This window comes from Anas platyrhynchos, chromosome 4, assembly GCF_047663525.1.
Source record: "Anas platyrhynchos isolate ZD024472 breed Pekin duck chromosome 4, IASCAAS_PekinDuck_T2T, whole genome shotgun sequence".
In the NCBI taxonomy this organism is placed as follows: Eukaryota; Metazoa; Chordata; class Aves; order Anseriformes; family Anatidae; genus Anas; species Anas platyrhynchos.
Window position 1 is genome coordinate 34,635,147 of NC_092590.1, and position 124,190 is coordinate 34,759,336.

The 124,190-nt window shown below is 39.6% G+C and overlaps 1 protein-coding gene across 2 annotated transcripts; it reads left to right on the forward strand.

The window, feature by feature from the left end:
* The first annotated feature begins 11,013 nt into the window (after positions 1-11,013).
* On the forward strand, positions 11,014-117,775 carry DCHS2 (dachsous cadherin-related 2). 2 transcript variants are annotated; one of them, XM_027456632.2, is made up of 20 exons: positions 11,014-12,876; positions 50,655-50,846; positions 60,698-60,929; positions 74,901-75,137; positions 76,116-77,135; positions 78,501-78,688; positions 79,493-79,592; positions 85,753-85,910; positions 86,745-87,585; positions 88,224-88,463; positions 92,503-92,637; positions 92,882-93,091; positions 94,308-95,162; positions 101,213-101,323; positions 103,791-104,002; positions 105,527-105,678; positions 108,482-108,612; positions 110,121-110,407; positions 113,170-113,308; positions 114,322-117,775. In XM_027456632.2, the coding sequence occupies exons 1-20, from the start codon at positions 11,029-11,031 to the stop codon at positions 116,949-116,951; spliced, it is 9,918 nt and encodes a 3,305-aa protein (XP_027312433.2). In that variant the 5' UTR covers positions 11,014-11,028; the 3' UTR covers positions 116,952-117,775. The 2 variants fall into 2 exon arrangements, with proteins under 2 accessions (XP_027312433.2, XP_038034671.1); XM_038178743.2 differs by lacking the exon at positions 11,014-12,876 and adding an exon at positions 27,454-28,401.
* Positions 117,776-124,190: the final 6,415 nt, after the last annotated feature.

Genomic DNA, 124,190 nt, shown 5'->3' on the forward strand with positions numbered 1-124,190 from the left:
TCTTGTATGTTACGATAATTCATGAATGAACTAAAACAATCCCTGTAGAGAATATATAAAGATTTTTCTTCTCTACCTAGGGGGGGAGCAATCTTTGTTGCTTCGTATATTGGGGTTCCTGGAAAAGATATGGATTGGAGAGTCTTTACTACATTAATGATACATACTTTGTCTTGTATTACTCTTTTGTATAATCTGTCAACCGCAGCATTACACAGAGGTTAGTTGAGAAAGGAGCACAGATGGGAAGAAAATGCTTGAAACTGGATCTGAATGGGGCTGAGGCGATGTTGTCTGGATGGAGGCTGAGGAGAAAATGAAGAGAATAACTTGCCCTTTGAGCGTGTCTATTTTAGGCTGTTCCAAGTCTATGTTCCAAAGGCATGGTTGGATTTCCAGTCCCATTCTGGCTGGATTTCCAAACACTTAGGACAGCATTAGTAGCCAGGACAACTTCTGGGGGGGCTTTGAAGGGCAGGGGGATTTCTGTATGTTGCCTGGCCAGGAGATTCTGATGAATCCTTCTGGGGATTTTTTATTTTATTTTTTTTTTAAAATCCAAGGCTGCATCTGCTGAGCAGCAGGTTTGTTCAACGTGTGCCTCATGAAGATGCATCTTCCATCTGAGGGGAAACTGATACCTATGGAGATTAGGGGCTGGCTTATCCCTCTGTGAGCATGTAGTGCCTGTGCTCCGCAGTCGGCTTTGGCTACCTCTCATCTTGATTTGAACATGTTAGTTTTGGCCGGAGAAGTTCCAGCATGCTGAGTGAGCTTGTCCTTTCTTGGCCCAAGCCATGGTTAGTGCTGGCCCTTGGCCTGCAGGGCTGCTAATGTGAGAGGGAGTAAGAGGTAGCTGGAGAGCCATTTTTTGTTCAAGATCTTTGATTTGGAAACTCACTTTCTCCTCTTGGTCAGAATGCCTTGCGGTGGGTGAGTAAGAAGTGGTTTGGAGCTTAGGCAAGCAGAGAAAGAGGATGAAGCTAATGTCATGCTACTTTCTCTTGCAAGACTGTAGTTAGTTAGCAGGTAACTGGGGGAATCCTCTAATAGTGTAACTAGAGTCAGTTTAAATATTCAGTAGAGTAAGAAGTGGCCACCCAGAGAAAATAAAATCATAGCTTATATGAAGCTTGTGTAAATTAGAGTATGAGAAACTGAGAGGAGAAAAGCACTGTTGACACTGTTGACTGCAGAGTGCCGAAATCCCAAGCCTTTGCTGACAAATTAACGTTGCCCAGCTCAGGGATGGAAGCAGTAGAGCTCTTTGGGTTGTTTTGTGTGCAAGCAAATAAGCTCAGTTTTTCAGAGCAACTTGGGTGTCTTCCATACCTACGGTATGACTGACTCACAGTCAGGGAAATTGGTTTCTGGGTAATTGAGAGCTGTCTATATTTCCAAGGCTATCCTACAATTTTGACTACATGGCTGTTATCTGCGTAATAAAAGGAGTGTATTTTAAATGAATAAGAAAATTAAATTGTTCACTGCAAGAGACTTGCATCTGTTTCATAGACTAACAATGTGCAATTCTGAGTGGTCCAGATTTTATATTTCCCCAGCACGCTGCTGATTCCTAGCTTCTAATTGATACTTCTGCTATAGCTTTGTCAGGCAGTTAATCTAGGCAATAAGGACACAAAATTGTTGCAGTAAATAAAGCATTTCAGATAAGCATTTTAGTGCTCAGGGGAAGAAGCCCATGGGAATACTTCAGCTCATTCTGATTTCCTTTAAAGATTATCTTGGACACAAAGTACTATTATTTGTCCTTACAATATTTTTTTTTTTTCTGGAAAATGTTAACACAAGCTCTCTTATATCATATTGTATTATAATAAATTATCATGGTTTGGCTGGTGTTCTGGTTACAGCCTGCTCTAAAACAGAAGGAAGGGAAGTAGCCTAAAATAGCAATTAGAAGAGAGATTTGAGGGTCATGAATTATTTTCTATTCCTGTCACTAGTTGAGGTCTCAGCTCAAAATGCTTTGAAGTCACAGGAAATCCTTTTATTGATCTCAGCAGGTTTTGGATCAGGTGTATTCCCTCTGACCTCGGACAAGTCAGGTGCCTTCTGTGCTTGGAAAGGAAACGTGCAAATTCTGCTTACCAGTCGGACAGGATTGCCATAAAGCCTAATTCATTCACATCTGCAGAGAGCGGTAGAACCCGCAAACCAAGGCCGCTTTTTTAAGTGCAAGCTGCTATTTCTGTGTAGATTAATTCATTTTACCTTCCTACTCACTGCCAACAGTCTGTTTAGTGCAACAAAATCCTGACAGCCTGTGTCAACAACCGAAAGCAGATATTTTATGACAGGGAGAGAAAAGAAAAGAAAATACAGACCTGAACTCTTCCCCTTACAGGGAACGTATTAGTTGAAGGATTTCATTGTGTATGAAAATAAAAATTGTGGCTGTCATTTAAAAGCCCTTCTCATAAAAGAAATGCATGTTAAATTAAAACCGCTGTTATTTTTTTCATTCCCGTGCAATATGGACCCCTCCTGGTTCTTGATGAAGAGTGAGGTGAAATATCGCACGACTGAGCTGCAGAGAAAATATGGGCTGTTCCAAGCACATCAGCCAAAATGAGCGTTCAGAGAGAGATCACTGTGTCATGAGCTCATGCTGGCAATATGGTTTTTTCTATGGGTGTAAACTGAGATTTGAGCCTAGGAGAGACCCTATAGCGAGCCTCACAGGAGCACTTCCACTTGTGTTGTTTTCTTTAGCATCAGCAAGGAAGCTGCGAGCTGCTCCCAGACCTAGAAGCACTGCAACAACCCCAGTGGGTCCCACAGCTCCACAGTCACCTCCATCTCCCTCACGGCAATAAGCTGAAGATGGAGCCAGAGATGAAAACATCCAGATCTTACCAAGGAGACAACGTAATTTTGTCCCGTGTAACTATTTGCCTTCGCACTCCCATTCCAGACGGGGAAGGGCTGTGGTGGGTGGGTGCAGAGATGTAGTGGGCAGGGGTGGGGATGCAGTGGGCAGGAGCAGGACGGGATGGTGGAGGTGCGTGGACCCACTGGTCCTTTCTCATTTCTTCTAAAGGGAAAGGGATGCCCTGAGCGTGGTCCAAAGTCAGCAAAGTGCTGGATTTCTCAGCATCCCAACTTTGCAGTCCAGTAAATACCGTGCTGCACATAAACATTTTACAATTCCTCTTAAGAATTTCCTATCTGTATTACTGGCAAGTCTGAAAATCATATTAGTAATTCTCGATGTACTAAAAAAGGATAGTAGCTTGTCAGGAAAAAATGTATTTAAAAATAGGTGTACTCTTCTAATCCCCAAAGCACTGGCACCCAGTTTTAGAGTATGACTGAGTCAGGGGGACCCTGGCGTTGGGAAGGGACTTCCCCAGCAGCACGACTCAGACAAGGAGGTATAGGAATCTGGTTTTATTTGCCCAGTAGCATTTTCTAGCACCATTCAACAAAGTGATGTGTCTTGTGTTATTTTGAAAGAAGCAGACATGGAGCCTTTGACTCTGGAATTTGGAAGCGATGCACCCAAGTCAGGCATGAACAAATGGCAAGGATGACTGAAACAGTGAGCTAGGCGTACAGACAGCCCTTGCCTAAAATTAGCAATATCGGTTTAGTCTTCCTATATTTTCTTTTTACTGTAGCCACATGTTAGGGCATGTACGTATATCGGTTTAGAAGAAATGTTTTCCTTTTGGGCATGCCTAACAGTCTTCCTTTTTTTCTCAAAATATAAACTTAAAATTAGAAGTTTTTCATAGAGCCTTGCTTGAAGGCTTGAGAAGCTCCTCCTTCCTATTCTTTTCGGTTGAAATCAGTCTGAAATACAAGCCCTGGTTTCTGTACCTACTGATGAATGATATGTGCAAGTGTCACAACCCTTAAACAGTTACAGGATGTAAAAACAAGGAGGTGAATATTCTCAAATATGACTGGAAGCAAATAAAAGGCATTAAAGAAGACATTACATAGACAGTTTCTTGTCAGGGAAGAACATCTGTTTTTAGTGAGTGTGCAGTCTTCACATTTTGAAACTTTAAAGTTACTGCTGTGGCTCTGTATCTCAAGTATTCAGATTATTATAGCATCTGATGGTTGACATTCCAGCTACCAGAGCAGAGGACACATAGCTGAAATTGGCAAATGTCTACGTTGTTTTATTCTTTAGCACACTAGGAAAAAAAAAAAAAAAAAAAGTGTTGGGGGGGGAGGGCGGGGCAGTGGTCAAATACTGCTAGAGTAGGCTGTGAAAAGCAAGCAGTGAAAAGCAAGGCCTGAGGCACCATCTTGGGATCTGAGCTAGTACATGGCAGAGAGCTTCTCGTCCCAGTGCACGTGCTGTGCGCAGGCACTAGCTTGTCCCTAGAAGCTGCAATGAGGGGATATTTGGGCTTGTCTGGGACTTAACCTGCCCCTTTGGCCTGTTACCTCAGGCTTGGCACCCTGAGAGTGCTCCTGTGGCATCACCTGCTGAAAATCAAGGTCAGCATTTCTTCAAGGCACTTAGTCCATTGTACGATGCAAATGTGCCCTGTGGACAAGTAATTCAACATCTGCATGTGCTCCCCTGTGTGGAATGGTGATAATGAACCTTTTCAGCCTTATAAAGATTCTGTAAAGACAAACTCTGTAAAAAAGGATGAAGACCTTGAATAAGTCAGTGAGAGCATCATAAAAATAAGATTTCTCCCTACGGACATGAAGCGGCTGGAGGAAGTTGGCAGAAATCTGCTTATAGATGCTGCTTCTATGCCTTAAATTAAAACAGGCAATCAACTTCATCTCCAGCATTTGGTCTTGGCTTACTTTCAAGCAAACAGGATCCATTAATTAGGATTTACACGAATGTGTTTTCACACATAGTAAAAATGGGTGCCTACCCAAAAGCCGTGAGGTGTTCCTCCACCACTTACCGAAATGAAATCAACAGAATTAGCTAACCAGCAGTTTACCTCTAGCTGCCAGCAAAAACAAACATGCTGCAGAAGGTAATGCAAACATCCGCTCTTCTCTGGCTTCTGCAGGCTGTCACCTCCACACACCGATGTGTAGGGCAGCGTAACACCGTGTGTCCTGAAAATCAGCAGGTCAGGGCACTCACACGGTGGAAAAACGAGGATTGCTTTGTTCCTGTGTATTTATAGACACACCCACCCACCTTCTTTTTAATAGGCGGTTTAAGAAAACAGGCAAACCTTTCAAAATCGTAATTATGCTAGTGTCAGCTGGAGCGCAGCAGCCAAGACTCAGGCATTCAAGCTCCTTATGAAATTATCATCTGGAAAAGGAGTGCAGAGGCTCAGAAACTGCTGGTTAGTTAGTTGCCTTTAATTTGCGTGTGTGTGTGTGAAAATAGCCAGGGGCCTTAATTCACACGTGGATTACAGTGTATTTTAGTTTTAAAAGCAAAGCTCCTTTCCGATTTATAGCTATTTTAAATAATTACTAAGCTCCGAACAGCGAGGGAATCAGCTGGCATAGTGACTGGAGCATATTAAGATCCAGCTTTGTGCCGACCCTCTCTCCGCTCAGTGCCACAAGCTCGAGTCCCCAGCAGGGACTTGCTCTGATGAAGTGATAGCAGCAGGTTTCCAGATCTCCAGCACGCTGTGTGGGCTGTTCTTCTGTGATGAGGGCAGCTGCCCTGGGAAATGGGATTTTCATAGATTTGAAAGCCAGAAAGGAACATTCAAATCATTTAGCCTGACTTCATTTTACTAGGTAATTCCTGCCTAAAGCCCTATAATTTGTGACTGAAAGGGAACGTATCTGTTAGACGTCTAATCTTGATTTAAAGACTGCAAGTGGCAGAAAATGCATTGTATCCCACAGTATCCTGTTGCAGCCATCCTTACTGTGTGCATCTTGTTTGTAGTCTGAACGCTGCTGACTTTTAACTTCCTACTACTGTGTTTTGACTTGCTGGCACCAGTGGTGCTGTGCGCAGCGTTAACCACAGTTAATGCTGGCTAAATGACTTCCCTGAAGGGAAATCTGGGAAGAGCTAGGTCAGAGCAATCCTGCCTCTGCAGGCTTCTTATGCCTTCGGATATGGTTGTAAAGCTTTTTGTTTTACTCGTGAAAAGTCAATACAGTGGTCAAAGGAGGTTACAGTGTTAAATCTGACCTGGGATTATTTCTTCTCAAGCTTCCCAGAGTTCACCTTCAAATTTTAAAGAGATCACTAAATTCCAGATTCAGTGTTGGTAAGCAGATGCGAAAGACAGCTGTATGTGAAATGCGACTCATACAGTCAAAACCTCTTATGTGTTTCCTGCCTGGCCCAAAAGGGTGAACCTTTCTCCATCTTAAAGGGGTTGCTTCAAACCTGCACTGGTTTGTCAGGAAATCAGACAAGAGAAAAATTCCCATTTCTGTTTTAGAAATAAGTTTATAATATGTTAGTTGTGATATATACTGCAAACCACACAAGGAAGTAAAGAGCAATCAAATAGAGGGTCTTTTGCTTTTGGATAAATATTGTTGCTAGAATAATAAAATCTGTGGCTAAGCTTATAAACTATATTTAGAGAGTGTATATACGTATGTATATATATAAGTGAATAGTGTCAAAACGTGAATGAACACCGGTCTAGCAGAATCTCATTTATATCTGTTAGTATCTAATTTCATATATAATTTGGCTTTGATTTTTTTCAGAAACTTTCTTCATTAAAAAAAAAAAAAAGGATCAGTTATATATTACACATAAACAAGAAGGGTCTTCATCCTGCTGGAAATAGTAGGATTAATGTGATGTGGACAGGAGAAGAAATTTGGATTTCCTAGGCTGTTTGGTGAACCTACCTGCTGGCTGCAAGGCTGCTAGGAGCAGTACACTTGACAAGTGGTGTGGTGCTCTGGCCTGTAGATGGAAAGACGAGGAGTAAAAATGGAGCGAGATTGACGGCAGAGAGACTACCAAAGGTCTGTAATGGAAACACAACTTCAGGACAGATTAGGCCTGGATGATAGCACATGAGGTAAGTGAGCTAGAAATAAAGTTAATGTGAAGATATCGATCTAGGCAATCTTACTTAGATGGTTATAACCGAGTGACAAATCCTGAAGTGATCGCACATGGAAGGCAGCAGCAACACCCACTCCACAGAGGCAAAGGCACTGCAGCACACCTGGAACTACAAAGAAAATAATAATAATAATAATAATAATAATAATAATAATAAGAAGAAGAAGAAGAAGAAGAATAACAACAACAACAACAACAACAACAACAATAAAAACAACTACTACTTTTCCTACCTGTAGCCTCATTCTCTCAAAACAGCCTCTATCTTGGAAGGCAAAATCAGGTATGCAATTTCCCATCGGATTCTGGCAACAAAACGATTCTTGATTAGTGAATGCTCAAGCATCTGTTCCGCAGCAAAAGGAGTTCTGCAAAACACTTTGTGCTCAAGAGTGACGGCATGGCTCCCAGGAAAATGAAATAAAATCAAATCACTCTTAACTCCATTGTGCTGTGTTAGTAGAAAAAGAAGTCCTGTACATTGCTTTCTAGTACAGTCACTGTGACCAGCCTTCATTTGGTCAGCGACAAATCTTTTGTGCAGCTGACACTCCTTCAGAGAGGTGTTGCTGAAATCAATATACGTCTGCCTGGGGAGCTATAAATAATGAAACGCCTGATGATCTGCAAAGTTAACGCTTTCTCCATGCATCACATATCCCAGGCTGAGTATTCATAGTGACCCCAGCCGGTAAGGCTGTGGACAAGCATTCTTCCTTAGATCCAGCTGCAATAGTTGGAGATATTAGTGTGCTTCCCCACCCCACAGTTCTGCCAGAAAGGTGATTTGTATGGGATCTCTGCAGTCCAGTGTAGGAAAAATAACACTGGGGTTAACGGAAATTGTTGTTCCAGCATTGATTAAACCAATTTGTGCCCTTAAAAGCAAACCCACAGAGGATCAGGGAACGCCACCTGCTAGGCAGAAATGCAAGCACGGTGCCCACGGGCTGAAAGGCAATAACAAGCAGCTGACACCACACGGTCCTCAGACAGCACAGGAAATAACCTCATGGAAAGACTTTTCCTTTTGTTTCCTTCAGTTCTGTCTGGAGCAGTTCAGCCACCCTCTGCCCTCAGCTGGCTGCTACCTCCCATATGATGCATGCTGGAAAGGACCTGAAGAGCTCCCGCTCTGTGTCAGTCCAGAGCCAGCTGGTTTGGCTGGAGCAGCTGCTGTGGGCTGACTTTGCTGCAGGAAGGGAAGCAGTCATGCTGCTTCAGCACCACCTCAGCTCCATGGGTCCTGAGTGTGGGGAGGACACGTCTGAAGCTGCCACAGCTGCTGCGTGGGCAAGGCGGTGTGTGTAGGTACCAGTAAGTCTAGCAGTGATGGGCCTTCATGGCTGTGGCAACATGATCTCTTTCAGTGATCTTTTGTGCTCTAGTATTTGTACCGCAGCTTTGCTTTGCTACAGTTTAATTCTCCCTGAAGGAGGAAGAATTTCCAGTTAGCCCAAGGAGGATTAAACCATGGTGAGCATTGACTTACAAATACGGGACAGTTACATTTGAGCAGCTGATCCAGTTATTGCCTCCGCTCCCTTCCTTGCTCCCTTCCCAGAGGCTGGGTCTCTGCCACAAGGAGAGCTGAACCGGCACACGGAGCTGCCCCAGGATCACCGCAGGTCCCTGCCTCTCACAGCAGAGCAGTGCTGATGTGGGGCTGCCCAAAAGAAGGTCAGGTTGCTGGAAACGTCACTGCTTTGGAAGTGCTGGTGTGAGCTCTTCACCTGCCTACAAAAGCAGGGGTGGTCACCTCCAGGAAAGCAGTTGGCTGTGGCCAACATCCCTTGCCTTCAAACAAGGTCACGTCTAAGTGCAACAAAATGAGTAGAGGTGCAAATACACGGCATGCTATCCTGTCTGCTCTCTACACCATAAGCCTAGGTAGAAGATCTAAGTAGCAGCCAAGTGTCATTGCTGCAAGAGTGGCTCATTTGGGATGTCGGGATAGTGCACTGAAACTTTGCACCCTTCCTTTGGCTTATGTCGCTGTGGTGGCTTCCCTTGATGTCTGACATGATGCCACTTCTATTTTACACGTAGGTCAGCATGTCACTGGGAAGACGGGGAACAGCGGGGGTAGCTAAATATATCCAGGAGACTGCAAGCATCGCCTCAAAATTTAGAAACTTCTGTTTGTGATTTGTGGAAGAAAAGGAATGAGGTCATGAACACGGCAAAAGAGAGGGGGAGAAAAAGCTTAAGAAGGGAATGGAGAAAAGAAGAAAATGCTCAGAGAGGGCAGAAGGACAAAGAAGGTGGAGAAACACTCACAAGGTAGGGCTTGAAGCAGGCAGCACATCTGTGCTGTCCCAAAGATGCAGCATTTCTGGAAACAAGCTGCAGTTGGGCAGGGTTTTACGTGGTTTTACTTGATGCAAAACTGATAACGTGCCCTGGTCTCACAAAAGACAGGGGTGCTGGTTTATCTATTAATACTGCCAGAACCTCAGACAGCTAAGTCCATCTTATTTTTTATTTTTTTTCCAGCTGTCTCCATGCTTGCTGTATCTGAATACAGAACTTTGCTCCTTAGGCACTGCCTGAGCTTGGCAACAGCAGGTTTTGTTTATTTCCTCAGTAAATGCGCCTGATTGAACATGATTCACATGTTTTCTTAGTGACTGCATGGGCTGCATGGGACATGGCAGTTTTTCCAAACTTGCTGTGATTCAATGGAATTCAGGCATTTTCATATTGAACATCTGTGACTTGGGGAGGATCCATGTGTTTTCTCAATGAATATGAATGGAACTGGCAAGGGCCTCGGCGTTTCCTTCTTGCTTCTATGCTTGTAATTATCGCAGTATATAAATATACAGAGACTTTCTCAGAATTTGCACTGTGCCTAAGAAGATCTGACAAAATCTAGATTTTGCTCAGCCCTGTCTCTCTACGTAGGGAGGCCAGTCAGATGTAGTGATATGATCTTGTGCGTCTCCCCTCCCGCACATGCAGGCACACACGCATGCAGACTTCTAAACTTACTTTGGAAACTGCTTTTCCCTCTTACCTGGATATGTGGACTCTTTAGGTTATAGCAACATGGGAAAAAGCCACCCTTCTCTTCCCTTCTCCTCCCCTGCATGGATACTTTTAGGGCTGTTGCAGTGGCTTTGCCCCTTCCTCAGGGAACTGGTGCTCTGGCACCAGAGGGACGTGGGTAGCTGTTCTCAGGGTGGCAACGAACAAAAGAACTGCTCTCCCAAGTGCCCCACACTCCTTAGCAGAGGACTTAACCTGCAGCAGCTCCTCCTGCCACTTTATTTTCTTTGCCCCGATTTCACTTGTCTGCCCTAGGATGAATGTGATTTTCTCCAACTGGCCGGCAGGAGAAAGAGGAAATGGAGTTTGGGAAGGGAGCAGCGGGAGCAGCAGGAGGCTGCAGGTAACTGTTGAAGCATCGCACGTAGCTTTCACGGGAAGATGGATGTCTGGTACTTAGCATTTATATGATGCCGTATACTCTCGGTGGCACCGAAGAAAAACTAAATCTTCCCAGTCAGATACGGGAGTCAGGAATACCGAAAAAGGAACGAAATCCTGGTCCCCCTCAAGCCGACCCAAGTTCCTCCTTAGAGCTTATTTCTGGTAAGCGCTTCCCTGCCGTGCCGAGCGCTATTCACTGACCTAACGCTGGGGTAAAGAGCGAGCCCAGAAAGCGAGGACCCGAACATTAAGGCGAGAAAAAAGCAGAAAAAAGCCTGGCCGAATACAGACACCTCGCTTCTCCTTGCCGGTTTCCGTCCGATTTAAATTCTCCCCCGTGCCCCTGCGTGCCCCGGCTCCCCGGGGCGCCCCGCTCCTGCCCGAGCACCCCCCGGCCCTCCGAGCGCCGGGGGGCGGCGGGGGGCGGCGGGGCGGGGGCTGCGCGGGGCGGTGGCGGCGGCGGCGGCGGCGGGGAGCCGCCCTGCCCGCCCCCTCGCACTCGCTCGTCCTCGCAGCGCCTCGCAGGCTCGCCGGCTCTCCTCCTGCCGGCGCAGCGGCGGAGCATGGCCGGGCGGCGGCGGGGCGGCGGCGGCGGCGGCAGGTGCCGGGGCGGCCGAGGGGGGCGAGGCGGCGGCGGAGCCCCGGCGCCGGCCGCCCCGTCGGGGCGGGCGCTGGTGCCGCTGTGGCTGTGGCTGTGCGCGGCGGGCGGCGGCGGCGCGGCGCCGGGCTACAAGCTGAGCCTGGCGGTGGACGAGGGGCTGCCGGCCGACACGCTGGTGGGCGACATCCGCGCCGGGCTGCCGGAGGGCTCCTTGCCGCCGGGGGGCTTCCTGCTGTCGGAGGGCAGCGGCGAGTCGGCGCTGCTGGCCGACTTCCACGTGCAGCCCGACACCGGCATCATCCGCACGGCGCGGCGGCTGGACCGGGAGCGCCGGGCGCGCTACAGCTTCGCGGCGGCCACGCTGCGCGGCGACGTGGTGCAGGTGGAGATCGCGGTGGCCGATGTGAACGACCACCCGCCGCGCTTCCCCAGGGACCGCCTGCGGCTCGACGTGTCGGAGCTGAGCCCCCCCGGCACCGCCTTCCGCCTGCCGCCCGCCCGCGACCCCGACGCCGGCCGCTTCGGCACGCAGGGCTACGCGCTGCTGGCGGCCGGCGAGCCGCCGCTCTTCGCGCTGCGCTACGGGCGCCCGGCGCCGGGCTCGCCGCCGGAGCCGCTGGACCTGGTGCTGCTGCGGCGGCTGGACCGGGAGCGGGCGGCCGAGCACCGGCTGGTGGTGGAGGCGTGGGACGGCGGCAGCCCGCGGCGCCGCGGCCGGCTGCGGGTGGCCGTGCGGGTGCTGGACGAGAACGACAACGCGCCCGCCTTCAGCCGCGCCGAGTACCGGGCGCGCCTGCGGGAGGACGCGGCGCCGGGCACGGCCGTGTGCCGCCTGCTGGCCACCGACCCGGACCTGGGCGCCAACGGCGAGGTGCGCTACGCCATCAACCGCCGGCAGAGCGACCCCGACGGCTACTTCGCCGTGGAGGAGCGCAGCGGCGTGCTGCGGCTCCGCCGCCCGCTGGACCGCGAGGCGCGGGCGCTGCACCGCCTGGTGGTGGAGGCGCGGGACGGCGGCGCGCAGCCCGAGGTGTCCAGCGCGCTCGTCTCCGTGGCCGTGCTGGACGTCAACGACAACCGGCCGGCCATCCGCCTGCTCTTCCTCACCGAGAGCGGCGGCCCGCGGGTCTCCGAGGGGGCGCGCCCGGGCGACTACGTGGCCCGCGTCTCCGTCTCGGACGCCGACGAGGCGGGCGGCGAGCCCGGCGTGGCGCTGGCCCTGCGCGGCGCCGACGGCGCCTTCGCGCTGCGCCCGGCGGGCGCCGGCGTCTTCTTCCTCTGCGTGGCGGCGCCCCTCGACCGGGAGCGCCGCGACCTCTACGAGCTGCGCCTGGTGGCCCGCGACGGCGGCGCTCCGCCGCTCTCCGCCGAGCAGCCGCTGCTGCTGCGCGTCGCCGACCTCAACGACGAGGCGCCCGCCTTCGCGCAGCCCCACTACCGCGCCGCCGTCTCGGAGGCCGCCTCGCCCGGCACGGCCGTGCTGCGCCTCAGCGCCTCGGACGCCGACGAGCCGGGCTCGCCCAACGCCGAGGTGCGCTACGCGCTCGAGGGAGCGCCCGCGGCCCTGGCGCTGCTGCGCATCGACGCGCGGAGCGGAGCCGTCAGCACCCGCGCCCGCCTCGACCGGGAGCGGCAGGCGGCGCTGGAGCTGCGGGTGGTGGCCCGCGACGGCGGCCGCCCGCCCCGCTCCGCCTCCGCCCGCCTCAGCGTCCGCCTGGAGGACGCCAACGACAACGAGCCCCGCTTCGAGCGCCGCGTCTACCGCGGCCGCCTCCCCGAGCACGCCGCGCCCGGCCGCTGCCTGCTGCAGGTGAGCCCCGGGGCGGGACACCGCGGCGCCGGCACCCCCGACGGCACCGGCCCCACCGCGGCCCCGTGCCCCCGACAGCCGGCCCGCCCCGACGGCCGTGTCGTCCCCCCGACGGCCGTGTCCCCTCGAGGGCCAGCCCGCTCCGACGGCCCCGTCCCCCCGACGGCCGCCCCGGCCGTCCGGGCTGGATGGGAGCAGCGGAGCCGTGCACTGCGGTGGCTAAGTCACAGCCTACGCAGCCTTCGGGTGTTTATTTTCTTGGTTTTAGGGCCTTAGGTTTTCTGCCCTAAAATAGAAACATCGCTTACACACTCTGCAACGTGATGCAGCCCAGGTAATGAGCACAAAAGCTCGGATCTGCAGAGAGATTCAGGTGCCAGCTCTCTCCAAGCCCTACACAGTTAAACAGCCTGATTAAGCTGCCCACTTTGGAGGATTTGGGAGAGTCCTCAGCGTAAAATCAGTAAGATCACACATCTCGGAGGGTAAGTGTGGCACACAGGGGAACTTTACAGCAGAGGGTAAGTGTGACACAGAGGAACCTGACATTAAAAAGCATTTCTGGGGCTTTGTAATGTTATCAGAGCTCTCTCTGATAATGAAGAGAATCAGTTCACCCTGCCTTTACAGAAAATGATTCATGATAATAGAAAAAATGTCCACTTTTGTCCACCAAAAATCCTTCTTTTGTTTTTTTGTGAGTGGGGTTGAATGGAGGTTTTTCAAGGCCAGGCTTTGCCAGATATCCCTTCTGCCTTTAGCTCGGAAGGAAATTTCAGAATTTCTACACTGGAAAGCCTTCAGCTTTGTGTCTCATATCCCAAAGAGACAAAGGAACCCGGCTGCGGGGCAGGTGCACGGGGCCCCTGCGGTCCGTGGTGCTGAAACTCAGCGGCTCGTGCTTGTGGTTTGGTCAGACAGGCGCTGCTTGAAGGACCCGGGGAAAAAAATAGAAATAAAAATGCTTGGGTTTGCTGTTTATTTGGTGTAGGTTTTCTAGCAGGTCAAAGCACCATGTGCAAGGGTATCATCCAGGGTGTGCTGAGTTTTGCAAACATCACCAGGCTGCCGTGATCCTGCTTAGAGAGTAGGAAAAAGTAGGCATGTTACATGGGTGGATGATCAGACCTGCGAGATTAACGCCAAAGGTGACCAAGAGTGTGGGAGGAATAACAAATGAGCATCCCTTGGGCTGCCGGGGAAGGAAGCTGGTCTTTCTGCATACAGATTAATCCTGTATCATCAGAGTGATGCCCACATTTCTCACTAGGCTTAATAGGTTTAATCCTTAAACATACCCCCTTTCAAAATACCCTTTTCCAATCCATTTTCCCTGCTTTCATCCTATTCACCTGTCATAAGCAGGAAAAGCTCTCATAAAGCAGGTGATTTCATTTTCATTGCTCTTGGAGCTTCTGCATGCTGTGAATGAAGAAAATAGTTTTATTTTGGCCAAGCCATCTTTCAGGATCTGTGGTAGGAGTCCTGGCTCTCACTTGGCTCTTGAACTTCAGAGCTAGCATGAAGAGGGGGTGACCCCAGAATGTGTTATCACTGCTCCTGAAACCAAAAGCCACAAAATGCTGTGCAGTTTTTTCCTTTGTGTTCTTCACTGCATGCTGTTAATGGGAGATTTCTTTCCTTCTGTGAAGCCTTTTACTCTGCCTGTGATAATCAGTTAGGTTATTGTTCCCTTCTGCCTCCTTGCCTTTGGGATAATATCTCATGGGGTAGATAAATGAAGTGTGTCAGCTTGCATTTAAGCCTGTCTGTCACTGGTTTCTGCTGTTCTGTAGAAAGTCACTGGTTGGAGAAATTAACTGCACTGCACGTAGGGGACACAGAGGTTTCAGCAGCTGCTGAAACCACTGCTGTTTCCCAGGCATAGGGACAGGATTTTCTGTGTTGGCAAAAGGCTCTCCCTTCCAGTGCAGATTGCCCAGGAAAGGAGAATCTGCATCCTGAACAATAAGTGGTGTTTGTTTATGTTGGCTAAGATAGAAAGAAGCGTGGCAATGTAATGATCGCATCACTGAAGAAAATAACACAGGTGAGATCAGAAATCTGAGCAGACAAATGGGAAAAAATCTTAATGAAGAAAAGGGAAGATCAACGTGGAAGTGGAGATTGGAAAGTAGTATACAGGTATACAGTGAAACACGTATAACTAGATTTTTGAGGATGTTATTAGAGTTTATCACATTTTTGTGTCTTTGGCTACTGAACTTCTGGCTTGTAGAAGGTTGTGATAGATGCACCTTTGTTAAAATTTAATGATTACCGTTGGTGATTGAATCAAGTCTTGCGCAGGAGAAGTAGGCTGAGTTTGCACAGTGTGGTCACCATTATGGCACATAGCAAAGGACAGGGGCTGCAGGGTGAACGAGGGGTGTGTTTTGTGGTTCCTGCTGAAAGGGAATGGTCTTTGAGGTGGCAGCACTTCTGAACTTGTAGCCTTTGGAGCTATTTCATAAGTAAAATGCAAATCAGTACAGGTTGGGTAAGGGAACATTCAACATAATACAAGTCTGTTTTCTGTGGATCTTCAGTATGACCTAGAAAGGAGATAAGATGGACAAAAAGTGAGAGCAGCTCTGGCTTTCTTCATTTTTATTTATTTATTTATTTATTTATTTTTTCTTTCTATACTTGTCATCCCAGTCTAATGGAGCAATGTGATTGCAAAGCCTGTGGACAGCTGAGTGATGATGATGATGATGTCCTGTTTCTGTGCACCTTGGAGTCAGCTTGGCAAGTTCAGTCCGGTTTAATAGAGGATGATTTATGCCTCTGTGATGATTGCACCTCTGTGGCCTAAGGGTGATGAGTGTGACCTAGTGTCTCTCTTGTGAGCCATTCTCTTACTCCTAATGTAATGAATTGAGGAATAAAGTTTTCCCATTGACCTGCCTTGATAGCACAGGTTAAATTCTCGTTACTAATTTCATTTTTGAGCTTTTTAGGTGATTGCGGTGCTTTGTAATACTCATTGAAATGGTTCTCTCTAGTACAATACATCTATCTCAAAATTAGAGTACTGAGTTGCCAGGTCTGTCAGGATTTTAGTCTCCTACCCGAAGCAGCAATATATTTTCTTTGTCTCTCATGCAGCAGGCTAACACTTGATTTAAAGGAAAATAATTCAGCATATCAGGTTGGCACCTCTTTTTCTTAGGTTGTACCTTTTACCTTGGTGAAGCAGAAATGTGACAGTTCTGCTTTGTATCCTCCAGGGACTCCTGCATAAATGAGTATTTCTCCCTTATTGGGCTATGCAGAGCTTAGAGTTAGAAAGAGATTTGGTGGCTATTGCAGCTCTCAGCTGAACTCCTATTTCAAACTTAATGGAGGTGTTTATTTTGTGTTACACAGCACGGCACATTCTGTATATGTTTGGGACTGGTAGGTTAAACTTGCTTCCCCAGCAAGGGTGTGCTGGAGCTTGTGAGGTGCTCTGTGGCAGAAGTGTAGCTCACTTAATTCTGCACATGAGTTCTTAGGGAAAGTATAATAATGCATTTCAAGCCTGTAATTGCATCTTGAAGAGAACATAAATTGTCATGAATTAGTGACAGCCATGTCAGTAGTTTTTTCTAAGTTCATTTTCTTTCATGGTTTATCAGAAAATATGTTTATTGGCTTTTGAGTGATTTCTGACAGCACAGAAGAGGAGAAAAAACATATGTTATCTGTCAGATGATAAAGACCTATGTACATTCCGCTGTTATGACAACTTGCACTTTTCTGGTCCATTAAGGAGGCTGTTTTAGCTCACTGGTTAGAGCTCCTCTGTTCCTTTTATTTAAAAATGACGGTCCTTCTGGTGCTGAGCTTGTGAGGGGTTTGTAAATGCAATGACAGCAAAGAAAGATTTTGTTTAAAGCTCTAGAAGCTAACCTAAGTATACTTGCAATTAGTCCATGATTAGGGAAAGGCCTGTGGGTTTCTATAAAATAATATTTAAAGGTATAATAAGAAGGATGCTTGGTTTTTGATTTTTGTTTAAGTGCTTAGTATATTTCAGATAAATTGTTTTTACTTGAAATACACATTTCCAAGAGGCGCTACCAGACGGAGAGGGTTCTAAAAAGGACATTTTAACATGCAGCTGTTCCTCATTTCTTCTCTGCCTTTTGCAAAATAAAAAGAAAGAAAAGAGGATGAAAAGGGATGAAGGCTACATCTCTGCTTGAAGTGATGGAGGCTTGGAAGCCATGATCTTTCACTGGGCCCTTGACCAGGTAGCAGCACAGCCTGCATCCTGCATTTTCCTTCCATTTCTTTCCCTGAATGTTGAAGCGAGGAGCTGAAAGGACTGTCCTTTCTCTGAAGGTTTTTGGTTTTAGATCATTTAATCCACACTGCGGTTACAGAAATGAAGCCAACAAACTAGGCTATAAAGAGCTGTAAAATCTGGCTCATCCTCATTAGACGTGAGAGAGAAAGAGGCTGGAAGAGCCTCTTTCAGGCCAAGTGGGCATCTCTAAGTTTCTTGAGCTTTCCAGGTCTAGCTTCACTGTATCCGATTTAAAGAATTCAGCTGCAGGGAAGAGTTAGGTTTTGTTTGATACATTTTAAAGCTACTGTAATTGACAACAGAGAGACCAAAAACCAGGCTGAACTACAGTTACAGCGAAGAAATCAATCATCTCACCTCTAATTACGATGCAACACTATTCATTCATTCATCCATCTAATTAATACTATATTATTAAGCCTGACAGCAGTCACCATATCATGATTTATCTGTTTGGTATATGATTTTGAAGCAATTATTTTTCTATAAATTAACAACAGATATCCTTTTGCCCTCCAGAAGCCATTCAGTAGATTCTCAGTAGATTATAATAGCTTTGCAGAATAAAATCAGTTTTCATGGCTGCCCTGAACTTTATTTGATCTATAAAATACGTAGCTTCACAAGTATGGATGGTCTGGGCCTGGAGACTAATAAATGGCTATTTGACTGTGCAATATTCTGATGATTCCTGTATGGAGATGGAGGAAAGGAAAAAATTCAGAAAGCAAAATACATTATTTTAATGATTGTTTTAAATTCGCTTTAAATTGACAGGAGTTTTACATATTCTTTTGCTTCAGAATTCTAGTTTTGGTGCCCTTCTCTAGCTTTTTAATAATAGTAAAAGAGTTGTGAACAATAACTGAAAAGTTTGTAGGAAGGAGAGTCCAATTCTTGATCCTATCCATTCAGCGCCAGTCTTAAGCACAGGCTGCACACTTTAGGTGCAGGAGGCACAGATCCTAACAATGCACTGATATGAGAAGTGGGAAGTGGAAGCCTTAAACTTTTGCTGTTTTAGTTTCTAGTTATTCAGCAAGTTCCTTCATAGTCACTGACTTTCAGGGTTAGTGGTTGGTGTGCTACTGTTTCCGATGGGAGGCAGTCCCCTTCACAAAGGTAATGGTTTTGCTGGTTTTCACCTTTAATCAAAGAGCTGACTTCAGCAGTTGTTTTATGCCACACTCGAGCAAATTATAAATAAGCTGTAAATGGCTGGGTATGGCCTGTCTATTCATTTATCAAACATTAACGTCAGTTTATCATCCATATAGATTTTCATAAATTGCTGGGTAAGCAGAAGGCTTAGTCTTTCCTGGAAGGTTTTAAAACATTGGGAAATATATGAGTTCACAACCTCTTAAGGTCCAGCTTGCCAGGCAAAAGGATTGACACATCACAGAGTAAGCCCTTATTTTTATTTCACTGCTTTATTCATTCTTGAAAACAAACTTCTAATTGCACGCTTAAAAAACATGAATGATTTATAGAGTCTGCATTTGTCTTTTAAAATTCATGAGTTTGATTTAGAACCTACTCAGGAGTTTTATGGGATTTGGTGCAGTGTGCGCATAGGAGAAACTTGTTCTGTGATGCATTAATGATAGGGTTTGTTTGAGCAAACCTTACTCCCTGTTCCCTGTTAAATGGTAAGGAGCAAGAACACTGCTGTAGATTTTTAATAAATTACTTTATAAATCACAGTTCATTCAGTCATTTCTAAGCTCTTTGAGACCCCTCTCTTTAAACCTGTGCAAATCAGGAGCTTTTTAATTTCATTGGCACTTGAGTGAAATCATTCTTCTCTGGTGAATGTAGAATTGCAAAGGATTTGCATCATACCTGGAGATCATGTCCAGTAATGGTGTATTTGGTTCAGCAACAGAACTCCTCTCCTCATAAACATGTGTATATGTATGGTATATGTGTGTATATATATATATATATATATATATATATATATATAAATGTGCAGGAATTTAAACAGTTGCATCCTATTTAACACATACGAGACCACATGCAGTAACTGTCAGCATTCACAGTGACCACCAGCACACAGTAATGCAGCAGGAGTGCCCGTAAGGACCCATATGCTGGCCAGCGGTGCGTCGTATAAAATCTCTGCCTCCTTCTCTTGGCGATTACTAGGTTAGGGTTTTCAGGGTAGATGCAGGAGGTATGTACCAAAGTATGTGGATCACCAGGGAAATTGTTCTGTGTACCGAATCTGTATCATCCTCATTCCTTGCTCAGTCCCTTTTAAACCAGGCAGTGTAAAGAAAATGTTATCCAGGCTTTTCTTTACATGGGTGAAATTTACCGTACACACCAAATGTACAGTTGTCTCACCTCAACCCTTCATGGGTGAGACATGAGAGTAAGCAGAACATGTTTTAAGGGAAGATGCATTTGTTGCTGCCCCTTTTCCTCCACTCCACATTGATACGGAAGTTACTCCAGAGTGGGTCACATCTATGGACTTTGAGACACTGCTTTGCTGAGAACTGGACTTCTCTTGTGTAACTGACAGCACAGCATTAGAGACGCAGCTCTAGGTTCTGTCTTCTCTCCTCCCTTTCCTTAAATGAAAACAAGTATTACATTTCTGCCAGACTTTAATGCGTCTGATTCCTGTGGATGCGACTTAAAAATCAGGATGCTGTCATGCCAATTTACTTGCACTCACAGGCTGCACTGTTTTAAGAGTAAAACTGTTGTGGTAACAACAATATCTGCTATAATACAAGCAAACGTACTGACTTCCAGCCTTGACAGATGTCTCAATCTCCTGCACTGACCTTGTGGGACTCCTGTGTAGTGTTTTCGTCTCCCCTTCCCCCTTCCTCAGCTATGTCCCTCATGCAGGGAATTAGCTTGTCATGCTTATGTCTGCTCCACTTCCACTGGCTTCTACCTACATCTGGTACTGGGGAAGGGGTAACAGGAAGGGCAGTTTTTTTAACTAACGTCTGACTGAACATATGTGAGACAAACAACTTGTGTATGCCTTGGTGGTTTTTTTCTCTACAATTATAAATAAACACATATGGTTTAGTGCAGCGTCCAAGGAACTGGATGTATGTCACCAATCAGAGAAACTGCTGGAGACTCCTGCGCTCAGCCTCTGGTGGGTTACATGCTACACCATCTTTTGTTTCCTAATGTGTAAAACCCCAGAAAATATAATTTTATAGTACACATTTGTTTATGTTTTGTAGTTTCTATATTTTGTAGTTTCTTTAAATACTGAACTCATGGCCAGTCATACCAAAGTAATCGTTTATTGGAGCCTGTTCTCCCAGTTGGCCTTCTGCACCATGACTGCCTTGATAATAGACCGACCATTTGTAGAAAAGAAGCTTTCTCAAAGATTGTTATCAAAGTCAAGGATTTATTGATATCTTCATCTCTGCTTCCATATAAAAGTAGGGCTATGTATTAAGCATTCTCATATAGACACCTAATTATTTTTACATAGGGATGTACTGTTTATCTTTTGATAGGCTATTTCTTTGGACATTTATCCAGTTTGATTCTGTAAGAAAGTCCATACACCTCTATTAATTAGCTAATTTCTTGACTACATTTCAGTTTGGTACTTTTACCACTATAACACTTGATAATATTACTGTAGGAGTGATGTTGTGCCCTTATGTGGAAATGGACAAGATAAAGCATGTTCTTTAACATGAATTTCTGTTCCGAAAAGATTTTCAGTTGTCTGAAGATGCTGTCAGATGGAGAAGAATAAGCTCTTTGAGACAAGGATTATCACCTTGTTAATGCTTGTGCTGTACATTGTGCTTAAGTTTGTGATGGATAGGTTGTTTTTTTGCTGTGGTATTAGAAAATTTATTAATCTCAAGAATGTATCAACACAGAATTTAAACCTTAAAAATTACAGGTAAGTTTGGGGGAAGGGGATCAGTAACTGGAATTATGCCAATTCAGTGCTTGCTCTGTTTCCAGTAGTTTGGTTCCTGTTCTGTGTATTTGGTGCACAGCACTGTTACTCGTGCTCATCAAGACAATGAATAGAATATCATTTTATAGCATTTCGAGAGGTGAAATCACCAAAGGCATTTCAGATTTGTTGCTTACAATTGTAGTTACTCTAGCGTAGCCCTGGAGTAGCTTTTTAGCACCATTAGTGCCAAGTGGCAGTTGGTGTTCGGAGCCTCGTCAGAATCCAGTCGCCAGCTTGTGCTGGGGTGATAGGATGGGGCAACATTTGCTCAGGGGGAAGATTGGCTGTTTACCTCACAGCACAAATCAGCAATGTGTGTTTTTAAAAATGAACAAACTCCGTAATTCCTGCCTGCCTTCTGCTTTACATAGACCTCTAAGCCCGTGCAAAGTAAGTGTAAAATGCTACCATATGGTAATGCTGTACGACAACCTCGCGCCCCTTGATGGCTGCAGAAGTTGTGGGGCAGTGGGGAGCTGGAAGGCTGTTTTCAAAAGAGCCTTTGTTGCACAAGTGTGCAGGCAGCTTAGGAACATAAGCCTCGATGAAATCAGCCAGGACTTGTTCTTTGGGGGTTTTTCAGGTTCTCTGAATTTTGAAAATCCCAGCTAATTTAATGTGTGTCTGTGTCTCCAAGGTGGAGAGAGAGAGAGCTGTATTCATGGTGCTGTAGGAGCAAGGGGACGAAATAAACTGCAGTACAAACATGACCTACTTTCCCTGAGCACAGAACTTTTTCTTAATGTCACATATTTTAACACAATCTGTGCTTCCATCACCAGTGACACTGGAATAATGATTTTCCCCAAAGGTTACAGTTGAAGACAGACTCATGACTTCAAAAATTCTTTTCCTTTTAGATTTACATCCATATAATTTTTAAAGGAGCTAAGAGGGGACATTTCATTCTGGTTTTAAAAAGAAAGAAGAAAGATGAAAATGTATATTTGGCTTCTATTGTTGTTTGTTTGTTCTCTCCCTTTTGTTACTATTAAAGTAAAATTCCATATCCTGGAATTTGTTTCTTTTCTTTCTTTAGCTGTCTTTGAAGTTGATGTCTTTAGCAATAATTTTGGCAGTGCTGCAGTCTTATAATGATTTTGTTCTGATAGCAGGCTGCTTTTGCATTCTATTTTCATTGAAAAAATCAACCGCCAAATCTCTTAGATTTGTAATTTTCAATTAAAGAAGTAAGGTTTGAATTTTCTTGGAACTAATCACTAATTGCCTTTTTTTTTTTTTTTTTTTTTAATTCTCCATTTGTGCCTGTGTCTTTGGAGGGGAAAAAGAGCTGGCAGAGGGAACACTCATTTTGAAAGTCTAACTGCTTTTCATTTTCTGAAAGGTTTGTCTGAAGCTGTTTGTGTTGAGGACCAAGGCCAACATTCAGGACTTAGACCAGAACATGTGTTGCATTTCCAGAACACTGCAGTTATGGGACACATGTTATCCTAACGTTTTTGAAACTCTTTTGTTGAAACGGTTGAAACACCATTTTGGAGAACATTTCTGTTCCTGGGAGGGTTCTGATGTCTATCATATCTAATTGGAGGCCACTTAAAATGTACTTTGTTACTTCCCTTTTCCTTCCCATCTTGTTTTCATTTCTTCTTACCTGGTTTCTAACCATATGATTTTTGACTAATAGCTGAGTCTGTACTAAATAAAAATGGAAAGAGATGTTGCTTCACAAAATGCAGATTGACTAAATCTATTAAGCTTAGTTTGTTTAGAAAATCCATTGTCAAAAGGATACCAAAATACTTGGCAAAATGTTGTATTTTATCCACTTATTTTATCTTCTCCTTATTCTTCAGAACTTGTTCTAAAGTTTGTATCTGTTTTAGTCAGCATGATAGGACTGCAGTGCCCACATTCATTTGCTCTTCTTTTCTACACTGTTGCCTCTCCTTTTGGTATTTTCAAGAGAGGCGGATTCGTTAAGACCTAGAATAGTTTTGGCTGCAAGCTTGTAGTTTTGTTTGTAAGTTCTTTAACAATTCTAGGTCGGATCCTCTCATTCTGAACACGGATTTAATGTTAACTTCAATATGTATAACTTCCATTCCCACATTTTGATTCCCATTAGTTATGGTAATTGCTGATATCAGAGTGAGGAAGGTACTCCTTCACCTCTCACTCAGTGGCCAATTTTAACAGTATGCTAGCTTCTCATCTTGGCACACCCATTTCTGCTCATTCTTTTCTGTTTAGGAGTATCTACATATTTTTATCCTGACTGACTTAAGTCCCAGTCTTCCCCCATATCCAAACCCCTGTATTTGTCTGTTTGCCTTTAACTGTCCCTTCCATTTTTAATGTTACTTGCTTATCACTGTAAAACTGAGATACAGGCTGTTGTTTATTTCCCTCTTTATTTTACACTCAAGTTATAATTACATGGTCTGAAGTATTCATGTCTAATATCTTTCACTTTAATTGATTTGTGAGTCTCTGAGAAGCTAAAGGTCCTCATAAAGAAATGATTCCTGGTGATGTGCTTTCTCTAAGAACATTGTAATTCTTTCTGGATATCTTCTAATCTAACCCGAGGGCTGAGGAGGCCTATAGCAGATACTGAGCTTTGTTCCATGTGATGATGGGGAAAAAATCCACCAAGCAACATACCCCGTGAGCATTAGCTCAACACTTTACAGCTGTTAAAATCTCATCTTCTTGCTCTAAGGACTAACCATCTATGTTTCTCTTGGCTCACAAACTCACATGTGAATTCATTCTAGTTTTGTGTGTGTGTGTTTTTTCCTTTTTCCTTTTTTTTTTTTTTAATAAAATAGGGGTTAGCTGGGGTTGCTGGTAGAGTTCCCTCTCTGCTGGGACACTTCACTGGGTGATATGTTAGGGATTTATATCATTAGGCCATGCATTCTCTAAGCCCCTGGAATCTGGACCTCCGTGGGGTCTCTAAGCACCTTCTGGAGATACCATAAATCTTTCATGTGACTGCTGGGATCCTGCCCAGCTCCTCTTGGCTTCTGCAGCTTCCGGCTTTTCTTCAGTAACTGTGCTTCTCTCCCATTTTTTTCTCACATGAATCTTACATGTCTCCAGTTAAAAAAGACCCCATCTTCTTTCTCTTGTCTGAAAATTACTGAGGTTGCCCCCTATGCTCATCTTTCAAGTCTTTTTCTAAGCTTGTGTTTTAGCCGCTCTCTTAGTGAATATTTCTAGATTGGGTATTCTTTGCTCTCTCCACTTCCTCCTGGTGGACAAGCAGGAGAAAATTCACTTCTGGCTTTAATCACTCAGCCAGAGAAGCAATTGTTATTTTCAATGGCCAGTTACTTTATCTGGTTGGGGAGTTATGGTTGGAAACTCTTACTGGAAATGGTGTGTATGAGAAAAAAAAATGAAAAAAAAAAACCAACACTATTTATAAAACAAATTCAGAATGTCAGACGAAGTTCATGAGTGGTTTACAGGGAAGATTCCTGAACTGTCACAAAGAGTGTGGATATTGTCACTGTGCAGTTACTAAAAACGCTTTTCTTGTGTGGAATTGTTAATGAAGCCTTCAGAAAGCCTCAAGAGGCATACAGTCATCTTTCATATTCCCTATCCTACTTTTAAAAATGCTCTAGATAATTCAGGACTTCTGAATATTTAGAATAGCTGTAATCCCTTTCAGAATTAATATTTACTCAATTAAATAAGATGCATCCCTAAAAAGCAAGAAATGAGAAATTGTGACTGGGGAGAATAAACATCTTAGTTCTTCTATTCCTCTTGCATCAGTGAAGTTCTTAAAGGTTGCCAAGTACAGTGCAGCAATGAATAAGAGGTCTTTGGTGGCTATAATTCAGCCTACTTTTGTTTATAACTTCACTGCTGCATGTACCAAGTTGGAGAAAAGAAGACCCTTGAAAAACACTTGAAAAAAGAATTTTAGCTCTGGGATGAATGCTGCTGTAAGAGTTTCACATTCTGAATATCTGCACACTGCCTGAGATTCAGACGAGCTTTCAGAGCAAAAGGGTGTTTTCCTTTTGTATATAGCTGTCAAAATGAAGGATGCTCACCTAGAAAAGTTGTGTTACTAAGGATTTGCACATGGTTTTGAAACGGTGTGAAGCTAAATGTGATTAACATTAAATGTACTGGTCTACTTACTACTCATCTGCAGGAAGATTCTAGCTGTGAGACAGAAGCTGACCATAAGTTGCAGCAGCATCTTTTGAAGACCATCACAATCATATCTATTTCGTGTGCTTGACATGTTTTGGTCATTTAAGGCAAGGTAATGTTAGAGTGTAGGTATGTGAGACTTCTGATTGATACATATTTCCATTGGGTAACAAACTGTGGTCAAAAAATATTTTCAATTAATGCATGGAAAAAGAGTATAACCATTTTAAAGAAGAGATTTCCTCTAAAGTAGTAAACATCTGAGTTACAAAAAAATACAGATGACATGCTGATAAAATGATAGGCATTTGGGGTTATTTTTGTTTATTGCTGCTAAAAAAATCCCTTCCTTGAGTTAGATTTCAAGCTGATAACCCCATTTCATTCCATATACATCCAAAACACCTTCTTCCTTTCAGATATTTATGTGCTTTTTATCAAACTTCTTTTGATATTTTTTTTTCAAACTTCTTATCAGTAATCTGTCCATTTAAGTTTTTTAAGTTGTCAAATTATTTTCTAAAAACAAAGTGGTAGTATTGCTGCTTCTTTTAAAGTTAAGTGGATACTCTTGTTTAAAATGTGAGAGCTTCAGGAATACTTTTTAAACTATAAGTAGCCTAGAATTATTCAGCTTCTGTGAACAGTATATCTTCTCTTCATATGGGCAGTCGTTAGAGACCTCCTTGCAAACTGGAATACAGAACACAGATATAAAGTCTCGGGAACATCATGCATATTTCTAACAATTCCAGGAGGATTTTGTATCTCTAGATGGTTGGCAGGCTGTCAGCATTTTCATCTGTAGCTGGAGCATTGATACTACGGATGATCTTAATATGATACATTATTCAAAAATGTAAAATACAAATATTAATTTGGTAGAGCCATTTTTAATTTGTTCTTTTAATCTATGTGATTTGGAGTAATTTAACAGTTTTTAGTAACTCCAGCATCACCAATCAGAAGTTCTTTTAGGTGAAATTTCTGGGTCATCAGTATGGTTTTGACATTTAGACCAGCAGTGCAGAATAAGTAGTAGCAGTATTAGGTAATTATCTTCTCTGCTTCACATCCCTAAAGTCATGCCTTCTGTTAGCTCTTTTATCACACTTACCCTGGTTCAGTGCTTTACATCTTATCCCACCATGTCTGAGCTGAAAAATTAATGCACGCTTTCAGTCTGAATAAACCTGAAATGTATTTTATTGCTTTTTCCCCCTTTCAGATTAAATATGAAATTAATAAGGTGCTCCAGGCTGGATGAAACAGTGGCTTTGTTTGGAAATAAAGCTTTTTTTTTTTTTTTTTTGGATCCTTCAAAAAAAAGCAAAGAAGTTTAAGTAAATGTGTAAGTGTTCTCTCTTCTTATCTAATAACTCAGTGATTAACTCACTCACACAGGGACTGAGGCAGAAAACAAGCACTCATCTTCCATTTTCTTTAGGGGGTTGTGCACAGTGGTATCTGTAAGTAAAGATTTTTCCTGATCCTTAGAGATAGGTACAATTCAGACTTTTTTCCACAATCACAGGTTTAGACTTGTGCTTGGAAAATACTTTTAGTCCTGAAGGTGTTCTTAATTGTCGTGACATTACTCTCACGATACACTTTTCTGGATAAGAAAGTCAAAACATAGCATTTGCCATGCAGAAATAGAACCTAAGAAAGGAAAGTTGAAAGAGGAAGAAAAGTCCAAGACAGCAACACGAGGTTTTGTTTCATAAAGAAAAGGTTACTGTGAAATTTCAGTTTTCTTTATTTACACTCCTGCCCTGTGACTTCTGCTGGTGTATTTCCCCCAGTGGCCTCTTTAATACTGAAATCCTGATTTAATTATCATATATTAATTAATACAATACAAAATGGAGGAGGCTGAACATCAGTGGTTGACAAGGAGGGACCTGCCATGAGGTTGTAGAAGTGGAATACATTTGTGAATATCTTTAGGAACACTTCTCCATGCAGGAGCACTGAGGTGAAGCTCCCTGGCATTTGCTGGGAGTGATAATGAGTTACTCTGGCATCTAATTGGTTTTTCCAGGTGTTAGCAGTCATGGAGGATACAGCCTCAGCTGCATTCACTGCAGTGGGATGTAACACTCAGAAGATAATTACCTAATTTCATTTCTGCAGGAGAGATTATTAATGGCTTCATTCCCACGCCCTAGAAATTTCACCTGCTCAGCATGTAATTTGCCTCCTGCCTTCCCTAGTCATCTAGTGGAGTTTTATATCACTGACCTCTATGCTATGTGTTAGTTTTTCTTTGGTTGTCATACACTGTAGACAGGAAAAATGGATTACTGGAAATGTAAAGCTGTATCTTGTAATTAAGGCTAGAGTAAGCAGAGGTAGCATACTAGATGTATGATAACTGTAAAGTTGTGTAGTTTGTTAAGTGTATGTGGGAAAACATTGGGTAGCTTAAAGTATTTGTAAGTCTCACAGACTCTTTTCCTTTAGCAAGGATTGTATTTCAGTGTGCTCTAGTCTTGGAAATGGATGGGTTCAAGGTGGCAGCAGTAGTTATCTGTTTAATCTTTCTGTCTTTATTTAACCATTTTGATAACATCTGAAATGTATTCTTGAGGTACTGAGATACAGTAATTATCTACTTGTCTTAAAATGATCAGATTATGTTAAAGGGATCATTGCAGCAAAGCGTTATAATTAATGTAATACTAAATGGAACAGGGCAAATATTCCACCATTCATAAGCTATATTATTTGATTGGAAAGTCCTCTTTATATGTAAATGCCAGGTTGTGGTTAGCCTGCCTGGAAAAAGTTGTACTTCTGCCTGTCTGTAGAGGTAGTACCTAGAGAACTTTTAGAAGTCTAGCAGATATTTGAAATGGAACACCTGGTAAATTTTGGATATCACTATTTTCCTTGGGAGTTATATGAAAAGACACCCACCCCACCCATTGGCACTAATGTTTGTAACAAAGGGAATTAAAAATACTACTTAGTTACCTTTCCCACTTCACCTACCAATTCTGGAGTTCAGCTCTGACTTGCATCCAGACCAGTGTAATGCTTTCTGCCTACAAGCTCACTGAAAGATGGAACATGAAGCACACAAATGTTATTGAGGCAGACGTGCTTTCAGGTAAGCCAGTACTGAGCAGTCAGAGGGATTGTGACTGTGCTTAAATCAGGGTAGGATTTCATTGCTGCCAGTTCTCTGCACAAACCAGAAACGCTTGTTTTGTTTATTCTTCTGTATTTTTAAAATTTTATCAAGATATGTTGTATTTCTGTGCTTTGACCATGTGACTAGTTTATTTTTCTTCTTTGTTTTGCAGCTGAAGCTGTTTCAAATTATTACATTTGTCTCATGCATTCTGTCTGGAAAGAATACTTTCTCCCAAAGTCACTAAGAAAAGGCACGTAGTGCTACACTGTGTGCTTTATCCCATGAAACCCTTCATGTTGTAAGTGACACCGTAGTGAACTGGAAGATACATGAACTGTGAAGTCTGATTTTGATAGAATAGTGTTTCCAATTATACAGAGATTTTTACTTACGTGGGGTTTCTTTTTAATTGTTCGTGTTAAACTTTTGTGTTCTAACATTCATCAGCTCAATAGAATTACATTATAAATTTTCATATCATAAGCCAGAATGGTGACTTGCTTTCTGTGCTGCTAAAGAACTTTCTCATATGAAAAAACATGCTTTCAATGTTACAGATGGCAGTAGATTCTTGAAAAAGCTTTTATGTTTGTCAGCAACATTTGCATTCCATGCTTTAGCAGTCAGGAACACATAGTAACATCAACGTGACAAATGCAGAACAGTTAGTCCTGTCATGATGCATTTTTGGTGTGTGGCAGGGTTTTTCTTTTTCTAATTAAGTCAACCAAAGACTATTCGTTTTTCTTTCTTGTCTTTCTGCAATGTGGTTGGTAAATCCCAAACAGTGTTACCCAGGATAGCGGTCAATCTGTTTTGTTCCTGCAGAGAATTGCTGACACGTGTTGGAGAACTTCTTAAAATGTCAGAGCTTATTACATTAACCGTCATACTACTCCAGTTCTATCAGTGTTGCCATATTATGTCAAAATTTAAGTTCTCTTGTATTCCTGGCCATGGTGCTTCTCTACTTTGAGTTTAGTAATTGTGAAGCACAGTCCTAATTCTGGATTCCTTGTCCATTCAAGTTGGAAGCTTAAACTGTTTTTTTTTTTTTTTTTTTTTTTAAAAAAAAAAAAAAGAGGTGAAAATAGATACTCTGGGATGATTTCTCAGCCATTTGTTCCTCTTACTGCCATTATTCTTCATTTTCTTTGTTAGTGTCATCTGAATTTGTTGAGGACAGAACAAGTATCTTCCGTCAAAGCTGTTGATAACCCTTATCGGACAACACTGTCCAAGGTGTCAGAGTGAAAGACAAACTTCTTTTCCTGTCTTAATTCACTTGAAAATGCCTTGTACTGAGGGCTCTACTGAGACATTTAAGGACAATTAGATTTAGTGTAATTACATAATAACCTAGGCCTTAGGTAGGAAGATGAAGACCAGTTTTAATTCTATCGTGACTTGTTCTTTGTTGTCTGTCATAATAGTACTATTCTTGTTTATTTAAGTATAAATTTGAATAGTGTAGTCATATAGCAGTTTAATCTGTCCCATTGACTACAGTGATATCAGCCATGGAAAACATCAAAATTAAGTATGCTTGGGTTTGGCATTTAGGTTTCCTTTTATTTCTGGAATTTGCCAGCACTATTTGCATTGGTATTGCAGCATAAAATCTTTATAATTTTGAGTAACCTTTGTAAGGTTTTCTGCTCTATCAATTTTCCTATTGTTAATTCTTCTCTCCATTTCTGTGATATTGTAAAGAGTTATGTTACCTAAATTTTCAGGTTTTTTACAGCCTGTCTTTAGATATGTACATACAAGAAGTGCAGCTTGATTTCACTGTGTTCAAGGACGTTTAACACAAGAATCAAAGCCCAAAGTCTGTGGAAGTACTATTTCAACAAGTATAGAAAAACCTGAAGAGAGCATTGTAGTTCACAGTAACCTTCAAATTTCCAAGTGTCTTAATTGCTGGGAGATTCCACTCCAGCTGTGTAGATAGCCCATGTATCTTACAATTCCTCAACAACCATCCTAAAACAAATTTGAAGCCATGCATTTTTATATTTCTACAATGACCACGGGCAGTATTTTATTACAGAATGAAATTTGCTTTCTTCCGGAGTGTAGCAGCTGTAGTGTGTCCAAATGCCTTCATCTGAGGAGCTCCAGAACCAGCAGGTCAGGTCCTATTGTGAAAAAGAAACCAGCCACCCGCTTTCTTTGGAAAACAGGATACTGACTCCTCACCGTGAAATCAGGGCTCAAAGGAGAATGTGAAATTTAACAGCTGCTGCTTAGTTTCTCTTGAGAAGGCTCACATGCTTCCATGAGGCTTGCATTCATTGTCCTTAGACAGCAAGAAACCTGGCTGCTTGGAGGAGAAAGGAAGGGGGGTGGACACTTGATGCCCCACCCCCCAAAAAAAAAAAACACCTTATTGTCTCCACCTTCCTGGATATTATTCTCTGGAGCTGGCTGATGGCTGTTAACATGGTTGCTTATACTCATCTCTAGCTACACAGAAATTGAATAGGTGTGTAGATGTGTTTTCATGTGTAACTTTGTTATTGAGGCTACATGACAAAAGCAAATGTGGATTTCATGGAGGGGAAAACACTCCACAGGGCAGAACTTGAAACAAACCATGAAAAGTACTTTTTCCATGCTGGCACTAGAAGCCTAGAGTAAGGAAGGAGTGTTATCTTCTGGGACAAAAGCAACCAGAGTTGTCAAACTCCAGGGCCAGTACACCAGACCTGCTTCTTCTCAGGAGTAAAATATTTGTGGCACATGACAGAGCTGTGGTGCCACCTCAGTATTCAGTCCCTTGGACTGTTAGCTACCAGATAACATAGACATAGGAGCTATTAATATGTGAAAATGAGACACTGTTGTGTAACGTTAATGAGCAGAGAAGGAGCATATTAACTCTAATTTATAAAACTTGTCAACGTACTATTTTTATTTGTCATCGTAAGAAAAACACTTTTTCCTAAGTACTAATAACAATACTATAAAAATACTATTACAACACACTTGTGATATTTTCATTTAGTAGTTAGATGTATACTTAGCTTGTACAAATCACTATGCTGAAAAGATGCACTTCTGACCTTTGGTGTGATGAAGTAATAAATAATAATAAAGCTTTAACCTTTCCTTATGACTGTGTTCAATCTGGCTTTAAAAGTTTATATCTGTCTCTAAGACTATGTGAACTTCATAGGCAGATAAAGGGGTTAGAATACAATGATCTTTAGGTCCTTTCCAACTCAAACTATTCTCAGTTTCTATGATAGTATAGGATAAATGATGCTAAAATGTGAGAATCCTCCTCAACATTTCATCAGATACCCATCTTCCTGTTCTGGATTTTGGCAACACCTTTTCTTTAGGCCTCAAATAGCAGTATTCTTCTTTGGCTGCAACTTCTATTCAGTAATTCTCTTTCCTTTCTTTCCCACCTCCTTGTTGATGTACCTGTGCTATCACTGCGTGTCCTCCAGATTCTCCAGAATCTGGGGACCTCATCCTTGTGACATGGGACGTAACTGACCTGCAACTGTGGATTCTTCCTATTGAACAGCTACTTTGGTGTTTGTATTATTGAAAATAAAAGTTAGAAAAATCATCTGAAAGAAATTAAATATTTTTCAAGGGAAAATTTTTCTTTTGCCACCACTGACCAGATTCTTATAATAGAGGCAGGGGTGGGGATTTCATTTCAGCTATTGGCGTTACCAGGGAGGTTTAAGGAAAAAGGCTTTGTTTTCTGTTTTTGGTAAATCTAAGGTTTGTTGTTGTCCTCATCCCTTCTGGAAAGGTTCTCATTATTTTAGTGCCCATTAGGCATGGGGTGAGAGGGGGGAAGCAAGCATTTAGATGTGTAAAGTTAGACTGATGGTTCTGTCATTTTCTACGAGCAATTTTTCTGGTAGCTGAACTTTAATTGCAATGAAGAGGTCTGAAGATAAGAATGAGAACCTTCAACTTGACCTGTTATTTAATGGAAAGTTAATCAAATGAACAAATCGAGAAGAGGTTTAAGTGATTGTGGCTACTGAGCAAATGTCTTGCTGTACTTGGATTTGGTTAGAGCTTGCACAGGACTTGTAGTAGTGTGTGGAGTTATTTGCTCAGTTGCAGCTGAAGTGGTGAGGCCTAAAGGTGATAAATTTTGTCTTTGATCGAGTGCAAGTGTGACAGGAATGGGACCCTTTTAGTAAGTCTGGCCTTTTGAGTGTTTGGGAAGAATTATAAATTCAGGTAAATATCAAAACTGGCAGCCTAATGTTGTGTGAGGAGATTACTTTTGGTGTGGATGATACTAGAAGGGTGGTATTTTTATTTTAACTCTTATTTTTCAACCAACGCTATCCTAGCATTGCTAGGGTTCATCCAGCTGTCTGGTATGCAAGCGTGAATCTTATTCATGTTGTGGATAACTAGGAAATAGGGCTCTTATATTTGATAGCAGAGAGGGATGTTAGCAGCATATAAGCATTTACATTTAACTTTACCCAAGGGCTTTGTGGAGAGGAAGAGCAGAGATGTTTTACGATTTTCTGAAAAGAGCTCTGAAACCACCTCAGTGCAAGCCCAGTAAGCCCTGTAAGGTGTTTATGGCAATAGTGTTCCCAGACGGGAGGAATTCTGCTTTTTGGCAATTCCTGTGTCGACTTGGAGGCAGTTCTTGTCAAGTCTCTTATTTTGGCTTCCTCAGGAATTGAGAGGTGGTATTACAGATGAGAAGTAGATAGACGAGTTGAATAAATGGAGAGCTTAATATGGTGTGCTCCAAAGGAGACTCTTCTCAAAAGAGTTTTGAAAGGTAAGATGATATAACTGAAGAACAAGGAAGAGTTTTAGCTTGTAGTTATTCTAAAAGCTCAGGTTGTTAGTTATAGCTTTGTAGCATGTTACTAATGAACACTTCTTCTCATTACTCCTTCTTAGTTTTTAGCACTGGGACTGAACATCTCAGGCTGGCTACCGCCCCTTCATTTGTCTTTGTCACAGAAACCACCATGAAGGAAACCACTCTTCTTGGTAGCCAAGCAAAAAGGTTTAAAGTGTTCAGACGGCAACATTTTCTCAGTACTCCGAAAAGTGTGTTCGCTCATGTTTGGTGTTGATACACATCAAAGGAAACTTGCCCTGTCAGAGGGGAGAAAGAGGTTTTCATTTTGTCAGTGTGGTTAGTTTAGGGCTTTTATGGGTACCAAATGTATGGTAAGGAAATATCTGCAAGTTTCCCACAAAATTCATAAAGTCTCATTACACTTGTTTACATTAAAAGATCCAAATACAGTTGTTCACATGACATTATCTGGTTGCGCACAAAATGACTGCTGTGTGACCTTTCGAGTTTGATAAAAGTAGCATGTAACTGTGGACAGGTTACCCCAATAGACAAAATAATAATAGTTACTTTACTGAGTGATTAAAGCCTGAAAGAGAGGGAAAATAGATCTGCTTAGATACTACCCAGCCAAAGAAAATAAGGACCAAGACCTCAACAGTAGCTGAGATTTATGGGATGCTGATGCTTGCTGAAAAAAGGGCTTATATCAAGTATATGCTAGCTTAAAATTAATTCAACATTTGTAATTTTACATCTATATTGTAACTGTTTGTGTTTAAGCATGTTAATGTGAGACAGCTGCTAGAGCTTCACACAGAGATGAAGTCCACATGAGCCTTTTCTTTTTTTCCGTGCAATAGGGAGGATTCATTATTATTTATACTTTGAAGTGTTGCAGCAAAATGGTGTTTCACTACAGAACTGTCTCACAACTAAGCAAATAGTGAGATACTACTGACTGCAGGTTTTTCTGATTTCCACTGATTCAGTTTAAAACTGCTTGTTATCAAACAAACCAGCAGGAAGGGTTTGTTTTTCCCATCTAGCTGCTATCGGTGACACATAGGTGACAAGGAGAAGGTTTTGAATACTGCTGAGGTGCCTATCAATGACCAATATGCCTGTGGAGGAGGCCAGACTATCTTTTGAAGCAATAATTTCAGTGCTAATTCTTCAGAAGGCAAGAAGACTGGTGTATTTTAGCAGTGCAGGATGTTGTGAAGGGGGTGATAAATAGTTCTTGGTATTGCTTGGAGTCAGTTGGGACTGCATGTAGAGTAAGGCAGATGCAGACTCTGTAAACACTCCTCACACTGAAGGCTCTGCTTTTCTACACTTATCTTTTGAGTTATCTGCGGTCATGTAACCTTTGTTTTTTTGAGTTGAGTTTTCAAGGTGAATTCACTTAGACATAGACATGCTTATAAGACCAGTGGGTATTCATTCATGACTTAATCCCGTTGAGTTTTGTGGTAACTTGACTTGATTGCAGAGCACTTTGAACCCCTGTATTTTGATGCAAGAGATTCCTCACTTCAATCGTGTAATTATCGTGTCCTGTTCAGTACCAGTACTCCCATCTTGCTTATAGAGAGGGAGTTTTACACAATGCCTGAATCCTACAGCATATGTAGTTCCTGACATGCATTTTTCCCTGTTGAATCCAGTATCTGGGGATTGGTGGACAAGTTTCTTTCTTTGTAGGACCACTGTTTATAGCAGCAGTCCCATGTGCCAGCCCCAGATGCCCAGAAGCACAGGGCTCTCATGGAGCTGCAGTCCAAAGCACCTGGCCATTGCAGGCTTCCTGTAATTTGTCTCTAGCCTTTTATTTTGCAAAACATTGCCGTTATCTGGTACTAGTTTATTTTCTTAACCTTTGGGGGAAAAAAAATATCTTGACATGATTGATTTAGGCACAGGTATCAGATGAATGCATGTCAGCATGACTTTGACATTTTATCACTGATATCATTGCTTTGGAGTGATATTATTTTCTATACTGAGTGTGAAATGAGCCTTGTTAAAGGCAGAGTGTGCTCATTCCTTTTCCTTTATAATGTTATTACCTTACGTATTTAAAGTTAATGATCACTCTTCCAAAATTTCCCAGGCTGTTGCTAGCATGTTGAAAATTGTAGAACTCTATGCAAGGGGAAAGACTATTAAAAGAGGATAAACATACCACTGCAGGGGTTCCTTTAAATTTTGTATTAAGTATTTTATTAATTTCATAATATGGAATGTTGTAAGACTTTATTTGTGAAAACTGTAGCTTAAGATTTTTGAAATGCTGAAACTGTAATTATTTTATAATTAAAGGAGGAATTGAAGCTGAAGAGATGTTATTTCTTATTGTGAAATAATGTTACAGGTTAGGTGGCACCACAGAGAGGAGGCACTTGCAGAGGAACATAATGTTGAGAATAAGACCTCTTTCTGCATGCTGGCCTGCATATAAGGCTTTTCTTCTGTCTTCAACCCGCTACTGGTGACAGTGGGGTTAGTTTCAAAATGTGTTCAAGTGCAGTCATGGTCAGTTCAAATCTGTCCTCCAGGATTTTGTGCTGTAATAGAGAATACTGTCTATGCTGGGAAATGGATTTCAATTCACATTTTGCAAATGCCTTTACTTGGTGTGGTGGTAAATGCTGAATTCCTCATGCTGTAGAAATTCACAGCAATGTTGCCGTATTTCTTATCTTTGGCACACAGGCTACCATGTTTTGTCTTTTTCTCTGTAGGGTGACTTTATATCAAATTAATACTGGAATTTCTTAACTTCTGTCTTGCCGTTCTTAGGATTGTGTGGAAAAAATATTAAATGTATCTGTCCTATTCTCTCTTGTGGCTTTAGAAAGTCTTTTTTTTTTTTTCTTTCAGGTAACTTCTATAGTGTTCATTCTGTCCTTTCCTTGGTCTCAGCCTATCCTTCTTTTGCTTTCCTGTATGTCATATATTTTGAAAGGTGTTGGTGTGTGGACATCTATTTACAAAACATACTGAGTTGAATTTGCTCTTGGGACTTTGCTTGCTACATGTGTGAAGCTGCACATCTTCCTTTAAAAGCTGTGGCATGCACGATCAGCACACAATGCTGACATCAGTGGCTTTACATGAAAGCTCATTTGTCTTTCCTTCCCTTGTTTCAGTTCTTCATGCACCAGCAAAACACAAATGTATTTTTCCCTTTTGCCTAGCTGGATTTACTCCATTATTTTGCTTTAAAGTTGTCTTTTTAGTATCATTAACTGAGGTTGCTAAACTTCCTTTTCCTTGAAGTGTGGAGGACTTTATTTCATGGCAGTAGGCTGAGGCGGAAGGACTGCGATGACTTCAGAAAGACTTTTTTTTTTTTTTTGACTCAAATTATCTTAGTAATGGATGTTATTTACTATGATTAGGTAAATTATTCTCATTAATCCTGTGGAAATGCATCTTTACAGGGTCAGAAAAGAAAGACCTTTGCATTGTGGGCTGTGAGAAGCCTGATGCTGTTGACAGTTTAGTATTAGTATTGTGGGTGGCTTTACTATCAAGGGCTGTACCAGTTGGTACCTGACATACATCTCTTGATTTCTCTGAAGGATGAAGACCTGGATTTCTCTGATCATTTCACTTTTCCCAGAGTTTTGTGCTGAATTTCCCTTTGAGTCCTTTTCTCTTTTTTATCAATGTTATTTCTAGTGAGAAGAAAGGTAAATTCAGTTCCAGCTAGGGCAGCAGAACTGTCTCTCAGCACTTGGCTCTATTGCCATCGATTCTGACAACATATACCACCAGTATTTACAGCTGGTTCTTCAGTGTGTGAATACATACAGAGCACTGGTGCTGTCACTGGGAGCTGAGTCAGAGTTGCAGTCAGAGTTGTGGACCTTTTCTCTTTAACTGATGTGACTAACTGTGGAGAAATATTTTGTGTTTTTGTCTGTAAATCTCTACTTTGCTTGCAGATCTCTTTGAGCATATTGCACAGACTTGCAGATAATTACTATAATCAACTACTTGGCAGCATCTCCTGCTGTGTAGTAATCCTGTTTAGCTCAGCTGCTGTCAAGGAGCAGCAGTTTTTATCCCTGTGTGTGCTATTTATGAGTGGGTGTTAATGATAAAGTAGCTCTACCAAGGGTGGTCAAAGACAGCTCACTGTTCATGAGCTATGGCTGCTACTGAAAGATCACTGTGTTCAGTACTGCTAGGTGTACTTTTTTCAGTCCGCTCTGCATCTACTTCAAAACACATTTGCTTTTTATTGACCCACCTGCACTCCTGGTGCATGCGATGTGCATGACATTACCAGATATACATTCAGGCTGTGCTGCTGGAGCATTGGGTTACAGATGTAAAAACAGCTCAAATGACAGTGTTCTGAATCTTAGTGGTGCACAGAGTATGGTGGCTATATGGAAATCATTTCCTGACACAAACTTGTCTGCAAAACTAAATGTGCAGGCTTCTCTAATTCTGAAGCTGATGGGTAAGATGAACTACATTTACTTTGTGCTAGAGCAGGTGCTTTCCCACCAAAACTCTTCACTCTCAGCATAATTTTTCTTTATTAAATTTCTAAAGTGTCTTTTTAACATCTTATATGAAGAATGATATTTTAAAAGCTGATAACAAGATAATATATAAAATGATAAAAGCATTTGATTGCACTTTTTTTTTTTTTTCATTCTTAGTTTTCACTTTTATGCAAAGTGTGGTACTTTGGTAATGCATTTTGAAGCTAGGACACTGGGTTTCCTCCAGCTGCAGTTCAGTCCTGCTCTGTGCTCAGTTACTGCATCCTATCTGTAGATCTGCATGCTGGATGCCAGGAGCCTTCCTGACACTTGTGCTATCAGAGAGATGGCTGGAATGTTCTGTCTTTCTGTTGGCTCAGCATCAATTTCCAAGTACCCATTTTCTCCTTTGGAGTGGAAAGGTATGTAGCCTTTAATTCCTTCTCTAACAAAATATACTCCATTACGCTGAAAAGGCATAAATTCCAAAATGATGAAATAAAATTCTTCCTGAGCAGCAACCTTGTAGCCATGGCACGTCTTCAGAAGTAGTTTAATGTGTTTAGAGAAAACTTGGATGTTTATGTGTGTAATGCAAGAAAAGGTATTTCATTCAGAAAAGTTTGGGGAAGAATAAAAGCCTGACCTCTGCATGCTTACCTATTTATTATGTTGAATCCTTCATGGAGGAGGTGAAAGATGAGAGAAAGGGAGTAGTTTATCAGCTATGGGTTCTTTGCATTTTACTCATAGGGATGTGGCACTGGTCATCCTCCAGAACCAAGGTACTGAACTAGAGAGCCAGTTCTATTTTGGTCTGGAAGCTTTGCATCTTTATAATGCCCCTTCAACAGCTACAGTTTCACTTGGGAAAGGGGGGGAAGAGAGGTTATAATGAGGCAGGACAAATGAGAAAAATGCACTGGAACGAGATCTTGAGAATAAAATACAACAGGGTATTTACAAGCCAACTGGAAACCTGTGGTGCAAAGTGGAAAGAGCACACGCTGCAGCCCAGATATCCCCATCTCTGTACTGAACATTCTCCAGTGTCTCTTGTGTGGCTGAAATATAATAGTCCTGTTGTGAAAGTGTAGCTGCTGTGATTCCCTCTTGTATTGTTTAACAGCAGCCAGGTCTCTGTAAGAAACTGTTTGTTTTACAAGGTTAACGAAAAGGCTGTTGCTATGTGTCTGTTGTGTAGTTGCTGGCCAGGGAGAGCTGCCACACTCTGGAGCTGCGGAAAGGACAGAACCTGTGCTGGGGATAAAATGATATGGCAAGGGTTGGGAAAAACAAGGTATTTTGGGGCCAGATGGTGAAAAGCTCCAATACAAGCAGCTGAGATTAATGAATGTTGTGGACAGGTACCAATACTACGTATGAGAGATGGAGGCAATTGAGAGGAGGATCTCATTATTCAGCAGTTCCCTATTCTGAGTGCTAACATACCTTTTTAGTTTCTCCAGAAAGCAGAGGAATGCTATGCAACAATGAAAATTAGAACTAATTCAGCATGTATATGGGACAAAACTACAGGCATCATTTTGGCTTAATAAGAATATCTGGTCTGCTTATAGTTTAAATATCATGCTACAAATGGTCTCATCTGTTAGTCTGAGGAAAAATGTAGAGAGTCAGTAAAGAATGGATCATCTAAAAGTAGCACATATGATAAAGTGATTTAGTATTAGCAACATACTGTCTGAATATTCAGGGAGGCTTCAATCCTTCCTAACCATATGGATGTGCAAATTCTGCAGGCACAAGTTGGACATACGCTTCTTTTTGGAGTTACTGTGTTTTCAATTGTTGTTTCTGTGAAGCAGATACTGAAGAATGCTTCTACTTGCCAGACTCATCTTGCTCTTCTGGTTGCTGAAGTTGAAATTCATTCCGGTTAGCTGTTTTGATCACTGAAAGGGCTACATCCAAAATGTTCAGAACCACTCTTCAGAACAGAGTATTTCCTTTTCCTAAGAGAGAGCAATAGACTTCAGAGAATTCTGGAGCTGAGCAAATGGACCTGGCCATCTGGCTTTCATAATCTCCCACTTCAAAACAATTCTGAATTCTGCTGCTGTGCAGGAAATACAAGAACAGCGTAGGGCTGCAGTGTACTGTTTGTGGGAGAACCCCTTATCGTGGGGGGTTGGAGGGGAAGGGATGCCTCTATCTGTGTAAGTGATGTGGCCAATTTATACCCTGTCAGCATCTCTCATTTCCTTAATGGAACTTAACCCATCTGTTGCTTTTACTAATTAAAACATGCTGTTGGTACACAGTGTGCTTTCCTTAGATGTTATGCTATAAAAAGTAGCTGCATTCTGTGCTTGTAGATGTGCTTGAGCTACTTCCACATGTGATGCTCCTTTTGTTATTTTGTATTTTGAAAAGGCTTGAGATTCAGTGGGTCACATTATTTAAAAACTCTACACCTCCAGGGGGTTGGGGGGGATTAAGTGAAGTAAGCAGATTCAGAGACGAGTCAGTTGCAGCAGGTTCATGGCTAGAATGGTTATTTTCTCCTCGTTTCCTTTGATTTGATCTTGTTAGTTGGCTCTGGCTGTGTATCCTGACATGTATGCTGGTAACATGCTGGTCTTGTGGCTGTTGCATAATTGGGGTTGTGTGTGAACAGAGAGGGATCATAGCAGAGGAAAGGCTGGTGCACCCCACAGTTTCATTTAGACAGTCAGCCTGTGGCCAGTGTGCACCTGGGGACAGAGATACTTTTGGGCCTGTAGTTTTGTGCTGGGGTAGTTAATGACCTAAATGTTATGCTGTTCATTTAAAGATCTGTAGCGTATTAAAGGGTGCTATGCAGAATTATTTTCATTCTTTATACGTAAGGCTTGTTTGGTGTGATAGGTACCAAGTAAACTTTACTAGTCCTTCATTGAACAGTTTTTCGTGTATGCAGTTGAGCATAATTCTCATAATACTCATTAAGATTGTAGTTTGGGAGCAAGAAGTTATTTATGGTATGTTCTCTTCTTAGATACTGAGAGTGTTTAAACGCTCTACCTTTAGAACATCTTCCAAAAAGTAGGGTGGTGGCTTTGTGGTGCTTCTGTGACCCCATGATGTGTAAGCAATAGTATGTCCTTTAACTTCTTGAGAATGACTCTGCCACCTCCACGTATTCAAAAATAGGCCATCTAAATTACCTTTAAAATGCATGCCCAGTTCAAATCAATGAAAGTGATGGATTAGTTGTGTATATTTACTGCACACTTTTGTTTTATTTTGGACTAAATAGTCTTTTTTGTGAGACAGTATCCCAAATATTGTTCAGTGTCATGCAAAACCATAACCTGGATAGCATGTGTCATGCCTTTTGATCTTTCTGGTTGCTTTTTATGTTTTGTAGTCTGCAAGCCTCAACTGTGTGTGTGTGAGACTTGTATAGAGCAAAAATAGCTAGGGATGGATATGGAGTGTTGGAGAAATAGGAAACAAAACTGGTGTGTATATGAAAAATTGCTTCAGAAGAAAGGGGAGAAATGTCTCTATCGTTTGTGTCAGGCTTCATTTCTGCACCAATCATTAGGAGATATATAGATCCCTTGCTAATTTTTATGTCTGCAATGAACAGAATATAAAAATATTTTTTAAAGTGCTATGAATACATTATTCAAGCTGTGAGTTTGGCCACATTTTAAATTTTCCATAAAAGCAGAAATGAACTAAGAGAGCCCTCATCTTCTTACTTCCAAATATAAAATGACTATGATTTATAAGGCTAGTTACACAAAATGTATGCTTTTGTTAGGAGAGAAATTCTTCTCTTTAAGACACAGCTCTTATAGGGAATGACAGAAAGTGGTGCAGGCTGTGTTTCTGAGAGCCAAGCTAAGGCGCTCAATGATGATTTGAAGATGCTGTTAGTAGTGTTATTTTGCATGTAAGCACATTAACAGGTATTCGCAAGGGGAGAGGGCACTAGGAACCAGTTTTCTGAAGCTGCCACAAGCTGCAGACCTCACCATGAGGGTTTTTAAAGCTCTGATTTCTGTGGAAGAATATAGGAGGGTAGGCAGGCTCTAGCACATAAACAAGAAGTGGGCCAAACACTTGAAAGACTTTTAGTACCTGTTGCACAAGAAATATAGGATAGAAGGGAGCCCACCACTACTTCAAGAAGTAAATAAACTAGATCTGCAAGTCAAAGGATGGTACCGTGAGGAATGCAAAAGAACCTGTGTAGCATTGACTTTTTTTTTTTTTTTTTTAAAGGAGGACTCTTCCTGACTTATGGAAAGGTGGTCTGTTTGGTGCCTCAGAAGACATCCAAACCCAATGCATAGCACAGCTTCAGTTATAAGGCAAGCCTGGGAGGGAGTTCACATTGGATGGACCCTCTCTGAGATCCTCTGGGCTTAATCAAAACAGTGTGTTTCCTGAGATAACCTTCTGCAAGGGTTTTGTGGCCAGTAATGGTATTTTGAAGGCTGGTTCTCCAGAGGCAGCAAGCCTTCCTGTTAATTTGCCACATGAGCCCTTCAGCTGTGTTAAACCACCACATTTACCTAACAAATACAGAAAACTGAAAGTTGCAATTTAGGCAGCACACATGTGGTGTTTATTTACTATGAAGGTGCAGTAACAAAACCTTTTTCTCTAACAGAAAAATCAATCTGATTTGCATCCTGGCTGCTCATTGATCCTTCCTAGTGTAATTGAAGTGAAGTAGGAAAAGAATTTTTGAAGTAATCTGACTAAATACAAATAAAATCCAAGAACATTTATTCTGATTGGTATGTCTTGGGAGGAATTTAAGCTCTGTTCGTAGTGATCTTGTTCACAGCATGGCTCCATAAATAGCCGTATCAGACAAGCCAGGAATAGTGGTTGAGCACTGTGGTTTGTGGGCAGCGATTAGCAGCTCAGACTGGTTTGAGGGTTTGGAAAATGCTTGCATAAACACATGTAAGTGTGCTGTTTCAGCCTGTTGTAAGTATGTGCCATTACTGCAAGAGTTTTTAGGTGTTTTCCTGCTGCCCTTCCACCACTTGCCCTGGGTTCAGCTGCATCAGGATCAGAGCTGGCTGAAATCTAATAATGCAACAATAACAGCAAATTTTAATGACTGGGTTTTACTGGGTCACTTCCTAGAGCTGGCCAGTTGTGCAAGCCTGGGTGCCCCCAAGAAATGGACAAGGCTGTTTATCCACATCTGCAGTTCTTTCTCTCCTCTGTAACCATCCTCCTTCAATTCCTCTGTTACAGACACTGGTATAATTGAAAGATTGTTTTATCCTTAGTGTTCTGTTTTAAGGTCACACATCTACTCTTCATTCAGGATATCTACTTTGATCATTTAGGCTCAATTAGCTAGTATATCACATTCCAGATATTTATATAGTAATTATATTAATTTGATCTGAACCAAGAAAATTATTTCTTCTAATTAAAATTAATGTAATATTATATAGTGCCTAGAAAAGTCATATAATCACCTTATCATTCATATGAAGGAACTGTAATAGGAATAACATCTTAAGCAACAAGATAGCTGGTACCCTGAGTTCTTTATAAATCCTTATAAATCATCTTGTTAAATGCAATATTAAAATGAATGCAACCCCCAAAAGTTAAAACATGGTCCAGTGTAATATCATCAAAATAACATGGTCTATACAAAATATTTTTGTGACATATTCTAGATTATTAAAGCCATTATTCATAACTCCTTGCTTTATGCAATTAGCACAGAATAGGAAAACTTTTGTTCTCTGCTATTACTTGGCAGAGGTTCTTAGACTTGGAGCTCTGCAGCTGGCTAAAGTTAATGAATAAAAATGGATTTGTACTTAAATTCTTAACTGTGCATAGCAGGTCTTTAGCGTGCTATAAAATCTAAAATTATAACAGTATACGAGCAGCATTAATGAACACGCTGATTTGCTTTTACTGAAAAGTAGGGGTCACCTTTGATTAAATAACATTTTAGTCCTGGAAATATTTTCTATTTGCTATGACAGTTTACCTTCCTCAGAAATATGTTCTCCATTTCTGTTCTTCCATTTTACATAGGCAATAAAAATAAATGATATAAATCCAGATTGTATTTGCACAGGAAGGACGGAAATGTAGACCAAATGGACTGACCAAATAGATGCTGGATCTCTTAGCAGATGATCTTGGCATTGGACCCTAAGCTTCCTGCTCCTAAAACACACTTTCTAATCGCTACTCTATCATGTAGTAAGTAGGTATTAGCAGCACTGCTGTTTGGTATGAAGTCAGATATTGACAGCTGTATTTTGTGATGGTCCTGATCCTATTGATGTATTAAGTGTGATAAGGGCCTGCCTTGCAGATTGAACCTGACTCCCAGATTTCTGGATCCTGGCTTGCATCAAGGGGATTTAGCTGCTCACGCCACTTTGGGGGAGGTGTAGAAACAAAACTGAAGGCACGTCAGGAACTTCTGGTTTAAATAGCAGTGAATTCAGGCTCTGGGTAACATCAGAGCAGAAATTTCAGATTACTGTTTGGACTGACATGCACAGTTCTTTCTGGATCCCCCTTGGTTTACTGGATGACGACTAGATTTCAGAATGAAAGCATCATGATGCTGTAATGTACTCATGCTATTTTCTCCACCAATTATTTTATTTTTCTTTTTTCTATGGATTAACTGAAAGCAGTAAATTGCAGGTATGTCAATATCAGCAGGTTTGTTCATTGCTATCAGTTAGAAAAGAAGACAAAAAGCTAAAATCTCACTATCATACATCAAGTCAAATGTTTCCTTTCATTTACTTGAAAGATGAAGGTACCAAATGTTACAAAACAAAAATCAATATGTTATTAAGATAAAAATTGGTGTGATCTATGTGATTCATGTGTGAAATGGGGTTAGACTTATCTGATTTAAAAAACTTGGTTTTTTATATGGATATGCCATGCTCCCTCATGGGTTGGCTCACAAGTACCAAAAAAAAAATCCAACAACACAGGCGCGCTCTCTCTCTCCTTCTTGGAAAGAAGTGATGGATGCTTCCAAAATACTTGTGGTCAGTTGTTGTGATGGCATTTGGATTGTACTGCAGGACTAGTCTGGTAAGGGTTTGTCATTAGGCACTGCTGTGTTGCCATGAACACTTCTGGCATCCCATAACATGAAGGGTGTTGGAATTTGGTTTGGTGACCCCTGGATGTTTGTAGGACAGGACCACTCATCAGCCCTGTAATTGTGTTGTTGAATTGCTTCCTTTCAGTGTCCTGGTAGTTTCCCTTTGTCTGTATCCATATGTAGTGTCCTGCCTTATATTTTGATGAGGAGGATTTTGGAGCAGTAGAGAATGGGTTTTATTTACATTCTGATTTTCTTTGATTACCAGCAGTTAATTTGCTTTTCACAATGTCGCTTCGACTGAAAGAATTAAACGCACCTTCTATACACAAAATAAAGTCTTAAATTTTGACATTGAGAGACCCGAAGCAGGCTCCATGAACTGTAAAAGCTGCATCTTGACTTGCTGGAATCAAATTGAGGAAACTTGACAAAATGTGTGTTGTATGGGAACAATTCTTAAGCTGTGAAAAATTAATTTAGTACTTTTTAGTCTCAATTAATTGCTGTCAGAGATGACCAATGTCATGAATGTTTTGGCCAGATTGCCTGCTCTTTCCCATTGTGGCCTATTTTTATTGTCAATGTGAAAGCCATAAAATGAAATCTGGTCACCCACATGTGCAATTCAGTATAGCAAAGCAGTCAGCTTTAAGGCTGCATACTACCAAAGTCGTAGAAACGGTCTTTAAATAGAATGCAAAATGCATGCCCTGAATTTTTTGTCTGCATATTGAGTTAATTGGACTGTATTCTCTGGTGTGGTTTTGTGTGCACAGGTCACTTCTATTTTGTATATAACTTAAAATATTTGTTCTGCTTTTCAAAATACACTCAGTTGTTAATAAACAGGAAATAATGTCTTTAGAAAAAAATGAAAATACCTAAATCTATAGACAGGAACTTTTTCATCTGTCAAAACAGTAGGAAGACAGTTAAACATATGCTTGAAGATTTTGAAGCAGTGGGAACTTTTCTGTCAAAATGGATTAGTCTTTGAAATGACCTGAACTTTAGGGAATTATAAATTCTCCATATAATAATATCTATTACTCATTTATTGACAACACTGTTTCATGTACTTAGAATATGGGGAAAGATTGCCCATTGCTGGGAGTTGTTATAGTCCCACTGAAGTGAGTGGAACCAGCTGACAGTCTACCAAATGTTTGCTTTCTATTAGTTTGTAAAGTCTCTTCTTCCTTAGTATAACACTGAAAAAGATTTTTCTGTTCCCATCTATCTGAGCATGGTGCCAGCATTTTTTTCTCCATTTAGACTTCCACATGTGTTGTAGGATTAAAGCGTACATATAGATGAAGTTAATGATCTTCAAGTACACATTTTTTTCTCTGAGATGAGGCCTTCTTTCCACATGCAAATAGAAAGCTGTTTCTGCACTTCTAATGTCTGATACTTGGTCATTTAAAGACACCAATTATTTTTATTGCTATATTTTATACCCTTTCTTTTCTAACAGTTCCCACCATTTGTTGCTTCATGCACTAATCTGAGCATCACACTGATTGCTCAGCTTTTTTTATTGTTCTCCATAACACTTCTCTAGGTTCCACCTTCCTCCTCTTGAGAGGACATCACCATTCTAGCCATTTATTACTTTATTGGTAGTGTCAGCATGGCAAAAGAAACTTTCTTTTTCTTTTGACAAACTTGTGGTCTAGAAAGTGCAGAAATAAAGGATGTAGGTTACAGAAAATGTGACTGACTGGAGGAATCCAGCCAGCAGCTATCATGCTGCTAAGCCATGACTTTTGTTGGCTTTTAGAAATGTTTCTTTGGAATGCTTTGTCCTGTAGTTACTTATTCCCAAATTTACACTCCTTAATTACACACATCTTCAGTTTGTCACATTGAAAATGTATTTAGCTAAAGAATAAGTAAGGCCCTGAGAGCTTAATTTCCACCACCCCCCCCCACCCCTTTTCTCCCAGATCCCGATATCATATTATCACATTCAACTTGACAGAACAGTTGAAGTTATAGCTTTGTGCTCTCTTGCCTTCCCCACCTCCAAGGCCCATAAATCCTTTCAGCTCTATCACCTCTGTGCTATTGCCAGCACACAATGCTCTTGATCAATGCACTGTGAAAACTCTGGCTGCTGCCTTCATTTCCTTTTGCTGGGACTGCTGTAACTCAAAGCTATTGAACACTTAATTACTGTAATAGCCTGTAGGAATGGTACTAGTACAGCTTGTAATGCCCTAGTGCAACTGTTATACCCTGCTCATGACTACAGTATGCTTCAGTTCCTAAAATGTGTGGTAACTTGTTCTCTTCACCTGTATCTGAAAGCTTGAACTTGAATCCAGTGAAAACATACAAACCTTCTAAATCAGCTTGTATTGATAATTGCTCCCTAGACCTCAGGTGTTGTAGTGCTATTCAACTTCTGTTTGCTACAGTAAATTATTCTTTCATTTGTAATTTCATTTTTTTCATCTTCAGAGCAGAGACTCCATGGTCAAAACTGCAGATTAAAAAAATGATGAAAAAACTGTTAAGTGGATGAAAATTGAATGGGTACTAAGGACTTGGACAGAGATCATATTTTTATAAATGCAGACATTGATGCCATTTAATTCTGGCATCATTTATTGATCAGTTAGACCTTCAAAGCCATACTGCTTTGAACTGAATCATTTTCCTTTTAAACTCATCAGTCATCGTTCCTTTGCATGTACTGTTTGTTAAAAGTCTAAGGACTGCATAATCTAAAAGAAGGAAAACAAGTGGCTGAACATAATAGGCTAAACTTCACACTTGTAGTTACTCGCCCACATTCAATTGCAGACAAATGTCAGCATTTACACATGTAACTACATATAGGTATAATGACACAGGACCTTTCATTATTGTCACCTGCACTAGATTTCAGGCACAAAAAATAAGTTAAAGTATTTTTCTCCTAAGGACCAAATGAATTACTGTTCCATAACATCAGGGTGATTGAATACAGAGGGCAAGCTAGACTTCTGTTCTATTGTCTTTTATAACAGGAATAACAAGGTGCAAGAGTGATAAAATACGTGTGGTAGAATTCATTTATGTATAGCTGTAAAGCATGCTTAGGGCCAGATCTTGGTTATGCTGAAGTTGAGGATGAGTTGTCTATAACTTAACCAGGAGGAGTCATTGGACTGGAGTCACTGAACTGGGCTGGCCATGAATTGCACCCTGTGCTATAGCTGGGGGCTGCAGACTGCAAGGGAGCATGAAAGGCTCTGAAACTGCATGAAACTGCAGGGCTCCCTACCATTTGCAGTGCCAGAAATCCTGGTTTAATGTCCTGCAGTTCTGTAAGAAACTTGAAAAAGGGATGTGATGGAGTGTGCAGCACAATCCCAATCAGAGATACCTCTTGACATACAAAAAAATGTGGATCATCTCATGCAGAAGCAGGCAAATCCATACAGTGCTTTAAGACAGAAAGGAGCAAACAAAAGGGTCTGAACTAATGTGCATCTTTTGGGCCATCTGTCACCTTGAAGTTCTGATGTAAGTAACTGGTCTAGGGTAAGTTTTAGCCTTATTTGCTTCAACCCTTTGTACACAGTTTCTTTCCCCCCACTTCTATGATTGTGCCCTCACAAGCCATGTTTTCATTCAGTTGAGTTTATTTCAGTCCCAGTTCAGTACCCTAATGCCAAAATGATTCCTCTGAGAGCCAAGAGGTGAGTGCAATACTAAGGTGCTGAGTGGTCTTGACCACATGTTTATACCAGTGAGGAAGGCAGCTGGGGCCTGTTCTCCAGCCTTGTGGCCACTGACTTGCCACAGCTTGTGTCCATACACACAAATTCATTTGTCCCCCTTCCAAAGAAATAGGATGAGCTCATCCAGACTTTGCTAGGAATAGTCCCTGGTATGTCCTGCTTGGCTGCTGTCAAAAACATGCCTAAAACTGTGCCAGATGTCCAACAGTACAGGCAGCTGTGCAGTAGCACACAGACCCCTGCCCTCCCTGGTTTATGACTGTGGATGTAGCCTACAAACCTGGGTCAGGGCAGGTGGTCAGTCTCACAGGTCTTCTCGGGGATCTTGACTGGGTTTAAACTCCCATACTTGGTGGTTATAAGGTTTCTGAAGTTCTCGTTAGGTCTTCAGGCATTGTACTCGCAGGCAAGAAAAAAGGACTTCTCTTCAAAGAAGTAGAAAATGAAGGCAGATGAAGAAGAGAAACCTTTCAAGTATCTCCAGTAGTCACAAACTAAAATGCAGTCTATTTTAATGTGTACTTATGTTTACAGATATCTCAAATCTTATTTTAAAAGTGAAAAAAATCATGATGGAATATACCACAAAAAAGCCAAACTCAGCACAATTTTTTTTTTAATCAGGGACTTTGTGCCTTCAATTTAACTGCTGTAATGTACAATACTTCTCTGTTTACCAAATGTTTAAGCTATCCACCCCTCAGCCGAAGAGCAACAGCTTTACACTTCAGCATCCTATGTATTTGTTTTTTAGTGGCTGGTGAGGCAGCACAGCCTTGTTGCAGTGCTAACGTTGTCTGTCAGAGTTCACTCCTTGGGCTGTGGGTGGAGGGTTGGTGGGAAGTCTCTGGTGGTCTTGGGGCCAGACAGCTCTGGCGGCTCATGGCTGTCCCCCCTTGGGTCTTGGAACTCCAAGGATGGAGACCTCAGCTTTTCTGGGCGGGGAGCTCTATCATCTTCATAGCAACAGTATGTCTTTTCACCCAGACAGTACTGTTGCAGCTTGTGACCATTGTTTTTCCTCCTGCCCTGCACCTGAAGAGGGACCCTGATGTATTTTCAGTAACATCCTCTTGGATAATGGAGGGCTTCTAGTAGATCTCCCTGCAAACCACCTCTTCTCTATGCTAAGCAAGCCCACATCCCTCAGCCTTTCATAGGGCATATGTATATTTTATGGGCAAAACCTTCTGATACTATAAAAGCATTTTAAAAGTATTTTTAATGACTGTTGACTTCTGCTTTGTTGGTGCAGGTGGACATCCCTCTGAATGAAGTCTTGCTTTAAAGTAGTTGTTTACAGTGTTTGGGATTTGCAGCAGATTTCATGCTGCTTTTTAAATGTACTTAATATAGCTGCAAAAATGTTGGTCTTGTTGTTCAGCATCTGTAACTCCATCCAAGGCTGTGCTTGGGATCAAGGGAACCTGGTCTCTCCCAGGAACTTACTGCAATCCATACATCCTTTGCTTTGTGCTGCATGCATGTGATGGCTGTGTTCAGTGGTGCTGGCAGATATCTGGCTCTGCAGAGGACTGCAGATTAAAGCACCCTCCAGCCCTTGCCTTTCATGGATCACTGTGTCACCAAGCCCTCGATTAAATTAAGAATTTAATTAAGCTCTGGGAGATCTTTCAGACAACACGTTCAGTAAGAATGTCCTGCATCACTTCTCTATGCACATGTAATATTCATGATAATTCATAAAAGAACTGTGAAAATTACCTCTGCTGATAAAAATAACAGGAAGGGAGAGTAGCTTAATGTATGGCCTAGTGACATGGCTTAATGTGCGTGTCTTTTCCAATTAAGGGATGTTCATTTAATTGAGATGATTATTGACAAAGAAACAAGTATGTTACAGACATGGTCTAATCGATCTTCTATTCTTGTTGCAGTAATTATGCTGTCAGCATCTGAGCTGTCATTTTACGAAATGCAAACAGATAGCTTAGGGCATGTTTGTACTCATAGGGCATCGTGTGTATGCATGTTTGCTTTCAAAACACAGGCATCTTTAAAACAAAGTCTCTTTCAAAGGCATCTTTAAAACTGCCTTCATTTTTCCTGTTTTCCTGCAGGTCAAGGCAACAGATGCTGATGCCGACCAGTTTGGTGAAATTGAGTATTTTCTTTACGATGGATTCCATTATTATGAAAAATCCAAAGCCTTCCAGATTGATCCCCGTACTGGTCAAATCTGTGTGTCTCAAGATATTGACAGAGAAGGAGATCCAACTACTTATGATCTCTTAGTAAAAGCTATGGATGGGGTAAGTTTTGCCCTTCTGTAATGCCAGGTTTGTGACTACATCTGCAAATTTGGGTGTGCTGTGTGTATCCTTACAGGGAAATTGAGTATATGAAAATTGCATGATTTCTGAATAAATTTTCTTGACTCTACAGAGGACAGAATGATACTTCACTAAACAAGTTTTGACCCAAACTGATAAAAGTTCATTGTGCAATCCAGAGTCACTCCTAAATGAGGTATTAAAAAACATTTCTAGAATGTGTTAGTCCTTGTTGATTTTCCTGATCCTTTCAGGACTGGTGGACTTCAACTGCATTGTATTAGCTGAATTAAGTGCTATCATGGAGTGCCTTCATTTAGTTTTGGCCTAGTTTGTATGCTTTGAGGCCAGTGCGAACCAAAGCAGGGTAAAGGAGGAGTCAGAAGAATAGTGAAAACAACAAAGAACATTATGAAGAACAGGCCATTTCTTCAGACAGGCCAGTGGACTGAAAATACAGTACAACTGCTTGTCAAATCCAGATGTACACTGGGGTAAAAATGTCTAAATCTGTAAAGAGCGCTATGCAGTTGTTCTTTTAGATAGTCTTCCTTTGAAACATACTGTGGAGATGTTTGTTCACATCACACATCAAGCTGCTCAGGGGTGGACTCTATAGGGTGACATGTAACAGAAGATTTTGGAAAGTGTCTCCTCAAAAAGAAGAGAAAAATAACTCTCTGCTCCATTTAGTGATGGTCACAAAACCATCCAAAGGCTGTTGGCAACAAGGTGCCCAGAAAGGAGACCTCTCACTACTTTTCTTTCTTTCACAGTGAACTGTGAGAAGACTGAAGAGAAAGGTTACTAGCTGTTTGCAAACTTCACGTTTAACATAACTGTTTTAAACTGAGGGATTCATATTATTCAGGTCACGTTTTACAGTACAAGTTGAGCCAAAAAACATCAAAAAAATTTGTCTATAAAGTTTTTATTTTGTACTTCAAATATTATGCTTGCATTTAAAGTAGTCCTAAGCTATCTAGTATACACTTTTTGAAAAAGCTGTTTTTTCTAGAAATAAGTTTTTCATAAAACATATGTGCTTTTCATTATAATTCTCCAAATTTCTTCAGTGTACTGTGATTTCTGTATTTGTGAGTAGTTGGACTTGCTGCAGTTGATGCTTGGTGCTATTTGTTGTGTTCAGAGGATGTAGTGGTCAAGGGTATATTATATTTGTATGCTGTTGAATTTGGATGCATGTGTGTAATGCACCTGCATTTTTCTTTAACAGTGACTAATCAGTGTTTATTTCAGAGGCTACAGAAGCATTCTTTTACATTAACACTGCCTTTTGCAATATGTTTTTTCTATAGTTTTCTTTTTGAGGAGAAATAGCATCATATCATTTTTGTTTGTTTCCTGACATACAACTCTATCTTACAGATTACTTCTGAACTTGAGTCTTTTTCTGGGACAATGTCTGAAACTTCTCCAGCAGAAGTCTGTGGCCATTTTGGAATTTCTCTGGGATGTAATTTCTGTCTTCAAAATTCCTTTCTAGGCAAAATTTCATAGTGTACACCTAAGTACAGATATCAAAAAGTTGAAGAATAAAGCAGTCAATAATACAATATAAAACACGAGAAAACTACTTTGCAATAGCTGATAGCTTCATTTTTCTCCTACATCCAGTGCTGATTTTGTGCAGGTCCTCACATGTTTTGGATCTGTATAAAGAATATGTACGTTGAAAATCTAAAAGAAAATAGGTTTACATGATTTTTTTTTACATGAGAAGTTTTTTTTCTTAAATTGTTGCTTTAATGATACTCTTCATGTCAAAACTTATAGGAAAATGGGCAATGCATTGAAACTATAGATTGTTTCATTTTTAAGATAGGTCTGTGATTTATCTCCATTTAGGGACCTTGTGTTTTCAGTAGTTCAGTAATGGAGAGGAGGATTCAATTTTTGATTCCCTTGTCTGTGACAGACAAGACTTGATCTTTTTACTGGAACACAGCACTTTACAGTTTCTATTGATTGCACTTCAAAAAATTAGGTCATCTGACACCTCAATACTGAAGCACCAAAAATCAATATTTGCCTTTCAAAATTTCCAGTATGCCTGAAAAAATGCTGAGCCACCAGGCACCCTTACAGCGGAACTGTAGTGGGTTATTTTATCTCCTGGCACTCTGCTGCTGTTTGTGATGGATTAAATGTGTTAGGTGTGCAGTTCAAGGTGGAGGCTGTGATCAGGGGAGAAACATATACAAAGAAGTTGGGGGAAGAGTGAAGGGTCACTGTTGACAAAGGGGAGGGAAGAGAGATGAAGAGGAGAGAAAATAACAAAGTTAATTAGAAATGAGGAGAAAAATTATTTTCCAGGTGGTGCTCAGCTAATCTTACAGCAGGGCTATCAGTTTCTTCCACCTGTTCATGCCTGCTCCATTACATGGTTTTGGATGTTGTTGGTTTTGTCTTTTATGCCCTATTTAGAAGCAGTAATGGGAGAACTGAAATGGCCCACAAGAGCCCATGGACAGGAAGGCACAGAGCAGATTCTGTTAAACTGGTGTTAAATAAACATCCTGTGAGCATGTGGGAGCCATCGTGCTGACTTAAGTGGGGTCACAGTGTTAGCTTTATCAGCTGACAGCACTGATTTGGGTTCCAAAGTCTCTCACTTCACACGTGTATCTGGTCCTCCTCCTTGAAATGCTTTTATATGGAAAGAAGTCATGTAGCTAGCTTATAGAAAAGTTTGCACTGTATCCATGGCATCTGCATTTAGCCCTACTTTTGGGTCTTTGTACATGGATTGTGGAAGATCGACATTTTGCTCCCATAGCAAGGGTCACACGCTTGTCATTTGCACACCAGATCTGACTGGAATTACCCCCAGCTAGTCCCAGCTGCAAACAGCTGTGTTTTGCAATTGTGACAGATCAGAGTTTCGGTAGGCATTTCAGGAGTCTTTGAACTTCTAGTCAGATACTTTCTTGTACTGATACTAAAATTGAAATGTTTGCCTTCATCTGATTTTATTCTAAAGAAATTTTGTTTTGGAAAACTTCACAAACAATTGAGAGATTAAGATCAAACTTACTGTGAAATCAAGTATTACAAAAGGAAAATATGGAAAAACAGGAGTTCTAGTAAGTGTTTTCAAATGCATAGGGAACAAAGTTGCTACTCCTTCCCATTTGAATGTGTGGAAGTTAGATCTGATAAGTTTTGCTGCTTATGTTTTTTGTTTCTTTTTGAAACATGACTGGTGTGGGTACTACTACAGTGTGTTTTCCTGCTTGCCCAAGGGTATCCAAACAGTTACATATGCAAATTTATGCTTCCATTACTCCTTTTAAGTGATTCCGTCTTAGTCCTAACATGATTTCATTCTCATACAGGAAAGCTTATTTTTTACAGCATACATTTTTGCTGCTGTATGGTGGCAAACTTTATTGCTATGTATCATGCATATTTCAATCCTATTGTTTATTTGCATTTTTATGCCTGTCATCTTTCTTTTCCTTTCAACAATAGTAATGCTTGCAGATATTTAAAAAGCAAAACAAAACCAAAACCTGTTATGGTCCATGGAAACTTAATTGGAATAATGCTAGTTTAAATTCTGTCTACTGGCATCTATACCATCTGTTTAGGGACAATAGTTGTCTGGTTTTCAAAGCCAAAATCTCCAAGTTGCACAATCTTGGGGTTGGTGGTGCACAATGAGAGGCCTTCAGGAGCATGTCCAGCTTCAACTCTCTGAAGATCTGGCATATGCAGTTTTTCCCCTCAAAAATGGGGAAGACCTGATGACCTATGCTTGCACAGGTTGCTCTCAGGGATTTTCCAGCTCGAGCAACAAACACCTCTCTAGATAATGCAGTGGATGTACCAGTCTACCATTTCTTTATCAGCCTGCCAGGAAGCTTCAAAAATGGCAGAGGACAGGCAGGATGTTGTGCTTTTATGGCCCACACAGTGTAAGGGGTGCCACACCACATCCTCGCAGTGGTGGGATTGTATGCATCATTACGGGCTTAAATGCGTCCAATCCCAGCTGGATCTGTGTGGTTTCTGTAAAGCCTCTCCATAACAGACTAAGTTTGTGTTAGAAGCACATGCTTGGCTATGGTGGAATCCAGGAGAAATTTGTATGCCATGATGAGAGTTCAGATGATGGAAAAAACCCCAAACCTGTTTTTTTTTTTGTTTTTTTTTTCTCTCTGTAAAGGGTGTTTTTGCCCTTTCTTGCAGGTGAGGTTCTTGAGAGCTTTGGTAAGGCTGCCTTCATTAGGATTTGACAGCTATCAATGAATGGTGGTGGTGGGCTTGTTTGAAAGTCTGTGCCATGGTGACTTCTCATCTTGCTTGTTTTCCTCTGGTCTGGATCCGTTAGGTTCTGGTTTCAGCATACTCCAGGACTGACTGGCATGTAGTGCTGTGGGTACCATATGAAGCCCTACTTTCTTTCATGCCCTACAGTTTTGCTTTTTTCTTGAAAAAGTTTTCCTTGTTTCCTTGGGCTCTTTGGGTGAGAAGAGAAAGATGTGATGGATAGTTTTCTTTTTGTTTGGCTTTTTTGGGTTGGAGTTTTCTTTTTATCCTGGACTACAGGATAAATCTTTCATCCAAACTTGTTGGCCAAAGAAAGCTCTCTGCTTGCTAGCCTCACCCTTTGGTGTGTACATGCTTAGTGTGCATCTCTTCCCCGACCACCTGTTCAGCCTTTGCCAAGACTAAGATCTTCTGACTTTAGGCCATATTTTCCTCCAAGGGGAAGGGATACCATGTTGTAGGATAAACCCATGGAAATAATTTCTGCTGGGCAAGGGTGAAAGTGAGCCAAAGATAATTGGTTCTGCCTTGGCTCTGGAGTGTAGGTGAGTGTCCTGCAGCCCTTGGGAAGCCTTGACTACTTAATCTGGGATGCAGTGGGGAAGGATGCTATCCTGCGTTCTCATGAGCTAGTCTGGGCTCCTTCCCTGTCCTCCTGCTGCAGGCTGCTGACGGACAATGACGCAAAGAGCTCCTTTAATACCCTGTAACCCAGGTACACCTACTACTTGGGGTCAGAGGGAGCAAAGCAGCCTGCATATGGCATGTTGAACCTTTTGCAGAGATAATGTAGCAGCTGAAAAACTGAAAACCTAGAATGCCATATAAAAGAAACAAGAATGCTTCTTTTCATCTGTGGTTAATTAGTATTAAGTTAAGGCTTAATTGGTAGCTTTTCTAGTTTTTTATTTTTGAGTCATTAGTCGTCTTATCCTTTTCTGAAAAACTGCTTTTGAATAGATCAGATTTCTTTTTGGATGCTGAAAACTACTTCAAAATCAGATGTCCTTGTCGAAACTAAGACTTTTAACTACAGTTTTTTAAAGTAGATCATAAAGTAGTCACATCTATTTGCATATACAAGTGCATCTGCTAAATGTGAAGGTATGGTTTTATAGAGCATTACGAATCACATCTGTGTGCTGCATACTCAAAATGGTTACTTACTGAATTTACTCAGGATTATGTGTGGCCTTACACTGGGTGTTGTCACCTGCTCCTTGTTATGAATCAGTTTTTCAAAACTCAGCTAAAATACACTGAGAATGCTTGCATAGCCAAAGTGCACATATTTAAAAAATTAAGAACAGAGGAAAAAATTGAGCTTTATGTATTGTGCGTTAACTGACCTTGCTGTCACAGAATACATGGTTAAAGCTGCCTTGCAGTATTACACAGTACCACAGTACTGTGTCTGGATTCCTGCTGAACCATGCATTTTGTAAGTAATTGCATATAAAGTCTTTGAGTTCTGTTGTTCACAACAGGAGCGTTGACATACTGCGAGACAAATAGGTAAACATCTCACCTGAATGGTAAGAGTATTTTTTAAGACATTTTCCTTTAATAAAAATAAAACCCTACTAAAAAAAATAAAGCTGGCATAATTTTCAATTTATTGTGAGATTGTAAGTGAAAGTTTTTTTCATGGAAAGAAGAGATCAGGTTTAGGCTTCAGGGCTGAAGTATAGCAGTACTTTTACTCCCCCCCCCCCCCCCCCCCCCAAAAAAAAAAAGTGTATCTTGTCTTTCAAACTCATTTACAGCACATCATGAAATTGCCTACCAACACAGAGTATGCTATTACTAACTTTTATGTTACAGCTCACTTTTATAGAGGTACATGAACAACAGTTCATTAAACACTTCAACTAGGCCAGTTATCAACTAGGCCGGTTATGTAGGCTGATATTTATTTAGGTTCTGAAGAACTAATGATACTGAAGCCTCATTGGCTCTTATGGTGTCTTTGAGTATAGAGAAAGATTTTGCTCTTCATCCTTTTTGTTGATTTCTTTTTTTTTAGTAAACACACTACTTGTCCAGTTTTCTTTGTATTTTACACTGAAGCAATTAATGTAGAGATAAGCACTCAACACTCACAAGCAAAGCTTCTAAAGAAGTTAAAGCTTTTGAAATAATTGGCAGATCCTCTCCATTTTGACAGGATGGGGACTTGAAGATTACATACCATCTTCTACGTTTAATAAAGAAAAGAAAACATGTTTTCATGTTAGAGATCCTGTATATCACAATTCAGTTGGGATCAAGAATTTGACAGCACCATTCAATGATCAAAAAGGTTGGATACTGTAGTGGAAATCTTGACAGATTCTTAAAAATTTTATGTCAACAAGACCAGACAGAGCTATTCAAAACAGCATTGCTTCTACTACTTGTTAATCTTGAGCATCTCTCCTGCTACAAGCAAATATTTTTTTAAAGACAATGAAGAGGGGTACTAATAGCTTTATATTTTCTTACAAGTCCTGTAAAAGAAAAGAAAATATATCTCATGGTTATTTTGACTTGGTGATAGCTTTGTATGTCCTATTCTTACTGTATGGGCCACTAGAATCACAGGATTCTTACACTAGCCTACATAATTGTTAGTTTTTGTCACATCAAAACAGTAGTTAAAATATCTGAACACTTGAGAAACAGGATTTCAAAATGAACAACTGTGGCTTTTTGTTGCTTGTAATATGTTTTGACAAATGTAATTTTCTGTCAACAACAGACTTGTTTAAATCAGCCTTCATGTTTTGGAAGATCAGCTTTGCCTCTGAGTAGAAAAAGTATATCCATGTGGTTAGAAATAGAAGCAAGTTTGTTCCTTCTCACTGGGGATGTTACTTAAAGATTTTCATAGCCAGAGCAAGAACTGGGCCATAACCAAGTTAATATTGCTCTTGACTCATGTGAGGGAATACACTGATGCTTCAGGAAAAGTAGGGTCTGTCTCCATCATAAGATTCGGTCTCTTCTGGGAGATTAAGTAGTTAGTAGGTCTCCAACTTGCTTCTCCCATATCGCCAGACTGACTCTATTTCCAAATATTTTACAGTCTTTACATAACACCGTAGGATAAATATAAATCCTCTGGAGAGGGTTTTGGTTTTTCATGTCTGTTTAGTAATAATGAGACTTGGAAGAAGCAGCTAAACACATTATCATGAGCTTTTTTGCAGTTTGGTTTCATGCTGCTCTAACCTTTCCTCTTTTTAGATGTTTTATAGTCTTGACCTAATTTCTTCCTTGGCCCACTCACTTTCCTTAAAAACGTTATTTCTAATTCCTCTCCTAGAATACCTGAAAGCTGTGGAGCTGCAGCCCCAGGGCATCTTCTGACTGTGGGCTTCAACAGAGCACATAGGTTTTAGGTCCTGTGCAGTGATCTCCTTCTCAGGGAAATCAAGACCTTGGAGAAATGCTCACACTGCAGCGGGGTTGGGGTGGAGGCAGTAAGCCCACTAAATACACGCATCTCCTGTTCCCCGTTTCAGTGCTGTGATTCACAACTGTTTTGGCAGTCTGAAGTACAGTGCCCTGCCCTGCTCCCCAGGCGCTGGTTGACTGCTCCATGGCTTGTTGTGGCCTTGCTTTCCTCAGAAGAAAACCCAAGTGTGCCACAAGGAGGATGTGGGCCAGATCTCCTGGTTTTGAGGTGAAATATAGGCACAGTCTTAATTTTCTGAGCTTTCATGGCACTACCACCCAACAGGGATACTGCTACTACACAAAGTCAAACAAAAATCCCGATGGAAAGCTGGGGAGAACACTAATAATATTTTCTCCACAAAATTAATTCTCATCTTGTGTGAGTAATAAACTCAAAAATATTTTCAGAGACATTCTTACACTGCAAGAAAAAATAATATTGAGTTTAAATCATCAGATACTGTTAAACCCAACCTTCATGAAAGTAATCAAGACATAGGATTAGATGTTTTTTATATCTCTACAAGCTATGTTGTGTATCACCAGTACTGCAATTGCAAAATGAAGTTTGGATGTGCGCAGCATAGCTTGTCATTCATATGTGCCAGCATCCCGTCTGTCTCAGCAGTTTCTGTAAGTGACCAATTGATCCCAACACCATGCTCCCAGGGTCCTTCCTCCAGCTGTGCCTTGATGCAGTGTGTATGGTGTGTGCAAGGTGCGCATTCATGTGATGGTTTAAGCCTATGTTATACACATCACTGCCACAGAATTTGCTGTGAGTTTTTATTTTATATATTTTTAAGAAAACACTACCTAAATATAACCCCTCCTCCTAACTGGTCCGCAGGGGCTATGTGGCTATGAGAGACAAATTGCCATTTGTTTCACTCCAGGGCCTTGTGGGGTCAATGCTTCAGCACCCACAGAACTCTCTTCCAGATTGCCACAAAACTGTTTTGCCATGGCAAATTATGATTTCACTGCAGTGTAACGTGATAAGCCAGTTTGCACTTTCTCCTTGCTTCTCCTATTTTGCTGTAGAGCTAAAGGTGGCTTTCTGTCTGCCCAGGTGGTATTTAGGGGAGGTCCATGTGGGTGCCTGTAGCAACCCAGGTGAGAGCAGCCTAGCAGCCAAGCGTGGGATGGCAAAGAGGGCCATTTACTAAAGCAATGCATGCTGCCTGGCGCTTTTCCCAGCTATTAGCGTAGGGGAAAGAAACATGATCCGAAAAGTTGAGCCAAGCCCCCTGGAAAGCATGGTCAGACCTCTTCTCCCTCAAAATCAGAAGCGTGCTTGAAATAAAACTATGTAAGCAGTTATGAATTTGACATGAAAAAATCTTTTCAGCTATGTGCTTCAGTGGAATTTGGTTTTGTTCTGTCTGTGTACGTGAAGTGGGGGTACATAGACATATATATATACACACATATGTGCATGTACTATATAATTTGTATATGGATGCAATTTACATTCATATATACTTACATATTTATATACAGTGTGTTTGTGTTTATATGTATACATAAGTATGCTGCAGAGCTGCTTAAACCTGCCAGGGTGGTAAATTGAGAATTGATCTTCCATGCAGCAGCCTGGCAGGTAGGCTTCTAGCTGTCCTGCAGTGGTCTGCTCTCAGCCTCTGTTCCTAATCAGCGTTGAAAAAGTATTGTATTCACTGTTAAAATAGTCACGCTTTTAAATTTGAAAAATTCATAGACAGAAAAAAGTTACTAAGCCCTGAATTTTGTCTGTGAAAGAGTAAGCAGCATGTAGGTGATTAACGTAAACAAGTGTGAAGTCAGACTAGCAGAAATTGATGTGTGTACTGCTTGTTGGTGTTAACAAAAGTAGTTTTGTGTTCAGGCTTTGCACTGTATTCTGTTAGCGAGCATACTGAAGCTGTTCTCAGCGTGTAGCTGGCCTGAACTCAGTATTTTGGGATATTTACTGTGCATACCTTAAATTGTTCTTGATAGACATTTTCATTGCTCAGTTGTGTTGCAGTGTGTTCTTGAATGATGTGCTGAAGCTAGATTCATGTCATTCAATTGTATGCATTTATAATTATTTTTTCTGATTTATCCAACAGGGCGGGCTGAGTGCCCAAGCTTTTGTTCGTATAGAGATAGAAGATATTAACGATAATCAACCTGTTTTTGAACAAGCCACCTATGTGACAAGCATCAGCAGTCACGCACAGCCAGGAACAGAGATCATCAGTGTTGTTGCTACAGACAGAGATTTGGGAATATACGGAGTAGTCACGTATGAACTGGTCCCAGGAGAATTTTCTTCTCTTGTCACGGTGGATGCCACTACAGGTACTTTGTGTGATTCAGAAAGGTTATAATAATATATATTATCTCTTCCTTGAGGACGTGTTGTTGTGTGATTTCTTTCTTTTTTTTTTTTTTTTTTTTCCCCTTTTTTCCCCACCTGGAGTCATGTCATACAGCTGAGACTTAACTTCTGCTGAACAGTAGTTCTAGAGGAGGATGGAGGATTTAGGTTTATCATGAAGCCTTTTTATTAACTGGAATAAACAGGAAAAAGGGAAACAGTACTTGTCAGTACAATACAGGACAAGCAATTGTGTCGCTTCACCAGTGTTTCAGACAGAAATCCATTCATCGTTCTAACACATAAATAAAATAATTATACAATAATATCTGAATTCCTTTTTTTTTTTTTAAGTTTACTCTTGAAGAGCAATAGAGCAAAAGACCTCTTGAGATGCTTCTTTCATTTCATCTCTCTATTTCCTAATCTTTTCCTACGTTGTGCTAGAGCGCATCTCCTGTTCTGCTCACAATCTGCCATACCCAGCTACCTCCCTGCTTGATTCAATGATTAGCTTCAGAAGTGTGCCTTCTGCATTTATTTCTGGCAGTGAACCTTCCCCCTTCCAATTTCTGGCAGGAGGTTCAACGAAGGTGCAATGATGAAGGCGAAAAAACGATTTTGGCAAAGGCAAATCTGGATTTTTTTTTATTTTTTTTTCCTAAGGCAGCTTGAATCTGGCAGGTTGAATTGCTCTTCTTGTGTCCACAAAGCAGCCTGTATAGTTATCAATGTCAGCTAAAAGGAACGTGAACCATGTATCCACAAATGTCCGTGGTACATTTCAGAGAGTGAAAGCTAAGCTACAGCTGCCACTTAACTAGAGAGCTAGACCTTGCATACTGCTATGACTATATACTCATCAAAAGTTTTGCTTCCTGATGGTCTTGGCGCAGTGGATTATTTTATATTCTTAAAAGAATTTTTGGGGCTTTGTGTATTGTGTGCATATATAAGCTGTTTGGCATGTGAACTACTATGAGTCTCTATTCTTTCAAAATTATGCCTGTTTTCACTTTCTTGTATGGTTCCCCAAATATTCTGTTGAACAGAAGAGCCTAATCTTCTTAGGAAGTTGGCCTGGTTGTCTTGGCTATTTCATAATTTACTTAACTGTGAACTTCAACTGCCTTTCAAATCAGATCCTCTAGGGTGTAACCGTTGCCAAAAATATATAGGTCAATCAATAATTAGGGAGCTGGATCTCCACAGGCATTTAACTGGTCATTTTAAAACGGCACCGGTAGGCTGGTCAGAGAGACCCTGTGGGTTGTGCTGGAAGAATTGGCTGTGCAGCAGCCCTTTCTTCTGAAAGGGTTCTTCCTCAGATTGTGACCTTTTGGCCCTTTTTTTCTTAGTTTTGGCACTTTATATAGGAAAAATGTCATCCTTAATCATGGAGAACATGTAAGATAACGTTATCTTGCAGATCTATCATAGTGTTTTATCAAAGGCAGACCAGATTCATGATGAAGTAGCTTGAGGTCATTATTACTGATGTTTCGTGATGAGAAAAGCATTTAGGTTAGAGACGCTATTCCCAACATTGTAGTGTTTGGAATCTGATTGCACTTAATCAGATCTCCCGAGTAATTCAAGAGGTCAGGCTGTGTTTTGTTTTCATTTATTAATATTGATGGTGTGGGGAGTGTTTTTTTTCTTTTTTTTTTTTTTTTTTTTAAGAATATGTTTTCTGTATTTATATTCCTTGTGCACTCACAATCACACTTAGGGCTAATCACTAGCATGTAGAATTATTTTTAGACTGGCAATATTTAAACAAAATAAGCATAAAAATTGCCAAGTTGCTACTCAGAAGTTGTGCAATCTTTGTGGATTAAATACCTGTGAAAACTGTTTAGATACGTCTCTCTGAAGGTTACGTGTGGAACTTCATCTAGTTACATGGGCTGCATTTTGTGAGCAGACGGCGACAGACAAATATGATTAGAATAGAAGTTCTTCAGGAGATAAATCACCAAACCCATAAGACAAACGTGATATTACTGCAGTTTTGGTATTAGGGATTCCAATCTTTCTTGTGGACTTGAGATCTGTCACTGATCTGTTTTTTCATTTTTTTCAGTTTGCAATGATGCAAATTGTTTTTTTTTTGTGTGTGTGTTTTTCACTATTAGAGGACCCAAAAGGAGATGTGTAGTGTTACAGGTATAAGAGGACAGAGATATATTCAGTAATATGAGATGTAAATTAATTTTTAGCTTAGTGGTTTGTCACAGTGGTGGCATGGTACGTGAAAATAATTGCAAGGTGGTGCTGTTCTCCACAGCATAGGTAATGGCATCTAAGTTGTGTATTTGAAAAACTCATTTTAGTGTTCTTCAGAGATGTTTTTGGTATGCTGCACTTAGAATACTCACTAAAGATGCACTTTTTTCCCCAACTCCCTTTTCATTTTTAGAAGAGAAATGGGCAAAGTAATAAAAACTGTAGCTGGAATTCTTCACTTTTATGGATTGCTTCTGGCGGTTGCTTTGTTGAAGCAATTATATGGGTGTATCAAGAAAGCCATTAGCTTTGCATAGTGCACTGTGGTCACAATACAGGTATCATACCAGCTGGTAAAATGCTGACTGGATGTAATATATCAATGGTGCTTGTGATACATAGAGCTCACAAGGTCGAGCTACATCCAAGCTGCTTGAAGGGGTTCCATCTTTTGTTTCAAGCATTCTGACATGTGGGTTTCATGTGTTGATAAATTCAATGGGAATGGGAAAGAAGAGCCTTCCACTGGCCAAGAGATACTCATTTAAAAGGTTCTTTGAATTCTAAACAAGTCTTTATTAGTGGCACTTGTTTGCTATTTTAGCTTTTAGTTTCTCTATTTATTGTTTGGGATACACTCTTACACTCTTGTAAATAACATTTTTTCTCAAAGGAAAATGCAATAAAAATTGAAATGAAGTATTTTTCACTTGATTGATGATAGACTGTCCACAGAAAAAAACACTTTAAGAATTGTTTAACTAGAAAAATGTATGGATAGGGAACTGTAAACTGGTTCTTCTGCTAGTTCATGACTCTTATTATCATTAGTTTCTAATGTTGGTGTATACAACATCTTGGCTTTATGTTTCCTTTTGTAGATATCTGATCTATGCATGATCTATGAACAGCTCTCGTGAACTGATTAGAAAAGAGCAAGCTGAAGAGCTCTTCTGGCTAAGAAACTGTCTGAACTATGCTAGTTTATTTTCACTATCGTTACCTAACAAGCTATCTGAAAGTGTATTTATAGTTATGGCTGAGCAGGTAATTAAAAACGTAAGTCACAGGGTACAATCAGAAGTGTGGCAGAAAACCTATGCAGTGCTTAACTTTAAGACTTTGGGATTAACAGTTGTATTTACAACTCCCATTATGTTACAAGCATTATTATTTTCTTTCACCCAGGGGCTTAAAATTAATTTTTCCATGGATCTTAGTGTGATACCCTTCTTGAGAGCTGGATAAAAGATGGTTATCGTCTCATTGCAATCCTGGTTCGAGGAAGCAGTTTCACATCAACAAAATTAATAATAGTCTTTGAAAATTATTTTGGGCCAGTGTGACTTCAGCATGGCAGTCTTCAGATAAGCAGTCTGTTCATATTTGAAGAAGAAATCCCATAGCTGGTTGTTGTATACAGAGAAAACTTTGACATGAAGGTGAAGTAAAAGGCAACAGCCATCAGTTTGTGTTTGTTTGAAGGTATTAATGATTTAAACCTAGTAAGAAAATGATTTAGATAAGGTAGCATTCACAGTTGACATTACAGTAATATAAGCATTAATCTTAGCTTCTCTGTTTCTTTCTTTTGACAATATAAGGCTCTTGTTTCTGTGAATCCTGCCTATGTTAGATGCTTAAAACAGAGCCAATGACTATCCTTCTTGTATATTACCAAGATTGTTTCCATGAGGAATTTAGAGATCTCTCCACTGACTTGAAGATGCTTGGTTCAGGCCTTTGTCATGCTACCTTCGGTTCCTTACTTATGCTAGCAAATCTGTACCGAGTACAAAAGACCAGCCATTTTACAAGCTGGTTGGTAGTTTAGTGTTAAAAATTCTCAGCTTAAAGTACAGTTTCTGCAAAATAACTATTCTTTTGAGGAAATTTAACATGCCAAAAATATATATCCCTTAAATATATATATCCTTTAAGATGCATTCTGATTTCTTTTTAACTGAATAGCATGCAACTGAAATGTCTTGGAAGAGATGTAGGGCAGTTTAGGGTCTTAGTCCATTGGAGAGGAATAAAGCAAGAAGGCACAGGAAGAACATACAGGTTTAAGAATGTAAAAATCACTAACTTAGCCAAAAGGCAGTATCTTGTCTCTTTAATGGTGTCTGGTAATGGAAGCAAAAAGAGGGGTTAAGAATATAACTAGTGCAGAATGTTTCTTCTACTGGTACATTTTCCTTGCTTTGGCAGCATGCAATTTAGTGCTGTACTACTTCCATTACTGTACTATGGTACCATATGTAAATGCAATTTAATGTCAAACTGAGTTAAAACAAACTTCTTGATTTGGTTCAGAGCACCAGAATAGATTAATTCCAGTTAAGAATGTTGACAAGTTTTGTTTTACTGAAGAAAATGGAAATGCTATTGTCTGACAATTGCATTTTGGGAGATTTTCATTGCATTAAAATGCCTTGTTTGATTTTTATTACAATACAGGTTGAAAATAAAAGTTAAAATACCAAAATTCTTTTGGAGGGAAAAAAGATTAAATTTTGCTGAACTCCATGTATTACACAATATTTAATATATAGCAGATTGTAATATGCATTTAAAAAAAAAAAAAGGAAAACATCCTTTTTAAAGAAAGCAAGGCTGTTTTTATGATGATTAATGATGTTTTTATACAGTATTGTAGGAAAATTTGTTTATTTTTAAAGTACTTTTGGCATTTTCATACAGCATATTGTGCATTTGCTAAACATATGAAGAGGTTCTCAAAAATAACATTTAAAATTAGGAATGTTTTTATTTTGAAACATTTTGAGACCACGTTTTTTAACTGCAGTTTTTCAATTACTGTTTTTTCTGATCTTCTGATCTTTCATATGAAATTGATACCAATGCTGTAAATTAGAGGAGTATATCTCAGACATTGGATTAGCTCACTAGGCTTTTAATTTTATTCAGGTTAAGACACAAAGGAAAAACTAGAGGTCTCAGCTGAATAGTTTGTGGACTTTTACCTTTATTACAGAGATCTCATCTATTGAGTAAAATACTGTTTTATTGACATAAAGGACACCAGAAATATTATATTATCATTGAAGCATACAAACTTTGCTATAATTCATAAGTATGAGAGTGCAGATTTTGGCCCTGCAAGAAAGCTCTGTGGCAGAACAGCATGAAAAAAAAATACATAATGCCAGCTCTTCATGTATATAGCTCTTTTTTTCTTTTATGAATAAAATTCAGTAGAATCAATCATGTACAAAGAGAAAAATTCCTGTGAGCTCTGTGCCAAAAACTCAACAACGCAATAGCGGCAACATGTGTATTTGAGATTCATTGTGCACAACAGAATGCAAAGTATTTACCAAAAACAGATACTCTAGCCCACTCCCCTTTCTTATACTTCAGTCGTCACTGTCAGGTCTCAGAAACGAGAATTCACCAGTTGAGACAAAGAGCGAGCTGCTGTGGTGATGCACTGCCACACCTCTTGGTCTGCAAGAGGCAGGTGATGTGGGCCAGTGACAGAAAAAAATGGAGAAGAGGAAAAGATTATACTCAAACCTCACATTTTGGAGGAGAGAAATAATGCAAGGTTTATACAGTTAAGTTCAGGCAATCAACATGTTTCTTTAATAGTGATTGTATAGGTCTCAGGTACAGAACATTAAGTAAGAAACCAGTTATTGCTGGCAGTGAGCACACCGTGTTCTTACTTTCTATTCCATTTCAGTAGAACAAAGTACTGGTGGTATTGTCTTTCTAATCAGCAGCTATAGATAGATGTGGTTTGCACTTCACTGCCTCTTTCCTGAGATTGTCCAGTATTTAGTTTTCAGGGAGGTGGCAGTCCTGGAGCCTTGCAGTTGTTCTCTCTGGAAAAGTGAAGGCTCTCCTTCATGTTCTCAGTTAACTTGAAGAAAAAAGCGCCAAGTCACACAGAACAAATAGGCTTGGCAAAATGCCTTCATGCTGCTAGACTGCTGAACTGAACACAGTAGGGAGTCCATGTAGTAGAAAATCAGTTTGTGAGGATTAAGATGAGTATCTGGAATGTTTTTTAATGCTCTTAATTTAATACAAGATCAGCAAATCTATTTTACTGTGCTTATGTTATGCTTCAGTCAGTATCTGTGCTGGAAACGTGCATCTTTTTGCATAGTGCCTTCAAAGTAATATTATCTCTGGTTACCATAGCAGTGGAGATTTGTTATCAGGTTGTGCATTGAACTGGTTTTGAATCTGCAAGCTGGCAGCTTGGTCGAAAAGGTCCTCGACTAAGATGGTTTTGGAAAACTTCAGTAAGAGCAACCAAAAGTGATGTGGTGGGGGTGGGAAGGCAGTGCTGGAGCTGTGTGTTTCGCTTGGGGAAGGCTCTGCCTTGTCTTTGAAAATGCAGCTGTTTGTTGGGTAAGAGTCAAGCCCACTTCATTGTTATATGCTTTGATTTTTTGTTTGCTTGTTTTTAAACTCAGTTGTCATGTGGAAGTGTTACCTGCTTACCTACAAAGAGAACGAGTGTACTCTGTGTTGTTATTATGTTAGATTAAAGAAAACAAAACAAGTCAGAATGAAATCACCATGCAATAGCAAATTGGGTCTTTTCAGTTATGTGGGGCTTTATTAAGAAATTGGATGATTTTTTTTTTGTGGTAGGGAAGGATCACTTAAACATGTGGTAGTAGAGGAAAGTAGAAAAGGCGATGTCAATTAATACTTGCTTTTTCTGTGTTGAATTTAGTTTTAGTGTACTCTGGTGAGTCACAGGAGCCTTTGTTATACTAACATTTTGATTGTACTAACCAAAAAAGAAGGGGGGGGGGGGATCTAGTCCTGTCCTGTGAGGTTTATAGCAGGTTGAAATTGTGAGAGAGTAATGAACAAATATGACAAACAGTCCGTGCAGCCATCTCTAGGAGGTCTCTAGCTGCTTTTTTTTTTTTTGCTTTTTTTTTTTTTTTTTTTAATATGCACTGTAGGAAATGCATTTTGAGGAGCTGAATGTTTAACTTGACAGTTTTCTGAAGAATATACAGCACATATGCTTGTGGGAAATTTGAGGTTTTTTTTTTTTTTAATGTTGAAATTTAACATGGGAGGAAGGGGATCAAGCAAAGTGTTTTATTTGACTTAAATGTCAAAAAGAAATGAAATGAAGCAATAACTTCACAGAGTAGGTGAGGAATTGTAATTGATTGGGTCACCAGTAAGACCTACTGCAGCTCTTCCTTTGCTTTGAGCGCCATCAGGTCTGTTTGCCTTCAGGTAGGTTTTACAGTCACCTGAATAAGGCTGGAGCCATAAGGCTTTATTTCGCTTAATATTTCTGTAAGTGTTTCAGTCAGAGCGGAGCATCTTCCCTGCTCATGTTAGCTGCAAGTACTGGTGGCTTCATTGCAAATGCCATGGCATTTCTTGCTAATGGGGGGCCAGCCTGTTCCCTTTTACCTGTTCAGAGTGCTGCTGCCTGGCTTGCAGCTGGTGGGAGCACAGTCAGCTTGCTTTGCCTGCTCTTTGTTGAGAGCCTGTTAAATAAAACACTCCGTTTAGAACCAACTTAAAAGCTCTGAATAGGTCTGATCCAGCTTGTATCTGAAACCTTTTAGATATACTCAGTCTTGCCTACCTTAGGGATTCACCATCTCTCATGAAATCAATACGCAACCACACTTTTCTAATAAATAATTAAAAAAAAAAAAAAAGATATAACCAGCGGTCTCAAAAACTTGTCTTTGTTAAATTCTTGAAATCATTAGAGGTGATCTCTTTTTAAGAGCATTATGAATTTTTTTTTTGTGTGTGTGATTAATGAGCACTGTTTTAAGGTTGTCCTGCACCTGAGAATGTTTTACAGAGGATGCTTCATAAGAATCTGCTAGAGAAGGGACACTGTCTTAAGCATTGCCAGTGCAGGGGGATGAGGATTCTGTAAAGAACAAATATAGATATGCAACTGATAAAACTTGAGTCAGTTATTTACTGTAGAAGCATTAAAATACTGGATACTTTCAAACTTGAAATAGCCCTCTTATTCACTGAAATTCCAAACACTGTTTGTGTCATGAAAATTAAGCTTTTAAAAATAACTTCCTATGAGCTGGAGCTGTGTGTATTGATGCGAATAGACTGTAAATAACACTGTAATTCCTCATTAATTCTTTCCTTTCCCCTGACAGTTATTAAACTGGCTCTTCAAATAGTGTGTTCTGCAGGGTGTTGTTATGGTTACCATCAGGAATGCAGCTTCACTTGAAATGAATAAATAAATAGCATGTTTTAAATACAGGTGAATGGCTAAAGCTTGAACCTAAGTGTCATGCTAGGATTAGAGGATAGGCAATGAGCCAGACAAATAGAAATGTCAAACACTCTTTTTCTCCCTAGAACAAAGCTGTTTTTAATGTTAGTGCAAAGTCTATGTCCCGTAACTGTATTTGCCTCTCCATGGTGAATTTTCTAGCACAGTTCTTTGCCACACGTAAAGAACAAAGCTGTACGTGCATCTCTGTACCAAGAAGTTAGTGTGATGGGTTGGGCAAGACATACTCCTGACAGGTCAGTGGGTCGGTTCCACCCTATATGTGGTACTAAACAGGAGGTTCAACACCAGCTTTGGAGGTGAATCAAGGTAATGAACTAAACATCCCTTTTTGCCATCTGCTTGCTGTCTGAGCTGCGTCAGACCATGTCCCATCCTAGGATATGTGCTGAAGAAATATGGCCATCATCTACAGTTGTTAGGGCATTCAGCTTTGTCGTCTGAAAAAACAGTATTGGTTGTTGTTGAACTTTATTCTTCTTCCTGTGTGCTGAAGTTGCTTTTTTTTTATTCCATGAACAATGAGAAAAATAGAAGCTAATGAAATGAATACAGTTTCTATGTGATCCAGACTATGTTACTGAAGCTAGTGTGTCCTGATTTATATCTTTGCCTTTTCAATGCTTGACTAGTGAAAAATGTTGTGTTTTTTTTTTTCCCTACTAATGGCTATAAATGTAGAGTTGTTTTTTTGTGTTGATTACTTGAAGACCCTGTGGAAAAACAACTACATTTTCAAAGTGGTCAGCCAAAAGCTTACATGAAAATCCTATTGGAATATTTAGCACTGTTTCCTCTATACAGAATATGACTTTGGTGAGTGAGCCTACTTTGATCTATGCTGCTGTAATGTTAAGACTGAACATAGGGTCACGGAGAAGACCAGGAATATATTTTAACAGAACCATTACATGTGGCCTGTCTTGTACATATAACCCTTGAGGAATAGCACACAGAAGCAAACCCACCTGGGGAAGCAGAACACAGCTCAACAAAAATAAGAACAGCAAAATCAAACCCAAGAGGAACTTTTATGTTGCCAGAGAATGGCTGGTGCCACAGAATCCTGCTTTTCAGTACTGTGTTTGCATGTTCAGGGCAAACATTAGCGCTGTGTTTCACCTTTGCTTGTGTATAGGCACAAAGTGGAGAACAACTTTTTGGAAGTGCCCTAGCACGCGTCATGAGGGAGGAAGGGTGAAGCGGGTCAAAGAGTTGGCACTCATGATTTCACCCTTCATTAGTACTAGCTCTCACAGCACTATGTTGAATCCCTGGATTGTTATAACAACTTACACTAGCTAGTAAGCATAGATTGTCCTACAGCAAGACATCTTCAACTCTCAGCGTGGCTGTGCTGAGCTAACCTGCCTTGTTGCAGAGCTTTTCCCAAACCACCCCTCGTGCCAATTGCAGCTCTATCTAAAATGTGTGTGCACATCATTATAGGCATTCTCTGGGTCATATTTATGATTTATAAAGGTTCAAATCCACAGTCAATCACACGCATGAAGATCTATTCAAGAACAAAGAATTACAAATATGTAAGTGAGGCTGGATGATGACATTTCATCTGGAATTTAATTATATAATTGCTCACCTGTGAGCCAGAATTGATTCCAGCACATTCTGCAGAATGAGGAATTATCAAAGGTAAAATCTTCAAAGCAGTGCAGTAATATAAACAATAAATTTTAGAAGTGGGAATTAAATGTTATTGAAGACAGCAGATAAGCCTGTCCATATATATGGGAAGCCATAAGGAAAAAGGTGCCACTTCTCGTGCAGTAGCTTCTCAAAGTAGAACCACGCTTCTGTCTGTGTGGTCCCACACTGGGAGCTTTGGTCTTAAAAAGGCATTCCTCAGAGAGGAGCTGTCTAACCGCTGCGTTGTTCCATCATTAGCCTTCCTGGAAGCTGTTCTTCATAATGGAAGAGTATGCTTGTACCACAGCAACCCAATTATCTTTTAAGTTCTCTGAAGCCACAAATTCAAGGCTGCAAATAACTACAGTAATAATAACAGTAATAACCCACTGTCTTTTCTTAATCACAGAACAAGAGAGAGAGGAAAATTATGACTCATCTGCAGTCTGCTATTTAGTGGAGGCATACCTGTTGAGTTTTGCACACCGATGTGTGACTTTGGCAGCTGGCTCCTGCCTTGTGTATCTTATGGTTAGCCCTGTGGGCAAAGACAGAAAGAAGTCTTTGCAATGTAGTACCAGGGGTTCTCCCCCACCATGCTTCAGCAGATCAAATGCACCTAGACAACCTGCTCTGTGATATGTTGGCAGCTCTTTTTGACCCAAGCAGTCATGGCTGTCCATTTTAGCCAGTCTGGGATTTTTACTGAACTAAATAGAAAGTAGAGTCCTAGGTGCTGTTTATTTCTGCAGCTTCTTTCCTATTAAACAGTTGTCCTAGAGCTTAATTTGTCATGTTCCCCAGTATATGACAGAGCTGTCTTAAACGTCTGTGTAGGTTATAATCCATGTCATCAGACTCAAAGCTAAACTCTACTCATACAAATACTGAAAGAAACAGAATGTATATAATAGAAACTAAAATCAAGTTATAAAATTTCCAACATATTATAGTTTTGAGGCTGGAGGAAACCATCAGGAACACATACTTTTTGCCTGGAATCTGCCAGTTGTCTTAGTTCATATTTGGTCCTGCAAGAGAAGACTGAATTGCTGAGATATACTTGCCTCTTCCCTGTCTAGGGCACAGCAAAAGCATGAAGAACAGGAACAAAAAACATTTTCTTTCCTGACTGCTTTCTGTAGCAGTCTGAACTGTCATGGACTGTGCTTTAATCTGTGTTTTGTCTAGGTCAGCAGAGAAGTAATTTTGATTCTGAAATATTTCTGTTCCACAAAGTCATCAGAGTTCCAAGACTGAAGCAGTTTTTGTTCCACCTATTGCTAAGGGATGTTCTGATTCACTATTTATTGCTTTTAGAGTAAAAATTTCAACATGATGCTTTTCTGTAGAAGTTTTCCCACTCTTCACATATATCTTGAATATTCCAACATGATATTTTTGGCCTTTTCAATAGAAAAATATCCAATAGTGAATTGGTCAAGTTAGTAAAATACAGTCCATTTGATGGTTTCATTTGATTTGACAGCAACAACGTTTAAAATCCATGCTTATACATTTAACCTCTGGGAAAAGAAGGTTAAAAACCTTTTTCCTTCAAGCCACAGTTACTCAGGTTACCTCAGGAAATGCCAGAAGTTTATGTCCCCGGAATACTACTTTGTTAAGCTAACTAATCGTAAAACCCAATCATCAGAAGACCCCCCTGCCCCCCCCCCCCCCCAAAAAAAAAATCCAAAATAAGGTTGATTCTTGGAATTGCATCAGTTACTGGCCTAGGAACTGGATTAGCAATGAATTCTGAATCTATCTAATCTATCTGTATCTTTTGAGTTTTTACTGTAGTTTGTCACCCTGGTGTAAGTGTCCTTTGGGGTTAGTGGAAAATATTCTTCCTTGATCGTGAAGATCCTTGCATGTCAAGACACAGTTTGTTATTATAATGTCCTGGCAGCGTAATTGGAAAGTATACTGCATTCCAATTTGAATATTTATAAGGATTTTATGCATTTTCCATTATTCTGCCTAAAGTGCATTGTAGCAAATTAATGTTGTGGCTTCACACTCAATTTTCAGAATATATATTGTAGTTGAATCGTTCACTGATTCTCCTAAGGCAGTTTGGGTTGCGTCTAATTTACCCTGACAAATAGGACCACTCATTAACTAGCATGAATGCCAAACATCATCCCTACTAAACCTGTACTGAGAGCCAGGAAATTATGAAGGTAGCGCAAAGCTTTGAAGTTTGGTTTTACTGAGCTGTTAGAGGCTTTGTGGTCTCATTAGTTTCTACAAAAAGCAGTGGCACCTTCTTAAAAATATCCATTGATATATAGAAAGTGGTCCCTATTAGCTGAATCGGTTGAATTTGCTACAACCTCCATACTTAGAAGTTCACTGCTATTTTTACATTTAGTGTACACTTAATAATTATTAACTCATTTATTGCTAAGAAGAATTTCCTTTGGTCACCTCTCATCTTCATTTTCATGTCTAAAATCTTACTTTGCAACTGTCTCTCTGTGTGTTGCAAACTCTGTAACCCCCCCCCCCCCCCCAAGAGTCTTTGAATACTGAGGAATTTTTGTCCTCCCTTCAGAACAGGTGGAAGTGTTTTTCCTTCTGCTCAGTGATAGAGACGATGATGGACAGCAACAGACAAAATAATGCTAATGCTCTCTAAGGCACAATTAATTTTTTTTTCCTTCCATCTTTTACCTGGCTGAATGCACCTGGTCTAATTTAACTATGTGCCACAGGTTATTATTTAATTATACAATTTATTGAAGTAATACAATTTATTGAAGTAATAAACATACTGTGATCTGCTATGTTGCCCTATAATTTAGTGTGTTGCCCTACATTTTTAAGTATTTTGTTCACTTCATCTAGACCAGATGTTTCAAAATGCGCTAAGGTTTAATGTTTTACTCAATGTTTTTATGTCTTTTTATTTATAAATCCTTAATTTGTTTGCAAAGGACAATCGTTAACATGGAGCAATAGCAAGTGGTGAATCATTATGAACATCCCATAGAGACCAACATTTTGGATGTAATTGTCACTACTTGAGACGTTGTCTTTTCTCAAACAAAGCTCTCTTTGAAGTTTAGACAAGCTTTTACTGCAGAATATGGGCCAGGATTGCTGCCTTGTGCATACTTTCTATCCATACTACCATCTTAAGTAATAATAGTTGCTAATGTAGATGTGGGTTACTGTAGTAACATACAGAGTAGCTGAAAATCAAGCGTAATTATCTGATATTACTAAAGACTTATTTTAGCAGTCAGAGGAGAATGTATTTGGAGACAGCTAGTCTCATTCATCAGAGTTAAAGGATGAAAATGTATTTATTTTGAGGAAAGCACTTCCAAAGTACTGTATTTCTGGACAAAGCATTGCATTTTCTTTTCAAAGAATTACTTATTTAGCGTACTTTAGACAAAACATGATTGGTAGCAGCTTGCAAATTCAACAGATGGAATTTACCTTAGAAAAAGGGTATTTTACCAGAAACTTGTGACCAGACAGCAGGTGATTGCTTCCTGGATAATTCCCACAGAGCCCACTGCTCCTAAGATTGGTATTTTGTGGACTTAACTGCCTCCTGTGTGGATCTGCAGATGTTTCTGCAAATCTTGTTTGAAATAAAGTTACTAATTTCCCAAACTCTTGAAAAGCTTTTTGTCAACATTGTCTGGTCCTCTCTTAGAGCACAGGTACCTGTTGAAGGCATTTTGACATCCTGCTAGATTTGGCGGAGTGCATCCTTAACTTATTTTGTTACTCTTTTATTTCTGCATGGTTTCAGGAATTATTTACCTGATCTCAGCCCTTAGTCACCTGGCACACTCTGCACTCTTCCTGACTATTTCTGCACGGGATGGAGGTGGTCTTTCCTCTGCCATCAATGCAGCTGTCACAGTACACATCCTTCAGACCGCTTTGGCCCCTGCCATATTTGAGAGATCCCGGTATGCTTTTTCTGTCCCCGAAGATGCTCCTGAAGACAGCCTGGTTGGAACTGTAAGGGCCAAAGAGCCCCCAGGTAAGCTGTTAAATCATTAGTCATGAGGGGAAAAAACAAACAAACAAACAAAAATGCTCATGAATAGTGAGTATTCAGAAATTTCAAAGAATCTACAGGATGTGTTGCCCCCTACTCCTCCCCCTCCCCCCCCAATGGTGAAGTCCAGACGAGTGTTTATGGGGCCTTAAAAATATATAGTTATTTGTTTTTTTTAATGCTTTTAGAGGGAAATGGGTTAACCCCTGCCAAGCTCCTGTCATAAAACACCCTGTCCTGAGAGCCATATATAACTGTTTTTTATGCAGAGCAGTAGGAGCCATGAGTCCATGTACCAGCTTGGTGATGGATCCACACATGTAAGGTGGTAGAGGTAGAGGCAGAGGTTTCATGTATCTATGATTAGTCAGTTCTCCTCCTTGGAAGGGACAGGATGTTGACCAATGTCCCCAGAGAGGTAGCAGCTGCAGGGAAGCTTTGTCAGAAAGACTTTAGATAGCTTTTGATTTAGATAGCATCTGATGTACGCCAGTTATAGCAATGGGCATCCATGAACAGTAAGTTCAGTAAAATACCATTCTTTCAGGGAACTGCTACCTGTTTCATTCCTTGCTGTAGTGAATGCCTGGGTATAATGAAATTATTCCCTTAAGACTAATTTATAGGGGCTTTTTTCTGTGCTTTAGATCAGAGGAAAACAAGAGGCTATTATACTATTTTCTCTATAGAGTTTTATCATACCCGTGAGAGGAAAAGCAAACAGTGCACAAATGGGCAAACTATATACACTCAGATCAAACCTGTGCAGTATTTATTTTACTGAAGGGCTCCAGGGATGGGAACAAAGAAGCATATAAAGCCTAAGAAAGTCAAACATCTGTGTAGCTTACATCTATTCTGCTAATTTTAACAGCATTCCTTCTTCACAGCTGTTCTTACCAACTTTAATGGTCTCACTTTGTTTTTGTTGTTTCTTTTGTTTATTATTTCAATTTCTAGATTCTGTAGAAGTGGTTTCTTATAGAATTTCCTCTGGTGACCCACAAGGAAGGTTCTATATTGACCCCCGGTTTGGTATGATCCGCACCAAGGAAAAGCTTGACCACGAAACCCAATCTGTCGTGATGCTCACAGTTCAGTCACAGTTGGGCAACTCTCCTGTCTACAGTAGCACCCAGGTCAACATATCTGTGATAGATGTTAATGACAACCCTCCAGTATTTCTTACTAAATCGGATAAGGTAATCATTTCACACACCCAGCCTCCTGGCACTGCTGTCTACATTGCTCATGCAGATGATAAAGACAGTGGCCTAAATGGGGCAATCAAATACAGTCTTGCAAGCAATCAGTCAAATGCATTTAACATTGATCCAAGCCTTGGAGTGGTAAATCTCACCAGGACGGTGTTTGAGGATAAACAGCAGGAATATACTCTACACATAGCAGCTGAAGACCACGGAAGTCCTCCTCTGAGTTCTTTGCTGTTATTGACAGTGATTATTGAAGAGCAGAAGATGGGCCCTACTTTGGTTTTTCAGAACTTGGTGTATCAAGTAGAAGTCAGTGAAGCTACCCCTCCGGGTGCCCAAATCCTTCAGATTCAAGCCCACTCACTTAATCCACATGGTGTTACCTCCAAGCTGACATATTCCTTAGAGTCTAGCACAGATTCTGTTGCATTTGGAATCAGAGCTGATACTGGCTGGATTTATCTTCGGAAATATTTGAACTATGAATATGCTCAGTTACTAAGTTTTAGAGCCCTGGTCAGCACCTCAGAGGATGAAAACTCCATGCAAAATGCAAGTACATCAGTAATAGTTAATGTCCTGGATGAAAATGATAATTCCCCCGTGTTTATGCCTGAGAGCTACTTCTTCAAACTGGAAGAAAATCCGGTCCCCAGGGGTGTGGTTGGCACTGTCACAGCTGTTGACAAAGACTCGGGAAGAAATGGACAACTTGCTTATTTCCTCCTGTCTGATGGAAAGTATTTCAAGATGAATTCCAACACAGGTAGCGTTTTTATGATTTGTAATCTGCCTAATATTGCTTTTGGAAAGCAGCCCTCCCTAAGGGAATGGAAACAGTGGAAAGCTTTCAGGAACTGCCATGAATCTTGGGTTGGTACACGAATATTCTAACTAAACACTTCAAAATTTGGGGAGTGAAATCTAATATATGTTGATGAAGGATAAACTAACCCTTAGGATCTGATTTTTCATGGCTTCATTCTGACCACTTGGTTATAAGTTCTGACTGTTCCAAATTAAAAAAAAAAAAAAAAAAAAAGGAGTTTTAAATTATAGCTTCAATAGATTATATGAGGAACTTACTTGCCTGTGATGAAGTAAAGTTGAAAAGTACAGATCAGCCATAAGTAACTATAAGGGTGACTACGATATTTGATGGTTAATGTTTTAAAACATTTGTTAAAGCTTCTGCAAGCTACATCCAAATGGAGTTCATGTTGTACAGGCTACCACAAAAACAGGTTGGCTGAGAGAAATTCTTTACCACACAGTGTGCTCTGCAGTGAATCCCAAATGCCTTGTGTGATAGATACTATATCCACGCCATGTTAACAATGCAAAACACAACACAGAAAGCCCAGAGGAGGGGAATCCAGTAAGGAATGTGGATGCTACAAATAATGCAATTAGGCAAAACGTGTAATGAGCAAAAATCTGACCGTTTCCCAGAGATCCTGTTCTCATGGGCAGTGAAGAGTCTCTTGTAGGATTTCTTTCTCTAAATCTCAAAATTCTCATTTCAGAGCAGGTTCATTGAGTGCATTTATGGAAATTTAAAGGCAAACAAAGGAATTAACAAAGATCATCTTAATATGTGATTATCTGTGTGAAGGACTTTGGTCATCCACAAATCTTCGGCTATATTGAGTATGGCTGAGCAGATGGGGATGAGATTTGGTCAGATTTATTTACTGGGCTTACCAAAACATGTAGGAGACATAAGGCTTCCTGATTAACTTACAGATGTTGTACTGAGAATTTCCTAACCCAAGGGCATAGTAAACGCCGTTTATGGGTAGTTAAAACCCCGTGCTCATAGATTATCTGTCCTGAAATGTGATGAAGAAAGGAACAGGTGGATTTGTTTGGAAGGTCAGTATGTTGGTTTGAAATGTTTTGTACCTTTGCTTGGGGCTACCTAGAGTATGGCAAAGAATGTAATGTAGTAGTAAAGTACAAGCACACACTTTGACTGACAAAACACTTCTACAGGTTGGAGCTTGGAAAACTGTGGTTTGATATCAGCAGCAAGGTCTATCAAAAGACATATCATTACTGCATGTCTTAAGAATGGTACTAACATAATAATATCTAACTTCTTTTTTCCCTCATTTTCTTTGTCCCTCAGGTGAAATTATAAACTGGGTTGCATTAGATCATGAGAAACAAGCTCACCACCAGTTAACTGTGCTAGTGACTGATCATGGGTCACCGCGACTTAATGCCACAGCAATTGTATACATCTCGGTGATGGACATCAACGATAACAAGCCTATCTTCCCTCAGGTTGCACCTGGAAAAGAGCTAAGCGCCAAGGTCTGTAGAAGCCTTTGACCAGCCTGTGCTGCGTAGTTAGGGCTTGTTCTGAGCACCACCCTGTGGCAATAGCTCGAACTGTAAATTGGGTTTCAGTCTGCATTCCGGACAGTCTACACTTCATGCAGTGCCTGTGGTCAGGCTGCTACCTGGGCGCGCTGCAGAGTGAAGCAGTCAGTCACAATGAGACGTTTTCCAGTCTGCCTGCCCAGCATACTGCCTGCAACGCCTGATCTAACTGAGATTTAGTTAAGGTTAATTAATTGAGATTCATCTACCAGCCAGAAGTTTTCTGATCAATGTGAAATGAATAATTTATCACCCCTAAAGTATTTAAATTGCCTTTTTGCTGTAGAACTGAAAAATCATTAAACAGGAACAGTATAATACCGAAACAGAGACATAGCAGATTCTAAATTTAGACCCTGATATATTCAGAACTTCCAAAATTTGCAAAATGATTTCCCACCCTTGTAGACTGCTAGATACAAAGGATGTGTATATAATTTTGTTTATGCATGTAGTCGATTTTTTTAAAAAAATTCTGACCTCCAAATCTGTTATATTAATATATATATATATATATTTGAATTAGTGATTTATGCTATATATATATGCAGAGAGTAAAAGGGGATTGATAGAACTGCATTAACCTTTTTCTGAAATGTTATTTGCACTGACCATAAACATCACTAAAATGTAAAACACAGAAGCACTAAACTTTTGTGCTAAGGGAATGAATTTGTTTTAAGGCTCCGTGTTGCATTTGTGTTTGTAAGTTATTTATAAATTGCTTGATGACAGGTTTTGGAAGGGCAGCCATCAGGAACACTTATCACCACTATCTTTGCAAAGGACTTTGATTCTGGGAACAGTGGTGTCATACTATATTCAATGGAATCAGGTAAGAATTTAAAGTGGAATCCATAAGCAAAAATGCAATGAAATAGAGTTTTCAAAGTGGCATATACATGTATACATGCAGGATTTCACATCTCTCTTGTCTCTATTAAAGTAATGGTGCCTGTGTAAAGGCACCATTATGTATCACATTATGTATCACATTATGTATCACATTATGTATCACATTATGTATCACATTATGTATCACATTATGTATCATGTAAATAGGACCATTATGTATCTAATTAAGCATCTCTGGAGGCATGAGGAGCTTCCTTCTTTCCCTTCCTTCCCTGCTGCCCTGTTTTCCCAAGGGCTTGGTTGCTTTTGTGTCCAGCCAGAGAGCATTCAGACAGCACTCACAAAGGATTAGGACCATGATCTTGTACAGTACAGTTTAGTGTTTCAGTCAGTTGTTTAACAACAGAAAGGAAAGATGATCTTCCTTTTCCCATGACCAACTGAAAATTTTCCTGCTAGAAGAATGGTTCTTGACAGTCTGAGACAGGGATCAGAAGGATCAGCAGATAATCTGGGCAAACAACGAGGCTTGTGGTTTTTAGTTCATATTGCACCCTTTTATTAGCCTTGTGTTAGCCTGATATAGCATTGCTGCTTAAAAACACTTCTCCTTTTTAGTTTTTCCCTGAACTCAGATGTGTAGCACCCAACTTTATTGGCAGTGGAATCAGTAGCAGAGTAGTCCTAAATGAGAATGTGAGCGGGACTGAGGCATGAATACTGCTAAGAGACATAGATGTCATCTATTTTTGTCAGGTATCACTTACTACATTTTTACACAAGGGAGACTTCCATCTGCAAACAGTGAGGAAAATGTCTCTTCCTCCTGTTTTAATTTGTTTTTGGTTCAAAGCAGCAAAAGATTCCAAGAACTGAACTTTCTTTTATTTTGTACCTGCTCTATTTTACTGGCTTACTGCAATCAATGTCTTTTAAGCTTGGTGTATCATTGTGATAATTTTCACATTCAATACACTGTTTCATCAGAGAAAGAAAGCATTTCCAATATTTCTGTCTGCTCAGCAGCTTTTCTCAGGTATTCTTTCCTCCTTAGGCAGAGTACAGATGGGTGCTCAGTTGGTTTAAACTCATTATGATTATTTGTCACTGCTGAGTAAAGAACAAAATACCACAAAGCTACTTTATTCCTCAATCTTTAAGGGAAAGGGAGTCTGAAGCCTCTTCTTGCCAAGGGTGAAATTACTGAAAGATTCCTGTGGATTATGTTATATTGTGTCTTTACATACCCTTTGGACTTCTGTGGGGTAATGGAAGGATTTTAAGATCTGAAATTCACAGCGGCCAGAGAGTTAACTCTGCTCTCATCCACCAAGAGATGCTTAAAGAAATGAGACATTTAACAACTCTATTGAAAATTTTGCAGTTGAGATATATTTCGGTAATCAGTCTTCAATTTTATTGCTATATTTTTATTGCATTAATTTGGCTACAAGTGACCGCCTCTTCCAAAGGGATTTGGAAGAAAAAGGAAACTGCAGAATGGGTAGTATCCAACCCTTTGGTGGGTGGGTGATGATCCGGCAACCATGGGAAGTATTCTTAAGGGGTCGCTGCCTCTCAGCAAATCTCACTGAATCCCTTTCTTCAAACAGCACACTGGATTTTCTTATGGCTTCTCTGTAGAGCCATCAAGTCCCCTCTATGAGAAAGAATTCAAAATATAAAAATGACTAGCAACACAAAATACGACTGGTCTTGTAAATGCTGTCTCTAGAAAGGACAAAAGAATAAAAACAGCAGCAAAAAAAAAGCAACAACAAAAAGCAATACTAAAATAGCTCTCTAAGTCTTGGAACTGGATATCTTTCTGATAAACAAATCCAGAAACAGCTGAGCTACTCTGATACTAATTTTTGTCATTGCTTTTTGGTTGGCTTTAACATCTGCTCTTTTGTTTCATGGTGAAGTTCTTGCTTAGTTTATATTTAAAACAGTATTTTCTAGTTTGGGGACACGGTTCAGTGCTAAAATTTGAGGAAGAAATATGATCTGATTTAAAGCCATACTTACTAAACACAGTTACCAGGTTAATTGGAGGACTGGAGAAAAAGAAATACGTCAAAGAAATGTGACAATAGATAACAACAGAAACAATAGATTAAGCTATGCAGGAGAGCTAGTAACAAATGTCAACAAATTATACAAGCAAAAATCTGTAAAGTAAAAAATAAAGAAATAAAAATGTTGGGAGGAATCACCTTTCAGAGTGTATTTCCTTCAAAATGCCCCTCGCTTTTCCAAGAAAATGAAAACAAATCATCCCTAGACGTTCACGTCTGGAAATGCATGATCATATGGTTATACCCCTCACTTTTGTAGTATCACTAATTACCTAATTCAAAAGGAAGTAAATCCCAGATATGTTTGTTATCCCTTATGGCTGCCTTTATGATTGTCAATAGATTATATTATAGCCTTTATAACAGAAACAAGCGTGTATTTATAGTGCATCATAAATGACTGCTTGTGTGCTAAGAGTAGCACTGGCAAAGTAGAGGCTTTTACAATTGCCTTTGGACCTATTCTGCAAATACATTAAAACTTGACCACTAGAGTGCTGTGAGAAGACTAGTTTGCACTGCTAAGACACAAACTAGCAAATGTTGAATGTAGACAAGTGAAAAGCCAATATTTGCAATTCACTCCAGGGTGCTGTGTAAGCATCATGTGGGGAGCATTCCAAGCCTGGCGGAGGGCTACAGTTCTGCAGCAGCCCCACGGTGTTCAAGCTATTTCAGAGCCATGGCACTGCTTACTTCTTTTCTATTAAGAAAAACAATTTTAATTTTATCTCAAAGGACAATGAGATGGCCAAGACACCAAGTATTTTAAAGACTATGTAAAATACATTTCTTTGGGAAATTAGGCTGTGTAGTGAGGTTGCTACTTTGGGGGAAAAATCCTGTGCTGCTTTCTGTCTGCTTTTTGGGCCATTTTGCCTGGGTGCCAGTCCTCCTGGAAGGCTTGAATGTTCTCCCAAGGTTCACAGCCACACACGTTGCAATATTTTTGTCCAAATTTGTGGATTCTGTGGTTGTGTTTGAGAGCACAGAGTTGAGTAAGTGCTTGGTCTTTGGAGAACTCAAGTGAATGAAAGCCTGGTGGACAGGTCAGGCAATGAAGAGCTAGAAAACCTGAGTGAAACAGCGTATTGGTTTATTGGCAGGTTAGAGTAGAGTTAAAAGCACAAGAAGAAATTGTGGTGGCATTGGAGTCTAGTCGTTGACATACATATTTTTCTGTTCCATGGTTTGTTTGCTCTTCTCCAACTCCTTTCTGATCCATTTGCCTCATACTTTTTTTCTTTGTGCATAAGGGGAAACCCACAGGATGTATGATAAAAGGAGAAGTTGCCTAATTCAGGTGACTTACAGAGATGAAAGTTGGGCAAATGTTTCTGGAAATGCAGGGAGCATGAGCTTTTAGAGAAACAACTCTTTGAGCATAAAACTTAAAACCACCTTTTTCATTGCTTTGAGCTCCCCAAAAAATAATGTGGAGGATTTGGAGTGTATTTAGAAAGTGAGCAAGCAAGGACTTACGTTCATTTGCCCTCTGTTATCTTGTGCAAAAGTATTTAAAAGTGATCTGTCTGTTCTCTTAGCAAGTGTCATCTGTTAAATCAGTGGCAAAGCAAGATTGGCTGTTTAAGTAGGCTTTTGAAAATCAGAAATTGAAGAAAGCAGTTTAGCATTGGAATATAGCATAAAAAGCTCTTTGTAGATGAAGGGAAATCCATTGCATGACAAGATTTTTTTTTTCTTTCTTTATTTATTTATTTTGATTTAGGATCAAATGTCTCCACTTTGAAGTTGTCTATAAAGAAAATAAAAAATAGACTGATAAAAATGTTAGTAAAATAAAACCAAGGCATTTCAGCTTTGACTGTCTTAATAGTGTGGTACCAGATAAAAAGACAAAAATAAGAAACAATTCCATAATGGATGTTCCTAAGGTTTCTGGTTATACAGGCTCTTCCCAACATGACTGTCTTGTTACTTAAGTCTCCATTAAAATATGCTAAATTGATGGTTTCAAGCAATTTTTGGATTTTAGTAGAATGATAGTCTCTAATGAGTAATGCTACAGTAGTTTCTTTTCTGACCAGTTCTTTTATGTTATTCAGAAATGTAAATTCCTTTCTCCTGTCAGATAAGCGTCAGCCCTCCTGAAGCTCTGAATGATGCCTGTTTCAGTTGACCTTAACTATATGCTCTGTTACTTCAAATAGAAAAATGAGTATTGGTCTTTATGGTAGATATACTGACCATCCTCAGTTACTGCTGGAGCAGTGGTAAATCCTTGTAGCTTCTAGCTCAGACAGCAGTTATGTATGTGCAGTATTTTTTTGTTTTCCAGTATTCTATTTTGGCTCAATTTTGTAACTACAGATTTATTTTGATTGGAGGAAAAAAAAAATAAAATAAAGAAAGAAACTGTTACTGGTTTTTGTGTTAGTTCTCACTATTAATTATTTTAAATGTCAATTTTAGCAAAATGTTAAAAATATTTGCATACAATTCACATTGTGTTCTCTTTTTCATATCTCCTTTGCTGTTTTGCTTAGCTGGGGTTTTGTGTCATGAAGCATTATATTGGACAAAATAGCATATCTATGCATGTAGATATACTGTTGGGACCTAAAACTGAAAGGTAACCAAAAGCAATTTATGAAAACGGTAATATGGCAGCATTAATATTTTGAAACTATTGCAATGCAGAATGTGAGACTGTATCATTCAATATAATTGTCACCACATATTGCTTCCTTTTGTTGGCAATTTCCTCATTTTGTTCCAGACTGTGAGAGTCAACCCAGAAGGGACTCGTGGAGCATTAAAAACCTATAGTCAGTCAAAAATAACAGAACAATGTTGGGAAAAATTATTTGTAGATTGTCAAAACTCTGTTTTCTAACTAGCGAGCTCAGTGTTTGTTCAAATTCTACAGGTGCAAGTATTTTGCAGTTAGAGGCAATGTGACTGGGTATATGAATGAATACTTATATGTGCAGCTAACTAATTTTCATGTGCAGATTTGGAGAATATAAACAGCTTCATGCTCGCTTAGGTGCCTATGGAAATACAGTTTTTTATGGGTATTTTTTGTACTACATCTGCATTGAATTTATTTTTACCACAGTTGCTTATTAGAATAGCAGCTGTTACGCTACATGACTTTGTTTAACCCACCAGCACACCTTATTAAAAATTCATGTAGTAAAATTGTTTGTGTACTATTTTAAGAGAGAAGTAGTTAGGACATATTTGATTTTCTCAGTTTCTAGTAATGTACATCAAATACTACATATTTTCCAATTTTACTAAAGACCGGGAGTGATTTCTGTTGTGCTCCCTGAAAGTGGAGAAGAAATTGCAAAGACCTGTTGACTCTTCTGTGGTAGTTCTTTTTCTTTGAAACTGAAATAAATGTTATATGATGCAACTACTTGTAGTAATTTTAATTAGAACTTGCCAATTATTAGCATGAGGACAGTCCTTGGTGATGGATGAAAACTTAATTTCCAATATTCATGTTGCTTTGGAACAAATCAGTGTAAGATGCTAGTCAGCCCCAGATGTCTCCCTGTTCAGGGCAGAGGCAGGGCAGGCTGCGTCACTGTGGATGCATTGTTTTAGGGGTACAGGGGTTTCTTTGCTGACTCATAGTCCACCAGGGACACGTGAGCCAGCTGTGTATCCAGCACCACCTAACTGACCCTTCACGCCACTTCGGAGAGAAAGGCTTCCTCTGGCTCTGCTTGCCAACTTTGGTTGGAAACAGGAGTGGCAGTCCTGGGGTTTCTGCTGCACTCCTGATGCACACACCATTAATGTGAGCAACTTCAATACAAAAGTGAGCAGTTGCTTTGGTACTCCATGGTGTTTCTGTCTCTGAATTTTTAAATCCAGAGTAAACAGGTTATAATAATTATTTATTAAATGAATTGAACCAAACAAGCCTGTGAAATCCAAATGCCTGCAAGAGTTCCCTTTCCTTTCTGTCATCTTCCTTCTTAGTCATTAATTACCATGTCGTTAATTACCACTGATGCCATGGAGGCATTTGGGAAGCTAAAGAGATCTGTAATAAATGATACCCATTTTTTTCCCCTTTAGAAGAGGGTGCAGGATGCTTCCAGATTGATGCTGTCAGTGGGGAGCTGAGAACGACCCGGTCTCTGTCATATACTGAGAGATCAAACTACAGAGTGACAGTCACTGCTAGGGATCAGGGGATGCCTTCCCTTCAAGAACATGCTGCTGTTTTCATCCAGGTACTTGTTTGTATTGGCCAGGTAGAAAAACTATGCTGCATGCTTATTTTCTTTTAAATAATAACAAAATAAAAAAATCAGTTCAGGGAGAATCCAGGGAAATAAAAAGAAGAAAGGAAAAATTTGGAAATAAGCGTATTGTCTCAAATTTCTTTAGTCTAATTCGTTTTCTGTTGAGTGAGGAAATCTGGAAGCTGGACAGATAGAAGCTAAAACACGTGTTGGAGTAGATGTTGTTTCTCATCTATATTAATATATTTTCTGAATTCTCTCTCTGTGCAAGGACAGCTCATTCACTTGTGCTGGTTCACAGAGGGCTGCTCTGCATGGGAGTGTGAAATGTCAGCCTGTGCTCTTCCTGCGGGCAGCAGGTCTGCCTGACCATGGCCTTCTGCACACTCTGTCACTGGGTGTCACCTGTGCTGTTTGTGTTTGGCAAAATGTATAGCACACCATGCTTCCTTGTGCAATCCCTCTGTGAGAGTGCTGAGCTGCTGTCCCAGGGAGAAAGGCAGCTGAAGTGCTCTGGAGCAGGGGCAGAAGTAGCAGTGTTGGAGACACCTATCTTTGGATGCCTGCATATCAGGTGATGATAGACTATCTTGTCCCTTATTTTTTTCATGTGGGAATGAAAGAGAGAATTATGGAGTGACTGGCCAAGGGCTGTTTGAACTCTGCTAGCGCATGTCAAGTTTGTTTCCTGGCTTTTAGGCATAGTTAGTATAATTACATAGCCACAAACAATACATAATTAAACTGTCAAGAAAATAATTTTCATTACACTGCTTCTAATACCAATGGGAAAATATGGCAGTCTTTGTGCTTCTGTTATAGGTAATCCCACTTCCCCCATGGAGGGGTGTCTTCTCTCAAGATTTCAAGCACTTGGTCATACCTGAGAACTTTAAACCTGCACAAATACTGACTTCGATAAGGCTTCCTGGTAATCATCTAGCAACTAACAGGAAGCTGTACTTTAGTATTGCTGAAGATGTTGATGATGTTCATTTCGAATTGGATAATTTGACGGGAGACCTTTTTCTTTCCAAGGAACTTGACTATGAAACAGCTTCACACTTCCTTTTACAAGTTCTTATAAAGGATTACAATAATAATCCTCCACAGAATAGCACCGTGTTCCTCAGTATTGATGTAGAAGATCGGAATGACCATTCCCCGTGTTTCCAAGATGACTTCATAGTGATTGGCATAGAGGAAAATGTACCTGTTGGGACTCTGGTTTACACATTCAATGCAAAAGATGGAGATGGCAGTTTTCTGAACAGCAAAATACAGTATTCTGTGGAAATCAGTAGCGTGGCTGAAAATCCATTTCTTATTCACCCTTCGTATGGCACCTTGGTCACAGCATTTCCACTGGACAGGGAGATCACTCGCTCTGTGATCCTTACAGTGTCTGCCACAGACCAAACAATAAACGTGGCTGATCGCAGACTTGATTCCCTGACTGCAAAAATTGTTATACTAGATATCAATGACAACAGTCCCAGTTTCATGTCTTCATCTCTTTCCTATGTCGTGGAGGATGCAGAGGTGGGCTTCCTTGTACACCGCATAAACGCAAAGGATCCTGACGAGGGAAGAAATGGACAAGTTACATATCACATCATTTCAGGCAATGAAAACAAATCATTTATATTGGATAAAATCACAGGTACTATAACTTCTGTCTACAGTCTGTACACTGTGCTTATCATGGTCATATTTGAAAGTATATACCCTATACCCTACAATACTGAAATACCATATTACTGTGGTACTCTACCCCAGGTGATGAGCATGGTGGTGCTACTTTCAATATGCATGCTCAGTGAGACTCGGCTCAGAAATTTATGCATGGCACTGAGACTGTGTTGTGCAGATGTACTGAAATGCCTTCCAGTAGGGCATTGAGGGAAGCAGGGAAAAAAGTTTGTGCAATGAAATATTTCACTCGGATTTTTACACAATGCATACTTAAACATGTATATGCACCTACATTGAGATATGTAGATGCTATATGTAGAGCCACTAATTGTAGAACGAATGTGCAAAACGAAAACAAAGCTAAGTAAAAACTTTAAGCCAGGAGTTAAATAAAAAGAAATCACTTCAACTTCACTTCAATTTCCATGAATCCCAATTTTCCCTGATGTCAAAATTAGTATATCTGGGTGACTGTGAAGGGAACGATCTGCTCCACAGTCTTGAAGCCTTGCAACAGTGGCACAGAGTGCACTGCGATGCTACTCTGAAGCTGTGAGTGCTGGACCAACTAGCATCCTAACCTGGAGCTTCCTTTCTTTATAACAGGACTCCTAACTACAGCCCAGCTTCTGGACCATGAGGTTCAGGAGCGCTACAGTCTGACGGTCATGGCCATTGATGGTGGCAGCCCAGCTCTCTCTGCAACTCAAGTTCTGACCATCATTGTTCTTGATGTGAATGATGAGAGACCAGTATTTCTGCAGCAACTTTATGAGACTGTGGTTCGTGAAAACCAGGACCCAGGGGAGCTAGTCATAAAGGTGGAAGCTATGGATAGAGATGCAGGTAATTTCAGTCCCTTTGCTATAAATTTCATTGTGAACACTGTGGACTGATCAAATCTTGCTGCCTGATTAGTATATCAAATATAAACTGAGTGCTTGGGTGATGTGGATAGCTCAGCATGCTCTAGATTTCATGTGAAAACAGCCAGAGTGTTCTGGTTATAAGTCAGAAAACAATGTTCATCTCCATTAGAGTTAATATTTGAACATTTTGTTTCTCTCCATCAGTTTTGAATAGTTTTAAAAGTTATGAGATAGGGTCCTGGTTTTGTAAGAGAACCAGTGAACATGCACTAATCTCTTCTGACCAGAGAGGGGCACTGTCATCCAAGATTTTCCAGGTAGCTGAGCTACGAAGGAATTTTTGGAAACCACTCTGGATTTCAAATACAATTTTACATACCTAAAAATATTAATGCACTGCTTTTCAAACATACATGAGATGGATGAGTAAAAAGGGTGGTTCATAATCTCACAGAAAATGGTGAAACGTGAGAGAGTCTTTGCTGAGCAAATAAAAAACTCCAGTTCTTCAACTACCTGTTCTTTCGGAATATCTGAAATGCATATGATGCTACAGGTGGTCTGTGTGCTGGAGATGATCACACCTTCAGGAATACCAAGCACAGCATATACAGTTGATATAACCTGAAGCAGTTGCACAGAGTTTGTGATCTGTAGTGAATAAAATCTGAGGAAAGAATTAAACTTGTGGATATTACTGCAATTGACCTAAAACTTGTCTCAGCTTTGTCAATGACTTTCTCTTTAACATATGTTTGCTTTCTGCACATCTTGAGAATGGTTTAAGTTTGTGCTATCCAAGAAATAAAACTTGTGAGCAAAATCATCTTGTGTCTCCAGTAAGATTTACCATTTTAAAGTAGAGCACGTACCGATTGTGAAAGGGTGCTGTGAGATGCACAGCTCAGCAGAGATGCTGTATGGGAGAGCTATTTCTCCACAACTATGTAAAGTATTCAGAAATTAGGAAGGAGTGGGTAGTGTATATGAACATCTTCATGCCAGTTGAGCAGTGTTACCGTCTACCTCTGTCTCCCTCACTCTTCCATGTACTTTCTTTCCTTTGTGCATCACTCTGTAAAAACAAAGGCTGAATTTGATGTTAAAAATTTTTAGATAATACAGAAAAGGAATGGGAATTTGTTTGAATTCCTCAGTCTCCTTTCTCCATTCCTTATGTTCTTTTATCCCACGTTTTGTGGGAAATACAACAGAAGGGAAATACTGGGAGCCATTAGTAGGAGGACTGGCACTGGGCACTACAGGTCTACCAGGTGGCATGTGGCTGGCCAGTGTGCACCTGATGGAACAGATATTTGAGGCTGGAGCAGTGTTGGAGCTGTGTTGGGTCCTTCCTGTTTTGTTTGTTTTGGGCGTGCTTATTTTAGTTATTATTAATTATATTTTAGTTTATAATTTTTCCAGTAATCAGAGCCCTTCTGTTGTCTTTTTCCCACGTTTTCATGATTTGGCCCAATCTCATATGTGTGTTGCAGTATTGTTCCAAATACTGAAAATGCTCGTAATGTAAGAAAAGATTTATATAGGCGCCATACAAATATAACATAACTAACTTTTCTTATCCTTTCGGGACATAATTTTTGAGTAAGACAACTGCTTTCATGGTGTTCTTTTTTTCCTCTTTTTATCACATTTTAAAGATCATTTTTATTTGCTCTTTAAGTTGCAATTCAAATCTCAGTAATATTTCCAGTCTCAGAAGAGGACTTTCCTCCCTGTATTGTTTCTTTCACCTCATATGTTCCCTGACTGACCACGGGGAGGAATGATGGAATGATTTTTACTGACAATTGCAGCCATCATCAACCTTTTGGTTTTATTTGTTTCTTTACTTTATGTATTATCTGTGAAGGGAAGAGCAAGCAGCTGTCATCTACTTTGTGTTTGACCCAAGCTTTAAGCTCGCTGCCACTTCAAAAGGTCTTTTGTGGAAATCACTGCCAAAATTTTGCCTCCACTGATTATTTTTTTTTCCCACATAGATATCCATGAAAAAAATTCTTGTTCCACTGACTCCTATCTCTAGTTGTACTTACTGCAATCCTCCCTTTCCTCATTTTATGTAAGTCTTCTACACAGTGTGGGAGCTCTCTGCTTGCCCCAAGGCCAACATCTAACACAAGTAAATGCAAGTAAACACGTGTTTTCAATTGCTCATTCCAGTTAATAATTTCAGCCCCCTAAAATGTGACTAGTAACCAGTTAACCAGGAGGTTGGATTAAGTGCAGATGTGTCAGCTGCTATGTCAAGCCCATGGTGCATGAACACATAGAGTCATCACCCTCCTCTCTTGGCAGTGCATACAGGCATGCATTTTTTTCTGCCTGTAGCATATTGGTAATTAAGGATGGATAAATGCAGACAAAGTTGCAAATATCTTTTTAAAGGTAGTTGAGAGTTGATAGACTGTGTTGGTAATATTAAATTTTCAAGATATTTTCCTTCATTGTCCCTGCAGCCATGATTTTCTTCCTTTCTTCCAGAAAGTTGGAAGGATTTCTGTAACTTTTTTTTTTGGTATTTTTATGAATATATTGCTTCCTTGAATTGGTTTAGATGCAAATAACAGTAATAATTCCTTCAATCAAATTTCAGTAGTATTGTCAACTACTTTAGCAAAGCTATTCAAAGGCAAACAAAGGCAGTCATTGGCACAGGCATCAAAACTGTAGAATCTGTTTCTTTTCTCACTTTGGTGTTTCTCCATCAACTCCAGTGCAGTTCTATTTTCTGCTGCTGTAGTTGAGATCAGGTATGCAGTGTTAACTTGGAATAGCAGTTACAGTATTACCAGGAGTACTTTGGTTTTCTGAGTGCACTAACTGTCTTTGTGTGACCAAAAGATTGTTTATTGTGTGAAAAAAAATACATAATGATTGAATGAAACAGAAGAACGTGCAAATGAATGAGCACAGTTGTACAAGATGAGTGGTTGCGGCCTTTTAAATATAATATAGTATTAAACTCATTAGCGATCTTGTAATGGAGATTTCATTGTATTTTCTTCTGACGGGTGTTGAAACTACATGAAATATGAAATAAGTTATGAAATAATCATAACTCGTAGGAATGTGGAATCCCAATTCTTGTTCAACTCAGGCAGCTTTGGAAGAAGGGGTAGTAAAGGCCTATACAGTTTTAGCCTAGTATTTCCTAGAGAAGGACAGGAAGAATAATATTTGTGCACTATATACAAATGGTAGATGCAATTAGGAACAGATTGGAGATGGCATTCAGAAAAAACACTGAGGGAGGGAAAATCTTTTATCTTCCCTTCTGGAAATTCTACAAGACTTCACAAAGGCAAGCGATATCATTTCAAAGGTTGGCTACAAGCATGAACAGTCTAAAAGGCCTGAGATGTGCTGTGGGAATGTCCACCAAGTTAGCATTTGTGTTGAAGACAACTAGGAAATGCCTACCCTATGAATCCTGATGGGACTTAGGTACCTGCCTGCTCAATATTACAAATATTTAGAAGTTGTGAGCATGCCAAGAAGTGGATGCTTTCTCTGGATGTTTGTTATTCCATATCATACTTCATAGAGATGCTTGTATTGGCTCTGAGTGAGGAAACTGGAGAAACAGAGCTGCCAGACCAGCCTGGTGCACAGCCTGACATCCTGTTGAGAAATAATTAATTACCTCAGGGAGAGCACAAGACAGATGCACAGATTCCACAGTCTAAGCTAGTGCTGTATTACACCACAATGATATGTCAGCTTGCTTGGAGACTTGCCCTGGATGCTGAGAAATGATGCTGGGGTCACTTTGAGTGGTAGGCAACACATTAGGTACAATGCAGCAGCTGGACAAGCATTTTGAAGATCCAATTTTAAATTTTAATCCGTTGTACTAATGAAGAAGCAGTTAATCACTGCATTAAAAATAATAATTTAATCCATAATCCATTTCCCAGAGCATGGGGGGAAAATAAAGCCAGCGTGTAAGAAGAGTGGCTCGGTTTTGCTAACACTTCCATTCTGTTTTTAAGGACAAAATTCCTTGCTTCAGTATGAAATCCTGCCAGGAACTGGATCTGAAAAATTTAGGATGAACTCAGACAATGGAGAACTCACAACAGCTGTATCACTGGACAGGGAAACCCAGGAGTTTTTCAGTATTAAAGGTAACAGTGTGAAATACCTGTGACTGCTTGTAAAATGGGAGGTGAGAATGGATGTGGTGTTGCCATCATTGGTACTTTCACTTCTTGCCATCTGGATTAGCTGGAAGTGGAAGTATTTTCAGGAACAGGAGAGTATGTGCTTTTTGCATAATGCAAATAAGTGTACTGTTCTGATATTGCTAAAGAGTATCCCTTGTTGCTCCTACCCTCTGTACAAAATTTGCTTTCTGTTTTTTAACCTTAGTTTTGGTTCGAGATGGTGGAACTCCATCACTATCAAGCACAGTGACAGTTATCTGCAAAGTGCTGGATGAAAATGACTGCTCTCCCAGGTTTCTCTTTCCTGTCTCTGAGATTCATATTCCAGAGAATCAACAGCCTTCAGTAGTCTACGTTGCTGAGGCTGTAGATATGGATGCTGGCAATAATGGAGCTCTAAGATACCACATAATTGGTAAGTTATACCCTATCATTTTTATTAGTGTAAATCAAGAAGCATGTAAACAGCAGTATCTAGGTTGTAGACTACCTCCTGCCTTGTCCACATCCTTCTTTTATGTAGAGAGGGAAAAAAAATCTTTCACTCCTTTGTCAGCATTAATAAGCCCTTTTCAAGCACACCTTCAGTCTGTTTTCTGGATTTAAAATAGTACAGAACAGAAGAACAAAAACAATCAAATGCTGGAAGGAGGCATTTATCACAAAAGAGTAGTTTTGTCCCTTTTGTAGTAGTTGTGAAAGTATTGAATGTAAATATACCCTTGCAAGTAAGTACAAGAACTAACTGAATTTTATTATTTTATTATTTTTTTATTATTATTTTATTATTTTTGTTAATTTTATGTCTTGAGAGCTTCTTTCACTCACCAATTAAAGTTATACTTAATTTTCATGTTGCCAAACTCTCCACATGTCCACTATGCCAATGTAAGCTCCACAGCTGTTCAAAGCCTCTGGTAAAATCTGTGCAGAAATACAAGCATGCTGCACTTTGGTTTGTGGCTCTCAGTAATAGCTGAAAAGTAGGCGCATAGCTACTGTGGTAACAGCCAACAAATTTTTCTTTGAAGAAGCAGTTAAGAATTCCTTTGTGTTTTCTTGGTTTTAATTTCATGATCTTTAATTACCTTTAATGGTCTTTCTACATGTTATAAAGTATGTATGCCATTCATTGTTACTAAAAATGCTAACTTTTCTTCTGTCAACCTCATCATATTTACCTTCCCCTGCAAATCAAGATCTTGCACAACTCTTCACTTCCAAGAGACAGGTTTGTAGAAGAGAGCAAGGAGCACGTAATTACAATCGTCAGCAATGCTTTATAGGTTTCTGGAATTTGTAACTAAGGTTGGGAAGAGGTCACTTTGTGCAGCAGCATAGTTGCAGGAGATTTTATAAGGTGTGCTGCTTTAGGAAAAAAGACATACATCTGGCAAAATAGCCACTCTGTAAATTGATATGATATTCTGTATTTACTGTCATTGCCACCCACTGATTTAAATGAAATGCAGGTTTTAATTCTTAGAAGAGGAATAAAATATGTGAAAGACACATGAGCACACCAGCTGCACTGGCAATTGGATAGTGTTATTGCAATTAACGTGGTATTCACAAGGGATTATTTTGCAAAAGCAATTGTTTGTCATCATTTTATTTTGTGTGTTTGAAAGGTGGAAACGATGGAGAATACTTCACACTAAATAATACTTCAGGAAAACTGTTGGTCACTCGTACTTTAGACAGAGAGGATATCAGCAATTTCACCCTTGTAATTGAGTGCCATGACCTAGGCAGGCCCTCGAGAAGCTCCACTGCACTGTTGTATGTAACAGTCCTGGATGAAAACGACCACAGCCCGCTGTTTGCAAAGAACCAGTATCATGTCTCCGTGAGAGAAGACCTAGAGGAAGGCTCAGCCATCTTGGACCTTTTTGCTTCTGATGAAGATGATGGCCTGAATGGTGAAGTTACATACCGGCTGATCGACGACACCTTTGGAGCGTTTGCCATTGACAGCCTAACAGGTTCCATAGTTACCACAAAACCACTGGACCGAGAGACCAAATCACAGTACACATTCAGGGCTGTGGCTAGTGACTGTAGCACCCACTGGCCAAGAAGTACCACTGTCAGTGTTGTGGTGCACGTGGATGATGTCAATGACAATGACCCAGTGTTTCTGCAGAACCCTATCAGGGCCTTCGTGCCTGCTGAAACTGCTGTCAATGAGACAGTAGCCACTGTTAGAGCAGAGGACGTGGATCTGGGGCCAAATGGAGCTGTTGTCTTTAGTTTGGTGCCAGAAACTGTATTTCAGATTGATGCAATGACAGGTGCCATCGTTCTTCAGCAGCCCTTGGCTTCCGAAGACTTCAGTGCCCAGCTGCTTGTGATGGCTTCAGATCAAGGCATCTCACCTCGAACAGCCACAGCCATGGTCATTATCTTTACAGAGGGACAAGAGGAGCAGATTTCATTCAGCCGCAACTTGTATGAAGCAAGTGTGCCTGAGAACAGTGCAGCGGGTAGGTATCAAATCCCTGTCTGTGTTCCTGCAGCTGCTGGGGCCCTTTCCATTTGGGATGGTAATTGTAACAAATAGGATAGGGAAACGTCTGTCCTGTGCAGCATCGGGGAAAAGTTAAGCTGAATCGAGCAAATATCCCTCTGCCGTTTGCCAGTGTACCAGCCAAAGAATCATAATCTGTTAGTGGAGGCATTGTCTGGCAGGCACATTTGCTGCTCATGTGCAGTGGTGTTGCTCACATTAAGCAGAAAGCTCGCGTACCAGAGATGGTGTGTTCCCAGCCCCTCAGCCTGAGAAGCACTGAGCATCAGTGGATTGACTCCTTTAGCAAAATGACTTTAATGATGGGTGGACAGCGCTTACTCCTTGTTTCACTTGTCAATACACTGAGGTTCAGATGAGATGAGTGGTATGTACCAGTTGCAACACAAGTTTTTATTATTTATTTATTTTTTTTTTTAACTTTTGCAAAACCCTTAATGAACTGTAATAGCTTTCACAGAGACTGTAAAACCTTGTTTAAATTTTGGACTTTCCAGAAAGAGAATACGGGGGCAGGGTGAGGTAAAGGGGGAAGTTTGAGGACTGTAGTACATCAACATTCAGACTTCTACAATACATCTCCAGGTAGAGCCTGCTACCTATAGATAAACATCTTAAATCACAAGGTGCTTACAGATTTATTTTTTGTTCAGTGTAATGATGAGAATTACTACTCTTTTTTTTTTTTTTTATCATTTAGTGGGTATTTGTAGTTGTGCATCCTGCTGATTAGATATGGTAAGTACTTTTTCAGGCTTCAGGGGATGGGTTCATCATAACAAGGGGCAGAAAGGAGGGTCTTTCACATTTTTTCCACCCACAAATCCGACTGTACAATTGACCAGACATATTTAAAGGTCTGACCTGGACTACATTCTTGATTCAAAAGCTGCCTTACAAGGTTCGCCTTGAACAAGCCGTTTATTCTCTTTCTAGTTCAAATTTCCCTCTGTAAAATGAGAGCAATATTCCTCTATATCCTAAGGGTATTGTGAGACTAGTGAATTCTTAGATCTTGAATAACAGCCTATATATTTGATTAGGAATCAGCAAAGACAAAATGTGCTAATAATTTTGGAAAACCAATCAATATACATGGGTAATTACAAACAGAGTAGAGAACTGAGGGTGAAGATGTCTGTGGCAGAACCTACTGCTAGGATTGCTCAGACATTTCTTCCTACATACCTCACTGAGACTACAAGCCAAATTTTCAGCAGTGTATTTTAAAATTAAGATAATGTTGTGAGTATTACTAATGTTTCAGTTAACAGGTCAAAATATGCAATATGGTGAAAAAACACTTTGGATTAAGTGACTTTTTTGACCATAGATAAAAGCCTGAAAGCAAAAGATTTCATTAAAAAGTTGTGAACTGCGACCAAGCCACCAGAGTAGAGCATCCATTTTGATTTCTCACTGTCTGTCAAAAAAAACATGCAGGATTTTGTAAAAAGTGGAAGGCTTCCTACAGGAAATAGAAGAGCATGCAGTAGAGTGGTGGTTACAACACCCTCCGGAAATAAGAAAGGTATAGATTCAGGTCTCCTCAGGCAGAGGAGTATTTGCATTTCTCTTACTCCATTCTGAGCACTTCAAGTACTGAATCCACAAGATAAAAGTTTATTATTATTATTATTGATTTTTTTGTGTGTGAAACGAGTGCTTCATTTATGGTTTCTACTTCAAATACAAAAAAATAAAAATAAAAAAATTCCTAAGTATATTTGCCTTGACATTTAAAACATGTTTTTTATTCCACGAATTTGACTAGGATTTGCAAATAATTTTGTGTGGCCTAAACCTGTTTGTTTTTTTTTTCTGACTGTGAGTAACAGATGCACCCAATTTTATTAGAGTCAGCACTGTACAGTAATTGTGTGTTGCTCTGCGAAGGAGAGGGAAGCCCTGAACTCTGAATTTTGTCTATCCATTGATGCAGCAAGCTTATATTTTTAGAATGTGTCACAGGAACTTAATTGTCACTCTTCCATGGAGAGTAAGATGAAGACCCTGGCATCTACCTTTTAATGACAGATTGGATTCATTTGCACTAATCCTGCATTATATCAGGAAAGATCTAAATTTCTTTCTATTCAAGGAAATATAATAAGAGCAAAGGTTTTGTTAGGAAACAAGTTAAAAGAAAGAAAATGAAAATGGGAACTTTGCAGCAATTGATAAACTAATCTTGTCCTAAATTTTCCTAAAGTGTGGATACATTTATGGTTCAGGCTAGACAATCCAGCCTGAAATCATGGAAATACCCCAAGGAATTGTGGTAACAGAATGCCATAGTCAGATATTCTCCCACTCAATCTGTAGAAAACATAAATCAGATTTGATTTAAGTTGTTTTGATTAAAAGAAATTTCACAAAGCTGCAGGGTAAGCTAGAGGGTTTCATCCCAAAATTTTAGTTTGTATGTTTAATAAAAGTCTATTTGTAAAGATGATCACATTCTTTTAAGAGTATGAGAGATTTTACAAAATATTAATCTTTGTTTTGCTCTGCTTATAGTATTTTCTTATTTATATAAGCATAAGCGCATATCAAATACTTCACTTTTCAGGAAAAAAGGCATGATTATAATTAAAACTCCCATAGAAGTTAGCTTACAGGATATATGTGATCTGGGACCCCTTCAAGAATGAATAGCAGCAGTGTATTCAGTCCAAGGGAGATTTACATTACACACTGATTATTTGTAGACCTGGTATTAATAAATGTGGCTTTTCCTCCTCATTTTATTTCTGCCTTAACTAATAGAGTGGGAAAGGTCTAAGTTTATTTTAAAAAGAATCAAAACTCAAAACAATATAAACAATGAAAGCCAAAGCCAAGGGTCCATAGTTCCAATTTAGTCTAAAATTGTCTTTTAGATAAGTACCTCAGGAACTGGCTCTTATGGTCAGAGTTTCTTTACTTAAAGTGTATGACCTCCAAGTTTAATGATCTTCAGAAAATCCTATTCCTCTACTTTTTCTTTAATAATGAACATTTAATGTCTTTAAATATTATAAACTGCATTTAGAAGCCAGTCAATACATAATTAGGTCTCTGCATTCTGCAGAGGGTTCCCAGAGAAACCTTTGTTATTCACCAAGCTTTCAGTTGAATGATTATATGCATAGCACTTCTTGAAGACAGATTCAGAAAAAAAACATGTTGACTCCTCTGCATTTGCAGTATTTTTTTTCCTAATAGATATAAAATATGTAGCCTCTTATTCTGTGAGTCATCCCTTGTGCTCAGTTAGCTTTTTCTTTCATTAGCAATTAAGAGATCTCAGGAAATAAGGGCAAGGATGAATCAGAGTTAGATGATAAAGGAGGAGAAAAAGACTACAAGGCTGACTGCAGAAGACAGAAGAATTGTATAGATTATACAGTAGCTCAGTTCTGGTGTGCGTTGTATGTCCAAACACGGAATACAACAAACATTGCTATGAGCCTGTTTAGCCAGGCAGGCAAATAGTGCCCAAGCTGCCCTGCTTCAGTTTCAAGTCTGCAGGCATAAAGTAAAAGTTGGTATGCGTGATATTTTAAAGCAGTTTGAGATACTTTCAAAAGCAATATATCTGTGATTTAACTGAAAAAAAAAAAAACAACCAAACGAAGCATAAACATTTTAAACTGCTCTTCTTACACCTTTAATATTCTTAACTGATTTAGAAGTTGACTGCGTAGCATTTCAAGCTCATCTATCTTCAGCTGTGATCCTCATCTCCATCCTTCCTTATACTGGCTTCAGTGCTGACCTGATCCTTGCCATGACATTTCACTGTGCTTTACAGCCAGAAAGCTCCCTTTCTCCTGTATTAATTTTCCACCAGCTTGGCGCAGTGAATTGGCTCAAGAAGGGCTCTGCTGAGCATCAGCTCCACGGAGAGAAAAGGACTGTGAGGAACCACAGGTGAAGGCAGTATCTTGGCATGCAAAATCTTGGCAGCTACAAGTCATTGTGATTTGGAATGCTGTAGGGGCTGAAGCTTCAGTGCAACATGCTGTGACCTCTGCTTGAGCAGTGTTTGAGTCACGTATGCTCGATGTTGTAAGCTACTGGATGGGTGCTGTCTTTTGCTATTTATCTGTATAGGATTTATTTGTGTCACAATAGAGATGTCAGAAGTTGGTCATAATTTTTTCACAATGAACTGTACAAAATTGCTGTTTAAAGGAGTCATTTTCTGTGAAATTTATCAGAAACAAAGGAAACATGCTCTTTGCCAAAAATAAACAAATAAGGTTTAAACAATTTTAATCACATGAAAATATACAACTTGAAGTATTAGGATTTGAGGACCCAGAGCAACGTTTTGTTAACTTAATCCCTGAAAAACGGATTCAAATGGAAATACGGCTGCTTGCTGTATTCGTGGTAGGTTTTCTTCTAAAGCCAGTAGTCAAAAAGAACAGAAAGATTGCTGACAGTATTGAAAGATAAATATAAACAGTCTGGACCTTGAATTTTTTTTTTTTTATCTTTAGCTCTGATAGGAGGATGCTATACATGTAAATGATTGCCCTTTTGCTGGCTTCTATTGTAAATCAAAGTTGCCCAGCAATGAACATTCAACCTACTATCATCCAGAAGATCCCCATTTTAGATCCTAAAAGCAACTTTTCATATCTGTCTGTTGGATGGGTAGATCTTATTTCCAGAACCCTTATAATAAATATATTCACTAGTGCAGAAAACTGTATCTGTCACAATCAGAGTGTTTGTGTTTTTAATTGCCAGATTTTAGGAACAAATTACGAAACATATAAAACAAGATTTCCTGTTTTTAAAAATTAGTGGCTAACTGTACTAAAATAAAATAAAATGAATAAGTAACAGTACCAAGAACAACATTTCCTCTCACATTTACACTAAAGATAAAGCCCTTACTTCCAAAATTGAATGTGAACAGCATGCCCTTTGTAATGTAATAAAATAGCTAGCTGACTGTAATGCTGTTTGGAAGAGTTCAGGATGTATGGTAACCTCATTCCATCACAGCTGGATGGAATCAATTAAAATTAATTTAAACAATTAAAATTGGTTAAAAATCAATTGCCATATGTGTTAAAAGATTTCTTAACTCTTGAAAAGAACTGTTATTTGGGAATATTAGTAATTAGTTTTTAATAAAACTTGCTACAATTCTGTTTACCATGATTCTGATTAGGATAATGTATTCAGTTTGAAATTTTTTTTCTTTAATCCTCGTTCAGATAGGATTTTTATTTCACAATTTATATTCTGTATTAAATCATTACTTTTTTTCATTGAATTCAGATACTGCTCAACTCATCTGTCTTTGACACATTCCGTTTTTCATTCCATCTGTCAGAAAATGACTACTTAAAATTTTTAAGAATATTTCAAGTATTTCTCAAAAATTCAAATTGAACCTAGATAAATGAAGGAAAAATAGAGGACCTCTTTGAAATGATTTAGAAGTAACACGCATTCTTATGCATGCTACAAAAAGGACTATTTTCCTTGAAAGAATTCATGAAAAGGTTAGATTGTAATGACCAAAGGTAGCATAACCCGAATAAGAGGACCACACGAATAAAAAGACACTTTCTCAGACAACCTCAGAAAGGGAGTTTAATATTCAATGTCTATTTTGGCCTTCAACTCAATTAATGTTATCACCACCAGAAATAAAAAATAATATATATATGTTTTTCTTTTCCAAATGTAACTTCAGTTAAGAGGTAATTTTGGTGGTACTTGGGAGTTTGCAATCAAGAGAAGTTAAAAACTAACACTTTCATTAGGCAGGTGATGAAGTCGCAATCAGACAAGTAATTTACTGGGCAAGGAGGGATAGGGCCTTGCCTATGAAGTTGCATTACAGTGAAAGGTTTTCCTGTCTACTATTTCAAATTGTGAATGAGCAGCTAGGCTAGTTCACACGTGTTTTGGCTGTGCATCTGCTATCACTCAAAGTAATATAAAATTGCAATAGAACCTTATCAAGTGTACATTATGAAAATGTTGTTTCCATAGGTACGTCACTTATAACTGTAGAAGCTTACGAACACAAATTTACAGGAGAAAGCATAAAATACAGTATCCTTGGTGATGAGGAAAGCATATTCTCCATACACCCAATTACAGGTAAACTTGTTTTTTTTTTTTCTTAAGTGTCTGTCTAGGTTAAAGAGTGTGGTCTCTTCCCTGGTGTGTAAGAGAGTGCAACTTCTCCGTTTGCTTCAGTTCCTTCTGAATATGAGCAGCAAGAGAGAGCTGGCCTTTTGAACAGCCACAGTCTATTCGGGCTGGCCATAGACAGTATAAGCAGTTTTCCTCAGAAGCAGTGTAGATAGGTTGTACTCTTAACAAATGTCATTTTCTCTGACTTCCTGGTGGCTTTCATCTCTGATTATTCTGCTGTCACCAGGCACCAAGCAGTGAACTCCTGCAGAGCTGATAATGTTTGCTGCAGATGGACAGTTTAAAATGATTTTGTTTTGTTCAGATGAGGGGCACTTAGAAGTGCATATGCTTGATTTCCAAGTCCTTCTCATTTCACTGAAATAAAGCTAGAAGTGTTAATCTGAATGACTGTCATAGTCACAGGCAAGTTTATCCCTGAGGAAGTGAATCTTCTCCAATATCAACTGCCCCAAAATATTGAATGCCAAAAAAAAAAAAATGCTAGTAGTTTTTTGTTTTGTTTTGTTTTTATCAGCCAAGTTGCGAAATGGTTGCACAATGTTTTAAGTCTCATAAGCACTTTCTTCACAAACACCAGTGGAATTTCTGTAGCCCAGGATGTTGCAAATCTTCCTGTGAGACTTTTGAGCCATTGTAGTTGAGTATTGAAATAGTTGGTGTAAATGTAATAAAACCTTTTTCCCATTTCTTAGAAAATATTGAAGTGCTGCCTTTCCATACTTTTAAGAGTAGTTCAATATTAATTTTGACACCAGTGACTCTCTACCCATTCTTTATAAAGCAGAAGTATTTGGAGTTGTATTGATGCCCTCTGTAACTTAGGTTTTCATAAGAGCTAGAGGTCTGCTACTCTTCGGTTTTCAAGCACTAGTGTTAATTAACCCAGCTTTGGAAAAAAAAAAAAAGATCTCCAGAATTGTTTGCTGTTACCAGACATCCACTATACTATCTAGAAACATTCCTCATTTTAGGGGGATTTATTATATTGTTGATCACATAAAATATAGCTAGAAGTGACCCAAGGACGTAAACTAATCTGTCCCCTGCCACAGAAAGAGAACAAACTGTGCCTAAATCTAACAGGCATTAGTCTGTCATGTTCTTAACAGCCTCCAGAAATAGTAATTCTGCAAACCTGGTAGTCTCTACAAGTCTTTGCAACTGGAAAGTTTTTATTCAAATTTACCCAAATGTCTGCTGAAAGAATTTCAATTCATTACTTCTTAACCTAATGGCAATAGATATAAAGAGTTTTTGCCTTTGTCTTTAATGTATTTGAAGAGCATTACCCTATTTCTTCTTTGTATGCACTTCTCTAGAATGAGACTCTTGTTCTTTCTTGTTGTCTTCATAGGTGATGTTTCTCCTGTTTCTTGATTCTTTGCTCATGTTGCTACCCAAGGATCTTTCAGTTGTTCTCTGCCTTCTTGAAGCGTATTCCTTCTGCCACTGTACTTTGTTGTTGTTGTTGTTCCTTTTTTTTTTTGTTCTGTATACAGAATGCAATAATTTTTAAGTATTGTGCTGGAGAGAGACCACCTGCCAGCTTTGATGTGTTCAAAACACAACTCTTTATCATGGGAGAGATCCATAAACAGCAGTCAATCACTGCTGCTTGTCTTAGAAAATAAACTAAAACATACTAGCTTGGAAAGACACAGTAGTTGCATTCTTACGCTAGCATAAGTTCAGAATATAGATAATCATGACATCACTACTTAAAAATTAATGCAAAACTCAGTTTGAAATCTAATGAAACTGACATACAAATGGGCTATGTTTGATGGTAATGAAGAATTTTAATATATTACTATATTGGAACATTGAAATAATGATGACAGATTTCCAAGGAAATTTCAGGTGTAATGTGGAGATGTCTAGTTCTGTCAGTCGTCTCAGTCACTGATTGTTTTTGACAGAATAACAGTTGGTGGAGAAACTCACTGCATCAGAAGGAATCTAAGCGCTTTGCCTTTCTGTCAGATACAGGCAGATACAGCTATTGCCCTGTTTATATATAGTTGAAGCATTAGATGTAGCCACTCTGCAGATGAGAACCAGGAGTCTCTTGAGACACAGCTGGTTCATAGTCACATGTCAAGGAGCCCACGTCACACAGCCACTTTCTTCCTCTCTAACCGCTCTACAAGTTGATTTCTTTTGCTTTAGGAAATTGCCAACGCAGTGGTTGATTAGTAAAAACTTAGCTATCTGAAATTTATCCAATAACTTACACTTAGAAGATGATGTCAGGTAGAGGGAGGACACAGTGGAAAGCTTGCTGAACTTCTGTGATGTGTTCAGCAAAGGAGACCACATACATTTTAGGTTTCATAACTGCTTTTGTGGGTGTCATTTCCTAATTATGTCATCTCTCTCTCTCTCTCTCTCTCTCTCTCGTAAACAGGTACAATCACAGTAAAAGAGCCAAAGCTTCTTGATTATGAAGTTAAGAATAAAATACATCTTTCAGTTCTGGCTGAAAATAGTTTGGATTCAGCACTCTGTGGAGTGTCTATTTTGATACAGGATGTGAATGACAACGTACCGAAATTTGAGCAAAGCTGTTACAGAGCATCGGTATGGGAAGGACAAACTGCTAAAACAGACATCATACAGGTAAGTAAATGTTTGTAACTACAGAACTCAGCCTGCAAAGATACAAGTTTGATTAATTTGGTCACGAATGCAGTCCTACTCAGTCTGTTTTGGACCACCATCGTCTTTCAAAAATCAAGAGTGGGATTCTTGGTGTAGCTAATACTTTGCGTGCATATCTAAAATATTGAATAATTTAGTCCAGACCATGCTTCAGGTCTTTCAGTTCTATCAAGTTGAAGGAGAAATATCTCCTTTATATTATATAAAAATTTTTCTTTATATTTTTATTAGTTGTGCAGCTGGACTTAAATTATATTATTTTTTATTTATTTATTTTTTAATATTCTGTTTATCTCTTCAAGTAGTTGAGAAGAATTACTCAAAGCTATGGTTCTGGTTACAATGTAGGCTGGGTCCTGCATTAATGCATCTACTGTGAAAGGGCTGTAGCAATAAAAAGAATACTTTCAACCCATCAGACTAGGAGTGGAGTCAAATCCAAGTGTTCAATTTAAAATCTGATGCTTAAAGAGCAGCTTGTCTCAATTTAAATGTGCAAACACTTCTTCCTCTGAATGGATCCATTCTCTGAAAGTGTTTCCAGCTGGCCATGTTAGAGCAAAAGAAGACATCAGTTGGACTAGAAGAACACATAATTTCCTCAGTACATGTTCTTGCATTGCAAGTCAGGTCACAGTGAGGGTCATGTTAGGTACTAAAGATATTCCTCCTCTAGAGAATAAATAAATGGAAAGCTACAAATGCCTCACAGGCAAAGTGATTAGAAACTGATGGACGTTGTATTTAGAGAAACATATGTCCAGCAATGGAGAAAAATCAAAAGGCAGTCAACCCAGATGTGTAGTCAAAATTTTATGACATGATACATTCTACTATGTTTCCTTTATTCCGTCTGACTGGTTGTCTCTGCCATGGTTTGGATCCTGTGCTCATTATAATGCTTGTTCAGCAACCAGAAAAATACAAAGGCAACTCGTTGAAGAGTCAAAAAAATCTTTGAGGAACCTGTGCGCTGCTGTTGAATGTTATTAACAATATTGCTTTTATAGCAACATTTACGCTGCTTGTTCTTATTTTAAAAAGTAATTAGTGAACCATCCCATGAAAGGTCTGAAAACTTTAATAATTACTTTTGCCCTTTATCTGTATAGCAGTAATACTTTAAAGGGTAGTCCTGGGCTAGTGAGAAAGTTCATTTTTAGGCACTAAACAGAGATAGGATTCTAACAGAAACATTATAGTAATGTAAACAGTATAAAAATGATTACATTCACCTCTAATGCTTTATGTAGTTGAATTTCAGATTGTGTGGGCAAAGAATTTATGTGCATACTATCTCAATTCATGAGCAGATTTCATGACCTCATATGACACTTGTGTTGAGGGCCAATATGATTATTTGCTTAAATCTGTGCTGTCAAGAGGAAAGTAAGCAGAAATAGATAATTGTAGTATATTTTTTTTCTTGCTGAAATAATGTTCTGCCATTTTGAATTAAGCATCAGGTTTCCTCCTAAACAGATATTTGCAACTGACCTTGACAGTGGGCTGAATGGAGAAACCGAATACTCAATTTTATCTGGTAATGAAAATGCAACATTTCTAATGGATTCAGCAAGAGGGATTTTAGCAACTAACACAATCCTAAATCGTGAAAACACTTCATCTTACAGGTTTGTATGCAGGGATCCTATAAAACCTTATTCTTCTTTTTGTTCACTTTAGCATGAGATTGCTCGTGGTATGTGTTTTACAGTTTTCAGTTGATATCCATTAGCCACAGAGCCTGGGTGCAAGCCAGGCAGCATTGAAAACAGCCCTAAAACTGCCCATGGATTTGTACCATGGATTCTTGGGTACTTCCTAAAGTTAAGAAGGAAAATAGTTTTATTCAATCAATTGCAACACTTACTGATATAAGTGAGCATGATGATTCACTAGAGGAATGATGACAGTTCCTGGTTTTCAGTTCATTAAGAATTACATGGCCATTCCTTTTCTGGAACCATTTTTTATACATAAAGACAGAGAGAAAGCACTCAAACCAAATCCAAAAAGCAGGGACATGTTCTGTTTTTTGATTTAAAATAGAATCTTTTTCAAACTTCCTGTATAATCAGATTAAGATTCTTCTGTAATCTGTTTCAATGTATAAATTGTCTTGTGCTCAGTATTAGTTTTTTAGTGTTTTCCAATAAATTGTGAGTAAATACAATCAAGTGGATGTGAAAATTTTTCTTTATCAGTCATGCCATACTTGAATTTAGAAAGAAAACAAACTATGCCTTGAGAGAAAGTAAGAGCATCCCGATTCATAAATATACCCTTTTTATATACTGCAATCTCTACAAAAATTAGGTTGCTTTATATGTGTTAGTGGAAATTACTTTTTTTTTTTTTTCCATATGGCTGAGGCATCAGTTAAAGTATTTGCAAGTTTCTGATCCTCCAGGGCCTCAAATTTTTAATCATTCAGTCAGAGTTCTTATGAACCAGAATAACTTTTAGAAAACCACATTAAAAAGATGAACAGAATATGATTTTTTTTTTTTTTAATATCAGTGTAAGATAATAGTCTCCTAAAGGGAATGCTTTGTTTTAACTTAATATGCAGAGTACTTCATTTGGAGTTTCTTTTTCAGTTTTTCAGTGAATCAGAAACATCAGTCCTGATTTTTAGTCATTTAAATAGCATAATACATTTTATTTACAAGTAGTACTTTGAAGAATGCCTGTAATAAATCCTCCAGGGAAGGATGTTTGCTGTTAGTGAAGCATTGAACATGTAAGTCTAGCAATTCTGATATCTGTCTTTAATTGGAAACCTGACTTATTTCAGTATTTATATTGGAATTCTAGCAATTTAAATAGACAATTTGTTCAAGGAGTCTGAAGCTTCATATTCTTTCTCTTTATTAATACTTTTTTAATCCTGTTGCTAGGTGAAAAGTGAATAGCAAAAGAAGTTTTTACAAGTGTTATGCTGTTTAATTTCAAAATGACACCATTGGTTCTTTCCAATTTGCAAGGAGTTGTTTATTTTATCTAAATTGAACATTTTCATCCCCAGAAGTTCTAAGCCTCTTGTAAGAGGGATTGTAATGAAAGTGTTGACAGAACCTTAATTTTAATGCCTTGGCTGAGATGTTTTTATGAGAGTTTTTTCCTGAAACCTTAGAAAGTGATTATTTTTAGTAAAATATTTCCATATGTACCTTCCCAATATTCATTCTAGAAAAAATACACTTTCTATATGGAATTATACATGGTCACTGACTGAATACTAGTCGGCAATTCAAGTTGTGTTCTCTCAGTGTCAGAAACCACAGGGGCACCCAGAGCAGAGCTCATGTGGTTCAGGAGTGGAAGTGCAATCCACAGCTTGAGTTACAGCCTTGGTTTTCTGTACTGTCATGTGAGCATTTAGAAGCTGGTATCTCCATGACGCTTTGAACAGCAGTTGTGACTTAGAGGGAGAAATTAAACTTTCAGAATATCTGTAAGGAGATCCAGGAAACATGACACACACAAAAATTGTTAGTACCCAAAACATGTAACAGGTATGCCAGGCCCCGACATGTAAATTCTTTCTTGTAGCTTGATGTTTTCTGTTTTCAATCATCTATTTTTTTAGAGCACCTGCTGAGTTAGATTTAATTTTAAATTTCATTCTGAATAATTCATAATTGTGGGCAAGAGTGAAGAATTTTTTGCTTACAGTAACAGTTTTCTCCGTATTGTTTAGAAGCTGGTTCCCACAGAGTAAACATCCTTCTATCTGTGTTTATCTTTGCTTATTGTTTTCTTTGCTATGTTGTTTGTGAAAATCAAAAGGTTGTTGACAGTTCACTACTGATCCTTATGCAGGTCTAACATGGATGCCTAAAGGCAAGCTCTCTTAATCTGACTATGAGATTCTGGTCCCAGTAAAATCAGTGGTAACTTTGACAAATGGTGTCTGTATTCAGTAGTTTCAGTTTATCACTTAATAGTATAATAGGGGCGTTTATTTCTATTCTCTAAGTATTACTTTGGAAGTTTTCATGCCATCTGATTTTCTTGTTTCTGTTGTCTCTCTGTAATCAATGAGGACAGTCAGGTTCCTCCAAAGGACAATTCAATAATTACAATTTATTCCTGCTCTGAATTGCTTTCTGGAGAAATGTCTTATTTGCAAGAGTCTTGCTAGCTTTTTTAACTACCTGCATTTTGTATGAAATTATGTGAAATAAATGTATCCTTTTGTCTTTATGATTTCAGTATATTTTTGCCACCTAGAGTCTTTTGGACATTGTTCATACAAGAGACAAATCATAAAACTGCAGACAGTCACCCTTATGGGAAGAAAGATGGAATTTACATTGAACAACAAGGAGCTGAAAGAGCTAACCTGTTTTTTTTCCCTGTTTATATAATTGGTGAATAAATCTGGGACTTTTGACAGATGGTGACAATTCCTGCTTTCTTTAATTGTAGGTTGGTTGTACAAGCTGCTGATAAAGGAAACCCTAGACTTTCTGCTACGAGTATTGTGAGGATAGAAGTGGTAGATGTTAATGACAATGCTCCGATTGTCCAACCACCAGGGGAAGTGGAGGTCCCAGAAAGTAAGTGTGATGGTACAGCTAGGTGATAAGATCAGGGTTTGTCAGACCACAACAGTACTTTTAGTGATTTGTTTAACCATAAGATTATAGTCAAAAGGATAATGGATCATATTAATACTGAAATATCAAAGTAAATTGTGATCTGCTTTTGCTCTCAGAGGCATTGTTCTTAGTCTGTAGACATTGTATTTAAGAACAGTTTGGAATAAAATCATAGGCAATTCAGAAAGAAAAACAAACTCTACAGAAATACATCTGTAATCTGTTCCTTTTGGACTCCAATGTCATATTGTTCAGATGTCTTCAATTTCTTCTTTTCTGCAATAACAATACTTGGTGTTAAAACCAGCATTGCTAGAAATTAGACATTCTGAAGTTCATTGTGATGAAAGAAATTCTTTCTGTAAATTTGAATGAAACTTTGAAGTGCTATGTAGCTTGATCTAGTTGATGAACATGAAGAAAAGGGCCCAGACCTCCAGAGTTCTCATCCCATCTGGTATGTGCTGTGACATTAGCTCAGCACTTGCATATCTTAAATCCTAAGCCCAGCAGTTTCAATTACAGACATATATGTGATGCATTAAGATAAGCAGCAGCATGTTTATGAAGACTTAGTCCAATCCTCTTGTTAACAGAATATATCAAGGCTGTCTTTCCAGTGATTTTTTTTAGTCTTTTCTAAATTTAGCTCCCACTGGTAATGACAAGAACAGGAGTCATGGATGCACAGCAGCTGTAAAGTACTGGCTATTTATTTTTTTGTATTCAGTTTAAGAACATTTGCCTGAGGGCACAGCACAGCATGTTTGAGGCTTAATGCCCCAGGCGTGCAAATGGGAAATGGTTTAGTTTCTGTTAGCTCCAGGCTTGATTAGATTATCACTGATAGTCAGATTCAATTTGGAATCTGTGGTACTGTCAATTTGACACATGACAAAAGCTGTCTGTATACAATTTCTAAATATCCTAGAAATATATATTGAGCCCTTAAGAGTTTTGTGCCATGTGGCTCTGGCTGGATATCTCTCTAGTGGCCTCTTCCTCCTGTGGAAAAGCTTCGTAACTGTGGTTGTTGATTCTAGAAAGACCAGGAGACTCGGTTAATGCCTCAGTTAAATATTCCTGTGGAATTTTGTGACACTGTTCAGTAAATTCATGTCAGCTAAATATATGTCAAGTTTCCACATGTTGCCTGTGGAAAAACATGGAAGTTCCTGTTGCTGCCGAAGAAGCAGTTATCAGTATACTGCATCTGTGAAAACCTAAAGAAAACCTAGACTAAAACTGGAAAGAAGCAGAAGCATGTAAAGAAATCTGCTACTTGTTTCTGTGTTATTTCTGGATCTTGCTTTTATTCTAAAACATGAAGCCATAAGACAAAAAAAAAAAAATCTAAGGCAGAAAAATTACATATGTCTAAGATTTAGTATCAGAGAATTGGCAAAATTCTCAGAAATTGTAGTATCTTCTTTAGTTATGACTTACTCCAAAAATTATTGTTTCAGATGTCCTGCCTGGTTTTACAGTGACTCAAGTGTCAGCAACTGATGCAGACTCCAACCCGGCACTTCAGTTTGGCTTTACTGATGACAGTAGTTCTGGAATGAAATTTGCTATCGATCAGCACACCGGTGTAGTCACAGTGGTGGAACCATTAGATTTTGAAGAAACTGCTGTGTATAAGCTGGGAATCACAGTTTCAGATTCTGTCCATCAAACAGAAACAGAACTCACAGTCCTTGTTTTGGACATCAATGATAACCCACCAGTGTTTACTCAGGATTCATATCAGGTGGGGAATTGGGAAACAAACAACAAATGTGTGATGTCCTTCTCTTTATGAGGATAAGTAGTGGGAGTACATATTTATATTTGTGTGTTAAAAATTTATTTGATCACCACTAAGAAGGGAGGTCTCTGAAAACTATTACTGAGAATAGAAACAGAGCAGATTGTGCAAAATACTCTTCTAGGAAACTCCTGCCCTTTCCTAAGAATTCTGCTGAAAGGACTGAGAGAATTGTTCAGTTTTCATGTTTGTGTTTTCTGGCTTCAGAAGAGAAGTGGTGTGAATGCTAGCTGTACTCCTTACACTGTGCATTCATCACACAGTTACTGGATATAATCCAAAACCAGTTTGGGGAGCAGTGTCCATTGTTCAGGACTGATTGTTCCTTCTGACAGAATGGTAAACAAGTTGGTACGTTTATTTTGGCCCAATTACTATGGCATGTATTTCTTCATTTCCAGTTATGCAGCTCTACAGAGGTGTAGTAAACGTCCCTGTGGTAGGTTAAGCATGTATGGTTTGTAACACGTAGCCCTGCTTTATAGCCATGGCACTCTTCTAGGCAGTGGGGGTGTATCGGTTTTGACTTCCCTAGCAGCTCATACTAGACAGAGGACACAGCTCAGCTTTTGAACTGCAAGACTATTGTAGAAGACAAGTTGTCTGACAATGTTTTGAACCAAGGCTGTTTTAAGAGCCACAGGCCACCAAGATGTTGTCCATGGGTTCGTGCCTGGTACGCCATGCCAATAAGCACACAGAGTCAGAATCCACACAAAGGTCTTTTAATTAAATAATTTGCCTGACTTCTTCATGGGAGACAAAGTCTGAGGGGCTTTGATGAGGGTTACAGACAGGAGAGAGAGAGAGTCTAGAGCTGCAGGGGAAATGAAGCTGACAAAGCAGTCCTCTCTTTAGGCCTTATCCATGTGTGGCTAGGCTATGGGGCTTGGCCAAGAGACTGTAGAGCGTGGATTTTTCAGTCTGGCAAGAAAGATGCTCAGGAGGTATCTTACCTCCTGAGCATCCTAACCTGGTGGGGTGAATAAAGAAGAGCCAGACAGTTCTTCATGGTTCCCAGTGACAGGACAAGGGGCAATGGACACAAACTGAAATACTGGAAATTCCTTTTAAGCTTCATAAATAACTTTGTTGTTGCTCTAACAGTGATTGAACACTGGCATAGGTTGCCCAGAGAGGCTGTGGAGTCTCCATCCTTGGAGTTATCCAAAACCACAAGCATACATATTCCTGAGATAGCTGCATTAGGTGACCCTGTCCTGAGCAGGGCTTGGACAAGATGGATTCCTGTGGTGCCTGCCGGCCTCAGTCATTTTGCGGGCCTGTGAACTGAGCTCTTTGCTTGACTTGGTGCTTTTTGTGTGCTGGGAGTGCTCAGAGCCAAAAATATGAGGCACCACAGAAGACTTGGATTTAGTAATGCTTCATTTATAAATCTCAGACAGCTTTAAGAAATAAGTTTAAACATTTGGCTTAGTAGAGAAATTTCAACCTCTGAGCATGTGTGGGGGAAGCAGTTTAGCCACTCAGATAACTGGGTCAGGCTCTAGGCACCTGTGGAACTTTCAGGCATCTGAGTTGTCAGGCTTTGTGTAAATCACCCACTTAAACTTTTAAGTCAAGATCCCAGAAAAAAAAATGCACTTTTAATGCTCAAATGATTTCTAGATCTGGCCTTAAGTTTTCTTCAACACTCATGTGTGTCTGATTTTGACGAATAGTTTAGGCAAGTACTTGCTTGTGCAGGTGCTAGGAATTTTTTGTAGATAGAAGCAGACCTTACAGGCAGGGTTATGAACTGATGTAAATCAGTACAGTTCTATTGACTGTGCTAACATAAACAGCTGAACTCTCTCCACAGTCCTGATGTTTTGATATGTTGCCTGGACAGTATGGTACACTGCTTCTTTTTAATCAATGATATGTATAATTCCCTGTTAACAGTCCTGTGATTTTTACCCTTTTATTGTCCTTTAAAGTGTTTTCATATTTATTCTATATATGGCTATTATATACACATATAATCTGTGTGTCAAAATGATTTTGACTAATACTTGAAGTTACAGCAGCTATTTTCATAGCTGCTATTCATTCAAAATTTATAAGGTGAAAGAAAACTAATCACAAAAACACTGATAATGGAAGCTCTTAAGAAGAGCAAGGACTGGCTTGGTTTTACAGATTAAGTGAAAAAAAAAAAAGTGTTTTTAAAAATTAAATTACAGGAGTAATCTGGTGATTATTCAGGCTCTAGTGCTGGAATTTTCAGAGTCTAGGAGTTGTGTATTGTTTGGTTTTGGTTTTGTTAGTGTTCTTGTTTGTTTATTTTAGATTCCTCAGACTGGCATGGCAAACTGCATTGTATCTATAGAAATCAAGATATTTCTGAAAGCAGGGAGAAAAGCCAGTCATATTTGCAGAGTGCCATGAAGTATTCCTTCTGTTAGCATGTTACTGAAAAGAAATTCAGCAATTCATTGAATTTTTCATAATTAAACCTGAACTAGATGGCTTTTACTACTATTTAAATCTTACTATAAATTTTGGCTGTATTGTATGCAGCATTTTCAATATCACAGCTCTTTGTTTTGTCCCTGAAGGCAATGGGCAGATGAAACTTGACAAAGTCGGGAATTGTATTTGTGTGTGTTCTTTTTTCCTAACCCAGAACAGAAATGTATTTTTTTATGTTCAAAATACTTCGTTAAGTTTTATCAAAACTGTCATTTTACTTTACATGCCAGGTGAGCTTTCCAGAGCTCATTTCAGTGGGTGCCACTGTCCTGACCATCTCTGCTGTGGATAGGGATTCACAGCATAATGGAATGATTTCCTACAAGATCCTCTCCTCCTCTGAGGGATTTTCCATTGATCATAAGAATGGTGAGTCCGTAAGCATGGTTTATTATTTCAGCTTATTCACTGTAAACTGTAAAGTCTTATTCCATTCCTCACCTGTTGCCAGTGATCAGTTCTGGAAATCATTGTTGGCTGAAGTCTACCATATATTTTGGCTAAATCTGCCATTATCTCTGTAGAACTGATAACATCAAAGGCCAGAGTTCACAATTTGTCCCTGACCTATACACAAGATATCTACTCACAATGTTTCATAGGTGCTATTCCTTTGATGTAGTTTAATAAAACTTCACTGTACATTTTGTTTTCTCTTGTGATATTTCAGATCACGTATTAGGCTGTATTAAATTTGTTCATACCTACTATTTTTCAGAATAAGTTGAACTTATAATGGAGCTTCTCTACAGCTTGGGCTGTATATTTTTAAGATTTCTGCTTTACAGAACTTGTTATTCAATAATCCTAAATGGAATTTAATAAAAGTTTTCTAAATTGAGAACACGCTTTCCAAAGTACATCATTTTCTTTAACAGTGAAGAGATTTACTGATTTTTCTGACTTAAGTCTGCAATGCTATGGGAGGCAGCAAATTGTGGGTATATGTGTCTCAGTATGCGTTTGTATGTATAACTTTTGGTAATGCCAGCTTCAGAAATTACTAGATACTCCAAAAATGATACGTAACTGTTGTTCAGTGAGCAAGTGCATCACTTATTTTCTGTTCCCAGGCATTTTTAGGTGAATTTTTTGGAATGTTTTATTTTGCCTTTTGTTTTCTGAAGTTTGCATGTTCAACCTGCTATAAGGAAGATAAATTTTTGTTCGTGTAAATGCAGTATGTGTTTTTGATACTGCATCATTGTGGGTAGGCCTTGGCTTAGAGCATTAGCTGTGATTTTGTAGAATTCTTTCGGGGCGTGCAACAATTACGTCACAACCATGTCATTTTCAAACATGACTGATAAGATTCAGCTTTTGTAATCACATTTACATGCCCTAATGAATGTGGGTTTTTATTATTTCTATCTCGTTTTCAGGTTCAGTGTTCACTACCAAACCAATGTCACAGCTGAAAAACAATAACATTACTCACCTCCTGATAGCTGCCATGGATGGTGGCAATCCTGCCCTGAGTGCAGTCACCTCCGTAGAGGTACACATAGAAGATGTAAATAACCACGCCCCTCAGTTCACAAGGGCATTGTACAATCTCAGTGTGAGAGAGAATGCCTCAGTTGGAGAAAGTGTTCTCACATTTTCAGCAGTTGACTTCGACTGGACACATGAAAATACATACATAGAATACTCTATTGTTGATGGCAATGCAGAGAATTTATTCACTGTGGAAACAAGTGTCATGGAGTCAGAAACATCCTACAAGCTCGTTGGCAATCTTGTTTTGAGCAATAGTCTTGACAGGGAAACTGCTGCTTCCCATCGTTTGGTCCTCCTTGCCTCTGATCATGGAATGCCCTCCTTTAATGCAACTGCTACCGTGCTAATAACTGTACTGGATGTCAATGATAATCCTCCAGTATTCAGCAGCCCAGAGTACCATATTCATGTTAAAGAAAGCACCTCTGTACATAGTCATGTCACTGAAGTTTCAGCAAATGACCGTGATGTGGGCACTAATGCAGAGATCACTTATGCTATAATCTCTGGAAATGACAAACAATATTTTTGCTTGGATGGGAAAACTGGATCAGTGGATTTGATAAAAACTCTGGATTATGAGGAAACCATGAAATTCACTTTAGTTGTCCAAGCCACAGATGGAGGAGCTGATGTAAAAAATGTGGCTTTTTCTGTTGTCCATATTAGTGTCCTAGATGACAATGATTATACCCCACTGTTTTTATTTCCCAGCATGAACTGTATTGTCAGTGAAAACTTGCCTACTTTTTCTTTTGTGTGTTCTGTTAATGCACTGGATTTTGATAAAGGCTCTTATGGACATCTTACCTACTCCATCCAGTCTTCATGTTTGGCTCAACGTGAAGTTTCTACAGACCATGATATGTTTTTCATTGATCCTTTGACAGGAGATATTCATACAAAGCAAATGTTTGACTTTGAACGTCAGAATAGATACTGTCTCATAATCCAAGCAAAAGACAAAGGTGACTCACTGGCCACAGTTACAGTTCAGGTAGATATTGAGGGGAAGGATGAATTTGACCCAGTGTTTGCACAAGATCAGTATTTCTTCAATCTCCCTGAGAAAAACGAAGCAGGCCAGTTGCTTGGCCAAGTGACAGCATCAGATAATGATGGTGGACTAGATGGAGTTGTTCATTACTCACTGCTAAAAACTTCTCCATTCTTTTCTGTAAATCAGACGAGTGGTAATATATACTTGACTGAAAGTGTTCATAGAAAGAAAAATGGCAGCAAATGGAATGATGACAACCTGGAGTTGTTGATAAAAGCACAGAGCCCAAAAATGGAATCAAAGTTCACTGTTTGCACTGTTTTTGTGAATGTTTCTGATTCTCCTGAGAGTTATCCCATTGTGTCAGCATACCACCTGACCTTTAGCCTTTCTGTTTCCTTGATAGTGTTTCTGCTGCTTGTTATCAGCCTTATTGCACTGATTCTGAGACATAAGTGGAAAGATACAATGAACTCCAGTGTGGAAAAAGAAGCAGTATCCTCCTCAGCTTCTGATTTCAATTTGGCCAGAGAAGATGAGGACTGCCAGAAAATCCAAAGTACTGAGAGCAGTATGCTTCCCATGGGTGCCATAGCAGAATGGCTGAGCTTGGCAGGAATCGAAGAGAGGAAGGATGATGGTGTCACCTGCAGGCACTCAGGCTCCAGTGGCCGCAGTTCTGCTGAAGGAAGAACAGAGGAGGATGAAGAAATCAAAAGGATCAATGAACTTTCTTGCAGCAAGAGGGCCAGCTCTGTGCTGAGTGAGCAAGGCTCACGGGTTCCAGATTCAGGAATCCCAAGAGAGTCTGACCAGTTCTCCTGGCAGTCTGGAGAAACTGATGTTGTGGCTACCACACGAAGCATGGAGAGCATGCAGGCCATTCAAGGTGAAGGTGGAGAAGAAGCCTGTGATGCAGTCTATGCAAAGAACACGATGTTGTCCCAGACACTAAAGAAAATTGGAATAAAAGAGAAGGACATAATGACAGACCTCACAAGAGAATATGCCTTGATATCAGATAGACAGGACCCTGGGTATGATTCACTTGTAACTCTTGGCACCTCTGATGAGGATCTTAGAGTTGGTTACAACTGGGATAATGTGCTCAGCTGGCAACCCAGATTTCAGCCTCTTGCCTCAGTGTTTAATGATATTGCAAAACTGAAAGATGAAAGTGTGCACATTCATAGCTTCCCTAAGGAGAAGAAATCATCTAATTTTCCTCCTCCCTTGATAACATCTATAGCTCAACCTGGCGTAAGGACAGTGCCACCTCGAATGCCAAATACAATATCAGTGCAAGCATTTAAAAAATACCCTCGTTCTCCATTTGTCCAAAATCCTGGATACCCTTCACCAACAATGACCCCCAGTTTTTCTCCCTCTCTCTCTTTACTTACTATGCAGACACCTACTGCTTCTCCAGTAATGTCCAATGGGAGAATGATAGGAACGTGTCTTATTTGTCCAAGCCATGAACTTGCAACAGAGGAAGAAATTCAGGTCTAGGTCATTAAATGATGGTAGTCTGTGGAAAAACGTATGGCTTGAAATGTTTTTAACAAGCAAAATATGCCTGTTGGAACTGTATCACCAGTATTCTTTCTGTATTCAAGAACTGAAAATGTTAATATATTAACATAGCCACAAACTTTCTAACAAACCTTCTTATTCTTTGTAGAGTATGCTGTGAGTCCATGGCGTTTCTCCTTTTTCAGTTCCAAGCAAGTGTGGTTTCCCATGTAAATCAGACAGACAGGTGTCTGATAACTTGATCAAATTGGTTTACTTTTTTTTTTCCTCATAATATGTCAATAACAAATTAATAATAGTAACTGTTTACTGTGGAAAACCTGTATTAGCATGCCAGTAGATTCTGACTGCCACTGTGGTTGCTTCAGGAGAGGGTACTATAGGCCAAAACGTTGTGATTTTTTTGGCCAAAAAGTCATGATTTATCCCCATAATAACGGATCACTCATAGGGTCCTTTGGAAAACATAATACCCAATGGTAAGATAAAAGTAACTTTCCTCTTTATTACTAGAGTAATAAATATCTATTGTCTTTCTGTCAATAGGACAGCAGGATCCCGGTCCCCAGGCAGCTGTAGGATAGGACAGTGTTACAGTTGTGAAGGGCTCATATGCCTCTACCCTGCTCATTGGTCCTGTGCTGGGCACATCTCGGCAAGACCAGATACCTGGCCTTGTTTGTTGTATGTATCATACATATTGCATTTCGTCTATGTACGTATATCCAGACATGTACACATGACTATACTGATGTGTATGCTTGTATATTGTATCAGATCAATAAAACACAGAAAATACACCTCTGGTTTCTCTTCTGTGTATATTTAAAAATCGATGATGGTTCTTTTGCATCATGTATATTAAAATTGAGCTATAGGTAAGAGCAATTAGTGCATGGGAGCCTGTTCCAAGTTGGATATGTGCAGAGGGTGTATATTGTATAGGTTGTAACAGCTAAAAGGAAATGTATACAGTGCTGTTAGATTGAATGATCATGTGGGATCAATATCATGTGTAATGCCTTTTGTTTCCTCAGTCATGCATGTCATGATCCTTGCTGGTTTACAACCTGTGGGTTCATAAACTACCTTCAAATAAGATCATGTTTATAATGCTGCACCTACATGGTACAAACATGCCATGAGATCCATACTGCTCTGCAAGAGTGGTTCTTTTAAAGCTGGCATGTGTTCATTACATTGCCACATAGTCTAAATGTAGATGTAGCTTAGGAATTCATCAGGGTCAACAAATCTTACTAGAAAAGGAGACAGGAATAAAAGTTTTATAGTTGGACAAAAACCTGTACCAGGAAGAGGGAAGAAAAGAGGAGGAGTCATTCCCAGTCCATATCCGGATATGGAGCATCAGTTCAAGTCCATTTTTTCAGTATGAATTGGGCCATTAGATTGGCTACCCGAGGGTTGTGGGATAAACTTCTTTGGACCTATATCTGAAGAAGGCAGAATGTGTTTTTGCATTTTTATGTCAATATAGACTGCATGTGCAGTCTATAGACTGTTATAGACTATAGAAGTTTCAAGATTAATTCATGAGCTTTCAAAGTAACTTGCTTTGGCTGCTTATTGATGTAGTAGTTATTTTTGCAACTGAATGGAAAATACTAATTTTTGAATGACATTTCAGTGAGAAATCTGTGTACAAAGCAACTGTAATGTGATGCCATGACATCAACATGTAATAATTTAATAGCGCAAATAATACACTATTTTAAAACCTGACAGATTTTTCTATTATGAAGGCTAAAGGTTGTTTTTATGACAGCAAAACTTATGAAGGCAAAACTTGTTTTTTACCTTTTAAAATTACACTATCTACAGCTCGTTTGGTTTTGATGTATGTCTTGACTATAAAGTCATTTCTGATTAAATGAGAGGTATTCTTTGTGATGTTCAACTCTGTGTGTTTGTAGTTTCAGGAGGCAAACAAGACACGGAGGACTGCTTTTTCTGTACAGTCAGTATCTTAGCTGCTATTGTTTTAGTTTCAGGCAGTCCTGGTCAAGTGGCAGCTGTTGTTGCTCTTAGTAGGAGTAATGAGCACATGCTATCCTGATAGAGGGATCGTCTTTGCAGTGGGTGATCGGTGGAAGATCAAATGCCTCAAAAAGCAAATCTTTCACAATGATGAATATGAAGTGTTATTTAAGGTGTTGTTTCAAGTACAGATTAATGGATTAATAGCTTTTTCTTCACAAATATTGCTGTTGCAAATGGAATAAAATTAGTGCTATAGCTCTTCAAGCATGCAGTCATACTTTGTACAAAGATTTGGACCTTACCATGCTTGCTAACATGGGCCTGCTGTAATTCTGCCTGAAAATGAGCAAATCTTGTTTCTGTTCTTTTTGCTCCTTCAAATATATTTTCATTTTGATGGCTCTCTGAAAGGATTATGACTCACATCCTATTTCTCAAGCACATGAAATAACCACGACTTACTTTGTGCTCCTCTTAAATGCTACAAGAGTCTTTTCCATGTCTTTTTGTGTATTGGCTCATTCTGTATCAAACAGGAAACAACACTTAGGTAACATATTGTTGTTTTGTATACTGTCAAGCTTAAAGTGGCTATTGAAACAAATGTTTGCAATAAATCATGCATAGTTCTTCTAACCTTATTGTTTTTTCCCCTAAGTAAACAGTGTAACATCTATAATTTACCATGAGTTTAATATTACCTTGAATTGAAGAGGCTGTGTTACTTGCAATTCTGCACACCAGTTTTAACACTTTGGAGAAGGTACAGAACTTGTTAGTGGAAAATCATATTAAGCTCAAAATGCATAAGCTATAAAATAAAAGACAGTTGTCTCTTCTGGAATTTTGGCTGCCTGCCTTCTGGATTTCTTGTTGGCAGCCTTGAAAACACTGGTGTAAATCACTACCAAATGGATATCAAAATTCCATCTACCAGTAGTAATCATTAAATTGACATTCAAGCAGATTCCTGTGCAAAGAGGAAAAACTTTCATAGTTTTCGGGAATTCATCATTTAAGGATTATAAAAATATATATACCTATTTTCTAAAACGATATGAGAAAAACACTGGTTACTTACATAAGTCCATATTTAGTTTGTAGTTTATCTTCAGCTAAAGACAGGGTTTGGTCCTAAACCAGGTCTAGATTTAAAAAAAAAAAAAAAAAGGAAAAAAGGTTCTGATGAAAATGAACCAAGTCTTTTGCCAAGTCTATTGCACTGATCATTCCTACTATTTTTTATAATTGGTTGCTATCAATTCTCTTTGCTTTCCTTTAACTGACATGTTAGCTTCCTGAAGAATTGTCCTTAGCTTTTCTTCCTTACAGTTAGTATGAATATATGCAAAGCCTTTCTTGGGAGACCTATAAGACAAAAATGTGCTGCCCTTACAAAAAAACATTGCTAGAACATCAGCTAACACCAGACAGTCAGTTGTGTCTGTATGGCTTTATAATTTTACATCCGATAGAGGCAAAGGCCAACTGGTGATTCAGGTGGCCATCATAGGCAGCAAGGGTGTTGTAATTAAACCTTATCCTTGGTCAGAGCTCCCAACATGCCCTAACCTGATTGTTCCTTTAAAACAGCCCCTGGAGTGGAAGGGCACAGGGAATCCTTGCAGGGGAAGGAACTGGCACAGGTTTGCTGATCATTGAGGGTGGTTCCCTAAAATCCTGTAAAAACACTAATTGGAATGGGAGGTACTTGTGACTGTAAAGGAATATACTGTAATGGTAGGTTTATATTTAGAATTTGGCTTCCTTTGCAAATGAAATGGTTTTGCAGCTTCTTGCTCCTAGTATCTGGCACAACAGAAGCAACTGACTGTGGCATTGTGTGGTTCAGTTTGCTGCTGATGATCTAGTTGGAACAACTAAGGTGTTGCAACATCAAATTGAGTATACTTTTGGGTCTTGCATAGCTGCTCGTTCTGTTAGCTGTTCACCATCACGTATAGAAAGTCTAATATATATTCAATCTGAGTATGGATTTGGATGTTCAGGTCTCATTAAACTGAACTGCAGTCTGGCATCCAAATCCTCGTGGTGGCTTTGAAAATTCCACTGTATATACGCACAACATTTTTAAAACAGTAGAAAAAATGTAGATGCCTAAGCAAAAAAAAGGGGCCTTACAGAAAGGAAAATTGAGCATATAAAACCTCTTTTAGGCTTGCACTTTATGTTGCAGATAGAACTATTACTTATTAAAAAAAAAAAAAAAAGCTTTTTTTTTTTTTTTGTACAAAGTATGAAACATAATAGAAGACCATCTATAAGGAACACTTAGAGGTATCAGGGTAGTCTAAAATTGTGAAATGGTTCTGTTTCTTGATATGTATGTGCTACCTCAGCAATGTAGAAAGTACCAAATCCTTTAGCTAATCGTAGTCACAAGAATCAAAGTTTCTGCCCCATTACTGTGCATTTGAGTGACCCAAATGATCCCTGTGCCTGATGAAGCATTAGATAGTAAACCAAATGCCTGAAAATGCAGATGTCACACTGAAGGACTGAAATTATCCACTGTGATATTCAAAACTTTAGTTGAAAATCGCACTACAACTAGAAAAATATATTGAATATGTAGTTCAAAACAATAGATTGCAGCACTACAAACTATGTTTAAAAATATCAGCCATGTCCAAGTCACGTTATCCACTGGAAAATAATCTTATATTAAACACTCTTTTGAAGCTTAGAGTATTTAACACACTCTGAGTTGCTTGTCCTAAAACTGCATGTAAATTGGTGGTGAAAAGCTGTCAGAAGTCTCAGAAAATGGAAGTTGAACTGTGCCAAGTACATTGAGCCGACATGTTTGAGGATGGATGGAGCTAGATGATGCCCATACAACAGCCCAACTTGGAGGAATACCTTTCTGTTCCCTATGTACGCCCACTGCATTTGGTTGAAAACTTTCAGGTGGGGAATTCAAGAGAGTTTCTAAAACGGCATTATTGGTTCCATATCCAAACGAAGTGAGTAGCTAGTCAAGCCTGCTTGTGTTGACCTCAGAAATTCCTGCTTCAAGCCCTGCGTATCTGGGTGTGGACACATTTCCAGCATCTCCCTTTTAACAAAATGAAGGGTTCATTTAATTTCAAAAGACTTGGAAGTACTGGGTTCTGATCCAACACCCCAAGACTTCTTCCACTGATTTCAGTGGTGCTTAGATAAAAAATGCACCTGGAAGGAATGGACAACATGTGTGCCTTCCTGGTACTGTAACAAGAGTCACTGGCAGCAGAGAGCTGGCTCCCCAGTGTGCAGGGCTGTAAACCAGCAGGAAGAAGCATTAAAAGAAGGGAAATCAAGAGCCTGGAAAAGAGAGTAGAACCAGCATGGGGTGGAGGGAGGTTCAGAGGGGAGGTTCCTCTTTGCTACATGGTGATTGATGCGAGTCTTGCTTTATATGCTTATTTTGGAGTGCCTTTTAGAGAAGTCTGAGAAGGTCTATAAGGAAAAGGTCACCCTACCATTTCATCATTCTACTTCTGTGTAAACTATGGTCTGCTGCCTCATTTGTTAGTGCTTCTATTGAACGCACAGAATAACCATGCCTTTGTATAGTGGTTCCGCTACTTATCTTTATACTGTAAGCACATTACCTGAGGTCAAGTTCTGGGTAGAATTAGTCTTCAAAATGATGCTAACAACTGCTAACATCACAGTAGCAGGAAAAGGCTTGGCGTTTCTTGAATGGGCTGTTGTGTGGTGGTTGTTTTTTGTTAATTTGTTTTGAGAGGTGCATGTTTTTTTCCATTTTGTTTTTAAGTTTAACAGTTTTACAGTTTTGCACTCTGACTTTTGGCTTCTGTCATGCTACTGGAACATGTTGTGCTATTGGTTGACCGCATATTCACTGGATGGAAGTCGAGGAAAGGTTTCAGCAGCCTACTCTGCTCTGGCAGCAGAATGGTAGAAAAATACATATATTTTCATTTCTGGATATTGTGTACTGTACTTGATCAATGATATGTTTGAACTCGCCCAGTGTTCCTCCAGAATTCTTCCATGTCTAGCTAAAATGTTCCAATGTGTACAATTTCATCCCCCATATGTTTCTTGTAACTCAGTTTTAATAACTGAAAATTGGGGATTTTGACCCTAATCAGTTAAGGTGTGAAACCAAGATGTGAAAGTTTCCTATTAAAACAATGTGGTCTGTTCCATCATTATAATTAGATATATATGAGGTTTTAGTAACACAAAGCCTCCTCTTACCAACAGTTTCTGGATGGGGTTTAATGAGGTTTTTATGACTTGAATATCACTACTTAATTTATACCATACAAACAAAAAGAAACAAGGAAATGTAATTACTCCAAGCAGAGTGAAGTTTAAATGATGAAGTAAGGAGGGCATATTGATAATTGGGTTTTAAAGCATTAGGCTGAATTGAAGGCCTGTCCAGTTTGCCCACCTGCTTGAGATACTAAGCGCTTAAGGAGGTCTTGTGATAGTCAAGGTGTAGTGCCCTGGGTGCCTAGTGGTAGGACTAGTAGTCCTGAATTACAGCTCTTTCATTTTGTAGCAATGATCATGCTCACATGTATAAACAAAAGTATCTGGTGTTGTGTCCCATAGTAAAATCAGTCATGCTTCTTGGCAACAGTAGAGACTGGTAGAATACCATCATATCCATGACCTGCTGAGCTTCACAAGTTACTGAAAAGCTGCCTCAAATACATAATACAAGGATAAATTTCAGGGTCTTCTTCCTAAGAGACAAATTCATTATAAATGATATGAGCAAAATCCTTCCAGTGACTGCTGAATTACGTATTTCTGGAACATGTGTACACTTGACTACTGTGGTGTAGCTCCTAGGCAGAGTTTTTGTGAGTCTCAGCAATGAGCAAAAAGGGTAATGTGTGAAAGTCTATAGCAGAGAAGAGAAAATGGGATAAGGAAGAGCAAAGTATGGACACTGATCAGATCTGTCTTAAAGAGCACTCTCTGCTAAGAATTGAGTGCAAGTCAGCTCAATTGATTCAGAAGACAGAGTAGTGTGCTGCCTGCCAGGAACAGAATTAACGTGTTGAAGACCCAACAGGAGAAATGCCTGCTGAGGAACAAAAAAGCTTGCTTTCTCCACCTATGATCTCATAACAAAAGAAACTGCTGTGAGTTCATGAAGGATGGTGATGGCAGGCTGTGGCATGAAGACACAGATAGAATCTTTGGTGATCTCCAGCAGAGTTT

Bases quoted from the DNA above. Each gene is read 5' to 3' on its own strand.
- DCHS2 (XM_027456632.2), top strand. From the start codon at position 11,029: ATGGCCGGGCGGCGGCGGGGCGGCGGCGGCGGCGGCAGGTGCCGGGGC. The intron at 60,930-74,900 runs GTACTTTGTGTG...GCATGGTTTCAG, and splicing joins CACGGTGGATGCCACTACAG to GAATTATTTACCTGATCTCA. The intron at 75,138-76,115 runs GTAAGCTGTTAA...TTCAATTTCTAG, and splicing joins AAGGGCCAAAGAGCCCCCAG to ATTCTGTAGAAGTGGTTTCT.